We start from the raw sequence: 144179 nt of genomic DNA on the forward strand, positions 1-144179 counted from the left end.
TTGTATAAGTAATTAACACAGTATTGAATGTCACCAAATTAATCTGTTGTGAGTTGCTTAAAATTTCAGACTAAGGTTCTGTGATCGTTGCTTCTAAACATATGTTCCATGCATGCTATCATTGAATATCAGTGGTTCAAATATGTACCTAGGACTGAGATTGAACCTAGAATAAAAATTAAAACATGTTACAGAGGCTCTGGTAATCACTGGAATCAGAGAAAACGAAGCTGGAACGGACAACGGCTGCTAAGGGAGGGAGAGCAGGCTCCCAAAACCCTTAGAGCCGGCTCCCAAAGAGTTGGAGCCGGCTCTAAGTGATTTAGAGCAGGCTCGAAAAGTTTTAGAGCAGGCTTCAAATGGTTTTGAGCAGGCTCAAAGTTTTAAAAGAGCCTGCTCTATCTTAAAACGCACAGAACTGAGTTTTAGGGACTTTTTGGCTGAAATTGGATTTTCTAAAATTATTTAAAGGCTACTGGATGTTGTAATTTAATGTTTAAGACTTGTAAAAATGTTGGGAAGTATGATTACAAATAGGAACTAAGAACGGAATTAATCTAAGATTAAACACTGAACCCGTGGGTGGATGATTTGAAAATTAATTTCTATTGTCTACTATTTTTGGAATTTTATTTCTTTGCATGACTTGGATTTATAAATCATGTTTTGCAGCTGTGTTATAAGTATACTGTTGTATAGTTATATGTATGCTTAGTTGGGATCAACTGGTGTTAAAATCTATTTTACATTGCATCAGTTATGGTACTGTTTGGAGAGGTAGATTGTGTAATTCTACTCTATCAATTTAACGGACTGTAATTGGGATTCTAAATCTTATATTGAATGCATAAGTTGGTTATATACATGTTAAACTATATTTATGCTAATTCTGGAGTATGGTTGATAAATACTTATTTTTGTTTTTGTCAACTTCGTTAATTGGAGGATTGTATGTACCGGTATGGGACGGTGACATATTAGGTATAAATTAGTCAATCACTAAATCTTACCTACTTTGGATTAAGGTATGGATTAACCCTATGAGTTAAGTCCATCACCTACTTGTGTCATGTCAACAAAATAGTTGAATGACTTAATATGGTTTCAGGACGGATGGATATACATATACCAGACCACCACATAGATGGATGGTATTATGTATTAGGAGGAGTATGGACTTTATATATATATATATTATATGTGCCATGGTATGAGCTTGAGTCTCAAGACCATGGTTAGGGCGCGTATATTGCCTAGGATGGATAACTGGACATAGGTGTTGTTCCCTGGTAGGTCTACGTACTCATGCCCACCCTAAGGTGCGTATTCGCATGTTGCCTTCTATTCAGGCTGAGACAAACCTACTGGACTAGCGAGCGTCCTATAGTGTGTACTATATACATATATTGACTATTCTATTTATTGTTGAGTCTTCCTAGGATGTATCTGCGTATCAGATTACTGTTTGGATTGTAATAGATCAGGACTTGCATGTGGGCCTGACCCACTTCTTTATTTTTCAGGTGCTCGTTAGTTCCAGGGTTAGAGTTTGGACGTGCAAAGCAGATACAACTATTCACTCCTCCGATTATGTAGGAATTTTTCTCTATGTTAGCTTTGGATTTTGTTTTTATTATTTTAGTATCGTTTGGAGAATTTAAATAAGGGGTCCAATGGATGGATTCCCGAGTTGTAAACTGATGGAGTTTTGAAGTTTGGGTTTGATGGATTTTAATAATTATAATATTTTGCAGATTCTGTTTTTAGTTCCTTTCAGCTTTAATTTCATTTCTTAATTCATTTTGTATTCCGTGTTCATTATAAATACTTTAATTGTTTGATATTCCCTCGGGCTCGGGCCTGGGCCTGATCAACCCGTGTCTTGGATCCGAGGGGTATCACAAAGTTCGTAAAATATATTTTCCTTTTTAAAGGGCGAGTTGAATGAAGCTCGTAATTGCCATTCCCCATATTATGAGGGATTGATATAAAAGTGCCCCGTACTATAAGGGCCTGAGCTGAAAGAAGCTCGTGATTGTTGTCCTTTGTATTAAAAGGGGTCGAAATAAAAAATCAACCTGTAAAATATACTTCCTTTTTTAAAGGGCGAGCTGAGTGAAGCTCGTAAAATATATTTTCCTTTTTAAAAGGCGAGCTGAGTAAAGCTCGTAAATATATTTAAAAGGTAAGCTCATTCAGCTTAAGAAAGCCTACTCCCTCAGCTCATGAAGTTCGGACAAATCTTAAGAGATCAAAAAAAAAAAAGGGTCGCCCAACAAGGATCAACCTAAAAAGAGATTGATTTATGCTAAAGAGACGTCACTCAAAAAAACACTTTGACATTCTCGATGTTTGACAAGCAAGCACGAGAATGGGGGGTAACTGATAAGGATAAAAATAATAGGCAACTCAAAGTCAAAAGAGAAATAAGATAAGAGTAAGGGATTTATCTTACCAAAAATCTCCATGGAATCATAAAAAATATCTGGACGATATCATCTTAGATTAGGGAGAATCTCGTTTCAACAACTATTACCATTAATGCTTCTATAAAAGAGATGATTGGTCAATCTAAAAAGGTATGCCATAAATTTTACATGTAATCCTTATCGGATATTAAATCATCAAGTACTAACTTGACCGTCGGAGTGCATCCAGCCGGCACCACGTCGGTCATCACTTCTCCTGTTTTGCAAGAATCGTCACTGACTCCGGAGCGTGTAGATTTTTGGTATCAACATTAATAATGATTGTATAATTAGATTTACTTTTATTAAAAAACTCATAATAAATAGATAAATAGATTTCATTTTATTAAAAAAATCATAAATAGGTAATTTGTGTTAAAGTTTTATAAAAACTCTTTTAAAATATTTTTTTATATCAATTAATAATTTTTTTTTTATATTGATAATACTTGTCTAATGAGATTTTCTTTTATTAAAAAACTCATAATAAATAGATAAATAGGTAATTTGTGTTAGAGTTTTATAGAAACTCTTTAAATATATTTTTGTCTTGTGTGATAAAGTTCTATTGAAAATAAAATAGGTAATTTGTGATAGAGTTTTATAGAAATTATTTTATTTTCTCTAAATATATGCTTATATAATTATATTTAATTTTATTAAGAAACTCATAATAAACACTAATTTGTGGAAGAGTTTTAGAAAATTTATTTTATTTTATATATCAATTAATAAATATTTTTTATTTTAATAAATTTTTTTATTAAAAAACTCATAATAAATAGATAAATAGATTTCCTTTTATTAAAAAACTCATAATAAATAGATAAATAGGTAATTTGTGTTAGAGTTTTATAGAAACTCTTTTAAAATCTCTTTTGATATCATTTAGTAAATAATTTTTTATATTAATAATACTTGTCTAATTAGATTTTCTTTTATTAAAAAACTCATAATAAATAGATAAATAGGTAATTTGTGTTAGATTTTAATAGAAACTCTTTAAATATATCTCTGTCTAGTGTGATAGAGTTTTATTGAAAATAAAATAGGTAATTTAAGATAAGAGTTTTATAAAAATTATTTTATTTTCTCTAAATATATCATTGTCTAATTAGATTTAATTTTTTTAAGAAACTTATAATAAAAGCTAATTTGTGGAAGAGTTTTAGAAAAATTATTTTTATTTTTTATATCAGTTAATAAATATTTTTTATTTTAGTAATTATTGTCTAATTAGATTTTCTTTTATTAAAAAATTTCATAATAATAAATAGATAAATAGTTTAATTTAAATTTTATTAGTTAGATTTTAGTTTTATAGAGTTTTTATTTTTTATTATTTATAAAAACTCTTTTCATATCATCAATTAATAAATATTTTTTTATATAAATAAATAAATACTTAAATACTGCAACTCTTTGTACATTTAATAATTGTATAGATAAAAATATTTTTTTTTATCAATTAATAAATATTTTTTTATAAAAATAAATAAATATTAAAACTCTTTGCAGAACTTCAAGGAATTCTTAATTTCTAAAATTCTCAATTTTTGTACTCCTTTCTCCTTTTTCCATGCTTCTATTTATAGGCTTATAAGATTAATAATAGTATAGATTTGTATTATTAACAGTAGTATATTATTTTGAAGCACAATATAATGTGGAAAAAAGAAATACAAATCAAAATAAAGTGCAAAATACATTATTAAATTGTTTTAGGAACATAATAATTTTATCAAAATACATTGAAAATAAATATCATAGATGAACGGTCGTGATTTAGCTGCGTCCAATCGGGACCGTCATATTCTAAAACATTCTAGATAGTTCCGCACCAAATTGGCACAAAAGAGTAGTATCAAATCGCTGCCGCAACTCAAAACCCTAAATATCCTAAAAACCCTATCCCCGACTTCTATATAACCATGTTTTATTCCTCCCGGTACAAATTGTCTCTCTCTCTCTCTCTCTCTCTCTCTCTCTCTGACTCTCACACACACAGACACACACACACAGAGCCTTCTTTAGGGGCTTGAGAGCCTCTTAAAACCCTAAGTCCCTATGGCTTGAAATATCGTGTTCTTTCTGTCATATCAGATCTCTGCTTCCCTTTCATGGATGTTCAGTTGGTTAGGTTTTTAATTCAATTATGTATCTATTTGTTGATGTTTTGATATATATATATATATATATATATATATATATTTTTTTTTTTTTTCTGTAATTTTTATATTGCCCTTGTGTGTGAGTGTCAGTGATGACAAATTGAAAGGCCTGTTTCTCAAAAACATTCGCAGGGCCGCCAGACTTGAGATCTCGCCTTAGCCGGGCTTGAGGACTCATGAAGTTCAATCCTTCCTTGGATGTCTGAGACACACCACACCACACCATCTCTCTCTCTCTCTGTATATATACACATATTATATTGTATATAGTTAATATATATATATATACATGTTGATGTTATTTAGGGTTTGATTGATCTATGATGATAAATCCAAAAGGCTTGTTTCTCAAAACATTCGCAGGGCCGCCTAAATCTTTCGCCTTTCGCCGGGCTTGAGAGATAATGCAGCTTCTATCCTTCCTTGGATGTCTGAGACTGAATTATTTTAGTAGCTTAATTTCTTATTTTTTTATATTTTGTTTATTAATTTACTTCTATATTTTTTACGTTATTGAGATTTTTTTTTTTTTTTACTACATTATTATTTTTAAATTTAGTTAGTGTTTATTTTTTGAAAGTTATATTTTTAGATTTTAAGTACTTTCATATCGGATAATAATTGTTTTGTTTACTCCTCTGGCATATTTTGGTATACAAATTTTAGCTATGTACCCGGAAAAATATTAATATTTTAAAATAAAAATAATATAATATGATATGAATTTTAAAAAAATTACAATAAAAATACGACTGTCACATCCCAAATTATTATTATTTTTTTTTCTAAAAAAGCAATTTTCTTTTTTTTGTTCAAGGGAAAAATATAAAAGGCCCATAAATTTATTTCCAAAAAACGGGTATTAGCCTATTTTTAGAGATTTCGTGCCTTTTTTAGTGATTGGGTTAGTCCAATGGAGTTTTCAAAATATGTTATTTTTTGGGTTGTGGTAACGCGACTTCCAGAATAAATTTAAGGGCGTTTTGTAGCGCTACCATTGTTGTGTTTTTCCTAATGGTAATGTTTTTGGGTTAGTCAGAATAGCTACTTAAGAAAAAATGTAAAAAAGCAAAATAAAATATTAGTAATAATTTTGGGGAGCAAAAGTAAGAATTTTTGTTTAAAACAGAATAAAGTGTTTTATTATTTGATTTGCTTTGGCAATCAACTTCATCCTCATCCGTGGATGAAGATAATTTCCGTCACTTTCATCCAGTTGATCAGAAAACGTTGCAACTCCACTTCACTTTTAAGAGAAATCCTCTGCGACTCGGCCACCATAGCATGGGGTTCCACTCAACCGTCTCTTTCCGCTGTAGGAGTCTCTCCCTACTTCAACTCCTCTCTAAAATTATATATTAACAAACATCAAAAAGTAGACAGTGAAAGCCCCAATTTTACAAGTTGCCGGCTAAACATAACGGTGAGTTCAGGTATGGTATCTCGACAAGTACAACCATCCAACCATCCACGAATAGAAGAACACGATTGTTCCTAATTGTGGTAGTGGTATCTCGACAAGCACAACCATCCACGAATAGAATAGATCTTTAGGATTTAATTCTACAAAATTGAAACTCGCGATTTGGGTCTCTAGGATTTTATTCTACGGGAAAGATATCTCACGGTAGTTGATAGCGAGCGATGAAGGAGAGGAATTTTTAGTCACTCGGCCTGTTGCTTTCAATAGTGTTAGAACAATTTGAAAAATATGGGCCAAAAGTTGAAATAAGAAAATGGTGTTTTATGTTGTTCCAAAAATGGCCCGGCCCATTTTTCACTATAGCAGGGCCAACAAACAACCAATAAAGCACAGAAATAAAAATTAGATCTCTCCACTCTTGTCTTTCTTCCTCCTTCCAACCTCTCAGGCAAAAAACCTGTAATCCTCGGCTTCCTCTTTTTCTCCTTCATCTGGTCCGCACCCGGAGGCCTCATTGCTGCCTAGATCGCCACTGCCTCCCCCAACAACGACACCACCGTGCCTTCTATCATGATGACCTAGAAATTCCTCTCCGGCATCCTTCGCCGCATTGATTACCGCAAGTTTCAATTTTGTAGAATAAAATTCTAACCCAAATCATTTGAGATGCAAAGCTTTTCAATTTGGGGGTTCATGGTGTTCTTTAATTCGTGGATGGTTGTGCTTGTGGATATATCACAGTCGTGTGATTGTTTATGGCATCGCCCTTTGACGGCATCGCCCTTTGACTTTTTTGGTTGTTAGTTGTTGGTATTTGTCTCGCTCCACCGTCGTCGTGTTATCGCTGCCTGATCTCACCTCACCGTTGTGTATCGCCAAGCATGTTTTGTTCATAACAAAATACTTATTCTAACCCGTACCAAACGGGCCCTTAATTTTTAGAGACTCTTTTGGAGGAGTTGTAATAATGACCCTAATCACAGATTATTTGTATAAAAAATTGTAATAATGACCCTAATCACAAGATTATTTGTATAAAAAATTACTGGTTCAATCTAAGAGGGCAAAAAAATTACATTTTTAGTTAAAAACATGATACTATAGCAAAATAAAAATAACAATAAAATTATATTATGATTAAGCTTTGGATCAACAACATTCGGACTTAATGGTTGAGATTCCAGACCTGTTACTTTAGGAAATTCGAAAATTTTCTTTAGTTGACAATATCATCAATTGGTGATATGAGTTTGGATCAAAAAATTTGATATGATATGTTTATGAACTATTCCAAATCACCAATGGGTGATGTGAGTTTGAGCTAAAGATATATTATGAACTATTCTAAATATGACCTATATTCCAAATCAATATTAGTGGATCCAAACATGATGTGAACCAAAATTTAAATATCAAAATCAAAAGCAAAATTTAAATATCAAAATCAAAAGCTTTGCTTCGAAATACTTAATGAAAATGGTACTCGATCAAAGAATTCTCTATTCAATTTTAAATATGGGTGGGATTCATGATACTCATGATAGACAAAGCCTCTTGGGTCTTATCTTTACTAGTATTGTATCATTATGTAATAGCTTGTCCTTTGAGCTCACGACTAACTTATTTGAACCAAATTAGTTAATTTATGTCATAACCTACTTTATGGAAGAAAAATTTAAAAATTTAAAATATAAAAAAGAAAAGAAAAAGAGAAGATAACATGAGTAAAACAAACTCCTTGACTTTGGAAGATTCCAATTTATGGCAATGGCTTCGGTTCAAGGGCAATTTGGATGACTCCCAATAAATCAAGAAGCTTATATTGGGGAGCTTTATCTACCACATTTAGAAGCAAGTTCAATGGTTGGCCTGTTGGCGATTTGGACTCATTTTGGCGACCCAATCTGTTTCATTGTGGGTTGTCAAAATTTGTCCACGTCATACGGATCAAGGTATGGGTCGCCGTTTTCGGTGCTAGCGAACACGGTCCAGGCAAGCCTATATTTTCTTTTTCTTTTTAAAATTGTGGCCCAAGTGACATTTTAGCCCAGAATACTGTTTATAAGGGCATGTTTGGCTGAAATAAAAGCTAAAAATCAGGTTTTTTTGGTTATTTTTGTCTCTCTTTTTTTCCCCCTCAATAATTAAACTAAAGAGCCATTAAGACACTGCTTGGCTAACACAAACAGTGCCTTAAAGGCTTTTTTGAGCAAAAAAAAATTTTTAATTTTTTTTTTTTAAAATTTCAATGTTCCTAACGGTTATATTGGCTAACCAAACAATTTTTTTTTATTTTTTATTTTTTATTTTTTATTATTTGTTTTTCCTAACAAATTGAAATTTATTTTAAAATATGATATTTTTATTTTAAAAAAAATGTGTCTTTGTTTTCACCTCCATAAATTAATAAATCAATTGATATTAGATATTTTATTGTTTACAAGATATCATACATATTGGCTAAATAATTTAATCAACAAACAATTTAATTATTTATTTCAAAATAAAACATTACACAATAAATATTTCATTACATAAACTTCATAACAATTTAAAAATAAATAAATGCAACATAAATTAAACACTTTCTTCACCAAAGCGGTTCCACAAATTTTCAATTAAATCTTTTATCAATCGCGTGTTTATTTCTTTGTTGCGAATTTGGGCTTGGCGAGAATAGATAAGTGCTGCTAAAACCGATAGATTTTGAATTAAAGTGGGAATCAAGATTGTTGGCATGAGGCTAATCTCCAATGATTATGTTGTGAAGGATGATGCATGCTTTCATTATAAGGCACAAGTCCCTTTTATCCTAAAAATGCACTGGTCCTTGCGTTATTGTTCACTTGATCTGTAAGACCACGAAAACTCGTTCCACATCTTTCCTATAGGCCTCTGGTCTCTGAGCAAAAAGTTTTTCTTTTGTTGTAGTTGGGTGCGGGATGATCTGCATCATAGTTGCCCACTTAGGGTATATACTATCAGATAGGTAATACCCTATTTTATGGTAATGGCCATTCATAATAAAATTAACCGGAGGAATTTGGCCAGTAACGATATTGTCGAATACCGAAGAATGATCCAGCACATTAATATCATCGTGTGAACCCAGCATTCCAAAGAATGCATGCCAGATCCACAAATCTTTTGAGGCAACCTCTTCTAATATGAGCGTAGGCGTATAAGAGCGTCCTTTGTTTGCGCCATGCCACGCCACCCGACAATTCTTCCACTCCTTGTGCATACAGTCGATAGAGCCAAGCATACCCAGGAATCTTCTCTCCTCCCCTTCTCGAAGTAATCGTGCTATGTCAGCTTCGTTGGGTGGGTGTATGTACTCTTCCCCATACACACCAACAACAGCCTTACAATGATCGGCTGCACAACCATATACAAGTATATGTATTGCAGTTGTTATCTTTTGTATAGTAGACAACCCCAAAAGACCAGTTGCATCCCTTTTTTTGGATGAAGTAGTCATCATAAGCTTTAACATCATTCAGGATACGAAGAAATAGTTCTCATTGCATCCTGAATTGTCTGTGAAAGTACTTCGGTGGATATGTGCAATTCTCACCAAAGTAGTCTTTCATTAGTTGACGGTGGCTTTCTACTTATGCGGTTTAAAGACTTACTCTACTATTTCGGGTTCACTGAATTCAAAATCAAACTAAAGACATCTTGATTGTGTTGAATCAACGCGTCAATATGGTTATTTGATGAAGAGGATGATGAAGAAGATGAAGAATTAGAGCCTAACAGAGGAAAAAATCGTGATGAGGAAGCCATTGGAATTTTGAGATTGAAGGAGATGTGAATTGATATTTTGTTAGAATAAGTTAAGATGAATGTAATGATGATGAGATAAACAAATGATTGTTTATATAAGATGAAAAATATAGCCGTTAGGAAAAAGTTAAAAAATAAAATTTATTAAAATTTAAAAAATCTTAAAATATTAATATTTTTGTAGAGCGAAAATGCATCATTAGAGTACATGCGATAGCTAAAATTTGGAGACTCTAAAACGCTGACGTGACTATGGGAAATGCTGATGCGGCTATTGAAAAATGCTGATGTGACAAATTTGCATAGCCTAATTCTAGAGAACCCATTAGAGATGCTTTTATAAGGAAATGAATAATATAATGTTTAGAAACAAGTCCACACACCTCCCCTCCAAACCTTGATTGCTGTGATTGATGCAGTTAGGCTACGACTGTTCTCTGTAAACCAAAGCAAATGCCCAAATGCAAAGAGTACGGGCATGCTTGATTTGTACTATGAAAATCGTTATCAGAAACTCAGAAAATAAAGAACTGTTTTCAGAGAACTATAAAAAATTGTTCTCTAAAAACAAGTCTTTTTATAATTGATTTTTCACAACAATTTTCAGAAAACTGAACCAAGCAGAGTTTTTTGTACAGTTTTCAGTTTTCCGAGAACAGAAAACTATTTCTATAGTTACAATAAAAAACTGTTCTATAAAAAATTGTCTTTTTATAACTGATTTTTCACAATAATTTTCAGAAAACTGAACCAAGCAGAGTTTTTTTGTACAGTTTTCAGTTTTCTGAGAACAGAAAACTATTTCTATAGTTACAAACCAAGCAAACCAACTATCGCCAAGGAATGAAACCTCCCAAAGTCCTTTGATTAGACCCGCACCAATCTTTTCTTTACAATCCCTTGATCCACATACCAACCATGCCATACCTGGTTGCCTCTTTCCCTGTTGTGCACTGTGTTTGTTGATAGTCCGGCATTGGACCATTGGGCCATTGGAAATGCATTGCTTGTATTAAAACAGCTATTACCAATGGGACTCGTTTTGGACTCAAGTCATGGACTGTCCTCCCATGCCATGGGGAATGCCCCATGCTTGCTGTAATTATTTGGGAAAAGAAATGGAGTTTTTTTCAAAACAAAGCAACAATGTGTAATCTTGTGTTTCCAAATTAAAATGAGTAATTACTAATTACCTTATTACACATTTGGAGTTGGCCTATATTTTTTTTTTTTTTGAGGTAAGAAGGTAAGTGTAATCATGAGCATACAGAAGTTCAAAGAATCAATCCCAAGACCACAGCCCTAAAGGGTTAAGCAAACCAAAACTATATATGAGCCTACTAAACAAAGCAACAACCACTAATCCAAAACAATCAACATAGGAAACCCCACCCCCCACCCCCAAAGGAGGCCACCCCTAGCTCTGAATTAGTAATTAATCAAGAGCAAGCTTATTCATTAATGAATACGACACACTCACTCACTACTACTAGCTCCAACACCAGTGTTGTGAAACCCATAGCACCAAGGAGTCCCGAAAAGAAATTATTATGCGTTAGCACGGTCCCTGGGTGAGAGTCCAAAAAGGATTTATGCCATTCCAAATGGTTGAATGTGCAAACCCCCGATTGATTTTATGAAGACATAGGAATCGAAGATGAGATATGGAATGCAAAGGGGACAATGGTTTGGGATATTGAGCTTTTTGTAATTAACAGCTAGCCAAAACAGAAAAACTAGGCTTGGGAATACAACCTTTGAACCAAACCACTTTGCACCAAGGCACTGAGGTGGAGGGTCAAAAAAGTAAGCCTACTATTGTATCATATCTTCTATTACTCAAATCAGCCGGTGTAAAACATGCATACACACACACACACACACACACACACACATATATATTAATATTAGGACGAATTTAATGCCAAACCAAGGGATATCTAGGGTTTGGAATGTTTATTGGATGTATACTTCCGGTTGGCTCTCAATGAATGTCCAATTTGAAAGAAAACACAGCCCATCAAGGGGTAATAATTTTGCCAAGTTAATGTACCTTTGTTTTTGTTTATAGTTTTACTACTCATCATATGGAGAAGAAACATTGGCATCTTGAACATTTCTTTTCGCATTCAGTCATGCTCACACTCTTTCTCTAAAGTCATGTTTCCATTGTGAGCGATTCATTGCACAATTCATGGTCTCGTTAAAGTAGGATTGCTTCTGCATTGGCACTCTTGGGTGTCAGGTCCGGTTTCATTTTCATTCATGTACTAGGTCTTTGATATTCAGGGCGTGACAACGTGGTACCAGAGCTTAGGTCAGAAAAGGGGGAAAACACTTCTAACCTTCCACTGCGCACCCTAGTTGCAGTTCGGCCTAGTTAAGACTGATATAGGTAGTTTAATTATAATATTAATGGAACTCAGTTATGGAAAATGAACCTAAATGGGCAAAGCATCTAAATCTAAATTGACGAATGATACCAATTAACCACATATAAAAGAAAACCAATGAACAATTGAACATTTTATGTACTTTAAATTTTGATTAATAATGTATTATTTGAAACAACATTGTTTTCAGTCATATACAGATGGGAGATAGATGAAAATTTCTCTTAGAACATTCATTAGCTAGCTAGCAAAATATATATTTTGTTGTTCACAGACTTAATTATACATTTTGTAATTAATACTAATTTAAACTAACATATATGTTAGTTTAAACTAGCAAGTCCATCACCAGCAGCAGCCACATGCATTTTCATAACAGCCTCACTTTATACAACAGTTTCCTCCAACACATAGAATCCTATAACATGTATCTTAATTATATATCCAACCTACAATTTCCTTCGATCATTCCTTCAATTTTTCTCAGTTTCGCCTACTATATATCAAACTACATATATATATGATTTATATATATTACACACCACACTAGCTAGAAAATTAAGCTGGAGAATATATAGAAGGCCTAGACATGATACTCATACATATATATATATATATATATTGAATCTGCCAGATTAATTATGAATAGGGGACTTCTTTCTGGCAGGAGTGTAATCCAACATCATCAAATCTCTGCTGTCTGGTACACTAGTGTCTTCCTTTGCCATGAACTTAACATCATGATCATGGCCCTTTTCTTCTCCAATATTACTGTAAGCTCGCAAACTCCGTGCTGCAAATATATTAAAAAACATAAAATTTGATGTATAAATAAATTAATCTAAGAGTTTCTCATGAATAATCAATCCTCATTCAAATCCGAACTTTTGAAGTATACTGATAATATATATATGCATGAGATAATAACAATAATAATGTTTACCTCTAGCAGCGAAAGGGATGAAGCAGAGCAAGAAAAAGAGCACTAGAAGAAGACGTTTGCTTGCAACCACCATAGCCATTTTTCAGTACTTGTATATGTTGTAGTTATTTGATGATAATTTGATTCACTTCAACTTAATTGTACTTGTTTATATAGGCAGATAGTCTTGGACTAGATACTTGTACATGTTGTGCAGTTGGGTGTTGTACTCACTCACTACTAATATTCTGACGATACTCTCATGTGATTATGCAGTTATATCAGCTGGTCATATAGAGTCAACATCAATGTTTTTTCAGTGTCCAAGTTTATAGCTTTTCACAAATTATTATTAATTTTTTATATTTATTTTTGCAAGTGATTTCTCTTTTCAACTAAATTACTAATATTTAGAAAAAGGCTCCTCATCTTAAGCATTTGTTTGCTATCCTCTGAAAGTTAAATTTTCAACTAAACAAAAGTGGCGGGAGCCTTGTGCAATGTTAAAAAAATAAAAATGCATATGGTAAGATGATTTTATCATAAGACATAATTAAAGTGGTGATCTAAAACTCAACGTCTCAAGTTAATGGCGAATCCCATTTCACTTGTAATTTTTTTTTTTTTTGAATATATCAAATCTAAATTTTTTTTAGAAAAAGGAATCCATACTTGCACACACAGAACATAATACTTGCATCCTTATTATTCTACAACATATATTTCATTTCACTTCTTTCTTGGATTTAATAATTACTAAATGTATGTGTAAGCTCCTAATTGGAGTATTATTTATTTATGTTACTATTAAACATCATAATAAATTAAAGTATTACCTTGGTATTGAAAATGTATTGGGGCTCTCCAAGGTTGGAATGAGTTGGAGCATGTTGGGCAGGTTTGTTTAGAAATGAAAACTTATGGTCCATAAGTTGTTGATAAGGGTTTTAACATTATATATATAATTCCATGATATATATATATATAATATATATATTCTTAATCATACTTACAAGATTACAAAGCATTAATGAGGCAGAGGGAGATACCCGACACCCTCACTTCTTTCTACGCAAGTCACGTGGGACACAATGCAATTCATACACCTTGTGGGCACATCTGGTCATTCATGTGCCCATATATGTACAAATCATGTTTTAACTTGCTTAAATATAGACCCCTTTTTTTTTTTAATTGCTAAAATATAGCTCCAGATAGAGACATCGATCTTCTCACCCCATAAAAAAAAAAATTAAAGACTTTTCAATTTGTGAAATTTACAATTTTTCAAAATAAATACTCTTTTTGAAACAAAGAGAGTTTAAAACAACCCATAATTATTTAGGTAGGAACTCATTCTAATATTTAAATAGGTTTATGAAGCTCCATCTTTTAATTATTGAAATTGGGTTTCAATTAAAAAAGTTTAACTCAGACATCAATTGAAGTTAGTGTTGGTGTTAGACAGAGGTAACCTACAATCTAAAGTGTAACCTAAGCTTGCCCTTCCTCTTCCTCCGCGCACGCGTCTCTCTCTCTCTCTCTCTCTCTCTCTCTCTCTGTATATATATATAAGGTAGGGAAGGTATCATTGAATTGGGTGCAATGTTAAGACCCAAACAATACACATGTCGCTCTCACATTTTATGTGAACTCTCATTCTCATATTCAGAATTTATTTTGGCTTTCAATTTTACCATGTGACATAGATTTTGTTATTTTTATTTTTGTAAAAAATTGCCTAATTAGTTCTTTGCGATGGCAGTCCGCCACCCTTGAATAAGAAATCATTTCTTTGTATATAGAATTTAAGTATAAAATAAATAATTACAATATATATATATATGTATATATAACAATTATATTCAACTTTCACGGTAATTAATTGATGTGGCTAAATTTCATACTAACACGTGAGTAAGAGGTATTTTTTCAGCTAATTCTTACCATGCAAATATTTTCAATATTGCCATTACCATTTGGGGACCATTACTGTTGCCAATTGACTTATCAAGTTGAGTACTGCCATGGGACCCACAAAAGACAAATCCAGAAATATAATCTCTCTTATACAATTAATAATTGTCTTTATTGTACAAAACAAATAAAAAAAACAAAAAAATGCATCCTCTGTGTTTTCTTAATCTTATTACAATTTCATAAAAAAAATCAGTATCCTTAATTTTTATTAATTAGATTTTAGTTATTTTTATTTTATTTTTCTTAAAAAAATAATTTTAAAATTCCGAAAATTAACAGAATTCTTTGATTGAATAGTCTTAATTAATTAATGAAAAGTGAAACTTTTTACTTGCCTTTTCCCACCAATTCAATCAAAGACAACCGATTAAAGAATTCTATCAAACTCATCTATATAAAAGAACTATCCGTACTCATATGCATCACATGTTTCATATACAATACGGGCTAATTTGGTAGGAAGAAATGAAATAAGGTAGAAATGAAATGAATCAGAAAATGGAATGAGAATGGAATGACCATTCCCATTCTCTCTTTAGTTATGCATGGCTTAAAAATGAAAAACAATAAACTATATATATGTAAACCAAATATATATATATATATATATATATGCGTAAATATATATTTTCAATGTATATTTGAAAATTGAGAAAGAAATATCAAGAAAAAGTTTGTCTTTTATTGAATCTCGTTGTTTGAGAAAAATGTATTAACAATCACATGATTCAAAGCAATTTTTAATAATATTTTTAATCTGTATTTTTTAAAGTGGGAATAGAATGTCCATTCTTGTGAGAAAGTGGAATGATTTTGATGGAATGACCATTCTCCAAGAAAGATGGAGAATGAACATTCCATCTTTAAAATTACTTTCCAGACAAAAGAATGAAATTAAAAGAATTCCATTCTCGCCTAGAGTTAGAAGATAATATAAAATTGGTAACAAAGAAGAAAACAACTAATATAGTTGTATATGAACTGTAGTATATGAATAATCATTCATAGAGAATAGCGCAACCATATCCATTCAAAAGTTCAAACAAATTAAGCAGTGTCATTATAAAATGGTTTGAAGCCTTGAATGTAGTATAAAATAGTCCCTAATTTGCAGACCACGTTTCAAATAATGGTTTGGCATGTCCACACAAGGAAGTTAAACAAAAACGTACCATTGAACCAAAATGTGCCCAAAATCAAGACAAAGTAGTCTTCACATATCAAGATATGAGAGAGACACCTTCCAAATCACACATAATAGAGAGAGGGCCACACCAGTCTCTAGCCGGCCTGACACCTAGGCTCGAACCAGACAACCGAGCCATGGACCACCTTCTTTATCGAGCCGACAAGATTGGTCACAACCACTTGGAATGATCATTCGAAAGTGTGTTTGGTTGTGTTTCTGTGTCACAACAGTTTCAAGTTGGGCATGAAATGAAAGAGGCACTGTGGTCAGTCACGTGCCATGCTCATGACTTCTGCATGGTTCTCGATTTTTAATGCATGCAATTTAAGGTTGTCATTTGCATGGATTAATTACCTAGGTCACAATCATAATGATCATAATTTCAAGAAGGTGTAGGCCTTATGCAACGGTTGCTATATTTTGACATGAAAATCACTAGTTCAAAATATAAAGATTTCATAATATGAGTGAAAAAAAAAGTTTAATTTCTCGTCATTTCTTATAAGATAGGTGGTTACATTATCGAAGTAACAAATAATTTACGGGAATAGTGAAGATATTGAAGCTCACGTGAATGTGTTGGCCACCTGCCATGCATGCCTGTTCTTGACAAGGGGAGGACAAGAGACAAAGCCCTGTTGCTCTTTCTATATCTTATCTATCTATCTAATCTCCATGAAAATGTTTCATTTGTCTATAGCTCACAATGATGATGACTTTAGTGTGCTATAACTAAGAATCTCCAAGAAACTATAACATATCTTTATTTATTTATTTATTTTTAATTTAATCTTTATCCCATTCTCTTAGAGGCTGCTATAAATGGCAGGTGAGTTTGGTATGATTTTGTCATTTCCAACCAAGAAAATATGGCAAAATTGTCCACAATTCAAGCTACATACTGACATGCCACACTATGCCAAGAATTTGATAGACGTGAGAGGAAGTGGAAATGGAAGTGGAAATGACTTGCATGTGATTCATGGATTATTGAAATAAAGTGAAATCTCATACCACACAAGATGTGAGAATTGAAAAACATAAAGTAAAAAAATAAATAAATCTAAAAACGAAAATAAAATTAGAAAAAAATAGAATACAAGTAAACGGGGGCGGAATCAGGATTTTAGTTCAGAGGGGACACAATGCAATTGTAAAATTTTTTTTTTTTTTTAATAAATATGACAATATAAATTTTTTTTTTAAATCAAAAAGGCAAATAAGAAAAAAATAATTGTAAAATAATATGCTAAATAAATACCGTAAAAAAAAATATAGTTACAAATATAAGAATCAAAATATTAATTAATAATATTTTAATTAAAGACAATCACAAATGTCATCGATTAAAAAAAATAAGTTTAAAAATATAGAAAAATACATAATTATACATAAGCTAAAAAAGAATTTTTTTGAAAAAAGAAACAAAAATTAGAAAAGGAAAAATATATTGTATATTTGAAGAACGAATATATGTAAATTTTTTTTTTTTTTTCAAAAGGAAATTAAAAGAATTTAAAAATTTGAGGGAGAGCACTATTTAAAATTACCATGTAAGTATATATATATATACCAAAAATATATACCTATGTATAGTAAGTTGGAGCAAAGTGAGAGGTGGCACGTGTCCCCTCTGGGCCTTAATTGGCTCGCCCCTGCAAGTAAAGGTAGAAGATTATGAAGTACAACATATATAATGTGCTTCTCACGAAAATGATCATTTAAGAGTGAAAATTACTAAAGTAAAAGAATGCATATGATTTATTTTTATTTTTTAAAAGTTTAGGTAAAATTTATGGGTCCTAACACATACATTAGATAGGTACACAAAAAGACCCCATTTACAAGTGAATTATTATTATTATTATTATTTTTTAAACAAACAAAAATAATTACCACGAGTTAGAAGTGAGCTCTCAAAAGAACAACAGTATCAATGCTTATTTTTAATGTACTATAATAGAACTTCCACAAACAATAATCATTATGGTTTTATAACAAATATAAAAAAGTGGTCAAGGGGTAAGTGTCTTGACTTATATCCAAATTGTCAACAAGCAATCTTCTTATGCCATTCTTTTCTAAAATCATGATTAAGATAATGGCTTATATAGTAATATAGATACAATTATTAGGTAATGAAAGGATAAGTACGCTTTTTCATTAAAATATAATTTGTTATGCAAAAATTACATAAAAAAAAACAAAAGTCTAAACTAATGATATGCTGCCTGAATAATCATATTCTATATACATAATCAAGGAATTATAATATAATAATATACACATTAAGGACACAGAACTACCAAATGCCCCTTCTGTAAATTTTCATACAAAATATACTTCTATATTTCTATTGTACAGGTTTTCTTTACAAGAAATTACAGCTTGCTCGATAGCTTGCACCGTATAACAAGCACAAGTTTGACCGAGTGTTACATTCTGGTAACTCCTGAAACCCTAGGTTCATTTGCAGCATGGCATGTCAGTTTACATTGGGCACTTAACCTGTCAACTATATACAGGAGCAATTTATTTGAAAGATACAGTGGTATGATTTGTAGCAAGGAAGATTGCTTGAAAAATAACTCCAAAGAATTCATCCTTGACAAGACCAGCTGCACTTACATTTTGTCCAACATAAGAAGAAGAAATCCCCGTGTCAGTCTAGCGCTGCTTCATTATTTTATTCGCTTTCCTAGAGAAGTTTCTTATCAAGAATCCATCAGCAAACGTTAAAGGGAGTTCTTCATCGGCCACCTCTCTTTGATCAGACCGGCCTTCTGAACCAGTCTCCTCTCTTGAGCTGCTTTCTTTGGGTGCATCAGTTGGGATGGGTTCTTCAGGTATATCTCGATACAAGTGTTTCAGTATGAAAAGGGCTGTATCAAAATCCCTCCAATAGTTTCTGTCAAAATTTACAATTAAAAAAGGAGCATCAGTAAATAAATAATAACTCTTTTCCGACTTGATATACGAGCTCAAGCTACCACAATATATATAATCTTCCTACATAAATAACAGCTATTGACATGGTCTCCTTGTTCACATGACCTTGAGCTTGTCAGATCACTGGCAAGTGAAGACTAAACCATTAAGGGAGGAGCAATGTTGTTCAGGTTGAAGATGCAGCACACACAAGTGTTAGAAAGATTGAAATAGTGACAAAAAACCACAGGACTTGAGATTTAATAGATAACAAGAACCAAGAAAGGTGGTCGTAAATAAGAATCATACAGCCGACACGAAAACATACTAGACTTATTCTACAAACTACGCACCAGATTCTGCATTAAATTTTAATTTGGTATAAAGCTCTAACCAAGACGAAATACAACCAAACCAGAATCAAGAAAACAACAGAAGGGGAAAAATTTCTAAGATCCACCAATTCATTTTCTTGAGATTTATGAATGATTATCTATCGACATAGAAGCTGATATTATACATGCAAACTGATTTACATTATAGCAGACATTTAGAGGGCAAATAAATATAAGAAAACATGGAAAGAATAAGAGAACTAATAACCAACAAGTTTTGCTTATTATCTGGAAGTGATACTATCAAGAAAACAGCATTTAAATTATCTTATTATTATTATTATTTTTTATATTAAATGGCTACAGCTCTTAAATTCATAGAAAGCAAAGCGATGGCCCATTGTCAAAGCAATAATGGCTGCTTCCACAGCCTGGCCAATATGGCTGTTGCAAAAGCAATATCCAATGGAAATTGTTCATCTAATAATGAGTGTAAATATCTAGTGGGCAAGTGTATACAACACCACTAGCTTTGGAATTTGTGAGTAGCAGGGGAATGCGGGGGCGGGGGAGAGGGTGAGGATGGGGAAGTCTGCAAGTTAGCAGTTAAAAGACATTTAAACTATTCTACCTAAAAAGAGCATAATTAATATGAAGGGAGTAATTTGCATTGCGTTCTGATGTACAGCCTCTAATACAACTATTGTTGGGAAGAATAAAGCAGAGATATATACCCTTTCTGTACTGTTGTTCACTAACTTATCATGAGACTAAAATAAAATGCCATTCAATATGTTGGATAAAAAAATCTGGTCAGGGCTGTGGTTAAGAAAATACTTCACTGGGAAGTAATATTTTTCATATCTATTGTGCTGATTAATGTGTACGTATTAAAACGTCGCTATAGCACGCAAATACGTTGTTGGAACTCCAATAAGTTATGTAAGCACTAAAACACCAACGTTTTGGAAATATAGCCAAAAAAGTAAAGGTTGGCTGATGAACACAGCAGGACTGGTCTCCCACATTCATAGTCTAATCATGCGGCACAACCAATTTGCTCAACCAATATGACAAACGCTTCGTCAACTGGTCATGCAAAGCTTTACGTATCCATTGGGAGCAAAGAATTTTCTGCATGGAGAAGGATTCACTGCTTTTTGTCGCAACTTGAGGCGATAAGGGAAGGAGGTCCCATTTCACAGGTGGCATATGCATTTTTGTGCATCACATTATCCAAAGGATTGTTCTTAACATCTTAATTTCATGCAATCATGGTGCACACAATCACAAAGTTACATGCACTCATGCTTGCCATATTCCTATCACAAACAATGTCCTCCACAAAATTTAACCCTGACAAGCTGTCATAAGTTCACTTGCAAGACAACAAATGAAGAATTTGTATGGATTACAAATTTTTTGAGTTCAAAGTATAAAACGAGTACTTACGTGTGAGACCCAAGAGCTGATATGTATGGATGCTGAAATGTTTTATCCTGCATTACCAAAACAGTAAGAAATTAAAATTAAAAGCAGAAGAAAGGTATTCGTGATAGGTGGAAATTTTTTTTTTCCCCTCATTGGTCCAATTGGAAGGGAAACCAAACAGTTTCATGTTAGAACCTAAGGCTATTAGATTGCAGGCAAGGCAGGAATAGATTGATAATTCTTACTACAGTGTTCCGTTAGACTAGTTTAAATGCCAATCTGTATTGAGAACTCACTTTAGTGAGGTAGCAATTTCAACACCATCATATAAACCAGCCTGGATCAGAACCTTAAATTTAAGGGTTTAGGTTGAGATTTTTTACTTGCTTATTTTATAGGGTAAAGTGCAAAAAAACCCCTTGAACTATTGCCCGTTTGCACATAACCTTCCTGAACTACAAATTGCCCCCTTGAACTATTGATTTGTTGCAATTAAGGACAAACTCATCACAAAAGACTATTTTACCCTTTCTCATTACATTTGTCATTTCTAATTAAACTATTTTTGTTATCTTTTCTCTTATCTAAATATTAATTATACCATTTATCTTAAGTTTATTATTAGTATCAATTTATCATTAAAATGAAAAAATTAATAAATAGATTTGTAACTACCATTCTCTAAAATGATTAACTTATTATTAAAACTTTATTATTTATAATAAAACTTTTTATACTCACTTTAAACTTTTTTACCATAAAAATACCATCTTTTTCATGCAATATATTAATGAAAAATTAATAAATACTTAATTAAAAAATACCTACTTTTTTATGCAATATATTCATTAAAAATTAAGAAATTACTTAAATTTTTTTTAAATTTTCTACTTAAAGATTTTTATTTAAAAAATTAATTAAAAAAATTAAAGGTAAATTTATGCAAATTTAATGAAGAATCTGTCATCAAATTAGTATGATTTTTTTTTTTTTTAATAATTTATTTCAATAAGAAAAATAAATAAGTGTAATTTAATAAAAAATTCCTATGATTCCAGGGATTTTCGTATGAAGATTGACCAACCCACCTTTTAAGGTCATCTTCGTATTGAAAAATTCTTGGATTGGATTAGTGAAGTTGAACGTTTCTTTGACTATCTGAAAATCCGAGAGGAGAAGCAAGTCAAACTCGTGGCCCATAAGTAAAAAGGTGGCGCATCAGCATGGTGGGATCAAGTGCAAACTAGTAGAACCCAAATTTAGCACGGTGGCCCGTTTCAAAGGCAGGTTACGATGGGATATTGAAGAAGAAGTGGCGCTGCAACCGCTATTCAAACTCTCTCAGATTGTCATGACGGCAAAGAGAGCAGAATCGTTATTGGAGAAGTCGAAGAATCGGTCTCGTGGTTCATATAATACCCCACGTCCTACACATGACATGAGTAAACAGACCGCGGTAGCCCCTGTTCCAATGACATGGCGAGGCATTGGAGATGGTCCAACAAAGGCCAAACCCGTAGCACCCATAGGCCTTGCTGGAAGGGGAGCCTTAGTTGTGGGAGAAAATCCCTATGCACACCTAAGTATGGGCAAGTGTTTTCGATGTGGATAACCTGGCCATAAATCCAACAACTGCCCCAAGCGACTGCCAGTAAATCTGGTTGAGCATGAGGAAGGCGAGGGTGAGGAAGGCGAGTACCTTACCTTTGAAGAAGAAGAGGTGACTGAAGGAGACAATGGCGAGTTGTTGTTCCACTCTTTAGTAGCGAGGAGGTTGATGTTCACGCCGACGAAGGAGGAGCACCCATAGCGTCATAATGTATTCCGTACACGTTGCACTATCAACCATAAGGTATGTGACATTATTATTGATAGCGGCAGTAGTGAGAACATTATTTCCTTAACAATGGTTCAAAAATAGGGGCTTGAAACAGAGAAACGTCTCCATCCATGCAAAATTGGATGGATCAAGAAAGGCTCAGTAACGCAAGTAACTGAAACCTGCACCGTTTCATTCTCAATTAGGAAAACATATGCAGAGGAGGTGCGTTGTGATGTAGTTGACATGGATGCATGCCATATGATATTGGGCAGACCACGGCAAATTGATGTCGATGTCACTTACCGTGGTAGAGACAATGTGTATATTCTATATAAGAATGGTCAAAAGATTATTTTGGGTTTGCTGAAAGAAGCCGAATTCCCCAATTATGTTGATCAACAGTGAGGAATTTTTGGGCAAAGTAACAATTGCCCCTGAAATCTTTGTTATATGTGCAAGGGGGAAGTAGTTGAACAACCTCTTTTTACAGTACCACTAGCAATAGTGCAGCCATTACTGCAGGAGTTTAGTGAGTTGGTGCCGGAAGACTTGTTTGATAGCCACCCTCCCATGAGGAATATTCAGCACCACATTAACTTGGTGCCCTGGGCGAGCCTGCCAAATCTACCACATTACTGGATGAGTCCCAACGAGAGTCAGATCTTACAAGAGTAAGTGGAAGAGTTACTACAGAAAGGATTGATTTGGGATAGCATGAGCCCATGTGCTGTTCCGGCCTTGCTAGTACCGAAGAAAGATGGCAATTAGAGAATGTGCGTTGATAGTCGCACAATTAACTGAATCACTATCAAGTATAGATTTCCCATTCCACGGTTGGATGATATGCTGGATATGTTGGCGGGATCAAAAGTTTTCACCAAAGTGGGCCTCAAGAGTGGATACTATTAGATCAGAATCTGTCTTGGGGATGAGTGGAAAACGGCGTTCAAGACAAAGGAAGGATTGTACGAGTGGTTAGTTATGCCATTTGGATTATCCAGCGCGCCAAGTACTTTCATGTGGTAGATGAATTAGGTACTCACACCGTTTATTTGTCGATTTGTAGTTGTTTATTTTGACGATATTTTGGTTTATAGTTAAATAGAGGCAGAACACCTTTTGCACTTGAGAGCATAGTTGTTAAAGGCTCAAGGCGCACAAAAGCGCAAATGCCTCCTGGAGCCTGAGGCGCAAGGCGAGGCGCGCGCCCGACTGAAGCAAGGCACACGTTGAAAAAAAAAAAAAAAACAAAACCCACCTAATAAAGAATTATAGAGGCAATAGTATATATAAAGATGCAAAAGTCAACTAAATGAATTACTTAAGTTCAATATTCAACGTAAAGATGTCAAAGCCAACTAAATCAAGTACTTAAGTTCAACAGTGAATAATAAAAAAAGTGTATTTGATAATGTATTTTAAATCCATGCTTCAGTTCATTTTATAATGTATTTTAAATATCACGAAAATCATGTATCACTTTAAATTTTGTAAGATTTTAAATCACAGTAACTTCACATTTTAAATCACAGCAACTTCACTAATGCAAATTTCACCATTTGCACCATCGTATAAAATTTAGCTCTTTAAAATTTTCAGTATTCATCCTCTATTGAATAATAGAAAATCTATTGATCATGTTATGAAATCCCCCCCCCCCCCCCCCCCAAAAAAAAAGAAGACTTTAAGATGCTGCAAGTTTCAAGGGAAAAGTTCACTGATAAACTCAACAAATAAAATAAAAAAAAAGTTCACTAAAAAAAAAATATAGTAACTGTTATTTTAAGATTAAAATAAAATAGCACAAGATCAAGATAAAAAATAGCAACAATGCAACAACTATGCTCCAGAGTCTCCAGACTTGAGAAAAAAAAAAAAATAAAAAGAAGAAGAAAAAAAAAAAAACTGCCACACTCGACTCGGCCGAGAGAAGAAAAGAAGAAGAAGAATAGAGGAAAAAAAAAAAAAAAACTGATCCGGCTTCCGAGATCCGAGAAGAGAAGGAGCCTAGGAGGAGAGAAGAAGAAGAGAAGGAGGAGGAGAGAAGAAGAAGAGAAGTTGGAGAACTTACCGGCAGAGTCGCCGACGCAGATTCGGCAAATCCAACGCAGATCCGGCTTCCGAGACCAAGTCGTCCAAGTCGCTGACTGCCTCTGTCTTCTTTGTTTACTTTTTTGTTCTCTTTTTTGTTTTTTCTTATGTTGTAACTATCATGTTTTAACTAATAAAATAATAATATAATAAAAACACTAACAATATAACAAATAAACAAAGAATAAACAAACAAAATAATACAAAACCAATCAGGCGCGCCTTTAGAGAGCCTTTCGCCTGGCGCCTTTGAAGTAAAGGCACACGCCTTCATTAACCCAAGGGCCTTAAGTCAATAGAGGTGATGTGATGGCGCCTGGAGGCGCCTTGCGCCTCAGGCGCGTGCCTCCGGCACCTTTGACAACTATGCTTGAGAGAGGTATGCTTTGCAGAAGAATAAGCTGTTCATTAATCTGAAGAAGTGTAGCTTTGTGACCCCAAGCCTAATATTCCTCGGCTATGTGGTTTGTAATGATGGCATTCGGGTAGATGAGGAGAAGGTGAGGGCCATTCGAGAGTGGCCTACGCCGAAGAATGTGGGAGAAGTACGTAGTTTCCATGGCTTAGCCACGTTCTACCAAAGGTTCATCAAGAACTTCAATAGTATTATGGCTCCCATCACAGAATGCATGAAAAAAGGAAAATTCCAATGGGGAGAGGAAGCTGAGATGAGTTTTGCCTTAATTAAGGAAAAACTGTCAACAACCCAATCTTAGTCCTTCCATATTTTGAGAAGCTATTCTAGGTGGATAGTGATGCGTCAATAGTGGGAATCGGAGCACTTCTATCACAAGAAGGAAGGCCAGTAGCATTTTACAGTGAGAAGCTCAGTGAATCACGTAAGAAGTGGACTACCTATGAGTTGGAATTCTATGCGGTGGTGCAAGCTTTGCATACATTGGAGCATTATCTTATCTAGTGAGAGTTTGTGCTGTTTACAGATCACTAGGCACTGAAATCCATTAACAATCAAAACAGTGTTAATCGGATGCACGCGCGATGGGCGACTTATATCCAGCGATTCACTTTCTTGCTAAAATACAAGTCAGGCCAACAGAACAAAGTTGCAGATGCACTAAGTCGGAGAACAGCTTTCTTAGTGACTATGAGGGCTGAAATCACAGGGTTCGAGTGCCTGAAGGAATTATATGAGGCCGACAAAGATATTGGCCAAGTCTGGGCAGCGTGTAAAACGAGCCAATCCTTTAAAGGGTTGCACATGTAGGAAGGATTTCTCTTTAATGGCAATCAGTTATGTATTCCACGGAGTTCTTTGCGGGAGCAAGTGGTTCGTGAATTGCATGAAGGAGGATTATGAGGACATTTAGGGCGTGATAAGACACGAGAGCTGGTAGAAGAACGGTATTATTGGTCGCAACTCAAGCGTGACGTGGAGAACCATGTGTGGCGATGCTTAATCTGCTAAACTAATAAAGGCCAATCTTAGAATACTGGTCTTTACACACCGCTGCCTATATTCCAGATGCTCGATGGGAGGATTTATCCATGGATTTTGTTCTAAGGTTGCCAAGGACGCAGCAAGGAGCAGACACTGTTTTGTGGTGGTCGATCAATTTTCCAAGATGTCCTATTTTATTGCATGCAAGAAGATGAACGATGAAGTCCAAATGGCCAATCTGTTCTTTAAGGAGGTGGTTCGTTTACATGGGGTGCAACAGTCCATTACCTCAGATCGTGACACCAAATTCTTGTTTCATTTTTGGCGGACTTTATAGAATAGATTCGATACCTCTCTTAATTTCAGTAGCACCAGTCACCCCAGCCTGATGGCCAAACAAAGGTGGTGACTAGGACCCTTGGAAATCTAATTCACTGTATTTCAGGAGAGAAACCAAAACAGTGGGATCTTGCTTTTGCCCAGACAGAATTTGCTTACAATTGCATGGTTAACCGGTCTACTGGCAAATCCCCGTTTGCAGTTGTGTATTGCTGTCCTCTAAAAGTTGCTTTGGATTTAGTATCCTTACCGAAGTTGTCGGGGAAGATTGTTGCTACAGAGAAAATGGATGAACACATTAAGACCATTCAGGAGAGTGTCAAGAAACATCTCGAGGAAACTTACGCCAAATACAAGGCTGCAGCTTTCAAGAGACGAAGGAAAAGAGTATTTGAAGACGGGGACCTGGTTATGGTGTATCTAAGAAAAGAGAAGTTTCCAGTGGGAACATACAACAAGTTGAAGGTTAAGAAATATGGTCCATACCAGATTCTAAGGAAAATAAATGACAACGCCTATGTGATTGATTTACTTGCTAACATGGCCATTTCTTCTACCTTAAATGTGGCTGACATAGTTGAATATTATCCGCCAGATTCGGGTAACTTGGGGAGAAGTTCTTTTTATTTAGGGAAGACTGATGTAGAATCATCTGAGCATACAGGATCATCCCTAATCAGGGAGACTGAAAAGGTAAGAAGAATAGAAGAAAAAAAATAATAATAAATAAGGAAAAGTCAAAAGGAGATTTGGTGCCATTGCCAACAATAGAAGATATTATTCTCCATTGCAAGAATTAAGGAGGATTCATAAAATAAATAAGAAGATTTGGTGTAATTGCCAACAATAGAAGATATTATTCTCCATTGCAAGATTTAAGGAGGATTCTGCTCCATCCTGTGTTACCTGGACTCGCCTGTTCAAGCCAAAACGTCTGTGTCGACACGACACGACACGGACACCGACATTGGATTTGAGTCGAATCCTTCATGGCATCTACCGGACACGGCTGATAGATGACGAAAACTCAAACAAAGATGTTTGGGTTGGTACTTGTGAAGGATTGCGAACTTTCTTCATGCTTTATTTGTTAAATTGGTTGCCATTAATGAGGTCAGAAAACTTACTGGTACAACAATGGCGGTTTGCTTCAAAAGTAGCGTCTTTCAAAGGTTAAAGAAGACTGAAGTGTACGCTCTTCGTTTGCACAAAATTTTGTAATGGCCGAGCATGTTTTCACATTCTTACTAATGCTTTTAATACCCTTCAACGGTCACGATCATGCCACTTGTCAATTTGGATGTAAAAATATGGGAGAGTTTGGTCTTTTAACAAGGATAATGTTTTACGGTTGTAAAACACTATCTAAGGCTATGAACAATTTACAGCTGTACTGGACAGGTGTATTATTTTATTTAAGTAATATATATTGGTCAATCTTGAGCAAAATTTTTGACCTTTATAGCTTTGACAGTTTGACTTTATAAATAAGGTAATATTATTATACAAGTTGTATTACCTTTTTTTTTTTTTTTTTTTTTTTTTTTTTTTTTTTCAGTAAATCCATTCGTTAAAAAAAAGAAACTGTACAAGGAAAGGCCTAGCCCAAAGGCAGCCCGGAAAAACAAAACAAAAACAGGCCCACACAGGAGCACATTGCAGTTGCATCCACAACTGTAAGAACAGGTACAAGTGCAACAACAGAGCAAAAAAAGAAAACCTGCATCACAAAAAAAATAGAGCTTGGAAGGCTCCACGCTGCTATCTTTACATTTATTCAATTTTTCATTAAAAAACTGAGGTCTAACAAAAAAAAGGGTACATTTTTTTCTTTTCCTACAAGTGTCCAAGTGTCCGTGTCCAACTTTTGGACACTTTTATTCCATGTCCCCGTGTCCTATAATTTGATAGATGGATGGATCCGACCTCTAGACACACACCCATGTCCGACACCCGAACCCGAGTCCAGGTAACATAGTCCGTGTCCAACTTTTGGACACTTTTATTCCGTGTCCCCGTGTCCTATAATTTGATAGATGGATGGATCCGACCTCTAGACACGCACCCGTGTCCAACACCCGCACCCGAGTCCAGGTAACATAGGCTCCATCAGATCTCAGATTTCTTTTTTTTAATTTATTTTTGACTTGCCTATATGAAGGCAAGAGATGTAAGTATGCAGGCATCATTATTATCAATATAATTTCAGTTTCTCTCTTGTGAGTGTGTTCTTTGTGAATTCAAGGGTTTAACCCATTTCTTTATCGTTTCCGCTACGTTAATATTTCTAGCATATTGTGTGATCAATAAGGACTGACCATGCTTAGCGGGATAAATTGTTGTACGGTTAGAAACAACGCATTTAGGAAATGAGTGTGGTCAAAATGTGAATGTTGTGATGTATGCATGTCATGAAAAAACAAAAAAAGAATTAAACAAATTTGTGAGACGGAGGGAATTAAACCTACTGGAGATAAAGTAGAGACAAGTGATGTAGTTCACATAGAGAGCAACGCTAGGGGAAGAGGAAGATCAAAATTAACACCAATTGAGAGAATGAGAAAGGTATGGAAGCATGGGGTTTAATTGAGATTAAAGACATAGAATGGAATGGTTAAACGAGATTCATGTAGCCGACCCTAACAGTTGCGAGAAGGATTTGTTTTTTATTTTTTGGGAAAGGTGAATTAGCAAGAACAATTTGTTGAGTTGAGTGTGAATATATATATATTTTTATTAATCATTCATTTTGACTTTACCATTTATTAACTAATTTTGTCACTTGAGAATACTACTATGATATTGTTACATCATGACATAAATGTTTATAAGAATTTAAAGTACTTGGGATATTGTGACTACATAATAAACTTCTACATTGTACAGTTGACTTCTGGCACCATTTTAGATATTGAAACTCATCTCATTCTGTGTGGATGTAAGTCATCATGTCACACATCAGCTGCCACACAGATGATCATGGAAGGCATCAAGACCCAATTACACATCCATCAAGTGTAGTATACAACGAAATATGAGTGGGGATGCATATATGATACATCATAACGGCAAGAAGAACTGCTCAGGATCCACGTATTTATATGGACTCATGGAGACTAGGTTACTCTTTTCTCAAGTTGAGGGTGATCCATGCAATATTACATCCCATACCCTACTTGGTCCGCTCTAGTAAATGGCACCTTAAAAGAACCAGCCAAATTTATTTAATTACTGATTGTTGTTCCAATGGAGGATAATTCTAGTGCAACAATTTTGCTCCCCATTAGTGCAAGGAACTGAGGGAAGAAAACAGAAATTACACAATTAAGATGCCTCATTCCAGACAAGAACATCTGTCATCGTTATTGCCACAATGTAGGACTTCAAATTTGTTTTGTCACAGGAGTTTTCCAAGTTTCTATCTTGGTATTAGTTATTTATGCAATTTTATCATAAGGAGATGAGCTAAATAAATAAATCAGTGATGCATGCCTCAACTCTGTTATGTGGAGAAAGGAAAAATCACAGCATGAGAAGCTACTTCATATCAGAAAGGAAGTTTCACATAAGGAAGAACATTGCTTAAAAAAGGAGATCCATGCTTTACCAGGCACAAGTTCAAAGTCCCATAATAATGCAATTGAATATGAAAATGTGTTCAGCTATGCGTAAGAAACAATTGCAGATCAAGTTTCTATATGGGGAAAGGGGAAAGACAGCAAGAGAATAAAATATGTAAAACAATGGTAAAATAAAAAATATGGTGCAGCTTTAGTACTTCCCAAAGGATCAAGATCAAGATCCAAACTAGTTAAAACCTAAAGTGTCAGCACCAGTTGGTAAAAATACATACTTGAAGCACATGGTCAATTCGTCCATCTTCATTCCCAGTTAATCTCTCCATCATAATTGAACCATATGATCTCTCATATTTTCCTTGGGCATTTTCTGATTCTTCTGTAAAATATAAACAAACTAAGACACATTAAAACATTGAACTATAGTAATTAAAGGTATTTTTTAATCTTTGTAGGGAGAAGGGAGGAGGTAAAATGAAATAAGTTGTTAAAGTGAACAACAAGCGGAAGAAGGTAGGTTTTATTACCGTCAAGGCCATCTTTGTTTCTTGATTGGCAGAATGTGAGTACTTTAACCTATCCAAAAAATGCTCAGTTCAGAATTTGTAGTTTGTTTCATATGACTGGGAATCAAACGCCATAAATATACACTTGCAAAATCAAATCCAACGGACTGAAACTAAATCAAGTTAGTTTGTGATATGCTTATAGGCTCAGAAGTCAAGAACCAACATAGAGCCTTGGAGCAACAGGCTCAATTCAAGACCCAATGCTAGATCAACTAAACAGAGCATGATCCCTTTTACTTTTTGACATAATACATATGCACTTATGAACAAATAAAAGTTGAGTTGAGAAATGGGAGCCAACAGTGCTCAAGGTTTATTTTCTGTTGAGACTAAAGAAAACCAAACTGATAAGTTTTGTTACATGGTGGCTGTCATCATTGACAAAAGAAATTGCAGAAAAAAAGGTGATAAATCAAGAACGTAGGCCAGCTGTCGTGGATGAACAGGTTCTGAAAAAAAGAACTTGAGCAGCTGATCTTATTAAATTTATAACCAAAGAAGGGTCAATTATATTTTACTTCAGTCATAAGAGTCATTAAATCCTTCATCCTAGTTTTGGACCTTTTGGCTTATATTTGATTTTAATGTGGTTAGGTATTCTGGTAAATTCTAGAACTGGGTTGGCTTATGGCTCTATCTGTAACAGGTTTTATGTCGATGGATTTTAATTTTATTCAGTAGGCAAAGTTACTAGGGTTGAAGCATTTGAAACCCAACCAACTTTCTTAGACTAAGTAAGCTGAATAAGGCATATAAAAATGTGTTCTCGTATAGTCAAAAGGAAGATTCTGTGAAATAAAGAAGTTCAAATCCTTATATTCTAAAAATGTGCTCTAATATACTTCCTTCTTAGGGCCAGGTTTTTATCCCCGTATATCATCGAATTCGAGCCTACATTGCTCAAGCTTGCAAATTTCTTACCAAAAGATCAGAGTTTCACAAGTTTTCGGTCTTCATACAAGTGTTATTCACCGATTTTGATATATATATGTTAGAGAGTTCTAGGCTTTGATTTCGCTCTAAAACCAAGTTAAAGTGAAAACGATGTTGTGTCTTAGAAGTATCAGGGAAGAGGAAGAAGGAAGGAGAAGAATTCTGTAATTAAATATGAGAGTATGTTAGGGTTTCTCACACCCTCACCTATTTATATTGAAAGGATAAAAATAAAATAATAACCTTAATGAATAATAGAAATAAAAAGGCTAACTCTCTAACAATAAATATATATATATATATTGAATTCAGGTTCACTTCAATATAGTGATTGATTCTCTGCCAGACCAAAGAAGGATGTAAAAAACCAAAAGGTTCTGAAGTCTCAAAGGAAGAAAACTTATCAATGGATATATGTTCCAGTACATATAGTATCTATCATCATCATTTGCATTTATCCCATATAGAGCATCCGACCGAGGAAGAAAAGAAAGAATCACTGTCGGAACAGACTATATATACAAAATAAAATAGTTTAGACAGTGGAAAATTACAAGCTGGAGGAAAAAATACGACAGAAGATCCCCAACACACACACACAAAAAAACAAAAAAAAAAATCCTAAAAAGCATTAAATGTCCGAGCATGAGCAATCTCCGTCTCACCCAAACTTTACCATATATAGGTCCACTTTAAAAATATAAAAAATGCATAAAATATTTAGCCCCAAAAGTACCCCTAAATACTTAATTACAAAAATTAATCACCAGTTATCCAAATTATTTTTTCATATCAGTATCCATAAAACCACTTCTTTAAGCCAGTTGCTAGAGGGGTATAATTATCCACTAATTCTAATGATGACCGACTCTTAAAATCCGACCTTTCAGAATAAAAAAATTCAATGTAACACAAAAAACCAGTGCTGAAAAAATAAAGCATCGAGCAACCATTAAATGAATTTTCAAATGGAAACACAAGGAAGAGAAAGAATAACACGAAAAATATATCAACATAAAAAAAGACATATTTTCCCACCATTTTAATAACCATGACGAAATTCCAAAGACCTCACAAATTAAGCATGAAGCTTATACATACTAACCAACTGTCGCAGACATCAATTCCCAGCAGTTTCAGTTCAGTACCAATTCCAACGGATAGACTCCTTATAGATTCATTGAATAAGGGCAATGATGACTCAGCGAAACAAACACTACAGCAATAGTATCTTTAAATAAACCTTATAGAGGAGAGTACACAACAAAATACTAGATACAGATAGCCACTAAGCAGGGAGGAACAAGATGTATATGAACAAACTATTTATTTTAGGCCAGTGGGTCCCTACTTTCCAAAGGGAGGTCAGGGGTTCAACCCTCAGTGGAGGCATGTGTGTGAGTACCAACTAAGAAAAAAAAAAAATATATTTATTATGTTGATAGCAGAAAATTAATATAATATTTATATTATATATATATATATATACATATATAATTATATATCAATCATATATTCAAGTTAACTCAACTCAACAAAGACTTATATTTGGGATTGGCTACATCAATTCAGTATTCCAATTCCACCCATCTAAAGCCAGAAAAATTACATGCTACTATATCTAAGCAGAGCCATGTGACGAATTCTCGCAGATGGCCAATGTGCTGCAAAATTTTGGAAAGAAATTGCATTTGAACTCATACCCTAACTAGTTCACAAGACCATCATTTGCTTAATATAGTAATATTTAGAACAGCACAGGCAAACATACACATGCGAAGAGTAAACTAAAAAATAAATTAGGATGTAATATAACTTTGGGAAGTCAGGGAGCCCACCCTTACAGAGCTTAAATGAGCCATTACTGCCTGAGAACGTGAAGCACAATCTTCAGCAAATTCCTGTATTACAAAGTATGAGTACAGAACAGGGAGGGAGGAAGTTAATCCACTATTACATGACAGTTACAGGGCCTTACCTGAAATCCAATGTGCAACCTTTTTCCACCTCTATGGTATGGGATAATGACAGGGCGTTTGCCAATGTATTCTTTACAAACAAGTGGTTCTATTCTGAGGGAAAAGCCAACATAGGTTCATGTAAGCATTAATTCTATTTAAAATAAACTGAACAAAAACACCTAATAAATAGGAATAAAGAAGTTTTAAGATTTGTGTATATGTGTGCCTAAGGAATTGGAATAAGGACATTTTAAGAACGTAAATGCGTGCACGCATGTCTATGGGTTGTGTATGTGCATGCGTGTGTGAGGTGTGTATATATGTGTGTGCATGCATGCATGTGTTTTATTTGTTTTTTCATTGTGTGTGTATGTATGAGAGAGAGAGAGAGAGAGATTGTAATATTTGCAAGTATTCAGGTGGGATCTATATGTATATTTCATTTCCATCGGAATAATCCAATTTCTTTTCTTTAATTTTCTTTTTTCCTGATAGTTGGGGTAGTAGAAAAAATATGGAATGAGGAAGGGATTATCTGTGTATGTATTAATAGCAGCACAATAGTCAATGGGGTCAAACCATCCTGTTGAGATGACCTGATTGGAGGATAAGAACCATAAATCAACAGACAAGTTTATTAAAGGACCCACCACCACTGCCAAAGAACAAGAAACACCACCAAGCCTTTTCCCAATTATTTGGGGTCAGCTACATGAATCCCATGTTTCAATTCCGCTCTATTTAAATGCCATACCCTCAGTCAATCCACAAGCTATCATATATTTCTTTACTAAGTTTGGTCTTCCTCTTCCCCTAGTATTACCCTCAATGTGGACTATGCCAATTTTCCTAACTGGCACACTTAAAGCTCTTCTTTGCTCATGACCTAACCATCTTATTCTATTTTCTCTCATTTTATCTCCAATTGGTGCTACTCCAACCATCTCCCGAATGTGACAATTTCTAATTCTATCCTTTCTAGTCTTACTGCATATCCACGGATCCACCTCATCCACCACAATTGCCAAACATTCTGAAAAATGACAGGAATCAAGAGATCAGACTCGAGTTACTATTAGATTGGATAAGCAATTAAGTTGCTTATGAGCAGCCATGCATGACATCAAATTTGCCATGGTAATGATACCTATTCCTATATTTCACTACAGGAAGATTTCAGTATCATTGCATATTCATACACACACATGCACACATACTAGCATTATGCTGGAAAGCTTTCCACAAACTGTCCCATGGGTACTTTTGGAAAACTCCCCACTCTTTTGCCATATTAGGCTTCTTGTTTCGCCCGTTCTTGTTATTATTTCCATGTATGGAATTTTAGAAATTCGCACAATAGAACTTTTTGCCAATTCAGCATGGATGGTAATGTTACATTTCTTAAGGTTGTTCAGCATACCCTATAAAAACCCATTATATATTCTGCAAGTGTGAGTGAAAAACAATCACCATCAGGTCTAGAGCCAAAACCTCTTTCTCTTTTTGTATTGGGTAGACAGATGTATGTGTGTGTATGCAAGTGTTACATCTCTTGATTCACTGCCCAGTGGCGAAGGATTTTTGGGTTATGTTCTTGGTTGCTTTTGGATTGACTTGTGTTAGAATTACAGCAGAATTATTCATTAATTGGCATTACAGTTGTATTGCTGAGCTGTACTTACTGTGAATTGACTATTTGTTTGTATTTTTTATTAGTTTCCTTATTTTGTGTGGTAGGTAGGATCTCTAGAAATTAATTCAGGATTGTATAGTTGTCATTGACTTTGTATAGCTGGCTGTTTAAGAGCGTGTTATAAATAGGTTGTATCCTATCCTCTAAAGGCAGAAATATACAGATTATTCCTCATCTTTTCTTCTTTTCCGCAAATATGGTATCAGAGCCGGACTGCTGAATCCAACTTTTTTGTGCCTTTTTTTTTTTTCCTTTCGTCTCTCTTCCAGCCCAGCCTTTGTGCCTCTTTGTGGCTGCTCTCTTCTATCGTATTTTTTTCTCTTCTTCTTAAATGGTAGAAACTCCAACTCCGGTTGTGACAAAACCAATGATTCACTTTGATAACCCGACCCTCCAAATTACTCCTGAGAAACTCAATGGAAAATTTTTCCTTGAGTGATCCCAATCAGTGCAGCTTTTCTTCAAAAGTAAAGAAAAAATGGGGTACCTTCGAGGGACCATTAAAGAACCCAAAGAATCTGATCCTTTTTATGATTCCTGGGAAGCGGAAAATTCCCAAATCATGACATGGTTAATTAATTCCATGACTCCAGGAATTAGTAAACCATTTCTCTTCCTTTCCATTGCAAAAGAAATATGGGACAGTGTGACTCGGATCGGAGCTACTCTAAGAAAGGAAGGGCTCCACGAAAGTTTGAGCTAAAAAGGAAAATTCACAACACTGAGCAGGGAGACTCCTCCGTGACAAAGTATTTTAATACTCTTATGGTGTTATGGCAGGAGCTAGATCTTCACCAACACTTTGAGATCAAGGACGCTGAAGTCGCTAAACAACTTGCTGAGTTCTTGGAGGAGGATCGTGTTTTTGAATTCCTTGCTGGACTCAACTCAGATTTTGATGAAGTCAGTGGGAGGATTCTTGGAAAGGAGCCTCTTTGCTCTTTGGAGGAAAGTTTCTCGTATGTGAGTAATGAAGAAGATCGGAAAGCAGTTCTCTCTAAAACTGTTGTTTCCGAAGTCTCTGCCCTCAAAACTGAAGGAGTTTCGTTCAATGCTGGACTGTATAAAAATTCTAATAAAAAGGGAGAAACCGACTCAAGGTGGTGTGATTTTTGTAACAGACCACGGCATACGAGACAAACTGTTGGAGATTGAATGGGAAACCTCCCACTGCAGACAAGGGAAGTCGCCCATAGCAAAGGAAATCCTTTCAAGCAGTGGCTGATTCTACATAAAACAATACAGAGGATTCCTCTAATGACCAGATTTTCTCTAAAGCACAACTCGACGCAATACACCAAATGCTGGGCGTGCTGGTTTCTCTGGTATATCAAATTTTCTACTAATAATTCCGTTTCCACTAGCCACTTTGTTCAGTCAGGTACTAACCCCACTGCCCTCCTGAGTAACGCCAATAAAACTTGGATTATAGACTCTGGAGCTACAGATCACATGACTGATAACTCCTATGATTTTTTAACATATAATTCGTGTTCAGGCAAAGATAAGGTTCAGGTTGCTGATGGGTCGTTTGTTCCTATTCATGGTTTTATCCCTATATCCGATACTTTGTCTCTCTCATCTGTCCTACATGTCCCGAACTTTACCTGTGATCTTTTATCCATTAGCAAAGTCAAAAAAAATCTAAACTGCTCAGTGACTTTTTTTCCTACTTCTTGCGTGTTTCAGGATTTAACCTCGGGGAAGAAGATTGGCAGTGGTGAAGAGAGAGACAGGCTGTGTTATCTGCATCCTGGAAAGGTGACTGCTCAGGCCCATACTTCAGTCAGTAATAAAGAAAATCTAATATGGTTGCTCCATTTCAGATCTGGTCATCCGAACTTTAAGTCTCTTAAAGTGTTATATCCTGATTTGTTTTCTGGTTTAGATCTTTCGGTTTTTCAGTGTGAAATTTGTGAACTTTCTAAAAGTCACCGTGTTCCTTTTCCAATTAGTAATAAAATTTCTGTTATTCCCTTTTCTATGGTCCATAGTGATGTTTGGGGACCCTCTTGTGTCCTATCCTTGTTTGGCTTTAGATGGTTTGTCAGTTTTATTGATGATTGCACTCGTACTTCTTGGATTTATTTGCGTCGGAAAAAATCTGAGGTCAGTAATATTTTCAAGTCTTTTGATATTTTTTTTTTTTTTTTTTTTTTTTTTGATAAGTAAAAATATATTAGAAAAACGTTCAAAAGGGGAACGCATCCCTAATACAAGAGAAAAGATCTAAGGACCAATAAAATCCAAGAGATCAAAGAAATCATCAATCGAGGAGCATGTACTTCCTCTAACATAAAAGAATAAAGAACGAAGAATATAAAATTTTAAATTAGCTAAGGACGATTCTTTTCCTTCAAAGGATCTGTTATTTCTCTCACGCTACAAACACCACCAGACACAATGAGGAACAATCTTCCAATAAGCACGAGCTTGTTTCTTAACAGGACAGCTTTTCCAAGCGTTAATCAATTGAGAGGAGTGCTTAGGCATTACCCAAAAAATGCCGAATATGCTGAAAATAAAACTCCAACAACCAAACGCCACAGGACAATGCAAAAGAATGTGATCCACGAATTCACTATCATCTTTGCATAAACAACACCAATTAACAATGATGTTGCCTCTCTTTCTCAAATTGTCCAAAGTCAAATCTTCCCCAATGTAGCTGTCCAAACGAAGAACGCGATTCGAAGAGGGGCTTTAGAGCACCACACGGACTGCCAAGGAAACTCGGAACCAACAAAATTGGATAAATGAATAAACATAGAGTGGACATCATACCGACCATGAGCCAAAGGAACCCACAAAATATCATCACACCCTCTGCCTATACAAAATATCCAAAAAAGCAGAGACTTCCTCCATTTCCCAATCCTGAAAAGACCGCCTAAACCGCACATCCCACGTAACTCCATTGTTATCAAGATGATAACAATCAATCACGAAAACATGCTTATTAGTTGCAATGCTATAAAGCCTAGGAAATGAGTGTGAAAGCAACTGGTCGCCACACCAAAGATCCTCCCAAAAACGAACATGCCTGCCATTACGAACTTTGAATCTAATAAGAGTAGAGAAGACATCCCATCCCTTCCGAATAAATTTCCACAAACCAACGCCTCCCGTAATAGTGACTGGAAGAGATGACCAACCCCCACTCCCCTCACCAAAACGACACGAGACAACTTTTCTCCATTGACGATGTCGTTCCCTTCCAAATCGCCATAACCACTTTCCTAAGAGAGCACGATTAAAAGGAACAAATTTTCGAATGCCTAACCCTCCGAATCTCAATGGTTGGCAAACTTAATCCCAATTAATAAGATGATACTTAAACTCCTCTCCCCTTCCACCCCACAGAAAATCCCTCTGAATTTTTTCAATTCTATCAGCGACAGAACATGGAATTTGAAACAAAGATAAAAAATAGGTAGGAAGGGATGAAAGAGTACCCTTTATAAGTGTGACTTCCCTACCCTTAGATAGATACTGCTTTTTCCATCCTGCTAATCTTTTCTCATATCTATTAATCACTGAATCCCAATTCCCAACCAGAGTAGAAGAAACTCCCAAAGGCAATCCTAAATAAGGAAGAGGAAAAGAACCAACTCCGCACCCTAAAATAGCAGCTAAGGAGGAAATATCTGGAACATCCCCCACTGGAACAAGCACACTCTTTCCGACATTAATCTTAAGCCCAGAAACTGCTTGGAAGCAAGCAAGAGTGCACCTCAGATATCTGAGTTGAGAAATATCAGCATCACAAAATACCAAAGTATCATCAGCAAATAAAAGATGGGAAATCTGGATCTGATGATCAACATCTCTGCCAACTCTGAACCCCCTAATGTAACCCAAATCTTCCGCTTTTCTCATTAATCTAGTCAGACCTTCCATAACGATGAGAAAAAGAAAAGAAGATAATGGATCACCTTGTCGCAGACCACGTGAGCTAGCAAAAAAACCCGCAGGAGAGCCATTCACAAGAACAGAAAACATAACTGATGAGATACAAGTGTCAATCCATTTTATCCATCTATCACCAAATCCCATCCTCCGAAGAAGATACAAAACAAACTTCCAATTAACATGATCATAAGCTTTCTCGATATCAAGCTTACACAAAACGCCAGGAACCCCACTTCTTAATCTAGAGTCAACACATTCCCCAGTAATAAGAACAGAATCCAAAATCTGCCTTCCACCAACAAAAGCGTTCTGCGATTCTGAGATAAGACCATCCAACACTTTACTCATCCTGGAGACAAGAACCTTGGCAATAAGCTTATACATACATCCGATTAAGCTAATTGGCCGAAAATCCTTGATATCAGATGCACCGCCCTTTTTAGGGATGAGAGCAATAAAAGATGCATTCAAAGATTTTTCAAATGTACCATGAGAATAAAAATCCTGAAAAGTGCTCATCACCTCCTCTCGCACCACCTCCCAACTCTCCTTAAAAAAGCGCATAGTAAATCCGTCTGGCCCTGGTGCTTTGTCCCCGTTGCAACTAGAAAGTGCCTTAAGCACTTCCTCTTCCGTGAATGGAATCTCAATACTATCCCTATCCAACGCAGAAATAGTATTAAATGGAAGACCATCAAGAGTAGGTCTTCGATCCAAAGTTTCAGTGTAAAGCTGCTGATAAAAAGAAGCAATTCCTCCGCGCACATCTTCTTCTCTCCACAAATCAGAACCATTAACCCGAATACGTCCGATATGATTACACCTTCTGTGAGCATTGGCCAGTCTATGAAAGAATTTAGTATTCCGATCACCATCTTTTAACCACAAAGCCCGAGACTTTTGACGCCACGAAATCTCCTCCATATGAGCAATCTCAGCAAAAACCGCTTGACAAGAGGCTCTTTGAGAGCGTAAAGACTCCCTACTCTGTCCCACCTCAGCTAAACGATCAAGCTCAGCAATATCAGCAAGGGCTCTATTCTTTTTCCATTCAAGATTCCCAAAAACTTCTTTATTCCATCTCTTAAGCTCAGTTTTAAGAAACTGAAGCTTTCTAGCTAACACATAACTAGCAGAGCCTGTGAAAGACCCTTTTTGCCACCAAGACTGAACCTTCCCTTGAAAGTCTTCAGATCTAAGCCACATGTTTTCGAATCTGAAAGGAGTGCGTCTAGACCTCAAACCACCACAATCCAAAACAAGAGGTACATGATCAGATGTGACTCTAACCAACACAGCCTGAGAGACATCCGGGAAATGCTCTTCCCAAGCCCCAGAAATCAGGAAACGATCCAATCGAGAAAAAGTAACCGGTTCCCCACCATTAGACCAAGTAAAAGCCGCTCCTTCCAACGGAAGATCGATAAGAAAATTATTGTCAATAAATTCTGAAAACATGATCATTTCTGAAGACCACCTACCTCCTGTGGATCTCTCAAATGGGGATCTAACAGAGTTAAAATCCCCACCTAAGCACCAAGGCAATGACCATAAGTCCTTAACAAAGCAAAGCTCTTCCCACAGGACTGGTTTATCACTATCAGTAACAGGCCCATACACACCTGAAAACGTCCATTTGAAATTGTCTTCTTCCATCTGAAACATGCATGACACCGAGAAAATACCCTTCCAACAGTTCAAACTTGACAACCATCTACGATCCCACATGAGGAGAATACCACCTGAAGTGCCTGTTGCATTTAAAGCTTCAAAGTCCACAAACCTACCTCCCCAAAGACTCTTGACAATCTCAACAGTAATATCAGCCAATTTAGTTTCTTGTAAGCAGACAACATGAGCACTCCACTTCCTCAAAGCGACCTTGATAACTCTTCTTCTTTTCAGGTCATTAAGACCACGAACATTCCATGTTATAAGTCGTAGCTTCATGAAGAACCAAAAACAATCAATTCACCTCCTCCCCTTTTACCACTCCTGGTTCTCCCCCTTTCTTTGGTTGACCCATTCTTTCCATCGTAGTTAACACAAGAAATCAAATTCTTCACTTCCTGTTCGCCTTTCCGATGTGAATTTCTGACTTTGACTTCTTTTGTGTCACGAATTGGTTCACTGCTACCATTTCCTGCAATAATTTCGTGGAGAATACACAGGGTTTGTTCCTCATAACCTTCTGCAGAGACACCCAAAGCTTCACTAACTGCTCCAATATTCTCAATGACCCATTCCATGCCCAGATCAGTGGTTGTCTCCAAACAATCAGGCCGCACAACAGCCAAAGGTTCCATAAAGTCCACTTCATCGTGAACAGGATCTGTCCCGGAAAAAGATGCGTTAAAAGGGTGTTGCTGAAAACCAACATCAACCACTCCTTCCTGTAAAATCCCCTCTATTTCCGAAGCATTAACTTCTTTGGATGGGATTACTGAAAACTCCTCATGCTCAGATGAAAAATTGCTCAAACCTTTAACTGAAGTAAATAGCCGAAGCTCTTTAAGCAAAGCTACGGCTGAATCATTATTCAATTTGAAATGCAAATCTTTTCCAACACAAACTGTCACTCCATTGAGAAAACCCGTACTCTCGGTAGTAACCTTTGAGACGTCCAACTCTGATTTTGAAGTCGAAATCCCAATGATACTTCTCTGTTGACCCGAAACATTCTCAGCAACATTCCTGTCGCTAGCCACTTCACCCGAAGAAGGAGAAGAAGTAGAAAGAGTGTTGAGAGAAAGATTAGGACTCAAACCTGGAGAAGAAGTACGAGAACGTGCGACCCATTTCTGCTTTTCATTCCGAGTCCACCGAGATCCATGGCGTCCGACGTTCGTCAATCTCCTCTCGGATTTCATCAAAATATTAGAGGGTTTGGTATGGGCTTGTGATTCATTAGGACTAGGTTTGATGTTTGTAAGTGAGATAGATAATGAGTTAGGCCCTTTTCGTACCTTTCTAATAGGCCCAGACTTGAGAGGCCCAGTTTGGAGTTGCCCAGTTTGACCAAATCTAAGTGGCCCTTTCTGTAGTCTTCTTCTAACAGGCCCAGAACCCAAATACGCTCTGTAAGGTTGAGATTGAATGAGCATGATTATCAGGCCCAAATTTCCTGACCTGTCTTGATAACTTATGGCCCAAAGTAAAACCTTTATCAGCCCGAAAATAATCCTTTCCTACCTTATCTTCAAGAAATAAGGATAGAGCTGAATCTGAAGGGGTAGCCCATCGTTCACTACGTGTACACCGGTGTTGCCCATCAACGACGCGTTTGCTCGGCGTGTGAATCTCACCTCGTCGTCTACCTCCAATAAACTTCACCTTTTGCTAAATTTCATGATCCTTCAGCCACTGTTGAATTTCGAGAATCCTTTCTTCACCTTTGCTAAGAAGCTCGTTCCATTTTTCTTCCGACATAAGATGAGATCCGTCACTGCCTTCAAGACTTTCCGTAGAAGGAACAAGCTCCGGCGAAATTTCTTCCCAAATCGCGACCTTGTAGCAGAAAGTGTCGTCGTTGATATACACAAACTTCGGACAATCATGACCAACTCGTACTATTATCCGAACGCTTTCAGCATCCCTGGTCTCATCCGCGTCAGACCTGACATAACCACCACAAAGTTCTCCCACTTCGACGAACAGAGCATGGCACCATAAATGTAATGGAAGTCCAAACAACCGGATCTGCTTGAGACCTTGATCACTGAGAACGCCATGGCAACCAACACGAAAGGACCACACGTCGATCCTCAAAGTTGCAGAACCCCATTGTCTTCGCCCTTCTTTCAACACACGTTTAGCCTCTGCCTGAGAAGGAAACCGGAAAAGAAGCATTGAATCGGATAACGGTGAAACCCCTACTCCACAAGTCGTATTCCAAGCCCTCGCTGCCCATTCTTTCAAGCGATCACAACTCCCCACTTCCTTGTCAAATTTTCCGACCAAACAAGAGGAGAGAACAGATATCCTTCCTCCGACGGATTCCCCGTCGATATACAACGACGGACCGCGATGAGGAACCGCCGACTTCACATCTTCCCCAAGCGAAATTTTTTGTAACCTTGCGATATCCAGAAAAGATTTCATTCCAAACAACCAAAACACAGATCGCCTCACAAATCGCCCCTAGTGGGGTGAAATCGCACATAGTGACGTGTACATCTCCAATTTGAAGTTTATTAACAATCTATTTCAAGTCTTTTGATATGATGATTAAAAATCAATTTCACACCAATATGCAGGTTCTTAGATCCGATAATTGGGTGGGGTGGGGAGGGGAGAGTATTTCAATGAAACCTTGGGAACATATTTGAATGAAAATGGGATTTTACACCAATCTTCATGCATTGATACCCCTCAACAGAATAGGATAGCTGAGAGAAAAAATAGACACTTACTTGAAGTGGCAAGAACCTTAATGTTTTCTAGGAGTGTACCTAAGTGTTATTGGAGCGACGCTATCCTTGTGGCAGCGTACTTGATCAACCGAATGCCCTCTAAAACACTCAATATGAAAACTCCAATTGCCTACCTTAAATCCTTTTCCACAAATCAAAGCATTTTCAATAGCCTTCCTTTAAAAGTCTTTGGGTGCGTTGCTTACATTCATCTTCCAAATAGAGAAAGGTCTAAGCTGGATCCTAGAGCACAAAAATGTATTTTTCTTGGTTACTCCCAAACAAAAAGGGCTGCAAATGTTTTCATCCGCCCACGAGGAAATACTTTGTCACAATGGATGTCAAATTTTTTGAAGATCTCTCTTACTATCCTAGGTCCGATCTTCAGGGGGAGATTAGTGATGCCAAGGAAGATCTTTCCTATGATAACTTAATAAATCTTGATTCTGTTCCTAGTACTGATCTCTTAATAAATCGATCTTCAAGTTAAAAAACCAGAGGAGAACAAAACTGTGTTTCAGGAGATGTGAGAGGCCTATGCTGTGGGAGGAGCTATGTGCAGTTCAGGAGATGTAGTCTCTTCCTTGGTGTGTGGCAGGTGATTTTAATATGATTAGATCCCCGATGGAGAGGTCTACAGGTGGGGCATGGACTCCGGCTATGAGGCTTTTCTCAGAGTTCATCAATGATCATCAACTTATTGATCTCCCGTTGGAGGGAGCTTCTTTTACTTGGTCTTGCGGTAGAGAAGTGCCTACTTTTTCACGCCTGGATAGATTTTTGATCTTCGGTGAGTGGGATGAGCAGTTTCCGGATGCCGTTCAGGCTGCGTTGGCTAGGGTGACGTCGGATCACATTCCTTTGGTTTTGGATTGTGGAGGTTTGAGCCCTCGTCATTCTCCATTCAGATTTGAACATATGTGGCTTAGAGTGTCGGACTTTTAGGGTTTGGTGCGGACTTGGTGGGAGGAGGACATGGTGGAGGGTACTTCGAGTTTTACCATTGCTGGAAAGCTTTGTATTTTGAAGGATAAAATTAAAATCTGGAATAAGGAGGTGTTCGGCAATCTGGAGTGGAGGAAAAATAGGGCCCTCGCTGATGGTTTGATCGATTGGATGCGGCGGGAGGTCTTGACGACTTTCAACGGTCTAGGAGAGCAGCTTGTCAGGCTGAATGTTCTGAGATTGCGGTGATGGAGGAGATCTCGTGGAGACAGAAATCTCAGGCTTTGTGGCTCAAAGAAGGTAACCGCAATACTAAGTTTTTACATCGAACGGCCAATGCACATAGGAGGGGCAATCATATTGGTCAGATTCGGGTGGATGGTTTGCTGCTGACTTCCGATGAGGAGGTGCAAACGGGGATTGTTTCTTTTTATCAGAGGATATATACTGAGCCTCTCCGATGGAGGCCAAGACTTTATGGCCTTCAGTTTGACTCTATTTTAGTGGAGGATAGGGATGGGCTGGAGGGATCGTTTATGGAGGAGGAGGTCCTGATGGCTTTGAAGAGTTGTAATGGTGATAAAGCTCCAGGCCAGGATGGTTTCACTATGAGCTTTCTTCTGGAAAGTTGGGAGGTGGTCAGACAGGAGATTATGGGCATTTTCCATGAGTTTCATTCCACTGGGAAGTTCGAAAAGTCGCTGAATGCTTCGTTTATTGCTTTGATTCCCAAAAAAAAAAAAAAAAAAAAAAAGGGGGAGCTTCTGACATTAAGGACTTTCGCCCTATCAGTTTGATTGGGTGTTTGTATAAGCTCATCGCCAAAGTTTTGGCCTCTAGATTGAGGGGGGTTTTGGAAGGTGTTATTTCAGAGTCTCAAAATGCGTTTATTGGAGGCAGACAGATTCTGGATTCCGTTCTTATTGCCAGTGAATGTGTGGATTTTAGGCTTCGTAGTGGCATTCCTGGAGTTTTGTGTAAGCTGGATATTGAGAAAGCCTATGATCATGTTTGCTGGAATTTTTTGTTCTATTTGCTTGAGAGGATGGATTTTGGTGAGAGATGGAGGAAATGGATTGCTTTTTGCGTTTCGTCTGTCAGATTCTCGGTGCTGGTTAATGGTTCCCCTTCGGGGTTTTTTTGGTAGTTCTCATGGATTGAGGCAAGGGGACCCCTCTCCCCCTTCTTGTTCATTATTGTTATGGAGGCTCTTAGTAGGCTGATGAGGAAGGCTGTTTCATTGGGAATGTTTCAGGGCTTCATGATAGGTCCAAAGGCAGTTCATCGATTGGAGATTTCTCACTTGTTGTTCGCGGATGATACATTGGTTTTTTGTGAGGCAGAGGTGTCCCAATTGAGATATTTGAGATGTGTCCTGGTCTGTTTTCAGGCTGTTTCTAGGTTGAAAATCAACGTGGGCATGAGTGTGCTTGTCCCTGTGGGGGAGGTTCAGGAGGTGAATTCCCTGGCAGCTGTGCTTGGATGTAGGACGGGTTCCTTCCCTATCTCCTATCTGGGTCCGCCCCTGGGGGTCTCCTCAAGAAGGGCGGGCTGTTGGGATCCAGTTATTGAGCGCCTCGAGAGAAGGTTGGCTGGATGGAAAAAACAATATCTTTCGAAAGGAGGTAAAGTTACGCTGGTGAAGAGTGTCTTGTCCAGCCTTCCAACTTATTTCCTCTCCCTATTCCAGATTCCTTCTTCTGTTGAGAGGAGGCTTGAGATAATTCAACGTAACTTCCTTTGGGGTGGCAGGGGGGAGGAGTTTAAGTATCATCTGGTTAGGTGGGAGCAGGTTTGCAAGTCGTTTAAGTCGGGAGGCCTTGGGATTCGGAGGTTGGTCCCTTTTAACAGGGCCCTTCTTGGCAAATGGCTTTGGAGGTTTGGCAGTGAAAGACATAGACTCTGGAGAAAGATTGTTGCTTGCAAGTTTGGGGATAATATAGGGGGTTGGTCTGCTAGACAGGCTAGATTTGCTATTGGTGTTGGTGCGTGGCAATCTATTGGGAAGGGTTGGGATGAGTTTTCTAAGCATATTAGATTCAGAGTTCGAGGAGGGCGGAGTGTTCGATTTTGGGAGGATCCTTGGTGCGAGGAACGTCCTTTGTGTCAACAGTTTCCAAGGTTGTTTAGGATTGCTGTGGATTGCCATGCTTTGGTTGCTGACTGCTATCGCCTTGATAGCGGAAGGTTATCTTGGGATGTTCGGTTCCGGAGAGCTTTCCAGGATTGGGAGCTGGATGATGTCACTGCTTTTTTGGCTCTCTTTTATCGTCAGGAGGTGGAGGGCACCGGGGCGGACCTTTTGACTTAGGTGCCTTCTTCGCGGGGGACTTTTCAGGCCCGGTCTTTCTTTCTCCGTCTTTTGAGTTTTCAGGCTCCCCCTTATCCATGGAAAACGGTTTGGCATTCGAAGGCTCCTCTTAGGGTCGCATTTTTTGTGTGGACTGCTGCTTGGGGCAAGATCCTGACTCTGGACAATTTGAGGAAGAGGGGACAGGTCATTGTTAATCGGTGTTGTCTGTGTATGACCAATGGAGAGTCTATGGACCACCTTCTCTTGCACTGCCCAGTGGCCTATGATTGTTGGAGTCTTATGTTAAGTAGGTTATGCCTCGAACCTCTCGAAATCTTATCGATATTTGGAGGGGGCAGATGGTGGGGACTCAAGTTCGTGACTTTTGGAGGGCGACTCCCCTATGCATTTGGTGGTGTTTATGGAAAAAGCGCAATAGAAGATCCTTTGCTGGGCAGGAATTACCTATTGGGGTTCTTAAGTATTCTATTATTTGTTCTCTTTTTAGTTAGGGCATGGGGAGAGATTGTTCTTCCGTTGAGGAGCTTTTGGTTTTTTTGGGGTCTTTGGATCCCTAGGCTTTTTTGGTTTGTGTTCATAGTTCTTGTACAGCTCTTGGGATGCGTTCCCCTTTTGAACGCCTTCTAATACACTTTTATTTATGAAAAAAAAAAAAAAAAACTGTGTTTTAGCCAAACACTCCACTTGTGTACTCACGAAGAAAACCTGGTTAGACTATATAGCCCGACACTCTCACCCGCAATCAATCTTCAACTCCAGAGTTGGAAAATGAACACCCGGTGAGTCCTCGGTCAGGTAGTTCACCTAATCCTTCTTTGCCACAGGTTGATACAAATTTAGATATTCCCATAGCTATCCGAAAGTGGGTGAGGTCATGTACTACCAAATATCCAATTTCCAATTTTTTATCTTATCATCGAATTAACCCCTCCTTTTAGGCTTTTATTTCTCAAATTTCTACAGAAAATATTCCTGCTAATATTTCTAAAGCTCTAAAAGACCTGAAGTGGAGAGGAGCAGTCCTTGAGGAAATAAAAGCTCTACAGCAAAATGAAACTTGGGAAATTGTAAATCTGCCTAAAGGGAAGAAGCCTGTGGGATGCAAGTGGGTTTTCACGGTGAAGTATAAATCAGATGGGTCAATAGAAAGATACAAGGCGAGACTCGTTGCCAAAGGGTTCACTCAAACCTATGGCTTAAACTATCAAGAAACAATTGTCCCGGTTGCGAAAATGAACTCAGTAAGAATTTTGTTTCCTCTTGCTATCAACTTAGATTGGCCTTTACATCAATTTGATGTAAAAAATGTGTTTCTTCATGGTAATCTAGAAGAGGAGGTTTATATGGATTTATCTCCTGGTTTCGGAGATTCAAACGATGGGAAGGTTTGTAGGTTAAAAAATTCTTTATATGGGCTAAAGCAATCTCCTAGAATTTGGTTCGAAAGATTCTCAAAGTTTCTCATAAAGTGTGGCTTCTTACAGAGTCAAGGAGATCATACATTATTCTCCAAGCATTCTCCTCATCAGAAGATTACAATTCTCATTGTCTATGTTGATGATATTATTGTGACAGGGGACAAACTTTGAAGAAATTAAAGATATGAAGACAACTTGCAAAAGAATTTGAAATTAAGGACTTAGGAAATCTTTGAGATTTCCTAGGTATGGAAGTAGCAAGGTCCAAGGATAGTATGTTTGTTTCTCAGAGAAAATACATTCTTGACTTGCTTAAGGAAACGGGATCTTTAGGAAGTAAACCAGCAATGACTCCAATTGATCCGAATCATAGATTGGGACTTAACAGTGAAGAAAATCCAGTTGACAAGGGGAGATATCAAAGGCTCGTCGAGAAACTGATTTATCTATCCCACACAAGACCAGACATTGCCTATGCTGTAGGGGTTGTAAGTCAATTTATGCACTCTCCCTTGGAGTGTCATATGGAAGCTGTTCAAAGAATTCTGAGGTATCTAAAGGCTACACCAGGCAGAGGACTTCTATTTAAAAACTCTGAACATCTCCTAGTGGAAGTTTACACAGATGCCGATTGGGTTGGTTCAATCACAGATACGAGATCTACAATAGGTTATTGTACTTTCGTAGGAGGCAATCTGGTTACTTGGAGGAGCAAGAAGCAAAATGTGAAGCAAAATGTAGTTGCCAGGTCCAGTGCAGAAGCAGAATACAGAGATATGGCTCTGGGAATTTGTGAGATTCTATAGATACATAGTTGTTAAAAGAACTTAAACTAAAATCTACATCTCCTATGAAAGTGTTTGTGATAATAAAGCTGCACTCAGTATAGCCCACAACCCATTTTAACAAGACCGCACTAAGCATGTCAAAGTGGACAGACACTTCATCAAAGAGAAAATTGAAAGTGGACAGATTACTACTCCGTTCGTAACAACTCATCAACAATTGGCTAATATACTCACAAAAGGAGTTACAACGGTACTCTTTGAAGATTTAAGAAGCAAGCTGGGAATGGTTGGCATCTGCTCACCAGCTTGAAGGGGAGTGTTAGAATTACAGCAGAATTATTCATTAATTGGCATTACAGCTGTATTGTTGAGCTGTAGTTACTGTGTATTGACTATTTGTTTGTATTTTTAATTAGTTTCCTTATTTTGTGTGGTAGGTAAGATCTCTAGAAATTAATTCAGGATTGTATAGTTGTCATTGACTTTGTATAACTGGCTGTTTAAGAGCGTGTTATAAATAGGTTGTATCCTATCCTCTAAAGGTAAAAATATACAGATTATTCCTCATCTTTTCTTCTTTTCTGCAAATAACTTGGGTGTTTCCCGAGTCCACGGTCGACTTGCTAGAGGCTTGGAAAGGTTCCATAGTGGAGGGCCGACTCCGAGATGCTTGGAGGGCCACTCCCCTTTGTCTTTGGTGGGGATTGTGGCACGAGAGAAATAGAAGATCCTTTGATGGGAGGTGACTCCTACTTGTTCGCTCAAATACAATATTCTGGCTACTTTAATTTTTTGGGTGAATGGGCAAAATTGTGTATCTATGGATAGTCTTTTGGATTTTGTGGATAAGTTTACAGCTATAGTGTCACTTTAGGCGGCTTGTGTAACCTTTCGGGATTGCTCCCCTTTTAAGTTCCTTTTATAAATTATTACTTAAGAAAAAGAAAAATTAATTAAAGAAAAATTAATTAACATTTTTTACCTTTTTGTAAAACAAAGTAGAGAATGTTTCAATTCATTTTTCCTTTCTATCATTCTTTTTTTTTTTTATAAGTAATAATAAATTAAAAAGGGCGTTCAAAAGGGGAACGTGTCCCTCAAACATAAGAGGAACCAGGGACTAAGGCCCCAAAGAATCCAGAAAAGTAATTAAATCATCAGAGTAGCAAGAACTCCTCTTCACATAACTAAAGAGAGAGCGAATAATAATAAGTTTCAGTGTCGCCGTAGACGACTCCTTCCCTTCAAACATTCTATCATTTCTCTCATTCCAAATGTACCACCAGACACAATGTGGGACAGTTCTCCATAAATTGCGTACACCCCTACTTACACGACATCCTCTCCAGGCATGAATCAAATCCTTAGTAGAACGTGGCATTACCTAACACATGCCAAACAATCCAAGAATAAGATTCCAACAATCGTGCGTCACAGGGCAATGCATTAGGAGATGATCAACAGATTCCCCATCTTGCTTGCAAAGGCAACACCAATTAACAATACAATTTCCCCTCTTCCTTAAATTATCAATCGTCAGAATCTGACCCCAAACAGCTGTCCACACAAAGAATACCACCCTAGTAGGTGCCGAGGAGCGCTATATGGTCTTCCATGGGAAGTCAAATCTGACAAAATTAGATAGACATAAAAACAAGGATCTCACTTTAAAATGACCGCGAGAAGAGGGAATCCATGTCAAATTGTCATGCCCCCTACCAATTCCTTCCTGTCGATACAATTGGTCCAGAAAAATACTCACCTCGTTCAACCCCGAATCCTGAAAGGAACGCCGAAAATGCACATTCCACGTAATCCCACTATTATCAAGCCGATAACAGTTAGCTACATAGGCATGTTTATCAACTGCGATACTGTACAATTTGGGAAAAGTACGAAATAATGGTTGATCCCCACACCAAAGATCTTCCCAAAACCAGACGCATCTACCATCACGAACTTTGAATCTAATATGAGAGGAAAAAGCATCCCATCCCTTCCGAATGGATTTCCATGCCCCAACTCCTCCCGCAATAGAAACTGGACGTTTAGTCCAACCGCCAACGTCTTCCCCGTACCAACAAGAGACTAACCTTTGCCAAGGACAATGCCTTTCCTTCCCGAATCTCCACAACCATTTGCCCAGGACAGCTTGATTAAAAGGAATCAATCGTCTAATACCAAGACCACCCAACTTCATAGGCTTGCAGACTCACTCCCGTCTAATTAGGTGATACTTGAACTCTTCTCCCCTTCCGCCCCAAAGAAAATCCCTTTGAATTTTTTCAATCCTTTCAGCAACGGAGCATGGAATTTGGAACATAGAAAGAAAATATGTGGGAAGACTTGATAAATTGCTCTTAATAAGAGTTACTTTGCCCCCCTTAGACAAATATTGTTTCTTTCATCTTGCCAACCGCTTTGCATACCTGTCAATCACAAAATCTCAGCTCCCCATTAACTTGGAAGAGACCCTTAAGGGCAAACCCAAATAAGGAATAGGAAAGGAACTCACCCTACATCTAAGTACTACAGCTAAAGAAGAGATATCCTGAATATTCCCAACCAAGACAAGCACGCTCTTAGCCACGTTTACCTTTAGCCCGGAAACCGTCTGAAAACAAGCCAGGATGCACCTCAAGTATCTACGTTGAGACACATTTGCATCACCGAAAACCAGAGTGTCATCTGCAAATAGCAAATGAGAAATCTCCACCGATGGTTAATATCGCTTCCCACCCTAAATCCCTTAATCAGCCCAAGATCCTCTGCCCTGCGCATAAGTCTGCTTAAGCCCTCCATAACAATTAGAAAGAGGAAAGATGACAATGGATCACCTTGTCTTATACCCCGAGAGCACAAAAAAAAAAAAAAAAACCAGCAGGAGAACCATTCACAAGAATTGAGAACTTGACAAACGAAAGACATGTCTCAATCCATTTCCTCCACCAACTTCCAAACCCCATTCTTTGTAGCAAATAGAGAAGAAAATTCCTGTTAACATGATCATAAGCTTTCTTAATATCAAGTTTGCATAGAACTCCAGGAACACTACTGCGCAATCTTGAATCCACACATTCGCCTGTAATAAGAACTGAATCAAGAATTTACCGACCTCCAACAAAAGCATTCTGAGAATCTGAGATAATCCCATCCAAAACTCCTTTCATCCTTTGAGTAAGCACCTTAGCTATAAATTTGTTAATACAGCCCACCAAACTAATAGGACGGAAATCCTTAATGTCAAAAGCGCTTCCTTTCTTAGGGATGAGGGCAATAAATGATGTATTTAGCGACTTCTCAAAAACACCAGTAGAATGAAACTCCTGAAAGGTACCCATCACCTCATCTCTCACAACCGCCCAACTTTCTGTCAAAAAGCGTATAGTAAACCCGTCAGGCCAGGGCTTTGTCCCCATTACAACTTGATAAGGCTTTTAGAACTTCTTCAGTAAAAGGAAGCTCTAGCCCATCTTTCTCCAACTCAGAAATAGCCTCAAAAGGGAGTCCATCAAGTTTGGCTCTCCAACCTAATGGTTCTGTGTAAAGCAAAAGAAACTATCCCACTACGCACCTCTTCCTCCCTCCACAGCTCTACACCTTCCACCCGAATGCGTCCAATGTGATTACTCCTTCTGTGAGCATTAGCTAGTCTATGAAAAAACTTTGTGTTACGATCCCCCTCTTTCAACCAAAGAGCCTGGGATTTTTGTCGCAATGAAATCTCCTCCATGTTAGCAATCTCAGCGAGAACTGCCTGACAGGAAGCTCTCCTAGTACAAAGAGACTCCACATCCCCGCCCGCCTCCTCGAGACAATCAATCTCAGACAATTCAGCAAGGACTCTATTCTTCCTCCATTCAATATTCCCAAAAACGTCCTTATTCCATTGCTTCAAATCAAATTTGAGAGCTCTTAACTTCGCTGTTAATATGAAGCTGGGCGCACCTGCAACCATCGCTCCCTCCCACCAAGATCGAGCTTTCCCTTGAAAATCCTCCAATCTCAACCACATATTCTCAAATCGGAACTGGTTTCTATGAGAACACAAACCCCCACAATCTAAAACCAAAGGAACATGATCAGAGGTAACCATTGCTAAGACCGCCTGAACAATATCCGGGAATTTTTCTTCCCACTCCCAAGAGATTAGAAATCTGTCCAGTCTTGAGAGGGCAATTGGATCCCTGCCACTAGACCAAGTACAGGCTGCACCTTCCATTGGAAGATCAATGAGAAAATGCTCATCTATGAAGTCAGAAAACTAATCCATATCTAAGGACCTCCTTCTCCCAGTAAACCTCTCGGACGGGGACCTAACAGAATTAAAGTCCCCTCCCAAACACCAAGGAAGAGACCACATTCCTTGAACATAGCTTAGCTCCTCCAATAAAATAGGTCTCTCATTATCAACAACCGGTCCATAGACCCCAGAAAAGACCCATCTGAAATCATCCTCCATTTTAAACTCACAGCAAACAGAAAATCTCCCCATCCACACATCCATTTTAGACAACCATCTGCTATCCCACATAACTAAAATTCCACCCGAAAAACCTATAGAATCCAAGGCATCCCATTCCACAAACCTTCCTCCCCACAAGCTTCTTTCCACCCCGTCAGAAATGGATGCCAACTTGGTTTCTTGTAATCAAACCACCTGGGCCCCCCATTTCATTAAAGCTACCTTCACCACCCTCCTCTTATTCGAGTCATTGAGACCACAAACATCTCAAGTAATAATTCGTAACTTCATTAAAAACCAGATAAGATTAACTCCCCTCCCCCCTTCTTTAAACTCCTACTTCTGGTCCTTCCCCTTTCCTTCACCACCCCTCTTTTCCCTTCATAGTTAACATCAGAAATTAGATTCTTGACCTTATGTGCCCCCTTCTAAGATAGAGTCCTGGTGTTCATTACTTCAGTGGTCACAACAATCTATCTTCCTTCCACTATATCCTAAAGGATAGATAAAGTCTGATCGTTATTACCCTCTGATGAGACACCCAGCAACTCGCTGGTGACTCCTATATTATCAATCACCCAGTCCTTTCCCATATCTGTAGAAGAATCAGGTCGCAGAACAGCTAAAGGTTCCACATTAGAACATTCATTCTCCAGCCAAAGGGCTAGCTCATTAGAGAAAACCTGTTAGATAGAATCGATATCATCATCATCTTCAATATCTCCCCCATTGTCGAACACCGAACCTGTGAAAAAGTCATCTTCTCCATTAGCCAAATATATAACAAGTGCATTCTTCTCGGTCCCTGTAGTTGGCAAACAGTTAAGACTTTCCAAGGCTACACGCATGAAACTAACGGACTCATTCTCCGTAGCCCCTGAGCAGGCAAGCAATTAAAGCCTTTCAAAGCTACATGTAGACGGAGCTCTTTAAGCAGAGCCGAAGCCTCAGCATTGGATAACTGAAAATGGAGATCCCTCCCCACACAAACTGTAACCCCCTCAGGTGAATCCTTAACTGCGTATTCCCCTGGGTCAGCATACACTGAAACAGACCTGAAGGCATCCCTCCCTTCCTTATTCAAACCATACGCAGCTTCAGGTATAACTGAAAGCTCACTGCACTTCTCCGATGCCAGTTCAATTTCACTCCTCATCACAGAAGGAATAGAAGAAGAAGAAGGAGTGTATGGAGGGCTTTTAAGATGGTGGGCCAAAGACATACCTGGATCAGAAGAGGTACGAACCCACTTTTGCTTATCATTACAGGACCACCTACTTCGGCGACCCTGATAATAGCCCTTGGTTTATCTGAAGCTTTTATCACGTGGTAGAATAGAGCCAGATGGAAGAGAAGCTGCAGGAAAACTACACGTGTTATGTTGAAAAGCCCTTTCCTCCGCATACAGCCCTGCAACGCTCAACTGCCTCCATCTACTCTTCTCTGTCGAAGACCATTCTCAACGACGCTGTGGAATAACGTCTGAAGAAGCAGTGTGATTGGGCTTAGGCAAAGGCTATGGGCTGGGCTTGTCGTTTAAAAAAGAAATAGTAGAGTTGTTATTGGCCCCCGAGAAACAACCCTCTTAAACTCCTTATTAGCCTTTGGCCCATGGAATGTAAATAGCCCATTGTCCAGCCCATCATCCAAAGACAGCCTAGATTTAGGCCCATTATTAACTTTGGCATGAAAGGCGCCTGTATTGCCACGTGCTCTATTACGTGGTTGGTGGCCAGTTGGGCGATCAAAATGAGGATTTGATTGGCATTGTTTAAGGGCGTTATGCGCACTACTTGGGATTCTGCTTTCCTTAGACGCGGCCGACGCGTGAAGAAGCACTCGTCTCTATCCTTGAGAATTAAGACGGATCTGCATCTGTCGGCGACGACTTCCTTTGTTCGTTTCGTCGAGCATAAGATGGGAACCCTCATCAACTCCATAATAGGACTTCGGGAGGATGTGAGGTGAGATTTCCTCCATCAGATTGACCTTAAATGCCACACGCTGGTCTTCAACATAAACAAACTCCGGTACCCTACCTCCAACAGAGACGTAAAGGAAACTCTCTCACCTCCCACTAAATCATCCATCTCCACACCTCTAAACCCTCCACACAGATCACCAATAGCTTCGAACAGTTTCTAACACCAGAGATGACGAGGCAAGCCGTGAATCGCCACCCTTCTGATTTCACAATTTTTCACTGCTGAGCATCCCACTGCAAAGTACCAAATGCTGATGGCTAAAGTGGCGTCTCCCCAACTCTTATTCCCTAAATCCAGAACACGTAAAGCCTCAGCTTTCGAAGGTAGCCTGAACAGCAAGAGGCCGTCTGGTAGGGATGATACCTTCACCCCGCTCGAGACCTTCCAAACCTTCGTCGCCCACGTCGCGATCCCCTCGATACAGCCCACTTCGCGATCAAAACGGCCAACCAAGCAAGATTTTAGGACAACTTCTCTTTCTGTAATGCTTTTATGATCAACCCTAAAAACCGTGTCTTTGCCGATTATGCATCTTTTAATCTCACCATGGAAATTAAGGCGAGGAAGTGTCGCAACATTAAAATACGATCGTATCATAGCACAAAAAAACCCAAGGATCCAACACCAGAGGATTTAGACTTGATACCAAAACTAACTTCTTAGGATTAAATTTTGATATAGGTTAGTCCTTATGTTTGTGTGTGCGTGCGCATGAGAGACTCAGAGTTTTCTATCATTCTTTTTGTAACATTATTTAAGACAAGATGTGATAAAATCAAATTGTAAGAGACTATTATAGTTTTGAGAATCGCGATTGTAAGAAACTATTAATCAACTATTATAGGTTGATAAAATCAAATTGTAAGAGACTATTTAAGTCACTGTATGGGAATTGGGGTGTAAAAGGCTAGGAAGTGCATTTAAACTAGGCCACCTGATCACAACAGATAACAAAAATATGACTTCAATGTTACCCACTCTCTCTTTTTAATTTTTTTGCTCTTTTTTTTTTTTTGGGTACAATGTTTATTTTTGCCTGTACCAGTTGTATTGTATTTTAAATATATAGATATTCAAATATGCAATCTGAAAACTTAATCAGGCCATCAGAATGACACTAATTTGAGCAAAAATACGGGGTCCCTATTCTTATTTTGCACCTGGACTAGGGGAACCGGGAATCACAAATCAAAGAACTCTATGTTAAGAAATATGGAAGCTAGAATAAGCAGATTGTCACGACCTGTCCAAAACCCATGTAGCACACTCTTCTCTCGGCGCTCACAATTTTTCTCAAAACTCGCCTACATGATTAAGAGGTATCCACACATATAAGTCTTAATAGCTTCTCCCCCCACGCAATGTGGAATGTCACAATCACCCTTTCTTGGGACCCGTCTTGACTCGCACGGACTTGTGCACTCCTCCACATTCCGGTCACGCCCCGCCCCGTATAGATACTGTCTGCCTTGCACTCTCTCCTCTTAGTGCTCACGATTTTGCCCAAAATGCATCTACATGGTTAGGGGGTGTCACACACACATAAGTCACAACTTCTTCTCCCCACCCCCGTGGCGATGTGAGACGTCACGAAAGGAGAGAGTGCAAAACAAACAATATTTACACGGAACGAGGCGGGTCATGATAGATGGTATCAGAGCCAATCCCCAGCTGGAAATGTGGGGGCATGCACAAGCCCATACGGGTCAGGACAGCAAGGACGCTGGTTCCAAAGAGGGGGTGATTGTGGTGTCCTGCATCGCCTTGGAGAAAAAGTTGTTGAGACTTATATATATTGACACCCCTTAACCATGTAGACATGTTTTGAGCAAAACCGTGAGTGTCGAGAGGAGAGTGTGTAAAGTGGACAATATTTACATAGGTTTTAGTGCGGGTCTTGACAAATGGAATCAGGGCAAATCCCCAGCCAGAATTGTGGGGGCGTGCACAAGTCCATGCGAGGACGCCGAGTCCCAAGAAGGGGTGATTGTTATGTCCCACATCGCCGAGGGGGAGAAGTTGGTCAAGACTTGTATGTGTGGACATTCCGTAGACACGTTTTGAGCAAAACCGTGAGCACCGGGAGGAGTGTGCAAACAGGTAATATCTACATAAGTTTTAAGCGGGTCGTGACATAGATAATATGCATGGAAAGGTTAGAGTAGGCTTAGACAAAATATTGAAAACATATATAAGAAATTCTCTAAGGAAGCTTTCCAAAGGTATGCTATATGTAAAAATGTGTACAAGGACGAACAAATAAATTGCAGTAGTGGAGCTGAGACAAACCTATATGCCACAGGGTCAAACGGGTGAAAAATGTTGAACATTTGCCGACAAGCTGGCATCTCTTCACTTATATTTTCCTCTTCCCAATATTCTTGTCCTTTGCCTAGAAAAGAGAACATAGAAACAGGATAAATAAGTAAAGTATAACTAATTACAACCATATACCAAGCTCGAAATAAGGAACAGAAATTTAAGGGGGGCAAATATAAATAAGTAAGCCAGTGTTGTTTTTAACCTCAGTCGCCCATAAACGAGATAATTGTGATCCGAAACATCCAAAATCAGGAACATATGAATAATATCATTAATAACATTTCAGATAAGCTGATGTTCATGTAAGAAAGAGTAATGTACAAGGAAGATACAGAGGCATGATTGCAGATTTGAAGAGAGAGAGACAGATTCTACATGCCAAGGTTCAAATACGGAAAATCATGTCAATGTCAACACCGAGCTTTGATCTTGTGTAAAATCAAAGACACAATAGATAAATTTTGAACTATGATCTTAAAATAAGTTTTGGTATCTCAAGAACGGGAAACTTTCATGAAAATTAAACCTATAATGATAAAGCAATGTAATAGGTATGATCAACTAAAAACCTCTTTAATAATAAACTGACTATGCAAGCACTTGTATACATTGAAAATTTTCTTTAAAGAACAATTTCAAGAAGCTCGCCCCAAAGTAAGAAGAATCTATGGACACCAAATTTTACAGTATATATAAGACATACAAGCATTATGCATTACCGATCCCAATACGAATATTGCGGAGGGAAAGAAATACACCAAGGGGGGACCCAACAGCAAAGAATGTGTCGACCTGAAATATAGAAATTGAGGTAAATGCAAGGACACAAACCACTTTAACATGTTTAACTCTCATGCAAATTTACATATGTAAATATTTAAATACCCCTCTCCTCTCCCTCCCTCCCTCCCTCCCTCCCTCTCTCTCTCTCTCTCTCTGGGATTCAAAATGAACATATCTACTAAGGAAGAATATAATGCACTTTGAAGCAAGTTGCTAATGACAACAAAAAGCTAACAGTTTAAAGAACTATTACCTAGCGTTGGCCCATAAACCCAAGGTGCAAAAAGGGATGAACTGGGTATAGACCAAACCACCGATCATGACAGCCCAAATTATAACCAATGTACCAACCGACAAGCCCTAAGCTAACATTAGCAATGGAGGTAATTATTACCTTAAATTCCAATTTTGTATACTTTATATAAGGGGTGTAACTCTTTGTTGTATCATTTTGCCTAGGTGGAAGTTCTTCAGAAACAGCTTGAGTTGTCATTGTTGTAATCTCCTCCTTATTTCCTGTTTATATTACACACATCAAAATCAAGGTAATTACCATTAAAAAATGCATTACATCCAAAAAAACTAAAACTGAGCTGTAAATAAATAATGGAAAGATTAGCATCATCTTCAAGCTACCACCTTTACCACGCTGAGATTCCAGTTCTGTGATCCTGGCTTTCAGGAAATCATTCTGAAAAAGTAAAAATTTTATTCATTAAAAGAAAAAAATGTACAGACGACCATGCAGAAAAAAAACCATGCACCAGAATAGAAAAACATTACCTCTTTTTGTAGCAATTTGATTGCTCTGTCTTCATCACACTCGGACACTTCCTCAGAAATTTTCTTTGATTCAGCAACAGTGACTCTACTTTTCATGCTTGGTGATTCATTCAAGCCATTCCTTTTGTGAGAAATCATGTCACTACTTTCAGAAACAGATTCAAGGACATCCTCATCTAATAAGATTCCATTTGATTGCTTAGGGTCAATAGCTATTACAGAAGGTTCATCTATCTCTGAATCTGATGTTACAGGATGACCCGAAGGAACACTAAAATCTTCAGCATGTTCATCCTCATGAACTAATAAAGTTGGTTCTGTTCCATTATCTACAACAAAGTTGTCATTTGGATTGGACACACAGTCTCTCTCAGAAGATTGGTTGTCTATATTAGGTGAAGAATTTTCATTTTCTGTGTGTTCCATGTACATCCAATTCATTGGGAATGGAGAGGATAAATTTTCTTGATGGCAAAGGATGTCATACGAGAGGACACTTCCCAGCGAATGACCATATATAGAAACCTACAAAAATAAAATCATAATCAAAGAACTTTAAGCATGAAATGTAATAATTGAAACCTAAAAGGCCATTAGTAATGCTGGTTCTGCATAGGTGAGGTGCTAGGAGGCCCCTTTGAATAATCATATAGACTGCAAATAGACCTTAACCTTTCACATTATTTTTCACAAAGCGGTTGCTCTCATACTCAAACCAGCCTCATCACATTTGTCGGCCCACGTTTTTACCGTTGCACCAAGTGATGGCCCCTTCGAATTATCAAAACCTAATGAAGGAAAAAAATGAATATTCCACCAGCTACATACCTTTCCATCATAACCAGGATTCCTCTTAAGAAACTTCAAATATAATAGGTTTAGTTGGTAGGAGACCTGACAAGGAAATAATTAATTATCAATTTATGAGATGAAAATTTATTTGTTGACATCCATGGCTTCAAGTCCATTTAACCAAAAAATGAAGTTCAAAATATGAAACTAAATGCTAATGAAATGCTCAAATGTATCCAAAACACAGAAAGATATGATGAACTCCTTGAAGAGGAATTATGCTCAGTGGTCAACTCCCAGACAAAATGAGGAACAATTCTTATGCCTACATGCATTCTCCAGATCCTAATGTTGAAACATTTATGACCTGCTTCAAGAGATACATAGAGCATATTTCTTCTCTATACCATCCCAATTAACCTAACCCAACAATCCCGCCTTTTTTTTTTTTTTTGATAAGTAAGAATTGCATAAAAAAACGCTCAAAAGGGGAGCGCATCCCAAAGGAACAACAAAAGGCAAAAAACCTCTAAGCCTTCAAAGAGGCCAAAAAAACAACAATGTCTTCAATGGATCTATAATCTATACCCAAAACCCAACAAAAAAGAGTGGAAACAATGGAGAACTTGAGAAAAGAAATAGGCAACTCCTTTCCATCAAAGTATCTCATGTTCCTCTCAAGCCAAATGCACCACCAAATACAAAGAGGCATAGCCCTCCAAGCATCCCGGAAGTGAGCCCCCACAGAACAACCTTTCCAAGCCTCAATCAGCCCTCTAGAAGATCCAAGCATGACCCAAGGAAAACCAAACAGACCAAGCATCAAATCCCAACATTCCTTGGCTAAAGGACAATGCAAAAGAAGGTGATCCACTGTCTCTTCATCCCGAAGACACATGTAACACCGATTGACCACCACCTGATTTCTCCTTCTCAAATTATCCTGAGTCAAAATCTTCCCCAAAACAGAGGTCCAAGCAAAGAAGACCACCTTAAGAGGGGCCTTAAAATGCCAAACGGCCTCCCACGGGAAAAAACCTTCAGGCACATGAGTGAGACACCTGAAGAAGGACCGAACATCAAAGCGACCCTGAGCATTGGGAACCAAATCAAACATCAGAATCTCCAACCATAACACCCTGACGATACAACACCTCCAGAAGACAAATGGCATCCTTAACTTCCCGGTCCATTTAGGACTCCTCAATCGAACATCCCAAACCAATCTCCCACTATCAAGATGATAACAGTTGACCACCCTGGCCGGCCTATCCGTAGCAATCCTGAACAACCGAGGGAAAGCGAGAGCAAGAAGAAGGTCCCCACACCAGACATCCTCCTAAAAACTAATCCTCCTGCCATCCCTAAGACGAAAACGAACATGAATGGAGAAATTATCCCAGCCCTGTCGGATAAACTTCCAAACCCCCCACACCCCTAGGACCCCACACCTCTAGAGAGCTCCATCCTCCTCTACTCTCCCCATATCTGCTCACCACCACCCTCCTCCACAGTCAATGCCTCTCCACCCCAAACCTCCATAGCCATTTCTCAATGAGAGCTTTATTGAAAGGCACCAATCTTCTAAGCCCCAACCCTCTAAACCGAATCGGCCTACAAACTTGCTCCCAACGAACCAGTGAAACTTAAACTCCCCCCCCCCCCCCCCCCCCCCCCCCACACACAAACCCAAAAAAAAAAAAAAAATTACGCTGCAAAAGTTCAATTTTCTCTGCCACAGAGGAGGGAATCTGGAAGAGAGATAAAATAAGTGAGAAGACAAGAAAGGGTACTCTTAATCAGAGTCACCCGCCCACCCTTGGAAAGATACTGCTTCTTCCACCCCCCAGCCTCCTCTCAAATCTATTCACAACTGGATCCCAAACCCCCACACACCTCAAGGGAGCTACCAAGGGCAACCCTAAATAAGAAATGAGAAAGGAACCTGTACGGCATCCAAGAACGCTGGCAAGCATCTCAGGGACCTCCCCAACTGGAACCAAAACACTTTCCAACATTCACCTTAAGACCGGAAACAACTTGGAACCATATCAAAACACACTTCAGATATCTGAGTTGGGACACATCCGCATCACAAAGCACTAAAGTATCATCCGCAAACATCAGGTGTGAAATCTTCAACTGACTAGCAACATCCCTGCCCACTCGGAAACCTCTCAGAAAACCCAACTCTATAACCTTCCTCATCAACCTGCTGAGAGCTTCCATCATAAAGAGGAACCAAAAAAGGGAAAGCGGATCTCCCTGCCTCAAGCCCCTCGAGCTAGTAAAAAAACCCGACAGAGCTCCGTTCAAAAGCACGGAGAAACGAGCACTGGAAATACAAAAATGAATCCATTTCTTCCATCGCACTCCAAACCCCATCCTCTCCATCAAATATAGAAGGAAGCTCCAACTCACATGGTCGTATGCATTCTCAATGTCCAACTTACACAGAACTTCCGGATCCCCACTGCACAATTTGGAGTCAACTCACTCACTAGCAATAAGAACTAAGTCCAAAATCTGTCGACCTCCCACATAAGTATTCTGGGAGTCAGAAATAACCTCATCCAACACTTTCCTCAACCTATTAGCAAGAACTTTAGCAATCAACTTATAAATGCACGAACATCCAGCGCACCACCCCCCCCCCCCCCCCCCCTCCCCCTCCCTTTTGGGAATGTGAGCGATGAAAGTGGCATTCAAGTTCCTCTCAAAAGAGCCCTGAGCGTGGAAAGCATGAAAAGTGCCCATCACTTCCCTTTTGACCACCTCCCAGCAATCCAGAAGAAATCTTATAGTAAACCCATCAAGACCTGGGGCTTTATCCCCGTTGCAACTCTTTAAAGCAACCAACACTTCCTCTTCAGAGAAACACTCCTCCAGACTAGAACCCTCCTCACTAGAGATAGAATCAAACTGAAGCCCCTCAAGCAAAGGTCTCCAGCCAACAGGCTATGTGAAAAGCTTCACACAGAACTCAACAATACCCTTGCAAATGTCATCCTCCTTGCACAAAACCTCCACTTCCACCCGGATCCTTCCTATATGATTGCCCCTTCTATGGGCGTTGGTCAAACGATGGAAAAACTTCGTGTTCCAGTCACCTTCCTTGAGCCACAAAGCACGAGACTTTTGTCCCCACGAAATCTCTTCCATGATAGCAATCTCAGCAAACTCCACCTGACATTCCACCTCCTAGCCTTCAAGGAGTCCACCAGGACCCCCTGACCCTCCATCCGGTCAATATCAGCAATCTCAGATAAGACCCGATTCTTCCTCCAAACAAGATTCCCGAAGACCTCCTTGTTCCAAATCTTGATATCTTCCTTAAGAAGACGCAAGTGAACCATAAGCAAATGACTTGGGGTACCGACCCCCCCATACCCATCCCACCATAATCGGACCGTATCCAGAAAAACCTCAGCACGAAGCCACATATTCTCGAATCTGAATGGAGATCGCCTACTATGCAACCCACCACAGTCCAACATCAACAGAACATGATCAGAGATAGGGCAAGCCAAGGTAGCCTGGACAACATCAGAAAACTTCTCCTCCCAGTCACTCGATACAAGGAATCTATCGAGCCGAGAAAGGGTAGGAGGAGAACGTCCACTAAACCAAGTAAAAGGCCCTCCCCCCAAAGGCAAATCAACCAGCCCAGAATCATCAATAAAAGCCAAAAAGGACTCCATATCAGACGTCCACCTTCCCCCCGTCGATCTCTCAAATGGAGAGCGAACAACATTGAAATCCCCTCCAATACACCACGGCAACAACCAACGCCTACCAGAATCCCCCAACTCCTCCCATAATAACTGCCTTGTCAAATCCTCCGTAGGCCCATACACACCCGAAAAGACCCAATGGAAACCATCCTCCACCATAGAGAACACACATGAAATAGAGAAACTCCCAACCCAAGAATCCACTAAAGACACCCATCAACTATCCCACAAAACAAGAACACCACCCAAAGAACCAATGGCATCCAAAGCACACCACTTCACAAATCTCCCACCCCAAAGGCTTCGCACAATCAAATCCGTCATCGAAGCAATCTTGATTTCTTACAAACACACCACATGACCTCCCCCTTTACGAATGACCGACTTCACCACTTTCTTCCTCACCGGGTCATTTAGACCCCGCACATTCCAAGACAAAATTTGTAACTTCATAGGGAAACAGTAGTAAAACCAGTCCCTCCCCTCCTCCTACTGCCCCTTTCCCTAGACCTTTGTTCCGTCTTTCACAAGAAACAATGTCCGCGGATCTCCTCACCTCCCTCTCACATGCCCCATCCTGAACACCACCCCTACATCCCATCCTTTCCAAAAACTGTGAATTGAGGATATCATGGAACATTCTCAACGCCTCCTCCATTTTCCCCTCAAAAGACACTCCCGAAAGAGAGCCCACCTCCCCCCCTTTTTCTCGAAACCACTCCTCCTCCAAACCTTCCCTTCCAGCAACATCATCAACACCTTCCGAAAACTCCTCTTCCGGTCGAAAAACAGCCAAAGGAACACACGTCTCCACAACTTGCTCAGCTCCTTCCCACGGAATCAACCCCAGTTCCACATCAAAAGAAGAACACAAAACTCCCTCCCAATCCTCAAGGATAGAGGTGGAGGGTGTGCAGCTAGCCATCAGAGTCCCAACCTCCTCAACAGTAAAAAAAAACCCCTGGCACAGTCTGAAAATCTTTCAGCGCCAAGTGAACCCGAAGTTCCTTGATCAAAGCAACAGCAGAAACATCATCCAAATTAATCTGCACATCTCATCCCACACATACAATAACACCCTCCCGCTTCTTGTCTGGAGACCCCAAGGAACCCAACAAACAACCCTGACTTTCACCTTTCCGAGCATCCAAACAAATCTCCGAAGCTGCCTCAAACACCAGAGACAACCTCTTGGAAAGAGAGGAAAACCCTTCCTTCTCCAGTCCAGAACACCTCTTCGACACCCCACAAGGAGTGGGAGAAGAAGAAAAAGAAGAGGAGGGAAGGAGGAAAGAACTTCTCGACTAAGAGGTGGACTTACCCGGAAAGGAAGCGGAGTTGTTATTCAACACCCATTTCTGATTCTCCTTACGTGACCATCTCCTTCAGAATGCAATAAGAAGAATCTTCTTCTTATTTCTTAGCAGGCAACCTTGTAGAGGGAGCGCATCACGCCGTCTGTCCCTTTTAAATCCGGAAGTCATAATAGCAGGTCCATCAACTAAAGAAAGGGGCCCAAACTTATTGGCTACCTTCAGCTCACCGTCCCTTTTAAAGCCAAGAGTCATAATAGCAAGTCCATCAACTGAAGAAAAGGGCCCAAACTTGTTGGCCACCTTCAGCCCAGAGTCAGCAGAGACAAAACGCGGCCCACCCTTCATACTGCAACCCAAATCAGAAGGAACACATAAATTCTTACCAACCTGGGCCTTCTTATCACAAACTGGATCACAACTTATGTCTGGGCCTCGTCCCACCATAGGCCCATGAGGAGACGAACCATCAAAACAAGGCATAATGACCCCAACCACCGGCCCAACCATGGGCCCATCAGGACAGGAGGGTTGCAATGTCTTACGAGGTCCAACATTTGAATCTTTAGACACAAAGGTGGAAACAACTGTAACCCACCGCGGACGGCCCCCACCTACGTGCTGGAGGCGCGTGGAAACCACCTCGGTATCTTCTCCGATCCCCAACTTGAAAAGCCGGCAGGCAGTCATGCCCTCTGAAACCACCCCTCTGAGCATCCCGTCGAAAAACATGTCTAACACGAAAAAACAATGAAGAAGAACCTTCATACCTTTTCTGAGTGAACAGTTTTTTGAAACATTCTATGTTGCGAACCCAGACCTTGTCCCTCCACGCCTTCCATTTCTGAAATTCAACCTTCCTCTTCTGTCCCATGGACTCCCATCTCAGCCAATCAACTTCCTTCAACAGATGCGAGCCATCTCTACCTTCCAAGCTGTCCGTCATCGGAACAAGAACAGAGTGCTTCTCCTCCCAAACAGCCACTTTATAGCAGAAGTGATCATCATGAACGAAGACAAAAGGAGGGCACGCACGACCCACAAAAACCGTGATACAGACTCTTTCAGCATCCTTGGATTCATCAGCATCAACCCAAATAAAGCCACCGCAAAGGTCGCCGACCGTCACAAACAAAGCATGGCTCCAGAGGTGAAGAGGGAGACCATAAAGTGCAACTTTCTTCAGCCCTTTCTCCTTCAACTTCCTTCAACAGATGCGAGCCATCTCCACCTTCCAAGCTGTCCGTCATCGGAACAAGAACAGAGTGCTTCTCCTCCCAAACAGCCACTTTATAGCAGAAGCGATCATCATGAACGAAGACAAAAGGAGGGCACGCACGACCCACAAAAACCGTGATACAAACTCTTTCAGCATCCTTGGATTCATCAGCATCAACCCAAATAAAGCCACCACAAAGGTCGCCGACCGTCACAAACAAAGCATGACTCCAGAGGTGAAGAGGGAGACCATAAAGTGCAACTTTCTTCAGCCCTTTCTCCTTCAAAACCTCGGAGCAACCCACTCTGAAATTCCAAGACTCCACTCGGAGAGTGGCCTTGCCCCAGTCCCAACGACCCTCCTTGAGCACACGATCTACCTCCGTCGGAGAGGGGAGACGAAAAAGGATCAACGTATCCGGTAAAGGCGAGACCACCACTTCAGCTGAGACCTTCCAAGCCCGCGTTGCCCAAGCGGCGATTTGAGTCAAATCACCCACTTCCTTATCAAACTGACCCACCAAACACGATCGCAAGTCCTCTTTCCTCCTACCAACCGAATCATCATCCAAGAAAATCAAAGGACCTCTGTACGTGTTTGCAGATCTGGCAGACCCACCCTGAAAGAGACGAGGTAAACGAGCAACCTCCAAGAAAGAAAGCATAATACACCAGAAACAGAATAAGCAAGCCTTTGCATAAGATTCAAAGGAATGTACCAAAGATTTGAAGGAATGTATCAGATGTTGTGATAGAATTAAGCATGTATAACACAAACAACATAAAATCGTTATACAACAATCTCAACAATCCTGCTTGTTGACCAGGAGGGTAGTTTAAAAGCAACACATGAAGAGTGATGATATACCAATTCGATCCGAGCTCTTGGAATTGGGAACACTCAGTTGATCGTGCCACTCTGATGTTGACAATAAATATCTCAAGGTATTGCCAATGCCAGACACGCAAATGAGGAAAATGCCTCAGATAATTGTCATCAATTTAACTAATTGGATGGTGCAGAATACTTTAAACTACATCTAAAATAATTGGAGACTAATTGATAGATATATAGATAGATAGATACATAGAGAGAGAGGTAGAAGTCTTTTATTTTATTTTTTGTGTGGGGTGAGGGTGAAACACACAAGCATACACACACAACTCCAGATGGACAATAAACAGAGGTGCTGAATATCCATATATAAATCCAAAAGATCTCTCATTCCTTATCCTACTGTTGTATCTCCCAGTTCATTTTCCTAATAATCCAATTTCTTCTGAAACCTGAGTGATGTTAAATCAAACAAATTCATCTTGTCCCCGTCTTAAATGGTGTACATATAATCAAAGCCATTCCAGCAAAGCCACAATAGATGTCAGGGAGGGGTGGTGTTAAGATTTCAAAAATTCTCACCATCTATTAAAAGATGTCTATATGTCCCTATCATGCCCAAATGAGACATACTGATGTCCGGAAAAGAATACGTCTTTAGTGAGCATTATTTGGCTGGGTGTGTGTGCACAAAGAGAAGTGAAAAAATAATAAGAAGCTCCAGGCTACAAGGCCCATGAAAGCTCTTTGCCGACAAATCCAAGATGTGCCGAAGAGGAATAAAGTGGTGGATTATATTAAACCCAATGCAAGTTTTCACTCAATGGTATAATATATTGATTGGCTCAATCAGAAACCCTTTTTCTACTGACTGTTGTCTTTAGATGTCTAAAGAGGTTAGATGGGAAAAAGAGCCGAAGGACAATAAGCAGGTGCAGGTATTGGATGGGTGTCTAGGCAGACTGCCTCCTCAGTTGACTTGTGGGACAGAATGCTTTCCTCTACTTGAACTTCCATCACCATAAAGATTGAAGGCATTCCTCTAGCAATTCTCACTTGGCTCTTCCAACGGAAAATCCTAGCATTTTGACAACCTCTTCCTGTCAGGAAATTCAATTTAATATTAATGGCCCTTCTCTTGAACCCTATGTCAATTGATACTTATTTAAACTACTTTAATACTAGGACTTGAACCTGGACTTCCCACCTTGGGAAAGGAGGAGATACCACTTAGACAAACAAATGATTGAATTGTAGGCAACCGATTCCTTTCTAAGACTAGCAAAGATGGATTGCCATCCACGCAGTGTTTAACATTCTAGGGCTGTGATGGGAGATACATCCCAGGTATCGGATGTTGCGGACGTGAGTTTGTTTCAATACTAAGAAACATTGTCAAAATAAACTGATACGCAAGTTTTAATTCCTGAATTCAAGAAAACTATTTTTTAATGATTCTAAATGAATTTCACTAAAAATTCAAAGGTGATTTCATATTAGGAATGGGCTATAAATTAAATTGTATGGCACTATCAGCAGTATCAGTGTCATAATTTGTACTGTGCACTAAATTTATGGCCACAAATACATATTAAACAAAAAAAAAAAGGTAAATTACACTGACCTCCCCTGAGGTTTGCCCTAATTACACAAGGCATCAAACTTGTACATTTTGTTGCACCGTGCTCCCCTGTGGTTTGTTCTGTTATGACACATACCCCCTTCCGTCCAAAATGTGGCTAGTGACATAAAAAAAAAAAATGGTTCCAAAATGCCCATCAACTAAGAGGAAAAGACACTAGTACCCTTAGATTGCCATCAAATTTAAAAAAAAAAAGAAAAAGAAAAAGAAAAAGAAAAAAGATCTTATTTTCATGGATGAAAAAACCCTTCTCTCTCTTCATCTCTCTCTCTCTCTCCACCTACAACTTATGCACTTTTTTTATTTTTTTTTTATTTTACCTTCAGCTCACATCACAAAGAAAATATATATATATATATACATATTGCATTTATAAATGCAAACCCACCAATAAATATATATATATATATATATAATATTTGATATTATAAGTCCATGGCTGTTAGAGAACTGACTTTACAAGTCCCAACCTCGAGTGACCCATGCCAGATGCAAATCATGCAACTTAAAGCGATAGTGGGATGACTACATATATGAATAAAATTGTGGGAGCACCAAATTTGGAAACACTTGGAAGCGTCCACACAAAACACAAGCATATATATGACTATGAACATGCACACACAAAATATACCCCTAAATATATGTATATATTGTTATTCAAATAACAACTATAACAGGTGAAAATTTGCGAGTGAGTGCCAGTCAAATATGGGGAAAAAAGAACAAAAATAACAACTAATCCAACATGGAAAAGTATTAAGTAGCTACCTATTTAGAGTAAGCAACAATGGCATGTAACCTCCATTGTAACTTTTTGTCAAAATCTATGATCTTAGAGTAAGCTAGCATGAATAAACAAACACATCACCTGTCCACCTGTTTATCATAATGTAATCAAATTGCTATTGAAGAAAACAAATTTGTGTAAGTTTCTACAAGAAGTGACTATTGACCCAAATTTTTACATTAGTTTACATAAGGTATTCTCATATCCAAAAATATTACAATATTTTTTTATCCTTATTTAAGTAATTTGTTCAACACTAAGTTGCTGAAAAAAGATTAAGTTGATATATAAATATATAAATTGCCTTCCCACGTATGTAAAATAAGAATGATGTCAACATCAATTATGCACGCCAAAGTAAGCATTTAAACAAATATACTCTCAACAGGAATAGGAAGGAAAGAAAAAGAAAGACAAGGAAGAGTAAGAAGCTGAAGATAAAAAGTAAAGTACCGAGTTGATAATATCTTGACAGTAGATGGGACTCATGTAGTATAATACATCATGAACAGTGGCACTCAACATCACACGCAACCCCCGAACACCGTCTAAAGTAATCTTTTCAACTGCAGTTTCACCGCTGAGCTTCAAACCCCTCCTCCACTGGATATACAAGCAAATGAAGTCATTTCAGCAGTGAACATGAACAAGCTTTAAGTTTGAAAAAGAAAAAAGAAATCTAATAGAGAAGAGAGAGAATACAAACATATGACTTCGAATTATATCATAAATGATAAAACCAGAGAAATATAAACAAATGAGATTAAGTCTCACAATATATTACCACATAACAATATCAAAACAACCTGTACACCACATATATATATGCATTTTGGAAAAACCCCAATAGTTTTCTGAATCATAATGAAGAAATAAGTGAATCAAAAGTCTTTTCTTCCTACACAAAAAAAAAAAAAATCAGGAGATCAAGCTTTAGTGTTTCTCCTTTGATAAAAATGTCCCTTGTGTTACTACAGTCCGTATGACAGCTTTGATATTCAGCAAAAAATTAGGCAACATTGGGTTGGACAAAGGAAGGAAAGGTGGTTGAAATTAAAGATCTAGATCAATAAATGACTTACGAGTCTTAATGTCCAAATTCGAAAATCGTGGACCTTATGAGGTATGTAATCGGCATAAGGATTTCAAGAAGAACAACTTATTGGTGAAATTCAAAGGATTGGTTTTCTTTAAGAAATCTTAAGTACAAAGATGCCGCCGCCCCCCGCCCCCGGGCAAGATATTAAGATAAGAAGTATGCAATCTAAGACTACCAACAAGACAATAGACAACAAACTCAAAAAGGACATGCTTGGGAGTCTATACGGCAACTTTCCTCCCTGAACTTTATTTTCTATCTATATATAAAAGGTAATGCAGACGGAAAAGGCTTAATTGAATTATGTATTTACACATGACACGGTAGATTTACCCATTCACAACTAATTTACAGTTATTACCAGCCTCCAAAATAGGCTAGAAGTCTTATTTCAATTTTCAAATGCCTAATGCACCCAAAGTAATAGATTTCAGCAGTGTCCTAATCCACTGGCAATATCTTCACTCCTCAATTACCCCTGACAAAGGAAATTCTATGAATCTTAAATCATACAGCCGCCATATATGTACATGCAGAAAGTTAGGACACTAGTTATAGTGAATTGGACTAAACAGCTGCCATATATGTACATGCAGAAAGTTAGGAGACTAGTTACAGTGAATAGGACTGAGGTGATTCAACCACTCAAGAAAAGTAACTTTCTTTTTCAGTTAAAAAAAAAAATTGAGGACCCCAAAAATCAAATGAAATTGTATTTCCTCCTAGAGGGACTGAGGCACTTCATAGGCCATTCTCCATTCTACACTCCTTTCAATGATTTGCATACAATGAGTCAGAATTATCATATTATCCTCTATAAATATCCACACACTAATACACTACTTATCTTCAGAAGTATCCCAGAACCAGGATAAGCAAACAATCAGGTTAAGTTGAAGGTAAATAATCTGTCTACTTTTTCACCTAATGCAACCAAAATTTAGTCTTAAAGATTTATTTCCAAAAACATGGCAACTCCATCAAAACTGAAAAAAGATAATTCCAATTCTTAAAAATATTACATACAAAAGCATATTGTGGCATATAACTGTTCATTAAAACAACATGTTCGCCTCTTGCAAAGCTCTTATCAAAGAGTGGAATACCAACATAAAAGATATTTAGAACTCCTAAACATAACAAATTAAAGGCAGCCGGTTTTCTGATGAGTTTGTTTAAAAGCTAATGAAGTTTTGTACTCAACGATGACTGACTGAAGCAGTAGCAGCATAGACCAAGTTGTGCGCTAATATGTGCTGAATTCTAGCCTAAGGATCAATTTGGGAAAGAGTGGAATGATTCTTATAGGACACATGGAAAATGAGGTGGTTTGAGGTGGTTTGGCATCAAATTTCAGGTGTAAAATGGGGTCCCTTCCACTTCATCTCTGGGTTTAAAATTTTTTTTTTTTGATAAGTAAGAATTTATTAAAAACGCTCAAAAAGGGGAGCGGAATCCAAAGATACAAAACAAAAGGCTAAAGGGCGCCTTAGACCTTCAGAGAGGCCAAAAAAACAATAATTTCCTCTGTAGATCTATAATCTCTCCCTAAAACCCAGCAAAAAATAGTACAAATAACAGAGAACTTAAGCATAGAAACAGGCTTCTCTTTTCCATCAATATATCTCCTATTTCTCTCGAGCCAAATACACCACCAAATACAAAGCGGCGTAGCCCTCCAAGCATCTTGAATGGAAGCCCCAACGGATACGCCTCTCCAAGCCTCAATCAACCCTCTAGAAGAACAAGGCATAACCCACTGAACCCCAAATAAACCAAGCATCAAATCCCAACAATCTCTGGCCATACTACAATGTAAAAGGAGGTGATCAACTGACTCCTCATTGCACAAGCACATATAACACCGATTGACCACCACCTGATTCCTCCTTCTCAAATTTTCCTGCGTTAAAATCTTGCCTAGGACTGAGGTCCAAGCAAAAAAGGCGACCTTGCGGGGAGCCTTGGAACGCCAAATAGACTTCCATGGGAAGGGTTCTCCGTGATGAAACGAAAGGCTCTGGGTTTAAAATTGGGGTCTTCATTTAAAGCTAAAGCAATTGCAGAGAGGTTTGAAGATGATTCACAAGGTAGAAGAGTCCATTTTCATTGAGAAGGAATTCATTAATGCTAAAAAAACAAATGAATGTGACTTCATAATTTGGTGGCATGTCAATTCAAGGAAAAAACCTCGATATATGCACCCCAGTTACCAAACATTATGCAAAAGTTTAATACCATAGACTAAAGTTATATTTTACCAAAGGGAAAAGGATATAAATTATTGTGATATAAAGATCCAATATATTCGATACACTTCTATTTTCTCTTCATTTTTTACTTAAACGAATGAGAGCTAGATTTACAATATGAAAGGGAACGTGCAACATGCCCAGATCCCATATCGTTCTCTGATCTCATTCCATGGCAACAAATCCCAAAGCTAAGAACCAATGTGAATAAATAGTCAACACAATATTCGGGTGTACTATTTACCTGGCATGGGATGTAAAGAACTCTTTGAGTGTCACGTTGGTACGAAGTTAGGTGCCGTTCAGCAAGGCTTGCTGTGATATGGCGAAAGTTGCCAACATCATCTACTAAATTAGATTTCTCCAACCTTTGACCAATACCATGAACCATAAATACTAAGTGCCGAACAGGAACCTGAACCAACAATAAAAGGTTAAACAGTATTTTGCAAAACAAAATTAACTTCTATAATATAAAAGTTTGTCGCAGTCAAACATTAAAAGAAAGACACTGTATTTATGGGATAAAAATACACAGCATTCTCGTTGAATTTTAAAACTACTGCAATAAAGATATTTTGTATTGAAAAAATAAAATAAAAAATAAAATAAAATAAAATAAAAAAACATAGATATATTAAGGTTAGTTCAGATTACAATAATTCTCTAGTCATTATTAGTTATTACCAAGATTTGCTATAACATGTCGCCCAAGCAATAGCCCTAACAATTGACATACACAAAATGCAAATTTGTAATCAATGCTTTTGAATCATCTACCTCATTTAGATTTTTAAACATTACATTATTCTTGATAGATATTTTTTTGGCATGTATTGAGAAATACAAAGAGAGCATTTTATCTTAACAAATAAAAAAAACTATCCGAATTACAAGCCCTTATTTGGTTATACTCCCGCCTATGCAAGGTGTTGGGAGGGAAAGACTTGAAACCTATTCTTCGACAATAATTTTGCAGAAAGTGGCTTTGCTTAGAACTAACCCAAATCCTCAAATTGTCACTCCTTTCAATTTTCTTTTATAAAAGCACTTCCAAGTACATTTGATAATTGTTTATTTCACATAAATTCTATTACAGTAACAATCTAGAATAGAATTGACACATATACTGGCCAGTCGCCCAAGCAGCAGCCTAAGAGTCGTCCAATTGCCTTAACAAGAACACATGCGGCTGCACAGATGCCTAGGCAGCCACCATATCATGGCCACCTATGCAAGGTTCGCCTAAGCATTTTAAGTAACTTCTATCACCTAGGTGGGTGTCAATAATAACTAAACAGTTGTCAATAACAACTATGGTTTATAACCAGGATTTCATTATATATTTAATCATTTCGCCACACATACAAATATATATTTCTGCAAGGGGGTAATGCTGTCAAGAATCTCTCAAACTTTAGTGTTACTCCAAAATGGCCCCTCTTGTTTTGCTCTATGATTGGTAACCTAGTGTTTTTTTTTTCCCCTGGTCAAACTTGCAGCTAACAACATCTACAGCAGTAACTAGCATTTTCTTAAAAATTAAGTGGTCTAAAATCACCAAATTCAGCTATTCCTTCAGCATCATTTCTTTTCAATAACATCAAGATACAATGCATGTCCAACAAAATTTCTTAGTGAAACCAGACAGCCTTCACACAGTGCTCAGTGTCTTGTTGCCCATGGACTAGAAAGCACCAAAATGTCCTTCAGGATATGTATCGAACACACAAAGATACATGTTCAAAATGCAGCAAGTGCCTACCTTCTTTTTATCTTATTTTTAAAACCAAACACTTAGTGAACATGCGGAGGATGGGGTATACGTGGTGATGACGGCATAAATTTTTCTTAGAAAGGGGGTGAAAATATAAAAGCAAGAAAATCTAGGATTAAGAAAGAAGAGAGAGAGGGAGAGAAGCCCCAATTACAAGGTATCCTGAGTAGAGCGATTGCAAGAGAAAATGAGAAGAAGAAGAATACTAAAAGGTGAAGAAGTTGCATATGATTAGAGCTAAGAAGCAGCAACGTAACATCACAAACCCTAGACCTATTCTATGGCTCTTGTTTTTAGCCTCACGTGCTGGGGATGAGGATGAAAAATAGATTTAGGATTGATGGGGATTTATCAATTAAATCGGACCAATATTAATTGAAGAGTGACTCGACTGAGTCCGTATGGAAACAATCAAATCCTAAGCGCAACAAGAACTGTCCGATCACAATCTCCCAAATAGACCTAAAGGAAATGGTTTTGGTGTTTTGGGGGGGAGGGGGGGGGGGGGGGGGGGGGTGTGGTGTTGTCGTTCGAAATAGGTCTTGAAAGTTAAATTACCGTCTTTTACCAATTAAAACTTCAATAGACAGAATTGACATAAATATGAAATACTCTGATACCACGTTTACAAAGAAACGATCAATTCAATTCTATTTTTACAATTAATAAGATAATTGAAATAACTCTATAAAACAAATAAACATATCCAAAAGCTTGATTGATATTTATGCATATAACTTGATCATTCAGAACATACAATCGTGCTTGATAAAACAAACATACTCATCATCATGGATAAATAAAACAATATAAAGTGTGATAAGTAGAGTTAGAATGCACACCAGATTTTACATTAAAAACCTACCCAACTGGTAAATCAAAAACCACGGAAGACCAAGTCTGACAAATCATTCCACTATGAAGAAAGAGATACAACCCTATGAAGTAAGAACTTTAGTTCAATCTTGAGACTCAACAAGGCACCAAATCTTCAATGCTTGTTTCAACCCAATTGTTTGCCTCACAAAACAATTGCTTTACTCCAACACACTCCAGAAGATCTCTTCAGGTGGTCCTTCAGCCAATAACAGTGATTCAGTACTATTGAACCCTGCTTCTTCATAGAATGTTCTTCGACAAGTCATCCAACCTGTGCGTCTTAAATAAATCTGGTTTCGACTTCTTCAATATTGAATAAATGTCATAGCTCAGCAGCAATAGTATCAATATCCAATAACCATCAAAATCACCATGACTAGTATGTATGACGCATGATGACAAATAAATCGATACTCTATCAATCTCACAAGATTAACTCTCATATTTGTGTGTGCATAAAGTTTCACAAGAACAAAAACAAACAAATATATGTTTATGAATGGTGTGGATTCATAAACTAAACCCCCAATGCATATAAGATATATATGCCGTTTATAATTGGTGTTTACACACTTTTCACACACTTTTTCATACACCCTTTAGGGTTTATAGAACCTCTGTATTTATAGGCATTCATTGGCTAACTTCCATATAGTGAATAAGGAAATAACTTAGCGACTAAGAATTCCCAAAACTGCCTTTTCCGCGTCTGTGGATTCGATGCAATGCTATAGGTCGACCAATCGAGGTTCCCTTGTAAATCAATTGAACCCTTCCGAACCTGTCGAACAAAATTGCACTAACTGTTGATCGATTGAGGCTCTCTTCTGTATAGATCAACAGACTACTTCTCACGCTAGATTGAAGTTTAACTCACTCATAATCAATATAGTGCATATATCAGTTTGAGCTGCATTAACTAACCTTTGAGAATTAAACATGCATATTTCAATATATATTTATGAATGATCAAGTAAGTTTATAAAACTTTGAAATTCGATTAAATAAACATGCATGCATGATCCTAAATGGTGATAGATGATTATAAGAACAATTTTACCTTTCTACTTTTGTGCAGACAAAGCCATTGAATTTGTTTGTTGTTGAACCATCACTTCATTCAAACACTTCACATATCATCCAAATATCACTCTTGAACATAAATCTTCACTTCTAGACTAACATCACTCTAAATACTTAGAATGTTGTACGAAAAAAACATTGTCTAGAATTCAATTTATGTGTTTTGGTCTACGATATTTGCCAACACTTAAGACTATAGACTCATAATCCTAACAAGGATCATTATCTACAGGGCTTTATTTTATCTTTTGGTATTTATTTAATTTGGTTAGGTTTAGTATTCATATTTTCCAATTTTTATGAGGCTTTTATGTAATAGGTAGATCATGATTCCTATGGAAAACTGGTAAAATGAATTGTTGACTTCTTCTGTGTATGACTTCTTCTGTGTATTGTCTCCTCTTTCTTTCCCTAGCCACATAGTTGGAACTTGTGACTCCCTTTCAGCACTTAAGTCGAGTGTAGCGAAGGGATTTTCTCCTCAGTGAAGCATTGGAGATAGCCTTCCTCGTACTGGCAACCCGGATACAAGCTGATATCTCAGACTTACTGACAACAAATGTCTACCCCAACTCAATTCTGCAAAACCCAACCCAAAATCATGACTATTCAGGGTCCACCACATGAGTCATTTTTCCTATGTTCAGCTATATCTAGACCATATCTTCCCTTAGCCCTTGTAAGCTCTATTTTCTCACAGGTTCACCCATGTTCTTTCTAGCCTTCGTCATACCAAAAACTCACTCTCTCATAATGCACCACACACACACACACACACACACTCACCACCAAATGTTATTTGTTAAACAAAGCCAAAAATATTAGACAGCAATTCATCGTTGCTCCAATCAATCAAAACTCTGAGACGCATGTAATAGAATATTATGATGAAACATTTTAATAATTCAAAAGGATAACGACTATGAAAGAACATGTACATATATACATAAAGAAGAAAAAGGAAAAAAGAAAAATTGCGAGTTGTATAATACACTAATAAAACCCTTTGAATGTATGGCTATGAGCAAATTGGAACTAGCATACCTGTGAACAGTAATCGTCCATTTCCTCCTCCTGCTTCTGACGTAATTCATCCTAAAGCAGAAAAACAGTTATTGAGCTGTGACTTATGTTCTGTTTCAGTGGCAAAGACCAAAGAGGCAGTACCGTTTTATTTCAAGAAAATATGAAGCCCTATATGGCATCAATGACTAGGATATTTAAAATCATAACAAAATAGATTAATTATAAAACTAAAATCTCCTATAGAAGATGTGACAGATGAAAATAAAAAATGCCAGTGTGTGTGTGTAAATGTCTTCGAAAAAGTTACATGGCCAATCATATTATAGCTAAGCAAGGTGAACCATCCTAAAACACATCACAAAATTAAACTCTGAAAGACGAACCTACATTGACAACATTGAATAAGAAAAATAAGAAAATTAAAAGGAGTGGGGAGGGAGGGATAAGAGCGAGAATTGATATCTCAACATTAAACTATGAACTATGTTCCAGGAAAAAAAAACATTTAACTAGAACTACTTTCCAAAAATATATATAAACAAACGGTTATGAACGGAAGGTGCCAGCCAAATTCTGCATCATGAAGACTACTTATGAAGGGCCATGTTCATTCTTGTAATAATTATTAAAATTTTAAATTAAACAATTCATATCTTTAAATATACTTATTGTTTTCATGGCAAGTCGAGATAAGATACGAAGGGTGTTGTTATTCGGGTTGCCCCTTCATCTCTAGTGCCATAAGTTGTTCGAAGCCATAGGAGACCTCTGCGGTGGGTTCAGAGGTGTGGAGGCAGATGATTTGGCGTGTGGCGAGAGAGTTCTTATCTATGTCGCCGCCGAAGCTGTGGTGCCGGAGTATGTCTTCGTAGAAGACTAGCGAGTGGCCTTTAAGGTCAATTTGATAGAGGAAACCTCACCTTGCATCCTTCCGAAGTCCTATTATGGTGCTGGTGAGGTTCCCCACCTAACGTCTGATGGAGAGTTTAACGGTGGACGTCGCTGACAGTTGCAGTTTTATCTAGGTTCCCAAGGAAAGAGACGTGTGTCCATCAACACGCCGGCCGCGAGTGGGGAAAGTAGACACACGAGACGTACGCATAATGCCCATCATCAGCGCCATTCAAATCCTTGTTTTGATCGCCTTGACAGTAACCAACCATGTGGACGGCTACGTGGCATCACATGAGCCTTTCAAGAAGTGGCTTCAGATGGGCTTAAGTATGGCCATTCTTCTGGCCTGCTAAACCGATGAATAGTGGGCTGTTAGTCAGTCATAGGCCACAAGTTACAAAGGATACTAAGAGGAATGTTATGTGGGGTCCAGCAACCACTTATCTATTTCCTTCCTAAATGACAAGCCCAGCCGTGACAATGATAAGTTGCGAAATGGGCCACCCGAAGATTTAAAAAGAAAGGTTTCTTGGGGACCCAAAAACCAGATCTTTGTTTCTTTCTTAATACAAAGCCCAGTCCATCTTCTAAACCCAGCATCAATCATTCACAGAGTCGTCTTCTTCATGCTATTTCTGCAAATTTCTGGACTTCGCCAGAGAAGAGGAGATAGATGAAATTCAGTGCCGACGAGGCTGGTGTGGGCATAGACAAGGAGGTTTTCCGTCATTTACAGTGTTGTGCAAATGTTTTAAACATGTCCCTACCAGTCACTGCTCGGACAAAGGGAAGAAGTTCTAGATTTTCATCTCAGGACTCTCACAGACATAACCATGTTTATAGATGGTCGAGAAAAGATAAACAGAAATGGACCTCTACTAATGACCCAGGTATGTCCTCTGTTATTCACTCCCAGAGATATCTTTCTGCCCCTTCTTCCTCTTCTTCTCCTTCTTGTGGGGCGGTGAGAGGCGATGATAAGACGGCAATGGAGAAGAGAAGTGTGCTGTCAATTGTGCCTTCGGCACCTGAAGTTGAGCGTGGTCTGATTACGGAAAGGAAGGTTGCCAGCGGGTCTGTTACTTCCGGGCAAGTTTTTTTTTTTTTTTTTTTGATAAGTAAGATTTTATTAAAGACGCTCAAAAAGGGGAGCGAAGCCCAAAGAAACAAAAGGAACACAAGGTTCAGGACTCATCAGAGGGAGGTATGGTCTGTGTGTGGAGAGACCTCCACTTTCAGCTGTCTAATGAGTCAACTATGGCTCTGCTCAAAGAACTCCGCCTATATGTAGCCTTGAAAGGCTTTAATTGCTTGCCATCTGTAGGGGATGAGGAGAATGAATTGGTCAGATTCGTGAGTAGTGGAATGGGAGACTATACTACAGATTCGTTGACAGAGCCATTTGAATCAGGAAGAGATAGTGAAGAGGGGGTGATTACCAGGTAGAGATAGTGAAGAGGGGGTGACTACTGATCTGGTTTCCATCCAATAGGTTAGTTCCAATGAGTTTGTCCCTTGGCTGGAGAATGACTATTCTGACATGATAGAAGAGGAACCATTGGCTGTCGTGCGACCTGGTTGTTCTGGAACGGATGTAAATTTGGGAAAGGATTGGGTGGTCGAAAACGCAGGAGCAACTAGTGAGTTGTTGGGTGTTTCCTCGGAGGGGAACAGTGACCTGACACTATCCATTCTTCAAGTAATAGTGAAAGGAAGAGAGGTTGCAGTGACTGAAGAGGTTGTGAACACGAGGCCTTTATTGTCCTTGGAAAGGGGCACAGGAGGCCAAGAATCTTATCTCTGACGTCAATTATGAAGGGAAGAAAGGGGTGGTGAGGGAGAGGGGAAGGACTAGGAGCAGGAGTTTGAGGAAGGGAGGAGGAAAGATTATCTTATCTGGTTTTTTATGAAGCTACGAATTATTACTTGGAATGTTCGTGGTCTCAACGACCCGAATAAAAGAAGGGTGGTAAAGGTAGCTTTAAGGAAGTGGGGGGCCAAGTTGTTTGTTTGCAAGAAACCAAGTTAGCATCCATTCCTGATGAGGTGGTAAGGAGTTTGTGGGGAGGAAGGTTTGTGGAATGGGAGGCCTTGAATGCTACAAGTACTTCGGGCGGAATTTTAGTTATGTGGGATTGTAGATGGTTGTCTAGGATGGATGTGTGGGTGGGGAGATTCTCGGTGTCCTGCAAGTTCAAGTTGGAAGAGGACAATTTCAGATGGGTCTTTACTAAGGTGTATGGACCGGTTGTTGATAATGACCAACCTTTTTCTGGGAGGAGCTTTGCTATGCACAAGAACTGTGGTCTCTTCCTTGGTGTTTGGGTGGGGATTTCAATTCTATTAGATTCCCATTAGAGAGGTCCATAGGAGGGAGGAGGTCTTCTGATATGGATCAGTTTTCTGACTTTATTGACGAGCATCTTCTCATTGATCTACCAATGGAAGGTGCAGCCTATTCATGGTCAAATGGCAAAGACCCGTCACTTTTTCAAGGCTGGATCGATTCTTGATTTCTGGGGAATGGGAAGAGAAATTCTCGGATGTCGTTCAAGTAGTTTTAGCAAAGGTCACATCTGATTATGTTCCTTTGGTCTTGGATTATGGGGGTTTGTTTTCTCGAAGGTCCCCGTTTCGATTTGAGAATATGTAGCTGAGAGCGGAGAACTTCCAAGGGAAAGTTCAATCTTGGTGGGAGGGAGCTTTTGTTACAGACTCACCTAGCTTCATGTTAACTACAAAGTTAAGGACTCTCAAATTCAATCTTAAGAAGTGGAATAAGGATGTTTTCGGGAATCTTGAATGGAGGAAGAATAGAGTCCTTGTTGATTTTTATGAGATTGATCGTCTTGAAGAGGCGGGTGGGGATGTGGAGTTATTATGTTCTAAAAGAGCTTCTTGTCAGGCAATTCTTGCTGAGATAGCTACTATGGAGGAGATATCGTGGCGACAAAAATCCCGGGCTCTTTGGTTAAAGGAGGGAGACCGTAATACAAAATTTTTTCACAGACTCGCTAATGCTCATAGAGGGAGTAATCATATAGGACGTATTCGGGTGGAAGGTGTAGAGTTGTGGAGGGAGGAAGAGGTGCGAATAGGGATTGCTTCTTTTTATCATAAGCTTTATACCAAGCCACTAGCTTAGAGACCTAAACTTGATGGTCTCCATTTTGAGGCTATTTCTGAGATGGATAGAGAGGGGCTTGAGATTCCTTTTAATGAAGACGAAGTTCTAAAGGCTTTATCAAGTTGTAACAGGGACAAAGCTCCAGGGCCTGATAGGTTTTCTATGCGGTTTCTAATGGAAAGTTGGGCAGTTGTGAGAAACGAGGTGATGGGTACATTTCAGGAGTTTCATTCTACTGGCGCCTTTGAGAAGTCGCTAAATGCCTCATTCATTGCCCTTATCCCTAAAAAGGGAGGTGCTTCTGACATTAAAGACTTCAGACCTATCAGCTTAGTGGGTTGTATCTACTGGCTAAGGTGCTTGCTTTTAGGATATAAGGGAAGTAATGGATGGGATTATCTCGGATTCCCAGAATGCTTTTGTCGAAGGATAGCAAATTCTTGATTCAGTTCTTTTCGCAAGCGAATATGTGGATTTTAGATTGAGAAGTGGTGTTCCCGGAGTCTTGTGCAAACTTGACATTGAGAAAGCGTATGATCATGTGAATTGGAATGTCCTGGTATATTTGCTACAGCGAATAGGGTTTGGAAGTAAATGGAGGAAATGGATTGAGACAAGTCTTTCACCTATTAAGTTCTCTATTCTTGTGAACGGGTCTCCTACTGGTTTCTTTGGGTGCACTCGGGGTTTAAGATAAGGAGATGCCTTGTCGTCTTTCCTTTTTCTTATTGTTATAGAAGGCTTAAGCAGACTTATACGAAGGGTAGAGGATCTTGGTCTTATTAAAGGCTTTATGGTGGGAAGAGATCTAGTCCATCAGATAGAGATCTCTCATTTACTTTTTGTGGACGACACCCTGGTTTTTTGTGATGCTGATGTGTCTCAACTTAGATATTTGAGGTGCATCTTGGCTTGTTTTCAGGCTGTTTCTAGTCTGAAGGTCAATATGGCTAAAAGCGTGCTTGTTCCGGTAGGGGATGTTCAGGATATTTCCTCTTTAGCTGCAATCCTTGGGTGTAGGGTGAGTTCTTTTTCCCATTCCGTATTTGGGTTTGCCTCTAGAAGAGTAGGAAGCTGGGACCTGTGATTGATAAGTATGTGAAGAGATTGGCAGGATAGAAGAAGCAATATTTGTCTTGGTTTGGGGGGGGTGGAGTTACGCTTATAAAGAGCACTTTATCGACCCTTCCCACATATTTTTTATCCATCTTCCGAATTCCATACTCTATTGCAGCTAGGATTGAAAAAATTCAAAGGGACTTCCTATGGGGCGGAAGGGGCGAAAATTTTAAGTATCACCTTGTCAAATGAGAACAAGTTTGCAAGCCTATGAAATTGGGTGGTCTTGGTATTAGAAGATTGGTTCCCTTTAATCAATCTCTCTTGGGTAAATGGCTGTGGCGGTACGGGAGGGAAAGACATCACCCTTGGCGAAGGCTTGTCCCCTGCCGGTATGGGGAAGAGAGTGGTGGTTGGACTACCCGTCCGGTTTCTCTCATGGGAAGAGTAGGGGAGTGGAAATCCATTCGGAAGGGATGGGATGCTTTCTCGTCTCACATCAGATTCAAAGTTTGTGATGGCAGATGTGTTCATTTTTGGGAGGATCTTTGGTGTGGAGACCAGCCTTTATCTAGTACATTTCCCAGATTATATAGTATTGCAGTTGATAGACAAGCCTACGTAGCTGACTGTTATCGGCTTGACAGTAATGGGATTACGTGGGATGTGCACTTTCGGCGTTCTTTTCAGGATTGGGAGTTGGACGAGGTATGTGTTTTTCTGGATTTGCTGTATCAACAGGAGACATTTGGCAGAGGTAGTGACGATTTGACATGGATTCCCTCTTCCCATGGTCGCTTCGAAGTTCGTTCCTTATTCTTATGTCTATATAATTTTGATATCGTTGATTTTCCGTGGAAGACCATCTGGCGTTCTATTGCTCCAACTAGGGTGGCATTCTTTGCATGGATCACTGTATGGGGCAAGATCCTGACGATTGATAATTTAAAGAAAAGGGGCAACTGTTTTGTTAACTAGTGTTGCCTATGCAAAAAAGATGGTGAGTCAATTAATCATATTCTCATGCATTGTCCAGTGGCGAGCGACTGTTGGAATCTTATTTTTGCTCTGTTTGGTATGCGTTGGGCCTCGTTATACTAAGGATTTGATTCATGCTTGGAGAGGATGCCGTGTGAGAAGTGGTGTCCGTGATTACTGGAGAATTATACTACGTTGTGTTTAGTGGTGCATATGGAAGGAGAGGAATAGTAGAATGTTCGAAGGGAAAGAGTCGTCCATGGCGATGTTGAAACTTCATATCATTCGCTTTATTTTCAGTTACGTGAAGAGGAAGTCATGTTCCTCTTCCGATGATTTAATCATATTTTTGGATTCTTTGCGACCTTAGTCCCTAGTTCCACTTTTGTATAAAGGATGCATTCCCCTCTTGAACGCCTTTTTATTTAATTATGACTTATCAAAAAAAAAATTGTAAGTATTAATGAACAAATAATTGCGATAATAGACTTGAATTAGGCATTTTAAAAAGACACACTAAATTGGTTTTAAAAAGTTTTATTAATATTTTCATTTATTACCAAAAAAAAAAAAAAATTCAGTAAAGTTGAATTATGTAGACCTATTAAAGTCCATTACAACTTTAGCTTTATTATTAAAATTTTAAATTAAATAATTTATAAACTTAAAAATATGATATTAGTTAAGCTTATAATTTATTTGGACTTCATGTACAATGAATTGTAATATTGGACTTGATCAAGCCATTTTAAATAGACCCATTAAGTTGTTTTTCAAAAAATTCAATTAATATTAATGATCATTACAACTTATCAAAATATATATATATTATTGATCTTTACAAAAGTTTAGTAAAGTTCAATTATATAGGTCCATCAAAGTCTATGACAACTTTAGGGTGAAATTTATTTTTAAATTGAAATACAAAATTAGAAATAAATAAAGGTGAAGCGAATAAAATTATTCAGTATATCATCATCATTATTGTCCTTGCCTTAATCCAAAATGAATGTGGTTGACCAAATAAATTATCTTTTTCCATTTCTTTTTTATTACACGCCATCTCCACCTATTATATTGAGCTTTTTTAAATCATTTCTAATAATTTCATCCAGCATTAATTTAAGTCGTACTTTCTGTCTCTTATTTTTTATAAAAACAAACATTCCTATTCTTATTGGCACATATATGGGTCTTCGTTGTATGTCAACACCTTCTAAGTCTACTCTCTCCAATTTTCTCACCAATGGGTGTCACTCCTAATTTTTCTCACTTTTATTAGTAACATAATCTCTTCTAGTCACTCCTACCACCCAACTTAACATTCTCCAACTGAACATGTTTTTCTTGTTTCTTTTTTAAAGTACAACACTATGCACCATATAGAATAATTGGCCTAACAACAGTTCTATAGATTTTTTTTTTTTTTTTTTTTTTTTTTTTTTTTTGTTGATAAGTAACAACAGTTCTATAGAATTTTTCTTTCAACTTATTCTTATTCTTTTATCACATAAAATGTCACTAGTCCGTCTCCATTTTGCCCACCCTGATCCAATATTACTAGTTATATCAGTATCTATCTCCCCATCCTTTTATCAATCTTAAATATCAAAAGTAGTTATTTTGAATAATCCTTTGGTTTTAAATTGTGCTCATTATTTTATCAACATCCGAATCTTTATTACATTTACAATCCATATATTCTGATTTAGTTCTACCATTTTCAACCCTTTGATTCTAAATCGTTTCTACACATTTCTAATTTTATTACTAAATTTTTCTTTAGAAGTATCCAATAACAATATCATTCGCAAACAACATGCGCCATAGAATATCTCCTTGAAAGACTTCTATTATTTCATCTTTTTTTTTTTTTTTTTGGGGATAAATAAGATTTTATTAAAAAGCGCTCAAAAGGGGAGCGAAACCCAAAGAAACAAAAGGCCAGAAAAAGCCTCAAGCCTTCAAAGAGGCCAAAAAAATAACAATCTCATCAATAAAACGATAATCTCTCCCTGAAACCCAACAAAAGAGAGTGGAAATAATGGAGAACTTGAGCACAGAAATAGGCTTCTCCTTTCTCTCGAACTATCTCCAATTCCTCTCGAGCCAAATGCACCACCAAATACAAAGAAGTGTAGCCCTCCATGCATCCTGAATTAGAGCCCCCACTAAGACACCTCTCCAAACCTCAATCAACCCTAAAGAAGAAGATGGCATAACCCAAAGGACCCCAAATAAACTAATCATCAAATCCCAACAGTCTCTAACCATGCTGCAATGCAATAAAAGGTGATCAACGGTCTCCTCATTGCACAGGCACAAGAAACAACGATTGACAACCACTTGATTCCTCCTCCTTAAATTATCCTGGGTTAAGATCTTACCCAAGACAGAGGTCCAAGCAAAGAAGGCCACCTTACAGGGAGCCTTGGATCGCCAAATAGACTTCCACGGAAAAGGACCTCCATCACCAACAGAAAGGCACCTAAGAAATGACCTCACCTCGAACTTGCCCTGAGAATTAGGACTCCAAAGCCAACAATCAGAATCCCCATGAGAAATCACCTGGCGATACAGTAACTCCAAAAAACGAGTGACCTCCTCAATCTCCCAATCCTGAAAATGCCTCCTAAACTGAACATCCCAAGTTAGTCTTCCGTTATCAAGATAATAACAGTCAACCACCAAGGCCTGCCTATGAGAAGTAATCCTGTAGAGCCGTGAGAAAGAAAGAGCTAAGGGAAGCTCCCCACACCAAAGGTCCTCCCAAAATCTGATCCTCCTACCATCTCTGATCCAAAACGAACATGTTTGCTAAAGGCGTCGCACCCCTTTCGGATGCAAGTCCAAACCCCCACCCCCCTAGGACCACGCACCTCAAGGGAACTCCACCCTCCATTGCTCTCCCCAAATTTGCAAGCAATAACTCTCCTCCAGAGCCAATGCCTCTCCACCCCAAATCTCCAAAGCCATTTCCCAAGAAGGGCCCTATTGAAAGGCAACAACCTTCTAATCCCTAAACCTCCATTCCAAAAAGGACAGCACACTTGCTTCCAGCGAACCAGATGATACTTGAACTCCTCTCCCCCCCCCCCCCCCCCCCCCCAAAAAAAAAAAAAAAAAAAAAAATTACACTGCAAACTCTCAATTCTTTCAGCCACAGACGAAGGAATCTAAAATAGAGAGATGAAATAAGTTGGGAGGCAAGAAAGGGTGCTCTTAATCAAAGTGACCCGTCCCCCCTTAGAGAGGTACTGTTTCTTCCAACCCGCTAGCCTCTTCTCAAATCTATCCACCATCGGATCCCAGGTCCCCACACATCTTGAAGAGGCTCCCAGAGGTAAACCTAAGTAAGAAATGGGGAAAGATCCAGTGCAACATCCAAGGATCTGAGCAAACATCTCAATATCAGGAACATCCCCAACCGGCACTAGAACACTCTTTCCGACATTTACCTTAAGCCCAGAGACAACTTGGAACCAAACTAAAACGCATCTCAAATGTCTCAGCTAGGACGCATCAGCATCACAAAGAACTAAGGTATCATCTACGAACATCAAGTGAGAGATCTCCAATTGACTAGCAACATCCCTGCCCATTCGAAAACCTATTAGAAAGTCAAGCTCAACAGCCTTTTTCAGCAATCTGCTGAGTGCCTCCATCACAAAAATGAAAAGGAAAGGGGAAAGCGGATCCCCCTGTCTCAAGCCCCTCAAACTAGAGAAAACCGTCGGAGCTCCGTTCACAAGGATAGAGAAGCAAGCACTAGAAATACAAAAAAGAATCCATCTCCTCCACCAGCTCCTGAACCCCATCCTCTCCATCAAGTAAATGAGAAAGCTCCAACTCACATGGTCGTACGCCTTCTTAATGTCCTGCTTGCATAAAACACCCGGAACCCCACTGCTCAACCTGGAGTCCACACATTCACTGGCAATAAGAACTGAATCCAAAATCTGACGACCTCCCACAAAAGCATTCTGAGAGTCCGAGATGACGCCATCCAAAACCTTCCTTAGTGCAATCCTACTCTTTTATAGAAAACTCACTAGTCTCACCACATACAGAACGAATTCTAATTCAAGTCTTCATATACATATCCTAGATAATCTTTATTATTTATATCGGGGTTTGTTTTCTTTGTAAAGCCCGCCAAATTATATTTTTGGGACCCTATCATACACTTTTTACAAGTCTACAAAAACCATATGTAGATCTTGGTTCATACTCCTACTTCAACTAACTGTCTTATTAAGTAAATAACTTCCACTGTTGATCTCTCTAGCATAAATTTCTATTTCAAGGAGTGTAGGGTAGAGGTGGATCAACTACTACAAAATTTTGTTTTTAGGCAATAGAATTAAAAATAAAAATAAAACCTGTGTTGGTTTTGGTGACTCAGATGGGGCATATCCACGCCTTAACTTGATGCCATTCTTTCCCAAATTAATGATGCTAGAAAAACCAGAGGCATCAACATTCAGCCAAGCCTCCCATGTATCATCTTCTCCAGTAAAAAGTGCATGCAGTCCCTACAATCAGAAAGCAAAGATATATGCGTACAATAGAATTTCATATTCAAGAGAATGAAATTCGCCCTTATAGCAAAAAATGCCATACCAGGGTAGAGCCTTGCAGATCAACTCTAGCAGCAAAAAGTCCTGACGGTTGAAACGTTCTCCGATGCCAAACCTGCAGGCAATAAATCCAATTCATCCATTATTCTCTTTTTATTTATCAATCAAGGATGAAAATTCTCGGGTTTAACTTCCAAATATAAGAAAGCAAATCATTAGCCAAAAAATGATACGACAGTGAATTTTTAGAATCAGAAACACATCCAGTGGACCAAAAAAAAAACAGTAACAGGCTCCAGTATTTCTGTCAAACAGGTTTTTTGATGCTCATACATAAGGTCAAGAAACACTAACAAACTAAGGAAGCAATAGTCATCTACTTAATCAAAAAAATCTTTGTGATGTTACACACCTGAGTGCGATATGCATACTCCAATTGTTCAGCAACATCTTCACGGAGCGGAAGCCAATTGAGTCCTCCTTTACGAGCAAACCAGTGACCCCTCAAAACACGCCGATTTTCCCCGTCCCAGTAAACAGGAAAACAATGTCTCTTAACTAAATCTACCTGTGGAAATATGTCATTGTAACTTTCAGAAAATTGTAGAAAGTGAAAAAAGATAAAACTATTAAGAATACTAAATTTCCTACCAAATAATCATCTAGAAATGGGATTTTTGTGTGGAATGCATAATGACAAAATTGTCAATGAAGATATTTACAAAAGCCATGTTCCTTTCTGAATTATTTTTCACTTATGAAGATAAAGATTGCGGTACCAGTCAATGGAAAAATCTTGTACTAGTGCAACTTCAGGAACACCCTATTTCTTTAAGCCTTTCAAAAATGATTAATTTTTCAAAGATTCCAAATTCTGGAACACATTAAAAAAACAAAAAACAAAAACAAAATCAGAAACACCAAAACAAAAAAAATTTGGGATTTTTGAAGACTTCCGACCTTTTTTTTTTTTTACTTTTGACATCTCACATGAACAAATAAGAAAGAGTAGACTGAGGTGGTATGCGCATATTCAGCGCCGACATATAGATGCACCTGTGAGGAAAGGAAGATGGACTTGTAAAGATGGCAAGAGACAAAGAGGGCGACCAAAACTCCCAGGGAATGAAGTGATAAGAAATGATTTTAAGAAATTGAATCTAGTAGGAGATATGGCTCTCATAGAAAAGAATGGAGAAAGAGAATCCCTGTGGCCAACCCCGTTTGTACAGGATAAAGGCAAGGATGATGATGATGACGACACAAACAAATAAAGAAACAAATTTAGAATGTTTAACAACATTTAGCTAATTATCCAATAAAATCTAAGTGGGCGTGATCCAACTTTCAACTTCAATCAGCTTACTTCATCTATAATTAAAAAGAACAATGCATAAAGGCAAACCAAAGCAATTCGAAAGGAATTTAATCAAAATATTCAATACAATTATAGAAATTCCTCTCAAAGCCAATCATAATCATGATTAATCTTCCAAACATAGTGTCTCAACAATAAATAAATTTGAGCTTATAATTTAATTTTCACATAGAGCAATAAAACTCAAAATCATGTTTCAATTTGTGCAGGATTGACAACTTTCTGTTTGATTTTTGCTATGCACATTCTTCCTACAATCATTGACTTGACAATTTTTAAGATCTTATCAAAAAATCAAATTAATATCCATTGGTGTTGGTCTTTACTTAAATGTAGGTTTTTTTTTAATGATATTTTACTCAATAGAGGTAAATAAACCAAATTAACATCAAATTCTCAATTATGATTTTGAAAACACAAATACTAATCAGTTTTATGTCCAAATCAATCATACCTGTCCTATTGCCAACCCTAACTATAGGCCAGGTCCCTTCAGTCAGGCTCGTGTAAAGCCTTAGGCTCGCACCTCCTGTTTTTAATCATTAATTCATTTTGTTTTCTCTGTATTTCTAAATGAACAAGAATTTACTAACTCTACATCAAATCAAGGCCATAGTCAATGGATCACATTGCTTGTGGTGGGCCTTATCAAGAGAAAGAAATAGAAGACCATTCGAAGGATTTCAATTTGGGCCCTGAAATTCTCTATCATTAGTTCTTCGTTTTTTTGGATTCACGAATGGACTTGTAACGTTATAGATGATATGTGGATATTGTGGATAGGATGAGTGTATAACAGACCATTTCGATCTTTTGACTTCTTATATATGGAATACGCTCTCCTTTTGACCACGCTTCAATGAATTATACTTATCAAAAGAATTCTTATGTATGATTACGGAATTTATGAGCTTAAGGAACATGATTATTAATTTTTATTGTGGTATTTGATTTAGTTAATGCATATACATATAGAAAGGTAAATGCACATTTTTCTATACTTATATTTAATATTCATTTCTATTACACATGCGCCTACTTCAATCAGGCGTGCACTTTACTGCACCCTGAGTCTTTAATAACTATGGCTTCAATAAACTTAAATCACGATCAAGTTTCAACCTTTGAACTCAGCTTGGACATGACTTAGAAGTAAAAACTAAATTTCAACATGACGAGGTTTTGACCCACTTTTGAATTTGTCAACACTTGACACCAAGTCTTGACAACTTTTACGCTTGTTTTTGCGCATCACTGGTACATAGGCCAACGTTAGAAATATTAACTAATCTTTATGAGGACCTTCAAAATGATTCGGAAAAGGCCCACTTCTGAATTTTATTAGGTTTGAAATTTCCTTTGGTATCCTGAGATCTCTTTCAGCCTGTTAGTTTTAAGCTTTCATGAAAGTTAAATACGCCCAATTCTGTTAGAATTGTCTTTCTTTTTTTCCCCAAAATAAGTAGCCTTTTCATTGCGTGTTATCCTTTGAAGAACATAGAGCTTCTAACCTTAACATGCAAAACATTTTGCATTACCATTCGTTGTCCTTTCCAAGGGGGAAAAAAAAAAAAAACTAACGATCGGCGTAGTAATTGCCAAAAATAGTTCAGTATCTTTTAATTTAAATACAACATCCATCATGATGCATTTTATTGGTGAAATACAACACAGGAATATTTCAAAATTAGTGACATTTCTATAGGAGAAAAAATTGAAACCTCTCTCTTTCTTTCGTTCTTTTTTTTTTTTTTGTCCCCGTCAAGAGTTGATGCACTATATTTTAAAGGTGCATTTGGACTAAAGGGAAAAAATTCAATACTTTCTTTTGGTGCCTCTGGGCACTAATTATTAATGTCCTTTAAAGTATATGAAAATTATTTATTTTACCTCTCTGTTAATGCAAAATTTTTAAGGCGCATGAGGAGGATACCATCACCTTGAACTTGTTAAGATATAACGAATTTGTCATACAAAATCAGGTTTACAAGATCTTGTAACAAATGAGATGAGAGTGAACATCCACCATTATTGGTTAAATCTACATCATTGAATTGTTCTAACAGCATTTTTTAGCTCATTACTTTTTCAGAAAACGTGGTTAAACCTCATAAATTTTATCATATTATAGATTTATGGCATTTCATTAATTAGTTCAAGTAAGATGGAATGCATATTTCTGGTATATATATTGCATCCAAACCCCCATTCTTTTATGTTGACCAAAAGTAATGAATATTTGACACCAAAGTTTTCATGTCAATGAATTTTACTCCTTTGTAATTCATTTCTCATTTATTTATTCTCTTTTGCACATAGTTTAGTAATTCAAAATATTTCACACATTGAAGTGTATCTTTGGATCCTTGACAGACAGCATGACACAAAACATAATGCAAAAAATAAAAATCAATAAGAATAAACCACAATTTGGCAATTACAATTACATGTAATTAACGAAGTACTACCTCTGAAGAAAATTATTGGAAGTAGAACCTTAATAAAATATACGGAAAGAAGGGATACCTCATACAGCCCTCCCTTTACAGGGACACCAACTCTCTCTTCTTCAATTGCATTAAGTTCAGTTGTGCAAACTCTCTCTACAGAAGACGCCATTGGTTGTGGATCCAACTTAGTGCCTGATAAAGGATGCCCTTTTGGACCTTCACTGCATTCTGCATATTCTTTCCACCAACTTGAAAGCAACTCTTCTTCTCTCTGTAGATGCACATTAAGTAAAATAATCTCTCACATGCTGATAAATATATATTCATGACGGAACCTATTTGAACTAAAGCATTTTTTTTTTTTTTTGATAAGTAAGAAATGTATAAAAAGCGCTCAAAAGGAGAGCGCACCCCAAAAGAAAAACAAAAAGAGCCTCTAAGCCTTCAAAGAGGCCAAAAAATCGACGATATCCTCAACAGATCAATAATCTCTTCCTAAAACCCAACAAAAAAGAGTGGAAACAATAGAGAACTTGAGAAAAGAAATAGGCAACTCCTTTTCATCAAAATATATCCTATTCCTCTCAAGCCAAATGCACCACCACACACAAAGAGGCGTAGCCCTCCAAGCATCCTGAATATGAGCCCCCACAGGACAACCTCTCTAAGCCTCAATCAACCCTCTAGAAGATCCAGGTATGACCCAAAGAATCCCAAACAGACCAAGCATCAAATCCCAACAATCCTCGGCCATAAAACAATGTAAAAGAAGATGATCCACTGTCTCCTCATCCCGAAGACACATGTAACACCGATTGACCACCACCTGATTCCTCCTTCTCAAATTATCCTGAGTTAAAATCTTTCCCAAAATAGTGGTCCAAGAAAAAAAGGCCACCTTGAGGGGAGCCTTAAAACGCAAAACAGCCTTCCATAGGAAAGGACCTTCAGGCTCTTCTGTAAGACACCTGAAGAAGGACCGAACATCAAAATGACCATGAGCATTGGGAGCCCAGATCCAAAAGACGAATGGCATCCTCAACTTCCCAGTCCTGAAAAAGACTCCTAATCAAACATCCCAAACCAGTCTCCCACTATCAAGATGATAACAGTTGACCACCGTGGCCTGCCTATCCATAGCAACCTGAGCAACCGTGGGAAAGCGAGAGCAAGAGGAAGGTCCCCACACCAAACATCCTCCCAAAAACTAATCCTCCTGCCATCCCTGAGACTAAACCGAACATGATTGAAGAAATCAGCCCAACCCTTCCGAATAAACTTTCAAACCCCCACACCCCTAGGACCACACACCTTAAGAGAACCCCACCCTCCTCTACTCTCCCCATATCTGCTCACAACAACCCTCCTCCAAAGCCAATGCCTCTCCACCCCAAACCTCCACAGCCATTTCCCAAGCAGAGCTTTATTGAAAGGCACCAATCTTCTAAGCCCCAACCCTCCATTCCGAATCGACCTGCACACTTGCTCCCAACGAACCAGGTGAAACTTAAACTCCTCCCCTTTTCACACCCCCCCCCCCCCCCCAAAAACCCCCGGCCCCGCGGGGAAAGGTACTACTTCTTCCACCCCGCCAGCCTCTCTTAAACCAATTCACAAGTGGATCCCAAACCCCCACACACCTCAAGGGAGCTCCCATGGGCAACCCTAAATAAGAAATGGGAAAGGAACCAATATGGCAACCAAGAATGCTGGCAAACATTGCGATGTTAGGGACCTCCCCAACCGGAACCAAAACGCTCTTTCCAACATTCACCTTAAGGCTGGAAACAACTTAGAAACAGATCAAAACGCATCGCAGATCTCTGAGCTGGGACACATCCGCATCATAAAACACTAAAGTATCATCCGCAAACATCAAGTGGGAGATCTCCAAATGACTAGCGGCATCCCTGCCTACCCGAAAACCCCTTAAAAAAACCCAACTCCACAGCCCTCCTCATCAACCTACTGAGGGCCTCCATCACAAAGAGGAACAAAAAAGAGGAAAGCAGATCCCCCTGCCTCAAGCCTCTCGAGCTAGTGAAAAAACCCAACGGAGCTCCATTCGCTAGAACGGAGAAACGAGCACTAGAAATACAAAAATGAATCAATTTCCTCCATCACACTCCAAACCCCATCCTCTCCATCAGATAAAGAAGAAAGCTCCAACTCACATGGTCATACGTTTTCTCGATGTCCAACTTGCACAAAACGCCCGCAACCCCACTACACAATCTGGAGTCCACACACTCGCTAGCAATAAGAACTGAATCCAGAATTTGACGGCCTCCCACAGTGGCATTCTGAGAGTCAGAAATAACTTCATCCAACACTTTCCTCAACCTATAAGCAAGGACTTTGGCAATCAACTTATAAATGCACCCCACCAAGCTAATAAGGCGAATGAGAGCAATGAAAGTGGCATTCAAGCTCTTCACAAAAGAGCCCTGAGCGTAGAAAGCATGAAAAGTGCCCATCACTTCCCCTTTAACCACCTCCCAACACTCCAAAAGGAATCTCATAGTAAACCCATTAGGACCTAGGGCTTTATCCCCATTACAACTCTTCAAAGCTACCAACACTTCCTCTTCAGAAAAAGGCTCCTCCAAACCAAAGCACTCCTCACTAGAGATAGAATCAAACTGAAGCCCCTTAAGCAATGGTCTCCACCCAACAAACTCTGTGAACAGCTTCGCATAAAACTCAACAATACCATTGCAAACCTCATCCTCCTTGCACAATAACTCCCCTTCCACCCGGATCCTCCCAATATGATTGCCCCTTCTATGGGCGTTGGCCAATCTATGGAAAAACTTCGTGTTCTTGTCACCCTCCTTAAGCCACAAAGCTCGAGACTTTTGTCTCCACGAGATCTCCTCAATGATAGCAAACTCCGCCTGAAACTCCACCTCCTAACCTTCAAAGAGTCCGTCAGGAGCCCCTAACCCTCCATCCGGTCAATATCAGCAATCTCAGAAGAAAAAAAACCCCATTCTTTCTCCAAACAAGATTCCCGAAGACCTCTGTGTTCCAACTCTTGATATTCTCCTTAAGAAGACGCAAGTTACCTGCGAGCATACGACTTAGGGCACTAACCACCCCAAACCCTTCCCACCATAATCAGACCCTGTCCAGAAAGCCCTCAACACAAAGCCACATATTCTCAAATCTAAAGGGAGATCGCCTTCTATGCAACCCACCACAATCCAACATCAACGGAACTTGGTCTGAGATAGGGCGAGCCAAAGTAGCCTGAACAACATCAAAGAACTTCTCCTCCCAATCTCCCGACACAAGGAATCTATCAAGCCAAGAGAGGGTAGGAGGAGAACGACCACTAGACCAAGTAAAAGGCCTCCCTCCAAAGGCAAATCAACCAGCCTAGAGTCATCAATAAACACTGAGAAGGACTCCATGTCAGACGTCCACCTACCCCCCGTCGATCTCTCAAATAGAGAGCGAACAACATTTAAATCCCTTCCAATACACCACGGCAGCAACTATCGCCTTCCACTATCCCCCAGCTCCTCCCATAGCAATTGTCTCGACAAATCCTCCGTAGGCCCATAAACTCCAGAAAAGACCCAATGAAAACCATCCTCCACCAAAGAGAGCACACATAAAACAAAGAATCTCCCAATCCGAGAGTTCACCAAAGACACCCATCTGCTGTCCCGCATAACAAGAATACCACCCGAAGAGCCAGTAGCATCCAAAGCACACCACTCCACAAATCTCCCACCCCAAAGGCTTCGCACAATCAAATCCGTCATCGAAGCGATATTGGTTTCTTGCAAACACACCACATGACCTCCCCCTTTATGAATAATCGACTTCACCACTTTTCTCCTCACCGGGTCATTTAGACCCCGGACATTCCATGACATAATTTGTAGCTTCATAGGGAAACAGTAGCAATATCAGCCCTTCTCCTCCTCCCACTGTCCCTCTCCCTGGACCCCCTATTCCGTCTTTCATATGTAACAAAATCCGCAGATCTCCGCACCTCCCTCTCACCCGCCCCCATCCTGAAACCCACCCTTACATCCCATCCTTTCCAAAAACTGTGAATTGAGGACATCATGGAACATACTCAACGCCTCCTCCATTCTCCCCTCAAAAGACACTCCCAAAAGAGAGCCCACCTCCCCACCTTTCTCTCTAAACCACTCCTCCTCCAAACCTTCCCTTCCTTCAACAGCAGCAGCACCTCCCGAACACTCCTCTTCCGATCGAACAACAGCCAAAGGAACACATATCTCCACAACCTGCTCAACTCCTTCCCACTGAATCAACCCCAACTCCCCATCAAGAGAAGAACACAAAACTCCCTCCCAATCCTCAAGGACACAAGTGCAGGATGAGCTACCAGCCATCGCAGTCCCAAACTCCTCATCAGATAAAAAGCCCCTTGGCTCAGTCTAAAAACCTTTCAACGCCAAGTGAACCCGCAGTTCCTTAATCAAAACAGCAGCAAAAACGTCATCCAAATTAATCTGCACATCACGCCCCACACATACAGTAACACCCTCCCGCATCTTGTCTGGAAACCGCAAGGAACCCAACTTGTTGCCTTACCTTTCCGATCATCCAAATCCTTCTCCAAAACTACCTCAAACACCAGAGACAACCTTTTGGAGAAAGAGGACAACACTCCCTTCTCCAATCCCGAACACCACTTCGACACCCCACAAGAAAGGGTAGAAGAAGAAGGATGAAGAAGAGATCATCTCAGCAGAGAGGTGGACTTACCCAGAATGGAAACGGAATGATTACTCAACACCCATTTCTGTTTCTCTTTACGTGACCATTTCCTTCGGATTGCAGGAAGAAGAACCTTCTTCTTAGTCCTCAGCCAGCGACCTTGCAAAGGGGGCACAACCCGCCGTCCATCCCTGTTCATACCAGAAGTCTGAGGTACAGGTCCATCCACTGAAGAAGAAAGAGGCCCAAACCTATTAACCACATCCAACCCAAAGCCAATAGAATCAAAACACAGCCCACCCTTCATACCGCAGCCCAGACCTGAAAGAACATCCAAAGAGCAACCATCCTTGACAACCTGGGCTGCCTCATCACTAACCGGTCCACTATGACATGGGTCAGGGCTTCTAACAACCTAAGGCCCATCACATGGCCCACGAGGAGATGGATCAGCAATACAAGGGACAATGGCCCCAATCACCAGCCCAACTATGGGCCCATCAGAACATGAGGACTGCATTGTCTTTCGAGTCCTATTATTTGAAACATTTGAAACATATGTGGATACAACTGTATCCCATTGCAAACGGCCAAGTCCTAAGCGCCATCACTAACCGGTCCATTATGACATGGGTAAGGGCTTCTAACAACCGAAGGCCCATCACATGGCCCACGAGGAGACGGATCAACAATACAAGGGACAATGGCCCCAATCACTGGCCCAACTATGGGCCCATCAGAACAATAGGACTGCATTGTCTTGCAAGTCCTATTATTTGAAACATTTGAAACAAATGTGAATACAGCTGTATCCCATTGCGAATGGCCAAGTCCTGAGCGCCAACCACATGGCTGGTCCCCAACTCTTCCCCACCCACGCGCTGGAGGCACGTGGAGGCAACCTCGGTTTCTTCTCCGATCCCCAATATGCAAATCCGGCAGACAGTCGTGACCGCTAAAGCCTCCACCTCTTTGAAAGTCCCGTCGAGCTACATGCCTACTACAATTAGACGAGGAAGAAGTACCATCTCTCTTTTTCTGAGTGAAGAGCCTTCTGAAACATTCCGTGTTACGAACCCAAAGCTTATCCCACCACGCCTTCCATTTCTGGAATTCAACCTTCCCATTCTGTCCCATGGACTCCCATCTCAGCCAATCAACCTCCTTCAGCAGATGCAAGCCATCTCCTCCTTCCAAACTGTCCGTCGTCGGAACAAGCTCAGGGTGCTTCTCCTCCCAAACAGCCACTTTATAGCAGAAGCGATCATCATGAACGAAGACAAACGGAGGGCAAACACAACCATCAAAGACTGTGATACGAACTCTTTCTGCATCCACGGATTCATCAGCATTAACCCAAATAAAGCCACCGCAAAGATCGCCGACCGTCACAAACAAAACATGGCTCCGAGGTGAAGAGGCAAACCATAGAGCGTAACTTTCTTCAGCCCCTTCTCTTTTAAAACCTTGGAGCAACCCACTCTGAAACTCCAAGAATCCACTCGGAGAGTGGCCCTGCCCAGTCCCGACGACCCTCCTTGAGCACACGAGTTGTCTCCGTCGAAGAGGGAAGACGAAATAGGATCAAAGAATCCGGCAAAGGCGAAACAACCACTTCAGCTGAGACCTTCCAAGGACGCGATGCCCAAGCAGCGATCTGAGCCCTATCACCCACTTCCTTGTCAAACTTATCCACCAAACACGATCGCAGGTCCTCTTTCCTCCTTCCAACCGAATCATTATCCAAAAAGATCGAAGGACCTCTGTACGTATTTAAAGATCTGGCACCCTGAAAATTGGATTCCCCAAACACCCCAAGAATTTGGAGCAGAGGGAGTATAACACCCCAAGAATTTGGAGCAGAAGGAGTATATAATTTTATATATATATATATATGTATGTATGTATGTATGTATGTATGTAGATACATATCCATTGCTGGGAATTATTCCCTTCACAGCATATCTAAATTCTTTTCACTGTTGAACAGCATAAGTTTAGGTTTACTTTCACCTATAATTCTTTTTGCTTGCAATAATAAATTATCTTAATATGTTCTCTCAGCTTCTGCTATTAGTGCTCTGTGCTCTCAATACCTTACATTTATATATACACTAAGTAACACAACTCAACTAAAGAAAGCCTTTTCTGCTCTACCTGGGGTCAGCTACATGAATCCTCTTTTTCCATTCCTATCTATCTAATGTCTTAGTCTCCGTCAAACACATGTTGTCAATATACATACACTAGGTAGATAAATCTAATTAAGATTCTGCAGATGTTTTATCAGTAAAATAATAATAATATCTATGCTGGGACCCTATCTAATATTCTAAGATGAGTGAGGAAAAACACAATACAAAAATTTAACCAACATTTGTCAAGTCAGATGAGAGGACCTGCAAGAATGATGCCTCTATCGCAAGCGAATCCCTCATACCAAATCGAAAATAATCACTCTTTCCTACTACTTCCATGCGAGGAACTGAGGCAGCTAGCTCTGTAGAAACACAAAGGCAATAATATGTCATCAAGGGGTAACACAGGCATATAATATCCAATGCCCATGAATTAAAAAACTTCCAGAAAACTAGAAGCATTAGGCCTGTAGCAATCCAGTAATAAGATTATTTATCAACAAATTAGCACAAATGATCTGAAGGAATGCAATACTAAATTTGAGAATTTTTGCATTGTGCTCCTCTCGTAAAATTTTCAACTATTAAGACTATCAAATTCTTAATGTAACTTCTACTTGGTTTGAATAATTATTTTTCTCTTTATGCCTCTACTATACCTTGGACATCATTTTTACCGGCCAATGTAGCTGAGCAACCGTACATTGGATATTGAAAAATTTAGCCTCTAAAAGCATTAAGCGTTTAAAATAAGAAAGGATAATTTGATTTGATATCACATCACAAAATGCATTTGCTTAAATTATATAGCTGAATTACATATCTCCAACACACAAAACCTCTTCGCTTAAGTTGCATCTCCTGTAAACCCAGACAGGGAGCTGCCAAGTCCTGATCGGAAATCCTGATTGGAACACGAGTGTGCATTTGTATTATTTACGAATACATACATATACGGATGAAGAAGCTGCAGGGTTCAAGTACTGATTGGAAATCCTGATTGGAACGAGTGTGCATTTGTATTACTTATCAATACATACATAAACTCACTCAAAATTTATAAATGATACTGCAACATGCCAACACACAGGCCACACATATTGCCACTTGAGACGCAGTTAGTACCCTGGTTTCTGATTTAAATTTTTCATAGATTTCGCTTGATTCTAACCGAGAATAACTACTATCAAAAGGAGACAATATTAATAAAAAATTAGATCCTGCCCTCACTGATATAAATCCTCTCCTCACCAGCTTTGTGGTCAATGTCATGAAAAGTTACTCATGCATCTTTAATGATGGTTTAGTACTTGAGCCGGTTAGCTAGAGGTTCCTTTCTCTACCGTCCTAAGGTTCATCGTTGGTTTGATTTCAAGATTTCTCTTCTGTGAACCTGGAGCAAAGTCGGTGAAACCTGAGCATAGCATATACTACAGTAGCTAAGAGAGGTCAATCTCAGTGTATATCAATTGCTTCAGCATTTACAGTGGAAAATACAGGGAATCAAGGAATTGGATGCACCTTCTGTCTGAGTAAACAACCAGATATAATCAGCCAAGAAGTGCCCTTCTCCGTCAATTTATTATGAATAGAAATTGTATATTCCTGATTTTTACTAAAATTCCTACCCTTGTTTGTGAACCCTCTCATGGACCCCAGACTGGTAACTCCCTCAAATCCCTTTCACCTCTGTACATGACCAGTCTACTCCATCTGCAATACCTCCAAGCCAAACTTCTCTTCAGTTATGCCCTTAGACTCGGATATTCTATAACCACTCACGAACACCACCCAAAAAATGCCAGAGTCTAATTTAATGCTAGTCTTGCTAAAATCTAATTAATGGTTTTTTGTAACTCCACAAGTGTAACAAGCATAAATATATACATATATATGTGTGTGAGATAATTAAATATATATATATATATATATATATATATTATTTGAGATCTTTTAATCTAAACATTAAACTTAAATATGAAATAGGAGAATATGGCTTATCCTATACCAACTGTTACTCCCTATTAGTTCCACCTTCAGGCCACATTTCGGAAAATTATTCTCATGTTATATCCATTCGCATATGATTCGTTATTGACAATGAGAAGGAAACTTGGTGCAGAAAAAGATAGACAGAGAAGGGACACTTGGGAAGAGAGGGTCAAAGAAAGGAAGCAAGGAAATATACGATGTTCTTACTTCAATATAAGATTTTGTGTCTGAAAATTATAAAATCTATCGATTTCAGATTTTAGTTGAATTCATCATGAATATATGAACATGTTATATGTGTATGTGTATATAAAAATATATTATCTATTCAGGAAAATATATATATATATGTATTATCTAATACATATATATATGGTTGGGGGCGCGCAGGGGGCATGCTTTCCATCCACAACCAAGTGGGACTAAAAGACATAGGTAGGGGAAGTCAAGTCATTCACATTGAAGGATAAGCAACTCAGTCTGAGATTCGAACTTCCTTTTCTTACCACGACCTGGAGAACTGAACCCGCCCAAACCTCGTTCCCCACCCCTAGAGGCAATTGAAGTTGGTGAGCCATATGATTGGCAACTATCTCAAATAACATGTTGATAATGTTCTTGATTATTGCAACTAAAATCTTATAACACAATTTAAATCCATATATTTTATAATTTTCAAACATACAAATGTATATCGAAGAAGTAAGAATCCAGTCGTCTGGTTTATTTCTTAAATGTTCTTATGAGTATTACATATGGATTGTGGTTTAGTTTCAAGCCCATATTTGAGTATGGATAAGATATATTAAGTTCAAATTTAGGACACGACAACAAGCTACCTGAATATTGTACGGTTCTCAATTCCCTCCTAGACGCATGAGATTTTCCATGCTTACTTCATCACTTGATGTCTTTTATGCAACTGTAAACAATACCAATTAGGTCTGGATATGAATAGAGTTCAAATTGCCTCAAGTCCTAAGAATCAAATTTTGAAAAACATGAACATAATAACTACATCCCCATCAATATTCCAATTTATAAAAGATAACACAGTTATACTATTTTTGGCTCAAGCAAACTTTTATAACTAAATGTAAAAAATGAAAAACAAACAAACAAACAAACAAAAAAAAAAAACAACATAAACAACAACTAAATTGAATTCGAGTCAATCAATACGAAAGCCAAACCAATGTATGTATCCCATCAAGTTTGGAATTTAGTAACCAATTCAATGCCATTATAAACTGGGTGCTTATAAGGCTCTAGGTCTAAATTAGAACAGTATGTAATCTGACGTGTTAGAGCCTAGGGTACCAATCTACCTTCAATTAGTATCAAAGCCTGTTACTAAACATAGGGAGTATTGATCCCTAATAAATAGTACTTTATTCAAATTATGGAGTCATAAAATAAATCCAGTTGATTGATGATTACGCCTTCTTTGATAATTTGATGCATGTTAATTATAAAACTAGTAGTTCTGATAGTGATGTTAAGAAAAGCATTTTGAAAAATTATTTACTTACTTTTGATGCTTCTGGAGGTGAAATAATAAGTTCCACCTGACTTTAAATCTAAACAAATCAAAGACTTCAACTTTTATTGTGGAGATTGTAACTTAAAAGACTTTTTTTTCTCTAAACTTCACAATGACTTTATTGGACTACAAAAAGAAAAAAGTTGAACTGTTAAGAAAATTGAAACTCGACAACTTTTTTTTGATAGGGAAAGAGAGTCTTAATTAGTAAAATAAGAATTTTAGAAAAAGAAGTGGGAGACTGTTATCATCTTGATAATGGGAGACTGACTTGGGATGTTCAGTTTAGGAGGCACTTTCAGGATTGGGAGATTGAAGACGTTTCTCGTTTGTTGGAGGTTTTGTATAGCCAGGTGATCACAGATGGTGACTCGGATGGTTGGCTTTGGGTTCCTAACTCTCAGGGTCGGTTCGAGGTTAGGTCTTTTTTCAGGTGTCTTACGATTGATGCTGGGGGCCCTTTCCCTTGGAAGCCTATTTGGCGTTCTAAGGCCCCCCCTCAAAGTGGCCTTCTTTGCTTGGACTTCTGTTTTGGGAAGGATTTTAACTAAGGATAATTTGAGAAGGAGGAATCAAGTGGTAGTTAAACGTTGTTACATATGCTTGAGTGAGGAGGAGACAGTTGATCATCTTCTTTTGCATTGCAGTATGGCCAGAGACTGCTGGGTTTTGATGCTTGGTTTGTTTGGGGTTCCCTGGGTTATGCCTTGTTCCACTAGAGGGTTGATCGAGGCTTGGAGAGGCTTCTCAGTGGGGGCTCTCATTCGGGATTCTTGGAGGGCTACTCCTTTTTGTATTTGGTGGTGCATTTGGCTGGAGAGAAATCGGAGATATTTCGATAGAAAGGAGAAGTCTGTCTCTATGCTTAAGTTCTCCATTATTTCCACCCTTTTTTGTTGGGTTTCAGGGAGAGATTATAGATCTTTTGAGGAGATTGTTTCTTTTTTGGCCTCTTTGAAGACTTGAGGCGTTTTTTTGGCCTTTGTGTTTTCTTGGGATTCGCTCCCCTTTTGAGCGTTTTTTATAAAAATTTTACTTATTAGAAAAAAAAAAAAAAAAAAAGAATTTTAGAAAAATAAGTGACACATTTAAAGGAACTTAGTGATTTACTAAAGACAGACTGATAGGACAAAAATTGAAATAAAGATGACAAATAACATGATGGGAACAACTAAGATTGAAAATCAACTAGGTTTAAAGGAAAATTCTGAAAATTGTATAAAAGGAAAATTGGTTGGTGAAACACCTACTAATTTGGTGAAAGTGAAAAAAGATCCGCATCAGCATGCGTCACGTGTCCTAATTATTAAGAAAAAGACATATAAAATATAATTGCTCAAAAAGAAAGAAAACTAAGAAAAATAAAAACATCAAAATCTCTCTTAGAAATATTCAAAATATTGAAAATAAAAAAAAATTCAAAAAGTCTTTATAATAAAGCAAAAATTTACAAGAAAGAAAAAGAAAAACAAGTGAAAACAAAGCAAATAAAAGATCACGGAATAAAACCTGATTAGGAAAAAAGATGAAAATTGTTTAGTGATTACACAACACTAGGTATTGGTGTTTTGATAGTTGATGTACTGTGTATAAAACTTTATTTTAGTAATTTGACAGACTATAGTGGTGGTACAATCAAATTTGGCAATGATAAACAAGCACGCATTGTATGGAATCATGGAATTAAATGATGTTTATTTACATAAATGAATTAAAAGTTAATTTGTTAAGCATAAGTCAATCATGTGATAAACAACAAAAAGTCTATTTCACACAAGACGATGTCTAGTGACAGATAAGGGTATTGCAGTACAAAGAAAAGAAAACCATTGAAAATTGTTATGGAATACATTTGGAATCCCTATTAATATGTAATAATATACAAAGTGGTTCAAGTGTTGGCATCAAAGACTTTGTCATGTGAATTATATAGATTTTATAGAACTTTTTAAAAATGACATAGTTAAAGAGTACCAAACTTATCAATGGGCCAGTGGCCCAGCGGTACCAAGCCCCTGCTTCTCAAAGAAAGGTCAAGGATTCAAACCTCAGTGGAGGCATGGGTGTGTGAGTACCAACTAATAAAAAATAAAAATAAAAATAAAAAGAGTACCAAACTTTAATACAAATTTGGTCTCTTTACTTTAATTGCATTATGTGCTTGAGTGCATCTATATCTTTGATAGGATTGTCACTGAGACTCATAATTTAAATCAATATTGAGATTCAAAAATTAGAATTCGATACCCATAAGACCTATCCATCACCTTTTAGGTCTAAATTAGAACCATACATGCTTTGACATGTTAAGATATAGGTTATGGCTCCTCCCCCTCAAATGGAAGTAAAATATATTTTATATATTTGGTTTGTCAAAAGAAGTCCAATCGTGTCTTATAAAAGGTTATCATTAAGTGCCAGTTCCACCAATTGTGCGGTGTTAGGAGAGATAGTTACAAAACTGACCTCAGGCATTACTTGAACAAAGTGGTTGTCCTAATTTGAACCTGCACTTATTCGGGAAAAAAAAAATAATACTAATTTGAACCCATTTCACTCTTGGCAAGCAGATTTTTTACCAATAGCCCCTTTTGTTACTAAACATTGATATTCCAATGCTAAAACATTAACTGCCTCATTAATTAAGTTCAATAGTTTCACTAGCATCAACACGCAAACCATTTTTTTTTCCTTCGACTTTTTCCAGCTATAAGGAGGAAAATGAATTCAAGGAACCCTAAAAAGAAAGAGAATATAAGAGAGATAGAAATACCAACCCAAATAGAGACTATAAAATTGTTTACAAACTCACCATTTTCTGCCAAAGGAACCTTGCAGAAATACCAACGAACATCACCCCCATCCGATGGACTTCTGGTCTGCACAAGATACTTCTGCCGACCCTCACACTGTTCGATCTCAACCACCAATCTCCTTATGTTCGACGGAGTATTCTTCAACATATCAGGATAAGTTTCTACAATCCCAACAGAAGTGGAAGCTTCCCCTTCACATTTTCTACTACTTCCACCTGCGTCTGAGTCCATAACCACCGGTTTCACCTCGGAAGCCACCATCAGTGTAGGTTTTGTAGAAAGTTCAAGTTTGGCAGGCTGAAAATAAGGATCCGATTAATAAGAAATGTCACAATGGGAAACTGTATCCTAAAGGATATAACACATCCTACTCCAGTGCTCAGAATATGTTTGAATTAGAGACCCAGATATACAATAATCTACCATGATATCCCATTGTTGTCCTCGAATAGGTGCTGGATTTGGTCAGATGTGTAAATCTGAAAAGAGAGAAATAATAACCAATTCTTTGACACAAATACACAAATTTCTGATGGGATTTTAAAGATTAACATATTTGGGTAATTGCTGTAGCTACTTTCAAATAGTCTAATACAAACTTCAAAACTTAACACAAAAAAGAAAAAGAAACGTAGAAAGAAGAAAATACTGGCTCTTTTTGGGATTCTTAAGCAAAACAGAATAAAATAATAATAATAAAGAACTAAAACATATACTATATAAAGAGAGATTAAAAGACGTCTACTAAATCCAAGACAGATTGATGCCCGTAGGGAAATAAATAAATAAAGGCTTCGATCTCTCTGTTAGGATTCAAATTTAGTAGTAAAATTTTGCGAAATTGCTAGTTTAACAGTCACAGCAAATTTTTTTCTTTTTTTTTCTTTTTTTTTTTGTGCGAACATTTAAAGGACTAAAAATAATAATAATAATTTACCGCAGATGCCTCAGAGTTTTCGAACAATTTGTAGTTAAGATGAAACCAAACCAACAGAATATATAAACCCATAACCAAGAATTATAAATTTGAGAAAAAAAGAAAAAACGACTCGACCCCAAATATGAATTTAACCCAAAACCCTAATTCCTGAATTCTATCGTATGCATTAGGATTTAGTAGTTGAACGAAAATTAGCATAGAGGAATAAGAGACGATTACGGTGTATTTGAGTTCGGCGGCAGCAGCGACGATGATGTGGTTAGGAAGGACCGCCGGCGACAGTGGTCGGCGGCGGGTCTTCTCTCTCCTCTCTTTTCTCCTCTCTTGTGGTTGGTTTTCTTTCTCCTCCTCTCTGTGCCTTGGCGGTTGGCTCCTTCACGAAGGATGGCAACATAATAGAAAATAAAAATAATAAAAATAAAGCAATCACCTAAAATACCTTGCGTTGAACTTGCATAATAAAAAATAAAAAAGTTGATTGCAAAACATTTCTGAGATTTAAGTACTTGATCTCCCAACTTTCTATTTTGAAGGAAAAAAAGTATACAGTATGAATAAATTTTCTAACAAAATTATTTATTATTACTTTAAAAAAATACAAAACATAGAGATCGGTATAATTTATTTATTTAATACTACAAATCTTCTTATCTTTTTAAAAGAGTATATATAAATTAATATCCTCTAATCAATGCGCACAGAATGAAATTCATATCATTTTAATTATTAAAGTTTTTGATATACGAATAAAGAAAACACACATTCAATTATATTATGTCTCTTATTGTTGTTTTCATAATTTTTTCTCTCCTTTTTAATGAGATTTTAGTTTATGGATTTGTTAACTAATGTTTAAAAAACAAAACCCAAATAAGATAAAAGAATGAGATGATTCCAGCATATTCTAAGAATCCACCAGAATGATATAAATAATGTTTCTTTACATAGAGTATTTTTCCAACTTTGTTAGTCACAAGCCACCCACCTAACGTTCTTGCAACCATATTTCCAACCTAACGTTCTTACCGCCAAAATATCTGAACTAGGTATTAACAACTGAACATTGTAATTTTACCAAAAATAAACAACTGGAAGCTTACACAAATGGAACGAAAGAAATGCAATCAGGTTGCAATAATAATGCAATAAGCAATCTCTAGACTCAACTCAACAAAGTCTTCCAAATGTAAAAATAAAAAATAAAAAATAACTTGTTTTTTTTAACTAACAGACCAGGCAGATCAAAATGCTGCACAAAGTGACCCCTCCACAAATGATATCAATTGCACTTGAGGTGCATTAGATTCAGCTTTATTCACTCATTTGCTCCACAATTTCTAGATTTGCTCATTGGTAAAATGTAGGAAAATGTGTCTTAAACAGGCAGAGCATTGAAGTGCACAGAAACTGCTGCTATCTAACAAATCCACCGATGCTACTGAAACTATCTTCACTGGTGATCTGAGGTGAGGTGGATGGGCCAAGATCGAATGGTCCCAAAGAGTCGTTCTGTATTCAGCCATTAAAAAACACAGAATTAGAATATCTGTTAGCATCAAAAGAACCCAACAAAGAACCCCAAACATATACTAATAAAATTTTAAGTACCCATTTGATTCCAGTTAGCCCAAGGCTGCTTTCGTCATTATATACTCGTGAACGAGGTGTCAAATCTGTATTGGATTCCTGAAAGGGAGAATCTTGCACTAGCCCGGTTTGGTTCTTGAGCTACAAAATACAAAGCAAGGTAAAATACATACAGGGAGGTAGTACTCATGCAAACCACAACCACAGACCAGAAATATCTTTTTGTAAGGGCAGATATTATCTCAAAATCAGCCCACCGTATTACCTTAACAATGAGCTGCTCGTCTTAATTTACACGAAATATACTCACATAAGGCAAAAACAATGGTCAAAGTCAATGCAAGAGGTAGTGTTAATTCTGCACAAATCTTTAAAGGTAATACAGAACTTTCCTAAACTAAATCAAACATATGGAGAGTCAGAAAAAAAATTGAAATTTTGAAATTTTGCTTCTAGTATCTCTATTCCATTGTTTCAACTTTCAATAATTACCTAAAAGACTCTGAATTCAGGAAAAGCTCAGGTAATTGTTCCTACTATTCAGAATATTTAGGAATCACTTAGGGTTATGATATCCGGAATGATTCGATCTTTTATAAAACTCTGTTTAAATTCCTCTGTCTAATGGATCCCAGGAAAAGCTTGAACTGATTTCTTCAAATAGTTGTAGACTCATAAACCCAGAGAAGGACCTGCTCTGATACCAGCACACCTTGTGTGAGTCTTCAAAATAAGAAAATGTAATTACCAATGAGGAAACAAAGCAAAAAGAGAGGAAAGAGAAGTAGAAGGAACGGGAGGGAGAACACAAAAAGAGGAGTTTTCAAGAAACTGAGGGGAGATGAGATAAAACTAGAAAAGTAGGAGGAAAAAGAAGAGAAGTGACAGAACAAGTACAATAGATGAATTGGAGAAAATATGGAAAGCAAAAGAGTAGAAAGAGTTCCAAAAGAGAGGAGAAAGGAGATGAGAGTTGGAACATATGAGAAAAGATAAGAGAGGGTAGAACTGAAGAAGAGAGAGAGAGAGAGGGAGCTCAAAAATTACACCCAAAATTCATTCATTTCAAGGTGGACTAATCCTGTTTTGTACCCATAAGCCAATTTACAGGCTTAACAAAATCCCAAAACAAACAGAAACTACTTAAAACCAACAATATCCACCCAAGTCCATATAATAACATATAGGGCAATTTTGTTCCAAAACCAATCAAATACAGCATTGTTATTATAAAAAAAGAACTCTTCACAAGACTAGTATTCAATATAATATTGAATCAATCGACCAGCATGCATAGAGTATGTAATTATTTTAAACCAAAAATTTACAGTTGGTAACAGAACTTACAGATTTCAGCCAAAATATAAGCAGAACAGAAATCATCAGCGCCAGAAACAAAATTTGAACTTTTATTTGCACAGTATGGCAATTTATGTCGGGATTTAGAGTGTCTATAAAAGTGTAGTGTACCTTTCAGTCTGATGTTTGAAACTAAAATGGACAAACTGACATGTTTATTGCTTACAATTTTGTTCAATGGCAATGGTTAACTGACATGTCTATTGCTTATAATTTTGTTCAACGGCAATGGTTGAAGGATGGATACTGTTGCAAGCTAAATGACATTGAAAATTGACAGTTTTCCAAAAATGATCTAAGAACTAGAACTATTAGCAAATAGCAGTAACAAGACCTGAGTACAAAAAGAGAGATGGGTCAAACCTCAGCAAAATTGGGAAATTTGAATGGCTTTGGACTACCATCATGGTTGCTGCCCCTTGAATTAGCACTTCCACCGAAACCCACAACATCTTTGGCTGACGAAGAGAAGTTCCGGAAAAAAAATGCATGACATGTCTCTTCGGCGTCCAAGATAGATGAGTGTAATTCATGTGATGATGGCTTTAAAACTTGAGGATGTGAATTTATTTGGCCAGCAATAAAAGCATCAAAAGAATCGGAGATCGATACAGTTGGCTGAAACCCTGATCTGCTCCCATCTGATTTTGGATCCCCAGTATTGATCTTGCCCTGCAATGATGCTTCAGACAGCAGACCTCCAATGCTTAAGGTAGTTAGGCTATCATCCCATGGCAGTAGTGATTGTACAGGGCCCTTATCCTTAGTTGGATGCAAGTCTGATTTGCACCCATTTGACTCTGGATCACAATTATTGATTTTTCCCTGCAAAGATGCTTCAGACAGCAGGCCTCCAATGCTCAAGTTAGTCAGACTGTCATCCCATGGAACTGTTGATTGTGCAAGACTATCCTCAATCTTAACTTCATCATCCTAGTAAGAACAAAATTAACACATTCAAGAAAAACATGTAATTGAAGAACTTTTCTAAAACTTTTTCACAGTATAAATAGAATGGATAAAAATATAAGCAGTCAAATATTATCCACTCCATTCTAATACTTCATCGGTCAATATCTTTACTTGAACCTATAAATGCTGAATCTAGATCTACAAAAGAAGTCATGTGCACCATAAATATAGTGAACTGCATCTGCTGCTTTGCTTATACATATTGGTTTAACCTCTTCACTTGTTACCTCAAGTTTATTCTTTCTGTCATGCATAATCTCCAAAATTGTACTGCAACTTCTATTGATTCCTTTAGATTCTAAACAAACCTCCAAAGGCATAGATGAAGAAGGCACCACGAAGGTTTCGAGCTCAACATTAGAGAACCAGCCATACCTTTAAACCGAGATCAAGTCAGAAGTTAGTCTAAAACTACTAAATGCCCACGACAAAGGATCAACTCACAAACCTTAAGCGAAAAATAACGGGACTTTCTATAGCTTCATGGACATCTCCCGCACTAATGCCACAGTCATTCAAACTCCATCTTCTGCAACTAGCTAAATTCTCCAACTGTACATTGTATGGGAAAAGCACAGGGTCCCCTTGAGCTACGCTTGAACTGCCCCATTTGTTATTGAGGTGCTTCAGCACAGAGGATATCTTCTTCCGAGCACTCAAAGTGAGTTCCAAAAATGGATTATGACCATCCTATAAGAAAGGAAAAAAAAAAAACATTATTTTTGTTAACTGATAGTTACAAAGCCTACTAAAGTAGAATTCTGCTTTGCTCAATTATTTCAGTTCATAACCTCACCTTCTCCAATCCTAAACGAGTGCATTCATCTATCGGGAAAAGCTGCAGCTTAATCTTTAGAGAAGGATGTAGTTGTCCAGCCTTAAGCTCCAATGCAGGTACAGTTTTAGTTGTTTCTCCAATAGATGTAACTCTGTTTGGAAGCTGCTTACCACCCAACACTTGAGCAGAACTAAAAGGTAAATTACCTGGATCTTCTCCAGTCAAAACATATTCACACTCCCCTAGAAATAGAAGGTTCACAACGACAAGTAGAACAAACAAGTTAACAAATAAAATAAAAGGGAATTCATAGGGGTGCACAAAAAAACTATTAGAACCGGTAAACTGGACCGGACCAAACCGAACGGTTTCAAGGTCTCTCTCTCTCTCTCTGAACCAGACAGAAGAACAGGACACATCCAAACAGTTGGACTGACATGCTACATTGCTACATCAATCAATGATGAAACTTTGTAAATGGCACATATATAATCATATAGAAGGGGAAGATCCTAAAAGTTACAATTTGGTGTATGTTACCAATGCTGAATATATGCAACTATAAAACTTTAATCAATACTACAAAACCTGTTGTTTTCTGATGCCCCCCACTATTTCGCTTCCTAGATTTCTGGACTCCTGAGAAACCTGTAGTTGCAATGTGCGTTTTAGAAGCCTCCACTGTTTTCCCTTTTTTCTGTCTTGTAGTTTTCATAGCAGCTCAGCTTTTCTGCAAATTAAACCAGTTATCATGTTATTTCCATTTTTCTCCGTCAAAAACACAAGACAACCCAAGCTTTCATCATTTTTGGGATCAAGAATCATCTAGTTCACTACATGACGATATGATTATTTTTGCTTTTGTGCTGTGTGTAAGCATGATCTTAGGGTCAATATCACTGTAAAGATATGAGAAATAACAAGCAGAAGAGACCAACAAAAAAAATATTTAATTGTTTGCTTGGTTGGGGTCTCAATTTAAGGCATGGTCTCTGCAGGCAATAGAATGAGTCAGGTATTGGCATCTCTTATCTGGATTTCAGGAGAGGCGCAATAACATGCTACAAGTAGACTTTAAATTTTTGAAGACTATTATTAAATCTATATTTTGAAGAAAGTTATTAAATTTATATATATATATATATATATATATATATATATATATATATATATTGTTGAGCAGTACAACAAATACACATAAGGTCTAATTAAAAATGTAAATAGATGATCAACAAAGGCATAAGCATAATAGCATACTACTATACTACAATGTTATGAATCACCAGGATAAAATGTGTTTACATGTGTATTTGTGAGAGAAAATGGCTAACTTCCCCACCCATTCAAAGAAAATAACTAAGCTCCCATAGTTACTTTGATAAATATATTGCTATATTTTTGTTTGGTTTATAGATCACAATTCATGAATTTAGTTCATTTTAAGTGCCCTTTCTCGAACGAATTTCTCTCCCTTCCTTTTAGTTGTTGCAGTCAATCTTTCAACTACAGTAGCAAAATCAGATTCTCGGGCATATACACTTCAGAATGAGACTCAGATTCTTATCGCAAATTCTGCTTAGATGATGCAACAAACCATTACAATTTTACTGGAAACATGCAGAGAAAGACAGAGAGAGGGAGAGAAAGCATCTTTTGTATTTGAGTTGGGCTGATAGGGGAAGGTGAAGTAGTCATCAATCTTGACACAGTTATGTCACTATATTCCATAATCAATTCCTTTTCTAGTTAAATATTAAACTGTACATCACTGCCAATAGATTAAATCCAAAAACATGAAATTGAGTCATGTTCAACTTGTTACTTGTAAGTAATATAAACATTAAACTAAAAATAATTGCTTATCAGAAAAATATAATTGCAATATGGTCCACTACATGTTAGATTCCAACAATAATATATATAGATAGAGAGAGCTTACGAGTAGTCATGATAGGATCAACATGCACTGAGGCGCCAAGGCCTCCTAGATTCTAACCACAAGCCGCAATATAAGGCACAAGCCTGAGTAAATTAAGGAGCATCGGAGATACATATGTTCATTACAAAATGACTAAAATTTTAATATAAGCAACTCAAGTAGTCAACATGAAAATGAGGGAATTTTCAGCAGCTCACTTCAATGAGTAAACTAAATCAATGTATAGATATCTTTTCAATTTGCATATATTTAGTTAAATTAATGTAAAAGCAAAACAATTCAAAATATATAAGAGGTAAAAACTTTTAATAATGGATTTTCTCCCACGCCAACTAAATGAGTCAGCTCAACCAATGTGTAGACAAAGAAGATGGGATCTTGGGAGTACATTCAACTTCCTCACTTCAGAATTTGACAACAATGAAGAGGAATGTGAAGAAAAAATAAGGCAGAAGAGGAAAAGTCTGAAGAAGCAGTCAAGAACTTGTAAGAAACTGAGGCAGCTGTCATTATTCAGTCTACATATCGTGAATTTGAGGTGAGAAAGTAGGAACCATTAAAGAAATAGAAGGAAATGTCTCAAGATGATTCCCAAGTAGAAATTTCAGAACTTATGTTTGTCAACAGACAAATAGGTGGAAATTGTAAAGATAAGACCATCGAACTTCCAATGGTATGTGGTGTGGTAGACATTACATCAAATTCAAGTTTCTTGGAATAACTTGGTTAGTAATAAAGCTTCTTTGTTCAAGGAGTCAAAAAATCATGATTTCCAGATTCATGACTTAATTGGGATGGATTCTTGTTTGGGTACTAAGGCTGCGTTTAGTAACAAGAAACGTTTCTTGTTTTCTGTTGTCAACCTCTAAAAAGGCAAAACGAAAACAAAAACTGCATTCAATAAAATATTTTTGTTTTTCTATAGCATAAAACGTTTTCAATTTTTGTGAAGAAACATAAAAATGATGTTTCTTATGTTTTCGGCACTGTAGCGCAGAAACATTTTCACTAATGTTACTACACCGGCACTATTCATTTCAAATAAAATTCAATATTATTTGTGTCAAATACTAAGTTGCATATTAAATGTTAGTTAAAATATATATTTTTAATATAGAATATATTAAATATTGTAAATTATTTTTTATTTGATAAAAATATATTTTAATGTATAATATATTAAATAATAATATAAATAATTTTTTGTCACAAAATAATTTTTGATATAGAATATAATGTTATTAAATTATTAAGCAGTAGATATTTTTGTTATTATATATCATATCTATATTATATTATATGTAAATATTAAATTATAATGAATTTACAATATTATAACACAATATATATTTTATTACATATAAGATATATTATTTAATATTTTTTATTCATAATAAATTATCATATGCTAAATATATTATATATCACATAATAAATGGATACATCATGTATATATACGTATTTATATACATAATTGGTGGGAATTTTTTATCTTTTTTTTTTTTTTTTTTTTTTTTTTAGTTGGCACCAAGAACTCACCTAGGCAGGGCCCCTTCGGGACCCACCCTAGGCTACAAACCTGGGGGTGTAAGAGCCTCGCCCCAAGGATAACACCGGGTAAGTAGGAGGACAAGGAAGGCGTGGGAGGAGTCGAACCTGGGCCGTTGGTGTGGCAAGCCGAGCTCCTACCATCACTGCCCCGCCTTCGGGGGCGGGAATTTTTTATCTTGGTATATCTAATTTTGTACGTATGATATATTGGGTATTTTTAAGATGTATAATTTTAAATTGGATTTTTTAGATTTATAGATTTTTGATACTAATGGAAGCAAGTATTATGCCTGAGTGGTTGTGTTGCTCCATGTGTTCGAGAGTTCGTGTTCAAGTCATTTACCCTCCCCCTCACCCTCACCCTCCCCTCTAATCACAACTCCTAAAATTCTTGCCATGAAAAAAATAAATTACAAATGAAAAAATGAAAAATAAAATAAAAAATGTAAAGAATATTATGTACATTTTGTAACAAATATATTGTATTATTAAACACTGTTATTGTTTTATGTTTTTAAATTTGTGGGAACAACAAGTGTTAATAAACATTATTTCTGCTTTCTATTTTCATTTAAGAAAGTAAAATCATGTTTCTGCTATCTTAAAACTGTAAAAACAGAAAACAAAAACGTTACTAAACGCACCCTAAGTAATTAAGCTTTGGAATTACTAAGTATTTACTTGGGAAAGTGGTAAAGTGTTATTAATGTTGTGTGGGGATTCTAAAAGTCATTATAGGAAAAGTCAAGTTTCATTAATAGTAGTATTATAAAAGGGACAGCTTTTATCACTTGTAATCAAGTATTAATCAATATAAGTTTGATAATATTATCAGATTTTGAACTTCTCTTCAGGTTTTCCCAGATTTCCCTTTAGAAATCTAGTATCCAACAGTGATTGGAGTATTTCTAGTCTTCCTTACTATTGTAAGAAGACTTGTGTTCATTCCTATTTGCTTCAGGTGAACACAACCACCCAATAGGAAAAATACTCTAAATCCATATATACAACAAGATAGAATATCAAGAACAATATTAAATCATATACACACAAATAACAAAACATGAAAACATCGAAATTAAAAATAAAAATAAAAAAAATAAAAAAAACAATAGTAATTATACGAATATTCCAAAAACAATCCAAATTCACGTAATAAAGTCAAATCTCAATCCAAAGAACATCCCCAACATATATACCGCACACACTAGCGGATTCCAAGTCATTCTCCGATGGACCGTTGACCCCAACTAAGGTCCAGGACAATGCTCTATTTTCAACCAGTTATACATGTATGAGCACACGAATCCAAATCACTTTCAAGAATATATAACACAAAATAAATGAACTATTAAAATAAAACAGATTACTCCAAAATAGAATTATTTTAAATTTGATGCCATCTATTTCATATAAACTTAGTAAATCCCTTTACCTTGTGCTGAATAACTCCACGAGCAAGCCTTACTCGTCACCGACCAACCACTCTACAAGCTCCACTCCACAGTTTGTAAAATAAATTTTCTTTTTCTTATTCTCTCAAAAGATTAGCAATCTACCAATCTTAGGTCTATTTTATAGGTGAATGTAGAATATATAAGGTCATCTAATTAATGTGTACTTAATGTGAAATTAATGTGTAAAGAATATATACAATCATATAACGTTTGGGTCATTACTATGCATCTAGAAATCAAATTCATCCATCTTTCAAATTATGGGACATGGGGATACGGCTAAAAAGTGTCCAAAAGTTGGACACAGACACTTAGACACTTGTAAAAAAAGAAAAAAGTGTACCTTTTTTTATGCATTAGACCTTAGTTTTTAAAATAAAAAATTAATAAATATATAAATGGAAAGATAGAAAAGAAAAAGGTGATACAATTTATAAAATAATATTATTTATCGCTACATTTGTTTACCTTATTTGCAAAGTCAAAGCATAAAGAGAGAAAAATACAAACGGCTCAAGATTCTCTCACTATATGTATATAAAGACAATATATATTACTTAAAAAAATAGTTACAGATTGTACAATACAGCTGTACACCATTCCATTTATAAAGCATTATAAATTATCTCTTCTCAACAGTGAGTCCAGGTAATACAGCATTCTATATTACTTTATTTAACTAACAATAATAGCCTGTTAAACCATGCATTAAAGCACACTTATCATTGCTAGCCATTCCTACCCCACGTTGGTACTCACACTCACTCATGAAAATGATTTTTGCTCAATGGTGAGCAAGAAATACGTCCACACCATGCATGGATGACTGTTGGATGTGATTGTTATGTTTTTTGGTAACTACCTTTTTTACATCAAATGGTCACTATGCATGGTGCGGATGAATTTTTGCTCACCGGTAAGCAAGTGATCATTACCCTAGATTTAAATACACATTTATATTATTAATTTTAATATTTTAAAATTACTTGTCATCACAGTAAACACAATAAAAAACAATTGAAAGGCAAGCCAATTATCTCAATTTATATCTCTTATCTTCAGCATCCCTAGCCTAACAGGCTTCTACAAAATTACTTTTAAGAGTTTCAAATTAAAAAAAAGGGGTAACCAAAGGGCCTTTGGCCTAATGGTATAACCTCCTCATCTTCAAAGAAGAGGGGAGGGGTTCGAGTCCGGGCGTGGACAAAAAAGTGTGTGCGTGTTTGCTTTACCATTCAAAAAAAGAAAAAATTAAAAAAAAGGGTAAAATCACAAAACCCCCCTCTACTATCAAATTGGTGCAAAAAACCCCACGAAAATTAAATAGGTCCCTCAACTAACAAAACCCATCATTTTACCCCCAAAACCGTGACGGACCCGTTAATTGGACTGTGAAATGACAAATTTGACCTTATTATTTAATATTAAATTAAAACTTACAAATTATTTTTTTAAGTGACAATTTTACCCTTTCATTAATCATGACACGGCGTCATTTGTCACCAAATTGTTTCCTTCGCACTTTGATTTCACGCACAGACTTATATACATATATCCATATATAGATATATATACACCCTCCGGTATATTAGCAATGAAGTTACTGAAAGTGGATAAAGCTCTGCCTCCTACATAAGCTTCTGCATCAACTTTTAGATGCTCAAATTTGACTTCAATTGTGGGCAAATCAAGTCCAACTATGAGAAATCCCATACATACATATACATATATATATATATATATACACACACTTCCATATTTCACCTGTAATGGCCTTTCACAACAGCACCATGTGCTCCAATCTCTTGGTTTTATTGACCGCTAACTAAACCCCAAAAGGATTGTGTTGACTCAAAATTAACTCATCATATTTTCATCCCAATTAAACTGACCAATCAGCACTGTAATACTCATGGGCCTTCTTGTTCATAAGTGGTGATCATAGCCGAGCTTGAATGGGTTCTTTGTTTACAAATCAGATTTAAAGAAATCCCAAATGGGTTTTTCATTAAAATCACCGACAACGCTAAATTTCCAAGCCAAACTCTTTCCCACCGTCCCTCGCATTTCCACCCCTCCTCTGTCATCTCATTGGTTGTCCGATTCCAAAAGCTCCATCTCCACTGATCCGCCAGCACCGGATTCATTGATCATAACTAGTTGTGAAACGAGAATCCATGTGTGATGGCCACGGCCTGGTTGTTGATTGATTTTGGGTTTGGGTTTTGGTGGCTGCCGCCAGTATAAACGAACCAATGGAGGATGAAGACCCAGAACAGAGCTTCAACCGTTTAATTAAAGAAAAGTCAGGGGTATTTTTGTAATTTTACAATAAGGATTATTAGTTTTTAATTTAACATTAAATTATGAGGATAATTTTGTCATTTCACACAAAAATAGAGTAACATGATAACATTTTTTAGTTCAGAGGGTTAGTTAATTTTAGTGGGGTTTTTTTGCACCAATTTGATAGTAGAGGGGAGTTTTATGATTTTACCCCTTAAAAAAATTATGCTAAGAAATTCATTTAGAGCACCGTGGATACAATTATAGTAGTGAAAATTTATTACACTCAAAATTAGCCTCTTTCCAAATGTTAACGCACAATGTTTGAATTGTCTCAGGCTCTCTCGTAAGCCTGACTTTAGTCTCATCTTGCAATTTTATCATGTCAAGCAAGATGGCTCAATTTGCTGTTGAAAAGGTTAAGATATAGTCTCAATTGTCGAACAATACTAAGAATGCTCAAAGTGACATCTCAGTCTCAACCAAAGCTTACCAAGTTAGGATCATGTTTCCTTGTTAAATTAATGATTACTTTTTACTCTTTAGAAGGTGAAGACAATCAAAAGGCTTCCAAGTTTCCAATGCAAAAACTATAGCCACCCAAAAAAAGGGAAAAATTATAAGACCAAAAGAAGAAGATTCAGACATATATAATTCTCTCATCCATTACCAAACTGACAAAAACAAATGTCATTACAATTCTAGCACTAAATTCCCCAATTAAAAATTTCAAGTCAGATAAGCCAACCATTAAAACTGTCCCTACTATCATTAACTTCCAAATCCAAGAAAACATAGGAAAAATAAATGAAAATTAAAACCTTGTAACAACTAAGGATTTGGAATGGAACCAGTCTTTACAAGGTTCCAACTTCAAAGTCATCATTTCTTTTCTTACTAATTTCTACATCCACCACAAAATAAAGTGGCGGACAAACCAGGACCTAGAGAAAAGCTAAAGTCCCATCACATATCATATGTGAACAATACGATAAAATAAAAGCACCTACTTTGGTACAATACAACTATCAGTAAAGAGATAGCACATCTACAAAATAAGTAAACTCAGAAATCGTCTATTCTTCTCATTGAACACACAAAAGGACAGCCTCAAGAAACCAAATACCCAACTCCCAGAAAGTAACCCCATACCATCGTAATTGTAATTTTTTTGTTTGGCCATCATAATTGTAATTAGACAGTTGTACTTTTACATATGTATATCAAAGCATACATATGTTGGTACTCCAGGTCATTTTGTATATGCACCAAAACCCTAGTGTCAGTTACAAGTTAATAACTAGTCTATACCCAATTCAAATATATAAAATCCAATACTTTGGTACAATACAACTATCAGTAAAGAGATGGCACATCTACAAAATAAGTAAATTCAGAAATAGTCTAGTCTTCTCATCGAACATGCTACAGGACAGCCTCAAGAAACCCGATACACAACTCCCAGAAGGTAACCCCATACCATTGTAATTGTAATTTTTTCTATTTCTTTTTTCTATTTTTGCCATCAAAATTGTAATTAGACAATTATATTTTTACATATGTATATCAAAGCATACACATCTTCGTACTCCAGGTCATTTTGTATATGCGCAAAAACCCAGTTTCAGTAATAACCAGTCTATACCCAATTCAAATATACAATCATAGCCTTATTATATTCATCTATTAGATCAGCATTTCGTAATACAAGAACATAGAAGCAGCTATGCATCAATAATCCAAACCACATATTCGGATCCAATTAACTAAAATTCAGATTCAAATCCCGAGTAAAAAAGAAAAATCAAATCATTTTCATCGACAAAATCAAAAATAACACTGTGAGTCGATTTCGTTCAGCAGATACCAAACTAAAGTTGAAGGGCTGGAGAAAAAGTATTCAGCAACGCAGATAAATTATAACGGTATAAAAATTATACAGGTAAAGATATGTGTGTTATAAACAGATGAATGTATTTCGTACCATCTCGAAGAAGCCTGTATCAACGCTGTGGAGCCCAGTGATATCGGGAAGGGAAGTGGAAACAGAGAGAGACGCGGTGGGGGAATTATTTGAGCACGAAAGGGGTGGCGGGAATAATTTGCAGAAGATTGGAACCGCCTTAATTTGAAGCAAAAGAAAGAATAGATTAGGTTTTCTTTTTCAATTCAATAAAATTCGACTACTAGCTTTCTTTGCCCTGCATCACCGACTTCCAATTACAATTTGCCACCTGGTTAACTACAACAATATTCCGTTGCAACCGGTTTACGGTGTTGTCTGCCTCGCATCAGAGTCCCTACCAGCGGCACTTTTTTCTCATAATTTCTTTTAATGCGGGTCCTAGACATCTCAGCCGTTGGATTGAAGAATACTTTATTATAACATGCCGATAATACGTAAATGCCCTAACGGTCCAACTAAAATGACAAGCTTAAGTGATAAGGATAAAAATAATAGGCAGCTCAAAGTCAAAAAAGAAATAAGATAAGGGTAAGGGATATATCTTATCCAAAATCTCCATGGAATCATACTACCATATGTAACCAGAGTTACCATTGCTGTAAGAAGGGAACGATATCATCTTGGATCAGGGAGAATCTCGCTTGAAAAACTACTACCATTAATGCTTCTATAAAAGAAAGGATCAGTCAACCTAAAAAGGTACGTCATAAATTTCATATTGAGTCCTTATCGGATATTTAATCGTCGAGTACTAACTTGACCGTCGGAGTGCACCCGACCGGCACCACGCCGGTCATCACTTCTCTTGTCGTGCAGGAATTGTCACAGACTCCAGAGTGTGTAGATTTTTGGCATCAACAGTTGGCGCCGTCTGTGGGAATGTATATTAGTCCCAACAAATTATGGTTCGTACAGGGAAAATCTACGACAAAACTTAAAAGCAATTCAGTCCCTTTACAATCTGGCTTTCTCTAAAAGAAAGAGAACAGTTCATGGATTGCATGGCCAAAAGTAAGGGTACAGTTGCTCAATCCGGTAAAATTGCTATTCAGTCCCTTTACAATCTGGCTTTCTCTAAAAGAAAGAGAACAGTTCATGGATTGCATGGCCAAAAGTAAGGGTACAGTTGCTCAATCCGGTAAAATTGCTAGAAAGTCCCGCCCGACCGCTAGTAGTGTAGATTTTTTGCATCAACAGTTGGCGCCGTCTGTGGGAACGTATATTAGTTCCAACAAATTATGGTTCGTACAAGGAAAATCTACGACAAAACTTAAAAGCAATTCAGTCCCTTTACAATCTGGCTTTCTCTAAAAGAAAGAGAACAATTCATGGATTGCATGGCCAAAAGTAAGGGTACAGTTGCTCAATCCGGTAAAATTGCTATTCAGTCCCTTTACAGTCTGGCTTTCTCTAAAAGAAAGATAACAGTTCATGGATTGCATGGCCAAAAGTAAGGGTACAGTTGCTCAATCCGGTAAAATTGCTAGAAAGTCCTGCCCGACCGCTAGTAGTTGTTTCATCATCGCTGTCCCGCCCGACCGCTAGTAGTTGTTTCATCATCGCTGTTAACCGGGTAAGTTTCATGCATTACGCGTATATCAAAATATATGTGTACACTTCCTCACATGATTTAAAGAGAAACAATTTTTTATGTGTTTCCAGTTGTCTGTAAAATATCGTTCACCTACATAATGATGTAGTTCACCTGGGGACCCTCCGATAAAATACTACGTTTTGAGGGTATTGTTCACAAAAAAAAAAAAAAAAAAAAAATGTGGGTACTGTTCACAGGGTGTAGAAAAAAAAACTATTTTGTGAGTACTGTTCACAAGGTGTAGAAAAAAAAATTATTTTGTAAGTACTATTCACATGAATAGTACCCGCGGGTACCGTTCACAGGGTTTAAAAAAAAAAAAAAATTTTCTTATTCTAGAGAACAATCGTTAGCTCCATTGATGATTTTGGTCCTATGATGCTCAATGATAAGTTTTTATCTTAATTGTACCTATTATGATATATATAAATATGTATATATATTATCTGTTCAAACTGGACATCTGTTCTTTTATTTTTGCTTTGCTAACTTTGCAAATAGAAAGAGAACATTAATGTTCCTTGTACGCGAGAGGGAAGCTTGGGAATGGGGGCAGAAAGTTAACATCTCTTATTAAAGATACGAGCTCACGAAACTCTGGAAAATCAGTTACTCACGAGGATGAACCTCCCATATTAAAAGGATAAGTTCATGAAGCTCGTAATTGCCATTCCCCGTATTATAAGGGATTCATATAAAAGCGCCCCGTACTATAAGGGCTCGAATTGAATGAAGCTCGTAATTGTTGTCTTCCGTATTAAAAGGGGTCGAAATCAACTTGTAAAATATACTTCCCTTTTTAAAGGGCGAGCTGAGTGAAGCTCGTAAAATATACTTTCCTTTTTAAAGGGCGAGTTGAATGAAACTCGTAATTACCATCCCGTATTATAAGGGATTGATATAAAAGTGCCCTGTACTATAAGGGCCCGAGCTGAGTAAAGCTCGTAATTGTTGTCCTCCGTATTAAAAGGGGTTGAAATCAACTTGTAAAACATACTTCCCTTTTTAAAGGGCGAGCTGAGTGAAGTTCGTAAAATATATTTTCCTTTTTAAATGACGAGCTCAGCTCGTAAATATACTTTTTTTTTTTTTTTAAAGGTAAGCTCATTTAGCTTAAAGAAAGCCTACTCCCTCAACTCACGAAGTTCGAACAAATCTTAAGAGATCAACCAAAAAAGGTCGCCCAACAAAGGTTAACCTAAAAAAGAAATTGATTTATGCCAAAGTGACGTCACTCAAAAAAACACTTTTGACATTCTCGATACTTGACAAGCAAGCACGAGAATGGGGGGCAACTGATAAGGATAAAAATAATAGGCAGCTCAAAGTCAAAAGAGAAATAAGATAAGGGTAAGGGATATATCTTACCCAAAATCTCCATGGAATCATAATACCATATGTAACCAGAATTACCATTCCTATAAGAAGGGAACGATATCATCTTGGATCAGGGAGAATCTCGCTTGAAAAACTACTACCATTAATGCTTCTATAAAAGAAATGATCAGTCAATCCAAAAAGGTACGTCATAAATTTCATATTGAATCCTTATCGGATATTTAATCGTCGAGTACTAACTTGACCGTCGGAGTGCACCCGACCGGCACCACGCCGGTCATCACTTCTCTTGTCATGCAGGAATTGTCACAGACTCCGGAGTGTGTAGATTTTTGGCATCAACATTAAGTATCATTTTTCTTTTTTGTAATATGTTTTCATTCTCACTGTGAAGTCATATACATGATTTATATCGAGTGTCCATTTATAATCTTCTAAACAGATGATAAATAGTTTCAAGGGAATAGTCGCGTTGACAATGATTCGAAAGGTAAGTTTTTGAAATTTCGTTTTCGAACCATATTATGACATAATATTATTATAAAAGTATTTCTCAATGGGTCAAGTATAGAAAACACTCATAAAGTATACTCACAGTATGTACATATCACACCCCTCACAATATGTACATATCACACCCCTCACGTGTAAAAAATACCTTTAAAGTTTCAATTTGGTATAAATAAGTCCATCGGACAAATTTAAACCCTATGTTAACTAAATTACCCTTACTAGATCATTTTATAAAGTATTCCGTATATAAAAATAAATAATTTTGTAAAATGACCGAAAAAGACACCATTGGACGAAAAGTGCAAATTAAATAAAACAAATTTGCTCTAAACTCCGAAAACCAGTGCACCCTCGTATTGGGATTTTTTTCCCTTTTTTTTTTGTTTAACAGTGTTGGTACGAAAAAAATAAAATAAAAAAAAAATAATTTAGTAAAAAACATTAAACTGAAATCTCAAAAAATTCAAATTATTGTTTTACAAATTCTCAAAGTTTAAAAAAAAAAAGTTTTGAGATACATATACAGAGAACAAAGTTTCAAAAATATATATACGTATAAGGTAATGTGCACACAATACTCATATACTATGAGATTAATATCACATATATACCTTGGACATTTTTGGAAGAGTAAAAATGCAAAACGAGTATTACAACACTAATTTATGTCAGATTTCTTATTGAGGGGTATTTTTGCACAATGTAAAAAAATTATGATTGATTTTTGCACATTTTTTTAAATAAGGAGTAAAAGTGTTACGCGGAGTATATAAGAGTGTTTTTTGCACTTGTCCCATTTCTCAATAATGAATAATTATATTAAAAATCAATTCTTAATACTTAAAGTAGCTCTTAAATCAGAATGAATTGGTTAAGTATCCAATTTAGTGCTTTTAATAACATAATTTAGATTTTGTTTAAGAAGAAAAGTTATACGTGTAAGATTTTAAGTGAGTGATACTTTATCATTGAGCACTGCTCTATTTAGATAAATGAATGGATTTGATAGCAAGATATTTGAACTTAAATAAATCATTAATAATTGAAATTAAACACAACTCGATCTTTTATCAAACATGAGAAAAACATATTTTTATTGCCTTATTGTGACATTAATTTCAAATAATTCCTTCCACCTTATTTGAAATCCATGCACTGATGCTAGAGCAACCACCCTCGTATTTGAAATTCATACATACAGAGCCTCAAATCATGCATGCATCAGCATTATTGTTAAATTACATGGTTAAATTACTCATGATTCTAAATTTGAGCTATATATATTTTTTTCATAATTGATACTCATACACACATGCCTCTACTGAAGTTTGAACCCTCTTATACTGCTAGGCCAAGCCAAGCCAGACCGGTTGGCATTGTCATTCATGTTGAGTTTTTTTTTCCCGTTCCTGCATTTTTTAAAACTATTTATGGAATACATTGTTGTACATATATTAAAGATACAACAAAGTGACGTTCAGGAAATAAATAAATAAATAAAAGAAAAATATAAAAAATAAAAATAAAAAGAGAGAGAAAGAAAAGGATACAACAGGGTTATATATTAGGAGGATCCGCACATATGAAGACCCGTCGAAGGACCGTGAATATTTTTTTAAGACCTGTAAGAATATTTTAGCAAGCAAAAGTGCAAAACAACACAATTATCCAGAAGTCACAAGAGATATTATGCTAAACAACTATAAACATTAAAACTCAAAAGAAAACCATGGCCTACAGTAACCTGTTAACGACCCACTCAAAACAAACCTTACATAACAGATGTTGATAGGAGAGAAGCATCGACAGCTTGCTAGTGTTGTTATATTCCTCATCAGGCTTTACTTTTCTCTGCATGTCTTCTTTCACTGGGGAAGTGCAGCCAATCTCCAATCACGAAAGAAATTTTTCAGTAAGCAGACTCGTGGCCAGGACTATCAGCATGTATGTCCATCGATGAGTCATTGGAGCTTGTGGTATTGGATTCCCTGTTTTGGTGATGAGGGTAACTAGTTTCATTATTTCGGGGTCCGTTCACAGACGGCGAGTGGTAGCCTTGCGCCAAATGATAGTGCTGAAGGCTTCGGCGAACAGGGCTGGAGAGAGCATTTGAGAAAACAGAGTTCTTAGCTTGGTGATCGGAGTGCCCTGAACGAAGTCCCTGAGCAGCTGTCACCGAACCAAACGAATTGGAAGAGACTGGGATGCCTGAGTTATTCGAGTGCATTGCAGTTTGAGAGTGTTGGTGCTGTAATGGCAGCCTGGGGGACAATGGGGGCTCCTCCGCCCCATACTCGAGCTCATTCTACAACAATGTCAGTAAAAGTTGTCACAATGATGCACTAGGGTAACGAAAATAGTTCCATCCGTAGAATTGCATTCAAGGAACAATCCCCCCGCAAAGTGGAGTCATTAGAAGATTTCCCAATATTAGAAAGGAAAGAAAAGGAAAAGAACTAACCCCATAAATTACCAGTAGACATGACATTATTTTTTAAAAACCAATATATAAGTAAGCTGCTTATGCGGCCATGTTTAGAGATTAGAGAGACATCTTGACTGTACCTTCATCAAACTTTATGCATTCACATTAATTGTCGATGCATGCAAGAAAAGTGCTGGAAAATAAAGTTGCCCTAAATTCCTGAAATTTTTTTACTTTGCAACTCCATCTGTTGTGCCAATTACAGAGAAATATCAATTACCAAAAAAAAGGGAGGAATAAGAAATTTACAGGAAATTAGGTGCAAACTACAACTTTGTTGCACTTAGACATATATTATTGCACCAAATTACCATGAAGCATTAGCTTAGGTGGTCCTCATTAATTGGGTGCTGGAAGGGGTGGACTAGAGACAGACCTAACCTTTAATATTAGGGTGAATTACACTAACATCCCCCGAACTTTTCCTCTATTACAACAGATGCAAACTATGGCAGGACCTACACAAACCACCCGTCAGAAAGTTTAATAAAATGTCAAGCTTTCCCTCACTTTTAAATGTTTTTTTATTCAAAAAAATCTGGCATGTCAAATGACCTAAATGCCCAACACACACAACTCTCTCTCCACCTGCCACCTCATCCCTTTCTCCCCCTGCACCACCATCACTCAACCGCCCATTTCCACCACTCCAGCCCCCCCCCAAAATCCCTCTCTCTTTCTCCTGCTAACCATTCTATAGCCAAAACCCTCCTGGATTTCTTCTCTCATGCCTTCTCAAAACAAAAATAAATCAAATCAATCACCAAGTGAATCAATGCCCCCCCTCCTCACCACCCGTCCTCCACATCACCAACACCCAATCCACCACGACATCACTGAAACCGTCCGCAACGGCCTTTCCCAACGCTGTCCTTTGTCTGAATTCGTCGAACGCACCACCCTCTCTAACCACAAATCCTTCTCCGACTCCATTCTCCAGATCCGCAAGTCGCAACTAGAGAAGCTAAAGACAGATTCCGATGAACTCGATTTCATTCTCCTAGTTCATTGCTGTCTGTGTCGAAGGTGAACTGCGAACTATGGTCCAAGAAAATCCATTTCTATAGCTAAGAAATCTACTGATTCTCAATTGAATACAAATGGGTCAAAAAAGGATTTGATGTATAAAAAGGAATTATTGAATACAAATCTGTTGTATACACCAAATCCTTACCAAAAGCAATAGATTTGTATTTAAAAAAACCCTTGCCAAAAATAAAAAATAAAAAATCTAATTTGTATCGCCACCAACATCATCTATCTCGAGATCTTTCTTTCTTTTCCCTTCCAAAACCAACCAATTCAAACCAAATCTTAACTTGCCTGGAATTTTATAAATATAAAATTCAAAAAAAATTTCGCATTTGACACCAAATTTACCAACAAATCGCTCTCTTTACCTCTCCATCTAGATATCACCAGAGTATAAATAGGCATACTCTGGTGATATATCTAGATGGAGAGAGAGAGAGAGAGAGAGAGAGAGAGAGAGAGAGAGAGAGATCTGACCACCCCAATTTCATAATTTCATTTAAAACTATTGTTTCCTAAATTAATACTTAAATAAATATCAATTGAACAAATTGCATTTTTTTTTTCAAATATATAAAAAATTCAACTGGATATTCTCAAATGTGCATATATAAATATATAATTTACAAAAAAAATTAAAAATTAAATTTTTATTTAACATTATAATATCCAGTTAAATGTTTAGTAAAAAGTACATAAAATGTTAGTTTATGTATAGCAATTACACATTACAGGGGCAGGGGGCGTGCGGGTATCACGCGCCAACTCTCAACTCTCAAGGGGGCCATTAGTACCAAACTCCAAAGTTTGTATCTATGTGTAATAATTGAAAAAGTTCCCCCGGGGGGTGAGGGGTAGCGTAATTCACCACCCTCAATATTATTTGCACAAAGTGACTGCTCTTAGGCTTTATTTTGTATGATAAATACTGAATACCAGTTACTTACAGTAGATGGGTAAAGACTGCCAAACAAATCCATATACAGAATGCAAGAATTATTTGATGAAACATGGTTCAATTTTTTGGTGACAGTGCTCTGAAAGCTCAACAAAACAAATAGTACAACACCATCAAATCACAGCACTTCTGAACAAAACAATGTCAATTCATTCAATAAATTGAACTAGAAAATAAACTATGCAAACTCCATCAATCCTCCTTGTGGATCTAGTAAATTAAACTGGAGAAAAATACATTCTTTATTAATCATTCTTCTTGATATAAGAAACATTATGTTAGACATCATTGCAAGGCCGGCCCTGAGATTTCCAAATTTTTTAGAGGCCCTAGGCGAACTTTCAAATGAGAGGACCTTTTTTTTTTTGGCCCATGTCCTAAATTTGAGCCTTCCAAATCGGAGGCCCTAGGTGACCGCCTGGGCCCAGGGCCTGCCCTGCATCATTGATAAAAAATGGTGACAATACCTAAATTGCAGCTTAGGGTTCATTGCAAGCACTGTGCAGTTCTTAAAATTTATAAAAAGGAAAATCTACTACTACATATTAAAAACAACTACTAAAATCTATAATATGTAGTATTATAAATCTACTTAGTTTTAGCACTGTGTAGTACATATTAATACTACTAAATTGCAGTTCGGTTTTCTGTATTTATCCAACTTCATCACTTTAATGTTAGCCAACTTACTACATATTTATCCAGATACTAGCCTCTCACTATCTATTCTTTCTTATTTCTCTTAAAATTATAGATTTACTCCAAAGCTATAATAGGTTTATAATTGATCCATTAACACCCCAAACCCCACCCCCCCCCCCCCCCCCCCCAACCCCAAAAACCCAACACACGCACACACCCCTCCCTCTTTTTCCTAAGTACTAAAAAACATTTACCAAAATGAAAATTTTCAACTTGAACTAATTCAATAGGTCTATCTAAACTCCTATTTATAAGTACACTACTACAAATAATTGAGTGTTAAGTCTTAATAATTTATTGGTCCATTATAGAAAATGTGTAAATTATTTAATCTGAGATATTAGTAATAAATACAAGGAAAAGTTGGAGTCAAAGAATGAGCTATACTTCATAAATGGAACTAGGAAATTAAAATTCTCCACATATAGGGTACACATACCGATGATCAGGATATGTGAAAGCCATATGAACTCGACAGATCCTTTTACAATTCATGAATTCAACCACATCCCACCCCCCCCTCTTTTCCTCCTTCCGGGGTAAGTAATGATTGTATCTTAACAATTCATATTTTAATAGAAATTCCAAAAACCTTAACCACCTACTAATTTTATGAAAACTTGAAGAGCTCTGATGAAACCTAGTTAGTGTGGATAAAATTTGAAATACACCATGCTTGTTCCAATGGCAAGGCTTAATACTCAAAATAAGCCAAAAAAAGAAAAAGGATGACTCAACACCATATATTTGTATAATGATATAATCACCAGAACAGTCGATCTTCAACCATGCCATGCTGAATCCTACTTTTTAAGAACTATTCTACAATCTATATACTCCCTCGTTGCCTAAGCATCTCGAAACTAACTATACAGACTAAATACAGCCCAGTAATGACCTTTAGAAGTCTTAAAACTCGCGTGCCATTTTTAATTTCCAAGTATAACTTCTAGGTTTCTTAAAGCACACAAATTACCTTATTAGGCCAAAATTTCAGCAACCTTATGCTACTGAAATTACCGCTTCCTTCTAAAAATCTTTTGGGGGACCACCAGGTGCTGTTTCCCCATCTACATAAAAAAAATATATAAATTTATTTGAAGCTGAACCAGACAGCCACTTGCATATTTGAGACAGCCACTCACAGTCTGGCCTCCGTAATCCTACCTCATCTGATGACCCCTTGAAATTCTTCACCTCAGTTTTTCTTTAATTAATATCCTACTATGTTTTCACTAGAATAAATAACACTTGAGCATGTTCTCCATCCATTACTTCTTGCTGCAGTCAGCTTACCCAAATTATTAGGTATTATATCTGCCTGTACATGAAAATCTGCGATAATTCTCTTAAAACCTGATAGTCAACCAACAACATATGACATGCTTCTAAAGTAAGAACATCAAAGTCGATTGTGTCATGATATTTCTTCAGTACTGAAATTTCTATCAACTATTTATTGGTGACTTTCTTAGCTGTTTGGTAAACCAGAAGGCAGAGTAATGTTTAGTCTTACCAGAAAAATAATAATGTTTAGAACACCATTTTATTTTTTAGCAACCATAAACTTTCACCCAAATCAATGATAATATTGCATAATTTAACTTTCACCTTCACTCAGCATCTGATTGCATTACTCCACAAACTGATCTTCCAACCATTTTAAATTTAAATTTTGCCCATTCACAAGCACAACCTCTCTTCTGTCACGACATAAGTTCAAAATTCAGCTTCACTTTGACTGATTGACTTTAATTGATTTCTAGTTCTTACTAGATTATCAAGTGTGCATCAAAGAACTAAAAGTTTATATCCTTCTCTTGATATATTTCACCTTTATTTCCATATATCATAGGACTAAAGGGCTCTTGCTAGGTGATTTCCCATAGGTAATATTTACTTAACCTGCAATCTGAATACTCGGTAGCAAACAATACAACATGGATGCCACTTTTCGAAAAACCCATCACATGATATCAGTTACCTAACTAATTATGGCAATCTAGTCTTTTTCTGTCTAGGCTGCTGATGTATAAAAGTTACTGTGACAGTATATGATCAAGAGCAAGAAATATTGGGTCCATCCATCCACTCATTCTAACATTTACCATTCCTCGTCATTTTCTACACTACTTCCTTTTCATCAACTCCCATCTAACAAATAGATGCATATCCCTGCAACCTTGTGTCCAAACTCAATGCCACTAATTGTTCCTCCAGATTCCAAAATTCAAATTTTCCTTCTTTTGTTCCTTCCCCCCCCCCCCCTTTTTTTTTTGATGGGTAAAGTTTGATTGTTTCTATGAACATTACATGAGGTGTAGATTAATGGCAAATATGCATGAAGGTAACAGACAATGATTCTTTAAGGATTAAAAAGAAAAGTGAAATTACCCAGATTTTTGGTAGGGTTCAGGTAGAAAGTTGAACAGCTTTTTAAAAACCCATCCAAATGAGAAATTGTTTCGAATATGTGATGAGGCATCTAATTGGTATTATGCCATGCCAAAAGGCCCGTGAAGCAACACACCTGAAGGTACCTAAATTCTATATATTTATATATATATATGTTGAACAGTCAACCTATGAAGGATGTGAATAAATCTTTAAAAAACTGGGTAAGTTAATTCCATGAAATGATGGGGGGTCCATTTAACTCCACACCAAATGAGGAAATATCAATTCTATGACCATCATTTTTTTTTTTTTTCATATCCAATCACATGAAAGAAAAAATCAGATGTAATTCCAGTTCAACTCTTCCAGACTCCTTGTAGATGTTTAAAACCATTCCAAGTGGACTTTGAACAGTTCACTTTAAGAAACCACATAGCTTTGATCATAGAGAATACATTATAGAGAAATAAATAGCAGGTGTAGTTTTGTGATGCAACAATTAGAGTGACAAACCAAAAAAGAACCCTCCAGAAAAAGTTTAAACAGAAACCTGTAAGTAAGCAATTATATCAACAGTAGCCACTCTTGATCCATCTTGTTGTTGTCTCAGAATCCAATTATAGAGTTTCTCCTGCAACCCAAAGGTTCATTTCATTTAAATAAAAGGACACAATTTCAAGTCACAACTAAAGGCCAACAAATTACTCCACCAAAACAAAAAATGAGCAAACAACGACAAGGCCTTGCACCTAGTAGAGGTGCTATTAAGTAACATCTTGAACATTCTAAATCCATTCAAATGAAGTATTAGAGAAATAAATTCAACCAAACAGATCTACAGCGTTAATTCAAAGAGAGAGAACTGTAAAAGATAAGAAACCACAACTCAAGTTGGAATCAATCAAGATACATGATGTCTGCCCTGATTCTTTTTTATGTCCCACAATGCCAAAATTGCATTGACATGGGTTGATGGACAAGAACACCACTAGAAACAGACACAATAGTGTATCTTAAAGACTAATATATACAAATATAAGAACACAACATGTATGGGTTTGTCTGCGTGTGGCTATATAAACAAATATAATATACATATGTATGTACACATATAATTATGGTGACTCCTCTCCTCCCATCCCTGCTCCTCCGATGAGACCTGCCTATCTTACTTTTGAATTCAATATATAATTATATATTATTTTGTTAAAAGAACCCTTATTTTCTTTACAATTATAATATTTCCGTATACTAGGGGGAAATCATATATTATCATATATTGTATTGAGAAAATGATCAAGAAGTGTTGGTATTCAATATGGACGAAGCTTGTATTCAATATGGACGAAGCTTTTATACAAGTGTCCATACTCCATCCTTCAATAGTATTTGACTCGTACAGTTCTATGGGAGGACAAAGGTCAATTTGCAAAACAAAGGCATACTTGTGCTATTATAATTGCAATTTGTAATACAGGCCATGCCAAAGGTGTCATTAAAACAAAATTAAGCAGAGAATATGCATCAACACATAAATTTGCAAAGCCAGATAAAAAAATAATATATATATAAGATAAACCCTGTGAATGAAACCTTTCAAGAAAAATCTAACGCCAAAAAAAAATTATAAGATAAAATAAAGTAAGGAAAAGAAGAGAATGAGGGAGAGTCGAACCAGAGCGTGACGTTCACCGGCTTGGAAGGAGTTCCTCTGCTGGTTCATGGCCTGCGTGTAGAGTTGAGACAGCGAATTGGCTCCGCTGCAGAAGGCCGAGTACATGGTTCGATCGACCTCGTCGAGGCGACTGGCATCGGATTTTCTCTTCTTCGCCATCGCTAGGAAAGAACCCTAAATAAATAATTTAGTAGTTCAAGCGAATCGTTTTCCCCTTTTTTATCTGAACATATTTTCTGTATGGTTGTTTGGGAATTAGGGATATATATGGTGAGGCAAGTTTTTGGATGTGTCGTTGGTGGAGGAGGAAACGTGGCCTGCTTGCTGTGTGATATGTACAACCTATGCGGTTTGTTTCTATTTTTTTTTTTTTTTCAATTGTTAGATAAAGTACAATGACACCTTGTGGTTTCGGAATAGGAGTGAGAATTCATGTTTGTGAGTACGTTTATTAAACAAGTAAACGTGTTAACTGTTTAATGATTTGTTTATCAAAACCAGACATTTAATATTTAATCAAATACTAAATAATTGAAAAAAATTGTCACAATTAACCAAAATATTTAGAATAAGAAAAAAAATCATAAGGCATAGACAAAGTTTATGTGAAATAACTTAATTATCCATAGTAATTGGATTTAAATATGTAACATATACATAGGTCGTATTTATGATTATAACATGTCGTTAAATGGGTCATGAACGGGTTACACGGGTTGAACTTCTAAATCCTAACCCGAACTATTTTAACTCATGTCGTGTTGTAATTTGCCACCCTTATTTAGGAGTAAGGACATAATATACAAGTTGTCTTGTTTTTTTTACAATGACACTCCTATCCAGATTTGCAATCCAAACAATTCTTAAAACACGTGAAAAGTCTACTTTACCCTTCATTATTTTATCAAAATAATTAAATGATCACCCAACAACTCAAAATTCAAACAATATGAAATTGGGTCTTTTGATTAGATGCTTAATTGGATGCCCCTGCAATTTTCGACGACCACCACCCAACGCCATCACCCAATCATGAATACAAATTTATTATTGAGTTGTGTATAAAAATATCATTAAAAAATCCAAATTCAACAACATAGGCATGAATGTTTTCACATATGACACCATCAAGCCTCCCCGCGTGGAGAGTAAGGATTTGAACGACAATGAAACCTGTGATACCCTCGATTCTAGAGTCACAGGTAATCAAGTTCGCACACAGATCCGAGGGATACAAAACAATTAATATTTAAATAAACACGGAATACAAAATGAAATAATAAATAAATAAATGAAGGCTGAAAGAAATCTATAAATATAAGCCTTAAAATTAAATAATTAAAATCCAATAATCCAAAACCTCCATAAATATCCTCCAATAATTAAACAACTTGGGAATCCATCTAGTGGATCCCTATCAAAATCCCAAACTGAAACATAAACAATTGAAATAAACTCTAAAACTAAACCATGAAGATAAATCTTACGTCGTCGGAAGAATGAGTGACTGTCTCTACTCAGCACGAACAAACTCTAAGTCTGAAACTGTCGAACACCTGAAAAATGATAGTGGGTCAGGCCCACGGGCAAGTTTTATACTACTACAATCCAAACAGAGATCCGATACGCATGTACATCCTAAATAACTCAATAATAGTTATATAGTCTGTAAATATATATATCCACACTAAAAAACTCTCACTGGACTACAAAGCCTAAGCCTAACAGGATATACCTCTACTATCATAACCAGTTATGCATCCCAATGTGCACATGCTCCCTAACCGTCGATCCTGAAACTCAAGCTCATATCGAGGTACCATAATCATATATATAAATCATATCCTGTCCATCCATAAGAAATCCAGTTAGTCATTCAAACTTGTTCAGCCAATCTGACTTAAATATAAGTAGGATTTTACTTTATAATCCATTATCTTATTTCAAATAAGTAGGACTTAGCGTTTTGAGCTAATCCATCCATAACATGCCACTGTCCCATACTGGTGCATATAATCTATAAATCCAACAATTGATAATACAAATAATAAATGTAAACATCATTTGTTCCATACTAAGCATGCTAGAATTATGTAAATTAACACTTAGTTGATACTATTCCACAAAATCCAATAATTGACAATACAGATGATACATGTAAACATCAATTAATTCTTAATAAGCATAATTGAAGTATATAAATTAACATGCTTATTTTCTACCACCGTGGCATGATTAAAACTATATCAAACATAATCAATTGCTAATTTACAGATAAGCAAATTTAATCATCCGCATCCAAGATCAATATGCAAATTTACTTAAGAATTTCATATTGTTCCATATACTAATTTCCTGTGATTTATTATGTATTATCATGCCCTCTAGAACTTTACTAAGGCTTTAGACATCACTGAAAACCCCTAGTATAGCTCCGAATTGAACTTGGAACTTTCAAAACCCAAGCACCATAGCAAAACAACTTGCCGAAAAAAAAAAAAAAAAAAAAAAATCAAAAAACAAAGGAGCCGGCTCCCTCAAAGAGGGAGTCGTCTCTTTTCTTCAAGGAGCCAACTTCCCCTTTGAGGGAGCCGCCTCCTAACCTTGTAAAGCCGGCCCCCCACCATGGGGAGCCGCCTCTTTGCTTAGGGGAGCCGCCTCCCTTCCAAAAGGGAGCCGGCTCTCCCCCTGGTCCATCAACTGCTTCAACTCCGGCGATGTCCAATTACTCCGTTCCTCCATTCCAAGGTTCCTACTGGTTAATACAAAGTACCAGTGTGTTCCAGAACTAATTAAATTCATTATTCATTAATCAACATCAATTAAAACAAGAATTATGCAAGAAAAGTTTAAAATCAAGCAAATACCAATTTGTGATTACATATATTGTTTTAATCAAATATAACATGCAAACCAGATTAATTTAACGTTTATTTACTCCTGAAATTGTGTTAGGCATGTAAAGAACACAGATCAAAGGGAAGTAGATAGATATAAAACTTGCCTTTAGGTTTCAGTTTGAAACCTTGCACCGTTGTCTCTGAATTTTCCGATGATTACCGACTACCGACTACCGTAAAACCGCCTACTGCTCTGGTTCAATCCCACAAGCAATCCCTTCATTCCTCCTTGGTCTGACATTTAATCCATGGCTGAAAACCTAACTAGTTCTCTCTGTTTACTCTCAAGTCTCTCTCTGTTCGTGAATAGGGTTTTCAACCCTACACATACGTATACTGTTGTATTATAGTCCAAATTACTTTAACATAATTCTTATTATACTATAGTAAGGAAAAGAAAAGAAAACTAATTGAATTAACAAAGTCGGCTATCCCGTGAAAAACACAAAACCCTAATATTATTATTAATGAAAACAGCTAATTAAATTTTCACATAAGTGTATATTAAAGAAAACAAATAATCAAATTTAAATCATTAAACAAATAAAACAAATAATTCAATTAAATAAAATAAATAATACAATTAACTCAATTAAATAAAAACAAGTAAACAAATAATTCAATTAAATAAAAATCATTAAACAATTAATTCAATTAAAAAACAACAATTAAACAAATAGGCAAATAAACAAATAAGCAAATAAAAGGCAATAAAACAATTAATTAAAATGCCGAGACTATTATTTTAAAATTAGGGGTATTACAAAACCAACGAGCGAGGATGGTCAAAGCAAAATGACAGCCGCGAACTTTGGGACTAAAATTTTCGGCGAGGACCAAGCTCCGATGACGATGCAGCCGGGGACTGAATGGTGAGGCGAGGTTTAAAAATCGAGCAATAAAAAACCGACGAGCAGAGACGATATGGTGAGGACTAAGCTCCGATAACAACAAGGTTCAGATGAGCGCGGTCCAACGAGTGTCACCTGTAAGGCCGAGGAGGCTGAATTGGCCATCACCCTTGTCGTCCGATTTGAGTCCTTTTCGTGCACAGATAAGAACTAGGGGTGGTGATGTACGCAAATGAGGAGGTGATATATATATGTGTGTGTATGGAGAAAGAGAGAAGGGGTTCTCGTATAAAAAAGAGAGGGGTATTTAAGTCAATCAAAATGTCAAATTTATATCAAAGGGTAATAAAGTCAATTTATAATTGTCAGTGTCTATTTGTCAAATTTTTAAAACTAAAAGGGGTGTCATTGTCCAAAAATAAACGAACTTGTATATATATGTCCTTATCCCAAATCTCAGGGGGGTGTCATTGTACATTACCCTAATTATTGTTTTTGGTTCAGGGTTCAATGCTTTATTTAACGGACAATTTTCATGTCCAATTTCCTTACTTATCAATTTCTTGATTTTGTAATTACAGATTGTTTGTATATTTTTGTGATTGGACCACATCAACAATCAATAAGGTTGACATAATCACAGTAAGTAGGTAAATATTGTCCTTCTTTTATTACCAAATTAAATATGGTGTATGCACCACAATCTATGATTTGGTAAAGAGTACTTACCCCACTATTTCTGATTTGGTAATCACACCTTCTCTAATTTGGTAAGTGAGTATGTACCCACTATTTATAAATTGACAATTAAAGAGGATGTATCCATTTTTTATTGGTCATATTAGCGGTGAGGACCTAAGTCACATAATTATTCTCAACGAGTGTCGCTCTAACACTCCGAGGGTACTCCCGCTCTCACGCTCCGCACACGTTTTGGCTCAAACTCTCACTATTTATGACTTAATTATGCCGCTCTCACGCTCCAGCTATCCAATTCGCTCTCGTTTTATGTGACTTAGGTGAGGACGGTGTAAATTCTCACTAGCGAAGACCTAAGTATGCTCCATAAAAAAAAAAAACATGTCTATTTTTTATTGGTCCACATTGGTAATGAACCCTAGTATATAGGCTCATATCAAAGCCGCAACATAGAAGTCACATAACGAAAGACACCCTAATGTCACAAGCTTAGAGATTTGGAGCAGCGGCACGGCCCGTGCGGCACCAAGGCATTGTTTCAACTCACGCAAGCACCCTGGTCAGCTACCACGACCTACCCTCCCAAGGGTACATGCTGACTGGTTTCGACCTACCTTGGTCTCATCACGGGAATGGCTCCAGCTCCCGACCAATTTGTGCAGGGATGGCCAACTCTCTTCTTTATAGTCAAGTCCACGACTAACGACAAACACCTCGAACTGAACCGAGTCGACCTGCCTGAACTCTGAAGAGATACCATCCTGTGGTCCTGCACGCCCCTTCCCTGAAACTATTCCCAGTCAATGAATGTTCTTAGCTAACCAGCATGCGTGTCTTCTATGCTCATGGCGTCGTTAGGAATCACAACATGACTCCCCCACCCAAATCCTGCGACGCCCTCGTCGCAGTGCGACACTAACTCCACTGCGTCCAACATTTTAAAGTCTCTCTCCTCTAAGTGGTATGCTCGCCTGCCCACCATCGCTTCCTTGTATAACCCCTGGCTGCGCCCAATGATAGGGTTTCGAGCTAAAGGGACGCCCACTTATTCCGGACGCAACCCCACATTATGCCGCCTCCGCGACACCCCGAGTAAACAAGGGCCCTCCGGCTGACTTGATACCCGCCCTTCATAATGGTTTATATGTTTCTTAAACTTGCAAGAACTTTGGTGCGCGCGGCCCTCTGGCCATCCGATGCGTGCGGCCCTCCGGCTTCAAAGGACGCGTCTTCCTGGGGAAATGGAGGCTCTCCTCTAATAGCATTGATTGCCCACTGACGCTTTAGTGCACCTACTTCATTCTTAAGACCCCCGGATCGACAAGGGGGCACCCCACCGTGCTTTACCCCAAGTCCTGCTTTGATACCATTTGTCACAGGCCTAGAAATTTGGCGCAGCGGCACGGCCCATGCGGCACCAAGGCGTTGCTTCAGCTCGCACAAGCACCCTGGTCAGCCACTACGACCTGCCCTCCCAAAGGTACATGTTGACTGGTTTTAACCTACCTTTGTCTCATCAGGGGAACGGCTCCAGCTCCCGACCAGTTTATGCAGGGATGGCCAACTCCCTTCTTCATAGTCAAGTCCACGACTAGCGACAAGCACCTCGAACTGAACCGAGTCGACCTGCCTGAACTCTGAAGAGGTACCATCCTGTGGTCCTGCACACCCCTTCCCTGGAACTATTCCCAGTCAATGAATATTCTTAACCAACCAGCATGCGTGTCTTCTATGCTCATGGCGTCGTTAGGAATCACAACTTGACATTAAGGACACTTAAACTTGGACTGCTCTGATACCAATTATGATACCTTCTAATTTTAGAGCAATGGGTTGATCAAGTTCACACTAAAAACCAGGGGATAACAAAACAATTAATATTTAACAAGTACGAAATACAAATTGAATTTAAATAAATAAATAAACCGTTGAAAGAAAATCCTAGTAGATAATAACTCAATTACTATTAATTATTCGAAAGGTACAACTCGGGAATCCCATAACTCAAGGACCCCTTAACCATAATCCATTATCCGATAATCCATATATAAATAATGTTAAGGATAAATAATAGAATAATGTCTTACTTTGAGATAAACCAAGAATGGATTATAAATAAGTCTCCAAGCTGTGGATCCTCAACCTCGAGACTTGAACTTCTAAGAACCTGAAAGATATAAAAATAAAGTGATTCAAATCCACGAGTAAGTTCCTTCTACCAAACATCTGAAAACCAATAAATAGTAGGGTAAAGTACATCAACACCCCCTAAGGTTCGCCAAAAGGATAGCCAGATGAAACTTACTCTGTTTTGGAACAATGACACCCCCTGATGATATTTGCAAGCCAAACAGAGCCTTAAAACATGTGAAAAGACGATATTACCTTTCACTATTTTATTAATTTTAATTATAAAATATTAAAATAATTAAATGACCAAATTACCCTCAACAACTAATCAATTCTACAACCAGACTATTGTCGCCACCACACCAAACTCCACAGCCCTTACAACCACCACCATCCCCACCCCCAAACCACTGTTTTTGCCTTCAAGCTCTCCAACGGAAAGGAAGGATCAAGCTTTTGGTCTATCACCATGGCAATGTCAGCAACTTAAAAAATACCATGGCAATGTCAGCAACTTCAAAAACACCATGGCAATGTTAGCAACTTCACCTCATTCTCTCATCTTGAAAAACCCTAACCGTCACCTTCTCAAAAGCCCCAACACCGTCACCGCCACCTACTTCAATGGCTTCCCTCTTAACCAATCTTCGCACCTCAACAAACCCATATCGATCACCTGTTCGACAACCCAAGTCCAAAATCGCCCAACCTCCACCTCCCAATCCCAAGATTGGGTCTTCAAGTTCGCCGTCGGTCCGGCCACTCTACCTTAAAACGTGCTCAAGCTGGAATGAGCGTGATGGAAATGAGCCACAGAGGGAAAAAGTTCCTTTCAATCATCCAGAAAGCAAAGTCAGATTTGTGTACCCTTCTTAGCATACCCTCCGATTACGATGTTTGTTCTTGTAAGGCGGCGCAACCACCTAGTTCTCTGCGATCCCTCTCAATCTGTTAAAACCTCATTCTCTCATTCTGGGTTGCGGGAACTGTTCATGCTTGGGGTCTATCGATCTGAACTAGGTTTCACCAGATTTGGGGCTCGCTGGACAGAACTGGGCCTTTTAGTTTAAAGCTTCGTCAGATGATGGCTCCAATTTTAAGCACCGTTGTGGGATAGATTAAGACCGGGCTCTAATTTTAAGCGCCGTCTTTATGTCATTGTCGATGACACAGATAATCAACCGAGTAGCGAGAGCACTCACCGCCGCCTTCGTCAAACAACTATTGTCACCGCCGCCGTTAAGCCCAACACATGACTTGTGTACTCCGGCGTTGGGTAAGCTCACCGATGGAATCGAAAGATGAAGGCCGCGGATCCATTCACCATCGCCGTTTGTATATACATATATGTGTGTGTATATATATGTATGTGTGTTTGTGTTGGTGTTGGGGCGGAGGAAAGAGAAAATAAAGAGGAGAGAAGAAAAGAAAATAAATGGGGGAATGGGTTTCTGAGGTTAGAAATGTCATTTCATGGTCAATATAAAAGTCAAATGGCAAAAATGTCAATTCATTATCATTGAGGTGTCTTTGGCAACCATATCAAACTTAAGGGGTGTCTTTATCCTAAAATAGGCCAAGTTTCATTTGTGTGTCCTTTTAGCAAATCTCAGGGGGTGTTGTTGTATTTTACCCTAAATAGTATATCTTTAACCACAACTATCCTAATACAGTTTTTAACCTTTAATAAAAGATGATAAATAATAATACATAACATCAACAATATAAATTAATAAATCCTAAGATCACATCCATAGATAATAGTATATATATATATATACACACACACACACACACACACACACACATACTCTGTATCCAACAATAGATAAACTATCCTCTTTGAAAGCTAACTGCCTCAACCCGTAAATTTAATACAACAACTTATTAGCCAATAAGTAATATTTTATTGGAACATATAAGTATTTATTTCCCTTAATTCACAAACACAATATCCATATTTATACATTTATTCATCTATATTTATAAAGCATTCAATTTATGTTTTGGCAACTCTTTCATGCCTCCATGAGTATGTTTTATCTATACTACCTAAATGACAATCTATTTATATCTTGTCAATTAATTCATGTCTCCCTAGTATGTTTTTGTCCATACTATAAAATAACAATTCAACCATGTATTCAACGTATGTATTTTATCCATACAAAAATAAAGCAGTGCTTTATGCCTTCGGCAATTTATCCATGCCTCTGAATAACCAAATATTAATATTATAATTAAACATACCATGAATTATACAATAGGCAACACATGCATTAATTATGCATAAATAAAATATATAACACAACTTACTATGATTTTCATTCGTTTATAACATGTTTAAGCATGACAAATATCATAACGCAACTAAAAAGTCAATTTACACATGCTTAATTCAAATTCCATAATTTCAAACATATTTAACGCTGGCATTTTCATCAAATCTCAAAACTTATGACTTCAATACAAATCTCATACAATTAAATCTTATAACCCTATTCCCGAAACCTTAGAACATGCCCGGGACCTTTAAAAATTAATTTGGGGCCAATCAGAACCTATTTGAAACGAAACATGTCCCCAGGGCTCGAGGCCTATTCAACAATGCTTGAGCGCTCGCTCCTGGAACCAGCTCTGCAAATCCATTTTTGAGCCTGAAATCCGTTGTTTCGGGTCTTATATCATGCATCTAAGTCCCAATTAATTTCCCTACATCAATACTAACTTAAATACATGTTTTAGGTCATCAAAATCAAAGATCAATCAATTTATTTGCACATTCAATCATCTTGCGCGCGCGCACACACACACACACATATAATCACCCATACATATATTTACACAAACATGCAACTTTTATTTCATGCTATTAACCTAAGTCTATGTGATTAACACGCAAATTCGGTTTAGAATCATGGTACCCAAGGTATAAAACTTATGGATTATAAGAGGGGAAATAGAGAAAAAACTCACCCGAAGGTTTCGAAACGAAACTGACGCACCGCAAGCTTCTCTTATTTAGTTCTGTAACTTCGGATCCTCTCATCGCCGTCATTTTCCTCCTCTGGTCCGAATTCCTCTTACTCAGCCTTCCCTTCTTATTCTCTTTCCTCTTCTCTTTCGGTTCCAGTCTCTCGCCCCTCTTTCGGCAGCCTCACTTTTCTCTCTTCTTTCTCACAGCTTAACCATCGCTTCTACATCATATAGTATGTATATATATAGAGAAATGATAAGTCTTCCGATCTCAATTACCGACTCCTCCTACGAATACAACGTGGTTAGATCACGTTGGAACTCTTAAAAAAATTTCCGTAAACATCTTTTTCTCTTCCACTTATTTCCAACCACGTTGTATTCGGAGGAGGAGTCGACAATTGAAATCGGAATACCTATCATTACTCATATATATATATATATATATATACATGTTCTAATTCTAGTTCTAACCCTTGTCTGATAACCCAATTATAAGTAAATACGTAACATACATAAATATATTAATCCATAATAACATATAATTATATATATATAAGTATATATACACATATACATTCACCACCATGGATCGTAAGCCCACTTAGCCCATTCAGGCCATTCTCCCTAGGCCAATACCAAGTCCTTTGGCCCAATTTTCCTTTAGCTCATCCGTTAAAATTTAAATAAATAAACTTTTATAATAAACAGCATACCAATTATAAATAACTTAAAATTAAATGCACAAACATACATACCAGCATAATCACCCCAAACAATGTCATCCAAATTAACTTACACAAACACACGAAATCATCGAATAATTCAAAACACAAATTAAATAAAAATGAGCCAAATAATAAATCAATTAATTAAGACTTCGAATACAGTAAATTAAATTAAAAATTAATTAATTAAAATAAATAAATTATTTAAAATATAGGAGTATTACAATACATACATGCATATACAAACTAAGATGCTCTCTGAGATATATGGTAGTCTCAACCGAATAGTAGGTAACTTGTGAAAAATTGCAGACAAGGTGGTCAAGAGTCCCCATCTAGCAGGCATACATTTCCTAAATTTAGCTACTAATCTGCAGCAATATACGACTCAGTCTCACCCTCTGATTCCGAGGTACGAATCAACTCGTATTAGGGTAAATACAAATATATAATACAAATAACATCATCTATAAGCATAGCTATATCTAACAATGGCACAATATAGTGAATCTAAACTTATTAGCCAGCTCACTATCTCATAACCATATTTAACAATGACACCATATTATCAAGCATAACTAATTAGACATCTCACTAATTCTCATCCAAGCATCAATATTTTACAACAATTTCATCCGCATTGTAAATATAAGAGATACGATAAATAGTATAGCCATAGATCTTGTTTTTAGATTATAAGAACAACAATTTATATATTTATAATCA

At 37.5% G+C, this 144179-nt stretch overlaps 5 protein-coding genes and 1 non-coding gene across 15 annotated transcripts; 1 reads left to right on the plus strand and 5 right to left on the minus strand.

Annotated features, from left to right (window-relative positions):
• The first annotated feature begins 4954 nt into the window (after window positions 1-4954).
• On the plus strand, window positions 4955-5078 carry LOC132287249 (small nucleolar RNA SNORD14). Its single transcript, XR_009472965.1, has one exon. It is a non-coding gene; the product is annotated as a small nucleolar RNA SNORD14 (small nucleolar RNA).
• Window positions 5079-8904: 3826 nt separating this feature from the next.
• Window positions 8905-9543, minus strand: LOC132281984 (uncharacterized). Its single transcript, XM_059783628.1, has one exon. It carries the CDS (start codon window positions 9541-9543, stop codon window positions 8905-8907), a length of 639 nt encoding a protein of 212 aa, XP_059639611.1.
• A 2849-nt stretch (window positions 9544-12392) lies between these two features.
• On the minus strand, window positions 12393-13399 carry LOC132283707 (uncharacterized). The gene is made up of 2 exons (XM_059785708.1): window positions 13188-13399; window positions 12393-13037 (listed from the first exon to the last, which is right to left on the minus strand). Exons 1-2 carry the CDS (start codon window positions 13264-13266, stop codon window positions 12880-12882), a joined length of 237 nt encoding a protein of 78 aa, XP_059641691.1. The 5' UTR covers window positions 13267-13399; the 3' UTR covers window positions 12393-12879.
• A 4486-nt stretch (window positions 13400-17885) lies between these two features.
• On the minus strand, window positions 17886-107103 carry LOC132283782 (phospholipase SGR2). Of its 8 annotated transcripts, none has more exons than XM_059785799.1 (24): window positions 106800-107100; window positions 106064-106119; window positions 105637-105937; window positions 99551-99651; window positions 92524-92718; window positions 89032-89187; window positions 88663-88734; window positions 88422-88574; window positions 78000-78050; window positions 73461-73631; window positions 70319-70468; window positions 60370-60435; window positions 59542-60066; window positions 59398-59449; window positions 59153-59274; window positions 58695-58767; window positions 57943-58045; window positions 33739-33832; window positions 33599-33661; window positions 30786-30834; window positions 30534-30637; window positions 21051-21097; window positions 18964-19243; window positions 17886-17990 (listed from the first exon to the last, which is right to left on the minus strand). In XM_059785799.1, the coding sequence occupies exons 2-23, from the start codon at window positions 106064-106066 to the stop codon at window positions 19003-19005; spliced, it is 2892 nt and encodes a 963-aa protein (XP_059641782.1). In that variant the 5' UTR covers window positions 106067-106119; window positions 106800-107100; the 3' UTR covers window positions 17886-17990; window positions 18964-19002. The 8 variants fall into 8 exon arrangements, with proteins under 8 accessions (XP_059641782.1, XP_059641781.1, XP_059641783.1 ...); XM_059785798.1 differs by lacking the exon at window positions 17886-17990 and adding an exon at window positions 18530-18850; XM_059785800.1 differs by lacking the exon at window positions 17886-17990 and having other exon boundaries at window positions 18530-19243; window positions 33605-33661; window positions 106800-107101.
• A 584-nt stretch (window positions 107104-107687) lies between these two features.
• Window positions 107688-120659, minus strand: LOC132283784 (TSL-kinase interacting protein 1). 3 transcript variants are annotated; one of them, XM_059785806.1, is made up of 9 exons: window positions 120494-120659; window positions 113216-113298; window positions 111865-112006; window positions 111295-111518; window positions 110947-111188; window positions 110726-110873; window positions 109890-110459; window positions 108189-108308; window positions 107688-108089 (listed from the first exon to the last, which is right to left on the minus strand). In XM_059785806.1, exons 3-9 carry the CDS (start codon window positions 111989-111991, stop codon window positions 107994-107996), a joined length of 1527 nt encoding a protein of 508 aa, XP_059641789.1. In that variant the 5' UTR covers window positions 111992-112006; window positions 113216-113298; window positions 120494-120659; the 3' UTR covers window positions 107688-107993. The 3 variants fall into 3 exon arrangements, with proteins under 3 accessions (XP_059641789.1, XP_059641790.1, XP_059641788.1); XM_059785807.1 differs by lacking the exon at window positions 113216-113298 and having other exon boundaries at window positions 110807-110873; XM_059785805.1 differs by lacking the exon at window positions 113216-113298.
• Window positions 120660-125465: 4806 nt separating this feature from the next.
• Window positions 125466-133482, minus strand: LOC132283071 (uncharacterized). The gene is made up of 3 exons (XM_059784955.1): window positions 133170-133482; window positions 132045-132125; window positions 125466-126225 (listed from the first exon to the last, which is right to left on the minus strand). The coding sequence occupies exons 1-3, from the start codon at window positions 133326-133328 to the stop codon at window positions 125830-125832; spliced, it is 636 nt and encodes a 211-aa protein (XP_059640938.1). The 5' UTR covers window positions 133329-133482; the 3' UTR covers window positions 125466-125829.
• Window positions 133483-144179: the final 10697 nt, after the last annotated feature.

Source organism: Cornus florida, unplaced genomic scaffold (assembly GCF_030987335.1).
Source record: "Cornus florida cultivar Cherokee Brave unplaced genomic scaffold, ASM3098733v1 CherokeeBrave_3.0.0_Hap2_Chr11, whole genome shotgun sequence".
Taxonomy (NCBI): Eukaryota; Viridiplantae; Streptophyta; class Magnoliopsida; order Cornales; family Cornaceae; genus Cornus; species Cornus florida.

Excerpts from the sequence above, each read along its gene's own strand:
- LOC132281984 (XM_059783628.1), bottom strand. The coding sequence starts at position 9,543 with ATGACTACTTCATCCAAAAAAAGGGATGCAACTGGTCTTTTGGGGTTG.
- LOC132283707 (XM_059785708.1), bottom strand. The coding sequence starts at position 13,266 with ATGGCTATGGTGGTTGCAAGCAAACGTCTTCTTCTAGTGCTCTTTTTC. Across the intron at positions 13,038-13,187 it reads CATCCCTTTCGCTGCTAGAG|CACGGAGTTTGCGAGCTTAC; the intron begins GTAAACATTATT and ends ATATATTTGCAG.
- LOC132283782 (XM_059785799.1), bottom strand. Across the intron at positions 59,450-59,541 it reads TCAAATTGCTACAAAAAGAG|AATGATTTCCTGAAAGCCAG; the intron begins GTAATGTTTTTC and ends TTACTTTTTCAG. Across the intron at positions 33,662-33,738 it reads GGTTGCACATTGGATTTCAG|GAATTTGCTGAAGATTGTGC; the intron begins GTAAGGCCCTGT and ends TTTGTAATACAG.
- LOC132283784 (XM_059785805.1), bottom strand. The coding sequence starts at position 111,991 with ATGAAAACTACAAGACAGAAAAAAGGGAAAACAGTGGAGGCTTCTAAA. Across the intron at positions 108,309-109,889 it reads AATTTCCCAATTTTGCTGAG|CTCAAGAACCAAACCGGGCT; the intron begins GTTTGACCCATC and ends TGTATTTTGTAG. Across the intron at positions 108,090-108,188 it reads GGCTAACTGGAATCAAATGG|AACGACTCTTTGGGACCATT; the intron begins GTACTTAAAATT and ends GGCTGAATACAG.
- LOC132283071 (XM_059784955.1), bottom strand. The coding sequence starts at position 133,328 with ATGGCGAAGAAGAGAAAATCCGATGCCAGTCGCCTCGACGAGGTCGAT. Across the intron at positions 132,126-133,169 it reads CCGGTGAACGTCACGCTCTG|GAGAAACTCTATAATTGGAT; the intron begins GTTCGACTCTCC and ends TTTGGGTTGCAG. Across the intron at positions 126,226-132,044 it reads ATATAATTGCTTACTTACAG|AATGAGCTCGAGTATGGGGC; the intron begins GTTTCTGTTTAA and ends ACATTGTTGTAG.